This window comes from Prionailurus viverrinus, unplaced genomic scaffold, assembly GCF_022837055.1.
Source record: "Prionailurus viverrinus isolate Anna unplaced genomic scaffold, UM_Priviv_1.0 scaffold_49, whole genome shotgun sequence".
Lineage (NCBI taxonomy): Eukaryota > Metazoa > Chordata > Mammalia > Carnivora > Felidae > Prionailurus > Prionailurus viverrinus.
In genome coordinates, this window is record NW_025927612.1 from 2,780,789 (window position 1) to 2,902,684 (window position 121,896).

General features: G+C 37.5%; 1 protein-coding gene across 1 annotated transcript; it reads left to right on the forward strand.

Annotated features, from left to right (window-relative positions):
- Positions 1 to 58,125: 58,125 nt before the first annotated feature.
- On the forward strand, positions 58,126 to 116,056 carry VAMP7 (vesicle associated membrane protein 7). Its single transcript, XM_047847637.1, has 8 exons — positions 58,126 to 58,269; positions 69,011 to 69,165; positions 74,349 to 74,406; positions 76,685 to 76,822; positions 79,204 to 79,294; positions 109,453 to 109,520; positions 112,117 to 112,209; positions 115,813 to 116,056. The coding sequence occupies exons 2-8, from the start codon at positions 69,020 to 69,022 to the stop codon at positions 115,879 to 115,881; spliced, it is 663 nt and encodes a 220-aa protein (XP_047703593.1). The 5' UTR covers positions 58,126 to 58,269; positions 69,011 to 69,019; the 3' UTR covers positions 115,882 to 116,056.
- Positions 116,057 to 121,896: the final 5,840 nt, after the last annotated feature.

Sequence of the window (121,896 nt, forward strand, 5' to 3'; positions counted from 1 at the left end):
ATAGAATCCAATGATTCATCACTTACATGTAATAAATACCCAGTGCTCATCCCAAGTGCCCTCCTTAATGCCCATTACCCATTTAACCCATTCCTCTACCCACCTCCCCTCCAGCAACCCTCAGTTTGTTCTCTGTATTTAAGAGTCTCTTGTGGTTTCTGGAGCTTTTTGTAAGGAATTGTAGATTGAACTCTCAACAGCCTCTTAAGGCTAAGAAACCAAGCCAAATACTTACCATCAGACTCTCCTGTAATACTTATAGATTTAGGTTACTTTCTTTTTTCCCCAAGGTCCCCAAAACCATCCTGAAGTCCCTGCACCTGCCAGGAAGTGACATTCTTTACTCATGTGGTAAGGCTGCTGGGAAGTCAGTAAGTAAGGTATCAGGCTAATATTTCTAAGGGGTTTCATTGGCTTCATAAATTCAAACTTAGTTCCCTAAAGCTGGTCATATCTGAGTCTATGCATGTCTCTCTCAAATACGGCATTCCAGTCAAAATCTTGGTAATATAGCCAATGTTTCCAATGGTGTCCTGCTCAAGGAGAACATATTCTTACTGAGCTTATACAAATAACTACAAATGCCATGAAAGAAAGAATGCTTACTGAGAGTTTATGAATTCCGGAGGGTTTGGGTAGGAAGAAAAGATAAATGTTCCAATTTGTTCACAAAGGAATATTTACCAAATTTCTGTAAGTCATAGATAGCTTAAGAGAAAAAGGTTATTGTTTGTTTTTTTAATCTAGAAGAGCAAAAATTAGAGAATCAGCAATGTTTTTTTAAATTTTTTTAATGTTTATTTTTGAGAGAGATGGAGACAGAGCACAAGCAGGGGTAGAGCAGAGAGAGGGAGACACAGAATCTGAAGCAGGCTCTAGGCTCTGAGCTGTCAGCACAGAGCTCAGCATGCGGCTTGAACTCACGAACCGTGAGATCATGACTTGAGCTGAAGTTGGATACCCAACCAACTGAGCCACCCAGGTGCCCCCAAGAACCATCAATGCATTATACAAAAGTCATAAAAACTGTAATCATCTTTCTCTGTTTAGTTCATGTTACTAACCCTTAATCTGTTTGAATGAAATTTTCCCATTAGTTCTGGAAATACTTATTCAGTTTAGTTTTATAATTCTAAGGGTATCAGAAACCTGTATTTGTTAAAAATTTCTTTCCACAAATCTCCTTGAAGGTGAAACATATTTGCATCAGAATAACGCAAAACATCACAACAATGACTGTTAATGACAAAAGACTCAAAAATGGACATGGTTAAAGGTCTGATGAGAATTCCCTATAGTGTAGTTGACAAGGAAATTTGGTTGTTTTTGTGACACACATTTTGCCTAGACTTTGTGAGACAACTCTAGTTTTCCTCTAAAAGTTGTGCTAGAATCCAGGATAACCTATCCCAACAGAGATCCTTTCAAATAAAAGCATTCAAAGTGGCCACTGGATTTCAGGTGAGATCAGAATACTGGGGCAGTTATCACAAGCACCAAGGAGAGTCCTCCAAGGAGTTGGCTCCACGCCCTGGTAGCTTAACTCAGGTAACTGGAGGGCAGAACCTCAGAAGGACAAGGGTCCTATCTGGGTCCCAAATCTGTAACTAAAAAAACTTGAGTTTGCTCCTTGGTGAGTTACAGATAGAGACTACACTAGGTGGGGTTGTCACACAAAGGAAACTTTATTGGCACCAAATAAAGAGATCACAGGAATAACTTCCAAAGCCATGACTCCTCAAGTGATCTATTACTTCTTGAATGAGACTTTTTTTCAATTGAGAGAAGCAATCTATAATGGAACCTGAGTATCCCTGCAAGTTCTTGCTGGGTATGCCAAGAATACAAGGCTCTGAGCTCTCTTTACCTCAGTCATTTCTCAGTGTTGTGTTTTCAGTGAGCAGCCTAGAGGGATGAGGTAATGTCTGTCCCTTAGACAAAGAGCAGTGGTTCACTATAAAAATGGCAAATACCCTAATCTCAGTGTTTCTCTCTCGTAATGCAACCCACAGAATCTATAAGCATCTATCTTACAGCATTCATGAACCAGTAATAGTAATAGTAATAGTAATAGTAATAACAGTAAACAGTAATAATCTCAATTAGCTTGTAAGCAGAGTAAAATCCTAGACCCCTCATGGTTCTTGACAGTTTTGGCAATGAGGATGAGTGTGTGCTGTGTTAGAGGATATGAGAAGATTCTCCAGGATGTAAGAGAGAAAGAATCCTTTCTCCCTAAGTGGTGAGAAGGCCAGTGTGGGAATAGGGTTCCTCCACTGTTCTAGCTGTTAATGAGACCAAGGATTACAAAAAGCCACTGCAATGATGCTTTGATTATTGCTCAATCTCCTCTGGGAGTTTGTAGGGATATTATCATGACAATGAGGCAGCAAGCCCTGGGACTTCAACCAAAATACAATGTATGCTGACTGCTGAGTCAAAAGGCCTGCAATAAGGATACTGTGTCAACAATGAGAATATAGAACTTTGGATCAAAACGTCGGAAGTTCACTTGTTGAGCCTGAGCAGGTATCCACTTGAAAACAAAGTAAACATAAAGTTTTGTTGTGAAACTTCTTTTTCATTCTACACCCCTGATCACTCTCTCTTCTTGTATCCCAATCTCAAGTGCTTTAAGAAAAAAAGTATACTGGGGAATTTGAGGGGAGAGAAGGGACTCAAACTTTTATAACTAAGATATAGGCACCCAAGTCACCAAATATCTGGTTTTGTGGATGTGTTTAAAAACATTGAGGATTACAGTGCAAACATTTAGCAGCATATGTGAGGGCGTAAGGGTGGCTGGGCCTGGGCCCTTGATGGTCTCTAGGAGGTACATGGGGAAGAGGCAGCAGCAACTCGGGGTCAAGGAGCCAAAGGGAAAAAGGTTTCCCTGCAGCTCAGCTTTGTAAAAGATATCTACAAAAATATTGCAACATGCATAATGCCCAAAAATAAAAAAATGAGTACTTTCTCCTGGGATCATGAACCAGTCAATATTGCCAACGTCACAGTTTTTATTTGACACAGTACTGGAAATCCTAGTTGGCAGGTATGGGAAGAAAAAGAAATAATAGGCATACTGATTTCAAAGGTAGAAATAAAATCCTTTACTCACAAATGACATGATCATCTATGCATAAGATCTTAAAGAATCTATATAAAAAGCTATTTGAACTAGTAGGGTGAGAGGATAGAGTGTAAATATTAAAAAAATCAATTGTATTTCAATATACTAAGCAACAAACAATTGGAAATTGAAATTTAAAAATGTCATTTACAGAAGCATATAAAAACATTAAACATGATGAGTCAATTAAATAAAATAAGTGCAATAACTGTGCACCTAAAGGTATAAAACATTGTTAAGATAAATAGAGAGATACAGTATGGCCATGCATTGGAATGTTCAATATTTTTAAGATGCTGTGTTAATTTTCTATTGTGTGAGAAATTGCTACAAACTTAGTGACTTAAAGTGACACAAATTTATTATCTCATAACTTCTGTGAATCAGGAGTTGAGGCACAAGTTAGTTGGATCCTCTCTGTACACGGCTGGCTGGCTGGAATCGCTAGGCTGGCTGAAATCAAGGTGTTGGCCAGGGTTGTGATCTCATCTGAGGCTCAGGGTCCTCTTCCAAGCTCACTGGTTATTGGAGAATTTACTTCCTTGCAGTTGTAGGGCTGAGGATTAGAGAAAGAGTTGCTGATCAGTCCTCTGAATCACTAGAGCAAATAAATCATTTGGAAATTTTCAGGGTAATCTGAGAACCCAATTACATCAAGTCATTAAAGTAAGACTATGAAGTGGGAACTTACGTAGGTATCTGTGGAAAGCTTATGCCTTTGTGTAAGCCATCATTTTTTTTGAACTTAGTATCTGATGGTAGATCTGGGGCTGCTGTTGGTCAGCAGGGGCAGCAGTTGATAAGAAGAGACAAAGGCTGAGCAGAGGAGAGTAATGACAAACTAATCTATAAGGCACCTCTGCATTTGTCTATCACTATATCTGCAGCACATTTGTATTTTTCAAAGATGGTTGCAACAATATCTCCCATCTTATATGTTCTTCTGCAATATGACTTTGCTATTCCCCCATCAGGAGGTACAGTCTATTTCCCACCCCATTGAATCTGGCCCCTATCTGTGACTATTTTGACTAAAAGTATATATTGTAAGTGGAACTATGCCAGTTCTAGGCACAGCACTTATCTGGCATAAAACTTCTGATTCCTGCCTGTTGGAACACACTTACTGTTGGTTTTTTTTAAGTTTATTGATTTACTTTGAGAGAGACAGCACAAGTGAGGCAGGGGCAGAGAGAGGGAGAAAGAGAGAATCCCAAGCAGGCTCCATGCTGCCAGCACAGAGCCCTATGTAGGGCTCGAACTCACAAAACCATGAGATCATGACCTGAGCTGAAACCAAGTCGGATGCTCAACTGACTGAACCACCCAGGCACCCAGGAACACCCACTGTTGATACATTCCCTTGTGGAACCCACTTTCCATACTGTAGAGGCCGAAGCCACATGGTGAGACCATATATAAGTGCTATAGTCCACAGCAGCAGCTAAGTTCCCAGTCAACAAGTTCTCAGGCAAGAGCCAACCATGTGCATAAACCATCTTGGATATCCAGTTGAGTTAATTTTTAAGATAAATCCAGCACCAGATATCATCTGAATGAAGCTGTGAAACCCCAAGTAAGAACTGCTGAGCTGAACCCAGTCAACTCACAGAACAATAAGAGAGAATAATAAATTTTTTCAGCCACTAAGTTTTGGGATGATTTCTTATGTAACAATAGATAATCAGAACAGTAGCTGATCATGAAAACTTCCCAAGAAGTATAGCCATTGTTTCATTTCTACTTTCTAAATCTCACACAGGGTCCTTTAACATGGAACCATTCAAATAAAGGGTTTCTAGGAAATGTAGTTACAAGCTCAAATAAGTTGATAATAGAATACTTGATATATTTGGCTTAGTTGTGTAACTTTGGCTATTGGAATATGAATTGACAGGACACAAGCGAGGGTTTAAGTGTATTTGTTGTGTATTGGCTTTTTCTTCTACTTTTGCTATCTGCCATGAGAAGAACATGCTTTGGGTCCTACAATGATAAATGGAGCAGATCTGAATTGAACTCTCAGTCTGGAGTCAAACCTAGCCAAGCCCAGCAGAGCTCAGCAGAACCATAAAGAACTAGAAAACCTGTGAACAAGAAATAAATACTTTTTGTGAGCCACTGAAATTTTGAAGATGTTTGTTACATGGCATTATTTCAGGCAATAACCATAATAGATAATAGATAACTAGTAAATAGGTGGAAAGAACAAGACATTTTTTCTGCCTTTCTTGATGAAAGTGCTTCAGGGTAACCCAATAGTTGATGTGGAAAAGTTCTTCTTCACAGAAGAATCCCAGCTTATAAATGCAAGAAGAATGAGAGGATATCACCATTTTGAAACCTATAATGAAATGATAGTTCTAAGCAGAGATAATTAAAAACTGCAAAAAATATTAGGTGAAAAGTGTTTGGGTAAGTTTAAAAAATAGATAGGGGAACCTGGGTGGCTCAGTCAGTTGAGCGTCCGGCTCTTGATTTTAGCTCAGGTCATGATCTCACAGTTTGTGGGTTTGAGCCCCACATTGGGCCCCATGTCAGTCTCTGCAGTGACAGCACAGAGCTTGCTTAGGGTTCTCTCTCTCCACCCCACCCTCCCCATTTGCTCACTCGCTTGCTCTCTCCCTCTCTCTCTCTCTCTCTCTCTCAAAAAGTGAACAAATTTTCAAAAAATAGTTAGATCTGGATGTCAACATGTGAACAAATTAACCAGTGTCAACATCACAGAGAGACAACCAAATCTCATGTGTCTCCAAATGTGATGCAATAGGAAATACAAACTTATAATTTATTCTTGCAAAAATTTGAATCTAAATCTGATAAACCTCTATACCTCGCTACAGGAAATGCAGGAGTCAGAGGAACTGATGAGTGGTGGTAGCAGTTAATGAGTTGGGAACCCTGGAAGAAGTTAAATGAGGGGCGCCTGGGTGGCTCAGGCAGTTAAGTGTCCGACTTCAGCTCAGATCATGATCTCATGGTTTGTGGTTTTAAGCCCTGTTTCCAGCTCTGTGCTGACAACTCAGAGCCTGAAGCCTGCTTCAGATTCTGCGTCTCCCTCTCTCTCTTCCCTTCCCCTGCTTGTGCTCTCTCTCTCTCTCTTTCAAAAATAAATAAATATTTTTAAAAATTATTTTAAAAAAAGAAGTTAAATGATACCATGGGGAGAAGCATTTAGCAAAATCCAGATTTGGGAAATTTTTCAGGGCATACAACTGATTTCTTCTTCAAATACATTAAAAGGAAGGAGAAGAGAAATATAATTTATAGATTAAAAGAGATTAAAGACATGTCAATCAAGTCTGACTTAGTACATTGCTTGGATCTTAATTTAAACAAACCAATTGAAAAATAATGTGGGACACAACTAGGGAAATTTAGACACAATGGATACTTGGTGATATTAAGGAAGAGCTGTTATCGTTACATGTGATAATATATTTAGATGCAATTAGGGGATAGCTGGTATCTTTGCATATGGTATTGTGATTATGTTTAAAAATGAATCCTTATCTTTTCAAGATATATACTTAAATGTTTATGGATAAAATGATGTATCTTGGTCTTGTTTCAAACTGGAGGGCAGTGGGTACGGGTACAGATAAAACAAGACTGGCTAAGAACCTGGGTTTTTGGCTGGAGCAATTGGGTGCATGGTTGTATAGTTAATGTGATAGGAAATCCAGAGAGAGAGAAACACATTTGGATTGGGATAAGTGGAGTGGCAGATCGGGAGTTCTGGTTTTGATACATTAGATTTGAAATGTCTATTAGATGTAGAAGTAGAGATATCAGTCTGATAATTGTATATGAGAGTCATGTGCTCAGCTGAGAGGTCATGCTGGAGATAGAACTTTGGGGGTCTCCAGATTCTATAGTTTACACTCTCCCTATGTGAACTCATCTATCCACATATCTTTAATACTTTCTAGATTAGGTAGGAGCTATTTTGTTCTTTTACAGTTTCTACCATTCCTACAGGGAATGTCAGTGTATTCAGTCATTTTTGGATAAGTTAGCAGTATGTATTAAAATTAAAATGCACATCCTGAATGATCAAGCAATTCCACTTCTCTGTATCTACCCTAGAGTTACATTTGTGCATGAGCAAAAGCAGACATGATGAGAATACTCCCACAACCTTATTTGTAATAGTAAAAATCTGAAAGAACCCCAATGTCCACTGACAGGGGAATGGCTAAATTAAAAATATTTTCAAATTATGGAATATTATGCAATAGTTAAAAAGAAAGTAGGTAGGATATCTCTATGTACTATAATTAAAAGATCTTCAAGGTATATTGTTGAATAAAAAATGCAAGTTGCAGAAGAATACTTCTATTTTTATGTTGATACCTTTAAAAAACTGTGTGTGTGCATGTGTATATACATATATTTATATATGTGTGATAAAAATTTTAAAATATTTCAAATACTATACAACAAACATAATATTGGCTATATTGGGATAGAATATGAGTTTGGGGAGCTGATAAAGAGAACTTTTAGTTTTAAAGTAATGCTTTCACAGGGCACCTGGGTGGCTCAGTCGGTTAAGCATCCGACTTCGGCTCAGGCCATGATCTCAGGGTCCATGAGTTCGAGCCCCAAGTTGGGCTCTGTGCTGACAGCTCAGAGCCTGGAGCCTGCTTCAGATTCTGTGTCTCCTCTCTCTGCCCCTCCCCGTTCTTACTTTGTCTCACTCTGCCTCTCAAAAATAAATAAATTTAATTTAAAAAAATAATTAAAATAATGCTTTCATTTTATAATAAAAATATATTTACATGTTACTTGCAAATTTATCTTTTATCTAACTTAAAAGAGTGAAGTAATTACATGTGCCTATCTGCAATCAAGTAATAGTAAATGGCATAGTGAAGTGGTTAGGAACAGGGTCTTTGGAGTGGAACTTCCTGGGTTTGAATCCTGGTTCTGCAGTTTAGTAGCTGTGTTTGAGCAAGACACATAAATTCTTTATGCTTCTGTTTCCTTATTTTTATTTTTATTTATTTTTTATAGTAAAGCCCACTGATAACTTTTTTAATTTTTATTTTTTTAATGTTTATTTATTTTTGAGATAGAGAAAGAGCACAAGGAGGAAAGGGTAGAGAAAGAGGGAGACACAGAATCCAAAGCAGGCTCCAGGCTCTGAGCTGTCAGCACATGGCCCAACGCAGGGCTGGAACTCATGAACTGTGAGATCATGACCTGAGCTGAAGTCAGACGCTTAACTGACTGAGCCACCCAGACGCCCCCACTGATACTTTTTTTAAAGTTTATTTATTTATTTTGAGAGAGACAGAGATAGCACGAGCAGGATAGGGGCAGAGAGAGAGGGAGAGACAGAATCCCAAGCAGGCTATGGGCTGTCAGCTGCAGAGCCCCACACAGGGCTCAAACTCATGAATCACCAGATCATGAACTGAGCAGAAACCAAGAGTCAGTCGCTTAACTGACTTAGCCACCCATGTTTCCTTATTTTTAAAATGGAGATACCAGTAGTACTTGTTTCAAAGGGTTGTATTCAAACAATACATGCAAGAGGTTTAACAGACTGCCTAGTACATAGTGATCAATAAATTCTGGTCATTTTTATTATTTTAAAATTTTATTTATTTATTTTTTAAATTCAAGTATGATTAACATACAGTGTTATATTAGTTTCAGGTATACCGTGTAATGATTCAACATTTCTATACACTACTCAATGCTCATCATAAGTGTACTCTTAATCCCCTTCACCTATTTCACCATTAGGGAAATGCAAATTGAAACCACAATGAGATATCACCTCATCCCTGTTAGAATGGCTAAAATAAAAAACACAAGAAACAAAAAAAGTTGGCAAAGATGTGGAGAAAAGTGAACCCTCTGTCACTGTTGGTGGGAATGCAAGCCGGTGCAGCCACTATGGAAAACAGTATGCAGTTTCCTCAAAAAAGTAAAAATAGAACAACCATATGATCCAGGATTTTCTACTACTGATATTTATCCAAAGAAAATGAAAACACTAATTTGAAAATGTCTATGCACCCCTATGTTTACTGTAGCATTATTTACAAGAGGGAAGATATGGAAGCAACCCAAGTGTCCATCCATAGATAAATGGATAAAGATGTGGAATATATATACATATACACAATGGAACATTACTCAACCATAAAAAGAATGAAATATTGCCATTTGCAACAACATGGATGGATCTAGAGGGTATAATGCTAGGTGAAATAAGTCAGAGAAAGACAAATACCATATGACTTCACTTATGTGGAATTTAAGAAACAAAAATGAACAAAGAATTATTATTATTTCCACTTCTTAATAGACTTCTGGTTTGGTACATTAAGGGTATCTGGATATTATTCTTGTAAATGAGATGATAAATATGGTCTGAATGGTATTGTTAGGATATTCATAGCAGATTCATTCATTAAGTATTTTGCATACCTATTATGTGCAATTGTGTCCAATGTGTTTTCATTCATAGACTGCTTTCTCCCTGAAAAGGCATGATGTGGTACTATTCAATAGTTTTGTAAAAAATTTGAGAAGAATAAAAAAAGTGCAGATTACATAAATCTTCAAGGGAATACAAATCCCACAGATAATATGCAGGGTTGAATCCAATAAGATGAAAATAATTTTTTCATAAAGTAAAGTAACCTTAAATTAGATCTTAAAGTTTCTTTCATCCAACAGCCACTTCATGCTATACTACTCTCACCAGTATCCCAAATTAGAATCATTGTACCTCTTCTTAAGTATTATTGTTTTGAACAGAGGAATCATTATTTCATGAAGCAGACTGTTCAATTGTTGAACAGCTAGAACTATACCTTATGTTGATCTTAAATCAGCAACTCGGCAACTTCAAAAACTGGCTCATTTTCCTACAATAGCTACACAAATCAATTCTCTTTCATCTTTTACATGGCAATTTTTTGAATATTTATAGACAGTGATCCTGCCACCCTAGAATCATTTCTTCTTCAGACTAAAAACTCCTGCACTTATTTGATTTCCTATCACCCTCCTTATCCTTTGGACTAATTCCAGTTCAGTGGTGTTCTACTTAAAGTGTAGGACTTAGTATTTTTGTTGCTGGGAGAGTATATCTGCTATTGCAACTCTCCACTTTTGTACATATCAGAGAGATAATCTGGAGCAGTTGTTCTTCTAATGACCTCATATAATTAACCCTTCTGGTGTCTAATTAAAAATAAACATATATCAGGGTCTCTATGTTTCCCTGTGGAACTGTTCTAATTCATCTTTGTCCTCTGGCTACTATTTTACATAAGATAACCATAGGGCAGTTAATTTTGGAAACACATATGACAGAAACTTGTAGTTCAGTTTTTTTCCTTAATGTATTTTCAATCAGCCCTTCCAGTTATACTCAGTGATAATTTTCTTATATCTATTTTTTTCTTCAATCCATAACCCTACATAGGAAATACTGAAAATTAAACCTTAAAATAACATGGCCTAGAGCATTACCCTGATATCAAAACTAGACAGACACTACAAAAAAGTAGTATTTTTTTAAAAAGTAGTATTTATCAGTGATAAACATAGATGCAAAAATCCTCAACAAAATATTAGCAAATTGAATTCATTAATACATTAAAAGGATCATTCACCATGGTCAAGTGAGATTTATTCCAAAGATACAAGGATGGTTCAGTATTTTCAAATCAATCAATGCAATACATCACATTAACAAAAGGAAGGATAAAAACTATATGATCATGTCAATAGATGACAAAAAAGCATTTAACAAAATACAACATCTATTCATGATAAAACAAAACTCTTAAAAAATAGAGTTAGATGGAACACACCTCAACGTAATGAAGGCCATACATGATAAGCTAACATCATACTCAATGATGAATAACTGAACTTTCCTCTAAGATCATGACCTCTAAGATGTCCACTCTAACCACTTTTATTCAACTTATCACCAGAAGTCCTAACTGCAGCAATCATACAAGAAAAATAAATTTTAAAAAATCCAAAATAAGTAAGGAAGCAATAAAACTGTCACTATTTGCAGCTGAAATGATACTATTAGTAAAAAACCCTAAAGATTCCATCAAGAAGCTATTAGAACTTATAAATGAATTCAGTAAAGTTGCAGAATGTAAAATTAACAAAAATTAACTAACAAAAATGCACTATATTAGTGAATTTCTATACACTAATAACAAAGCAGCAGAAAAAGACATTAAGAAAACAATTGTGCTTACTTTTGCACCACAATGGATAAAATATTTAGGAATAAATTTAACCTAGGTTGTGAAAGACCTATTACTCTGATAATCATAAGACACTGATGACAGAAATTGAAGACAATACAAACAAATGGGAAGATATACCATGCTCATGGATGGGCAGAATTAATATCATTTAAATGTCTATACCACCCAAAGCAATCTACAGATTCAGTGCCATTCCTGTCAAAATACCAACAGCATTTTTCACATAACTGGAACAAATAATCCTAAAATTTGTATGGAATCCCAAAGAGCTCAAATGGCTAAAGTGATCTTGAGAAAGAACAAAGCTGGAGGTATCACAATCCCAGATTTCAATATATACTACAAAGTTATAATAATCAAAACAGAATGGTATGGGCACAAAAACAGACACATAGATAAATAAAACAGGATAGACAGCCCGCAAACAAATCCATTCTTATGTGGTCAATTAATCTACGACAGAGGAGGCAAGAATATACAATAGGAAAAGACAATCTTTTCAATAAATGGTGTTGGGAAACTGGACAGCTACAGAAAAGAATGAAACTGGATCACTGTCTTACACCATACACAAAAATAAACTCAAAATGGATTGAAGACCTAAATGTGAGACCTGAAACCCTAAAATCCCCAAAACAAAACAGGCAGTAATCTCTTGGACATCAGCCTTAGCAATATATTTATGGCTATGTCTCCTCAGGCAAGGGAAACAAAAACAAAAAATAAACTATTGGGACTATACCAAAATAAAAAGCTTTTGCATAGCAAAGGAAATCATCAACAAAACAAAAGGGCAATGTACTGAATGGGAGGAGATATTTGCAAATGATATATCCAATAAGGGGTTAATATCTAAAATATATAAAAAACTTATACAACTCAAAACCAAAAAAAACCAAATAACCTGATTTAAAAATTAGCAGAGGACCTGAATACACATTTCTCCAAAGAAGACATACAGATGGACAACAGACATGAAAAGAGGCTCAATATCACTAACCACTGGGGAAATGCAAATCAAACCCACAAAAAGATATTTTTCCTCACACATGTCAGAATGGCTAGTAACAAAAAGACAAGAAATAACAAGTATTGGCAAGGATGTAGAAAAAAGGGAAGCCTTGTGCACTACTGGTGGCAATGTAAATTGGTACAGCCACTGTGAAAAACAACATGGAGGCTCCTCAAAATATTAAAAATAGAAATACCACATGATTCAGTAATTCCCTTACTGGGTATTTACCCAAATAAAATGAAAACACTAATTTGAAAAGATACATGCACCCTTACGTTTACAAGAGGGAAGATATTTATTTTTATTATTTACAAGAGGGAAGATATGAAAGCAAGCCAGTGTCCATCCATAGGTGAATGGATAAAAAATATGAATTGATAAAGAAGGAGATATATATAATGGAATATTACTCAGCCATAAAAATGAGCTCTTGCCATTTGCAGCAACATGGATGGACTTAGGTTATTAGGTTAAGTGAAATAAATCAGAGAAATACAAATACCATATGGTTTTACTTATATGTAAAATCCAAAAAAAATGAACAAACAAGGGCACCTGGGTGGCTCAGTAGGTTGAACATCCAACTTTGGCTCAGGTCATGATCTCTTGGTTCACGAGTTTGAGCCCCACGTCAGGCTCTGTGCTGACAGCTCAGAGCTTGGAGCCTGCTTTGGATTCTGTGTCTCCCTCTCTCTGCCCCTCCCCCACTGGAGCTGTGTGTATGTGTCTCTCTCTCAAAAATAAATAAACATTAAAAAATAAAAATAAAAAAATGAACACACAAAAAATTTGACACTTAAATACATAGAACTGATGGTTGCCAGAGGGGAGGTGGGTAAGGGGGTATTTGAAATATATAAAGGGGATTAAGAGGCACAAACTTCCAGTCATAAAATAAAGTCATGGAGATAAAAGGTACAGGATAGAGAATATAGTCAGTAATATTATAATAATGTTGTAGGGTGACTACATTTATCATCGTGAGCATCGAGTAACCTATAGAATTATTGAATAAGTATATTGTATACCTGAAGCTAATATAAAATCGTATTTCAATTTTAAAATGATATTGCCTATGTTATTCCAATCCTCAGATCTACCCAAATTTCCCCTCTGAAGCCAGGTGACAGATATTTTCCTCAACCAGAGACAATCTTGGCCTCTACTCTCAGAAATAAGAGAAATCTTAGGGAGGCCACATCAGCATACCTGAATCTGTATCTTTAGGCCCTTATACACCCTTTGGTTATCAAGTTTTGATCCCACCCAGAATGTGCTCTTTTATTAGAGTCACTGAATTCAGAGCTGGCTTTTTCCCCCGGCCCTTTAAGGTAAGTCTCAGCTGCTTCCCATAAGACTAAGTAACTTCCAAACATTGGGGCTCCATCCTTGGATCTCTTCCCTGCCTACACTTTCCTCCTTTAACCAGTTTTGTAGTGTTAAATACCATATATATGTTGATAATACAAGATGTATTATCTCCTGTTCAAATCTCTCCATTGAATTCTGACATTCATGTTGTCAGACTTATCCTATGGCTGACTCCTTTTAAAGTCATAGGATGGCTGCCAGCACACATCAGAATTATATTCTTCCTTGTTCCTATCTATTGGAAAATAGATTGCATTGCTTCCAACAGTCAAAATGTTATAAAAGGCTCTTTCTGTAATAGATTTCTATCATCATGAAGTTTTAACTTTTAAAAAAAAATTTTTAACGTTTATTTATTTTTGAGAAACACAGAGAGACAGAGCATGAGCATGGGAGGGGCAGAGAGAAGGGGAGACACAGAATCAGAAGTAGGCTCCAGGCTCTGAGCTGTCAGTGCAGAGCCCAACGTGGGGCTCGAACCCACAAACTGCGAGATCATGACCTGAGCTGAAGTCGGACGCTTAACTGAGCCACCCAGGTGCCCCCATATAGTTTTATCTTTTAATGGTGAATTGCTTTTATAGATTTTCTAATATTAAACCACTCCTGCATCTCTAGCATAAAACCAACCATTGTATTCAGTTATTAATATTTCATGTAGGATTCAACATGTATATTTATAAATGAAAGAGAAATGTCATTTTACTTTTATATAATGTGTTTGTCTTTTTGGTACTATGATTATGCTGTCTTCAAAGATAAGTTATAAAGTGTTCTTTTTTATCTGTTGCTTGGGAGAGTTTGATTAAAATTAGAATGATCATCTTGAAATTTAGTTGAACTTGCCTGTGAAACCATCTGGACCAGGTATTTTCATTGGAGGAATATTTTTTAAATACTGCTTTAATCAATTTCATGACTCTAGGACTTTCAAAATTTTTGTATTTTCTTGGGTCAGTATTGGTTAGTTTATGTCAAACTTCTTAATGGTGATGTTGATATCTTTTATATTCTTCTGAATTGTTTTGTCTCCTTGATCTTACACTAATTGAGAGAAATGTGTGAAAGTCTCCACGTAGTAGATTTGTCAACTTCTTTCTGTATTCTACCAACTAAAAATAAACCCTTTTATTTGGCTAAGTTCTAAGCATTTGACATTATTATTGTTGACTTATAAGAATTACTTTTAACAATTTATATGTAACTTTCAAATTAGTACATTTTGATCATTTACCCTTTAATTGTACATGGAAGTTAATTCAGAGAAATCCCAATTGTGCAGTTGGCCCATGACATATGCAGACTCAACGACACACATTCATTTGGGCAGTTAGTTCATAATGATTTCTAATTGTTCCAGCTTGCTGCAGGTACAGTTCATGTCACCAACCCCTCTCTTACTGCATATTCCTGCATTTAAATGGTGGATTTAAAATAATGATAGCACAGTAGTTGTAAGTACAGATAGTACTTCATTTCCATCATTCCTTTGATCACTTAGAGTTTTTATTTGTTTTGAACTCTGTTACTAGTGTAACATAGTATGAACTGAAAGATACAAAATTTTGTTTCATGTGGATTGTGAAAGTTTTAGTTCACACATGAAATATTTTACTCAGTTTGAACAATGTGCTTAAAATTGAAATTTAGTTTTCTTAAAACATTGTTTTTAAGCTAAAGAAGAAACCAAAAAATAAACTAAAGATGAAACCAAGGAGATAACTTATTATTGCATTATTTGCGATATTATTATGCAATATTGCAAAACATAATTATGCAACATTATTTAATTATTTTAATATTATGTTTATCATTATTTGCATATGTTTACCATAATTATTTACATATTATTATGTTTACCATTGAAAATAATTTTGTCACATGAAGGAAGAGGACACTAAAAAATGATCTCCAGGTGATAAATGCACTAGGTATACCACTGTTAGGCAATTTGCTCATTCAGTTAAAAGCTCTTAGAATTTTCTCTTTAAGATATTATGAAATTTCACTATCACTAGGTGTGGGTTTTTCCTTATTTATCCTTAAGAGCACTGTCAGTGAGAAATGTTGTTTATCTTTAATTCTGGAAAATTTACCTATATTTTTTCCTTACATTTTTCTCTTCCCTATTTTAATTTTCTTCTCCCTTTCTGACACTCCCATTACCCAAATGGTTTACTCTTATCACACACATTTCCAAGGTTTTCTTTTACATTTTCTTTCTGATTGAAAAATTTCATCAGTCGAGTTTCAGAATTTGTTAATCCACTCCTTAGCTGTATCCATTTTCCTATTTATTCCAAAGGTTGTACTAGTTTTTATTTATTTATCTCAGACATTATACTCGTTTTTTATACAAAGTATTTCTGCTTTTTTCTTTTTTGTAATGTAATCACCTTTAATCACTGAGACATAATTTATACACAGTAAATGTACCTATTATAGTTTGGTGAGTTTTGAAAAATGTATATGATCATGTAACTACCATCAATATCAAGATGCTGAACATTTCCATCACCCAAGAAAGTATTCTCACACCCCTCCTCCAACCCTTAAGTTCATCACTTTCTGTCACTGTAGTTTACAGTTGAATTCCATAAAAATGGAATCATACAGAATGTACCCTTTGGTGTCTGGCTTCTTTCACTTAGCAGACAGTTTTTGAGATTCATTTATGTTGTTTTATGTATCAGTAGTTTATTCTTTTTTAATTACTGGGTAGTATTCCATTGTATGGATGTAACCCTTTGTTTATTCATCTGTTGATGGAAACTTCAGTTGTTCCCAGGTTAGGGCTACTATGGATAAAGCTGATATGAATATTCAAGTTCAAGACTTCTTATGGAAATATCTTTGTATTTACTGGATAAATACCTATGGATGGAATTACAGGGTTGTATGGACAGCATATATTTAGCTTTATAAGAAACTGCTGAACTGTTTTCCACCGTGGTTGTATCATTTAATGGTCTCACCAATATGATGTGAGAGTTTCAGTTTCTTACATCCTTACCAATACAGGGTATCATAACATCCTTTAATTTTGGCCATTCTACTGGGTGTACAGTGGTATCACCTTGTGATTTTATTTGTATTTCTCTGGTGACTAGTTTTGCTGAGGATCGTTTCATGTGCCTATTGGCCTGTGTATCTTTTTTAATAAAATGCCTATTCAAATTTTTGGCCCACTTTTCTGCAGGTTGTTTTCCTTTTGTTATTATTAAGTTTTGAAAATTCTTTGTATATTCTAAATATAAATCCTTTGTCAGATATGTTTTGCAAACATTTTCTCACAATCTGTTACTTGTCTTATTTTAACAGTATATTTTGAAAACTAAAGGCTTTAAAATTTTGGAGAAGTCCAGTTAATCAGTGTTTTCTTTTCCTTTATGACCCGTGTTTTACAGTTGTGTCCTAGGAAATCTTTACTCACCCCAAGATTGCAAAGATTTTCTCATGTCTTTTTCTATTGTCCATCTAAAGTGAATTTTTATATGACATGAGGTGTCAAGTTTGTTTTATTTTATTTTTTTTTGTATGTGGACATCTAGTTGTTCCAGCACCACCTGCTATAAAGATTATCTTTTTTCCATTTAATTATTTGCCACCTTTGTCAGAGATCAACTACCCATAACTGTGTGGCTTTATTTTTGGATGCTCTATTCTGTTCCATTGATCTAAAGGAATATCTTTTTGCCAGCACCAAATTATCTTGATTTCTGTAGTTTTATAGTAAGTCTTAAAATCAGGTAAATTTTTATTTTAGAAAATTCTTTATGGAATTTAGATTGTTTGCATTTCCATATAAATCTTAGTATCAGCTTGTAAATATCCTTTAAAAATCTGTTGGGATATTGATCAGCTCGAGTTAAACTTATGAATTAATATGAAGAAAATTGACACTTTGACACAACTGATTCTTCTAATCTATGAATATGATATATCTCTCTATTTATTTTTCTTCTATTTTTGTAAGCAAAATTTGAAGTTTTAATTGTACAGGTTTGCACTTACTTTGTTAAATGTAACTTTAAGTAATACATGTTTGGGGTGCCTGACTGGTTCAGTCGGTTAAGTCTCCAACTCTTGATTTTGGCTCAAGTCATGGTCTCACAGTTTCATGGGCTTGAGTCCCACATCGGGCTTTGAGCTGACTCTGCAGAGGCTGCTTGGGATTCTCTCCCTCTTTCTCTCTGTCCCTCCCCAGCTCACACTTTGTCTCTCTCAAAATAAACTTAAAAAAATAAAAAAGTAATACATGTGTGGAGATGCTATTTTAAAGGTAATTGTTTTTTATGTCAATATCTAATTGTTATTTGTTATAGAAATACAATTGACTTTTGTATGTTGATATTACATCTTGTGATCTTGCTCACTTGTATACTTAATAGTTTTCTTGGAAACTCATTAGGATTTTCCATGTATATAATTATGTCACTTGTGAATACAGATAGTGTTGTTTTCTTCTTTCCAATCTTCATGTCTTTAATTTTTTTATACTGATCTCATTGCAGTGGCTAGTTGAAAAGAAATAGCAAGAGTGGCCATCCTTGCTTTGTTTTCAATTCTAAGAGTAAAACAATAGGGCTGTTTTTTTTTTAATATGCCCTTTATCTAGTTGAGGAAGTAACCTTAAGATTTTTGTGGTTTTTGATGGGTTCTTTTGCTTTTTTTTCATGAATTAATCTTGATTTTTTTCAAATGCTTTTTCCAAATGTATTGAGATGATCATATGGCTTTTATCCTTTATTCTGTTGATATGGTGAATTATAATATTTTCTGTTTTTAAGTTTTTATTTAAATTCCTTTTAGTTAACAGTTAGTTTCAAGTGTACCATTTAGTGATTCAACACTTCCATACAATACCTGGTGCTCATCACAAATGCGCTCCTTAATCCCTATCACCTATTTAACCCAATCTCCCACCCACCTCCCCTTTGGTAACCATCAGTTTGTTCTCTATGCTTAAGAATCTGTTTCTTGGTTTGCCTCTCTCTTATTTTCTCCCTATGGTCATTTACTTTACAACAATTTGTTTTCAATTGTTAATACAACCTTGTATTCCCAGAATAAATCCCATTTGGATGTAATGGATTATCCTTTATATATATTGCTGGATCCAATTGGTTAATATCTTGTTAAGTACATTTGTATCTTTGTTCTTAAGGGATGTTCTGTAGCTTTCTCTTCTTGCGATATCTTAGTCTGTTTTTTTTAATTTTTTAATGTTTATTTATTTTTGATAGAGACAGACAGAGTGTGAGCAGGGTCAGGGGGTGGTGCAGAAAGAGACGGAGACACAGAATCCAAAACAGGCTCAAGGCTCTGAGCTGTCAGCACAGAGCATGACATGGGGCTTGAACCCACGAGCTGTGAGATCATGACCTGAGCTGAAGTTAGATGCTCAACCAACTGAGCCACTCAGGCACCACTTTAGTCTGGTTTTAAAATCAGGGTAATGCTGGCCCAAAAACTTGATTTAGAATACTTGAGCAGTATTTTCTGATTTCTGAGTTTGTGTAAGATTTATATTATTTCTTCCTTAAATGTTTCATTGAATTTATCAGTGAAACCATCTGGTCCTGTAGTATTTTAAGTTTGGAATTCAATGTCTTTATAAAATATAAACTTATATTTTCTTTTTTTTGGTCAGTTTCAAAATTTGATTTTTTGAGGAATTTGTCAATTTCATCTAAGCTATAAAGTTTTTTGGCATAAAGTTCATAATTTTTCCTTACTATCCTTTTCATATATGTAGGATCTGCAGTGACATTCCTTCTTTCATTCCTGATGGTCATAATTTGTTTCTTCAGCCTTTTTTCTTGATCATATTAAGATTTATGAATCTTTTCAAATAACCAGCTCTTGATCTCATTGATTTTCTCTACTGTTTTTCTGGTTTCAATTTCATTGATCCCCCTTCTCTATTTACTCTTCCATTTCTAGTTATTGAGGTAGAAGCTTATATTGTTGATTTAAATACTTTTCTTCTAATATATAATGAGTACTTAATAACATAAATTTCCCTAGAGCACACTGATTTAGCTAAAACCCACAAACGTTGGTATGCCATGTTTTCATTTTAATTTAGTTAAAAATATTTTTTTTTAATTTTTTTTCAACGTTTTTATTTTATTTTTTGGGACAGAGAGAGACAGAGCATGAACAGGGGAAGGGCAGAGAGAGAGGGAGACACAGAATCGGAAACAGGCTCCAGGCTCTGAGCCATCAGCCCAGAGCCCGATGCGGGGCTCGAACTAACGGATCGCGAGATCGTGACCTGGCTGAAGTTGGATGCTTAACCGACTGCGCCACCCAGGTGCCCCAAAATTGTTTGATGTTTATTCATTTTTGAAAGACAGAGAGAGACACATCATGAGCAGTGAGGGGCAGAGAGAGAGGGAGACAGAATCCAAAGCAGACTCCAGGCTCTGAGCTGTCAGCACAGAGCCTGATGCAGGGCTCAAACCCACTAACTGGGAGATCATGACCTGAGCCAAAGTCAAATGCTTAACTGGCTGAGCCATCCAGGTGCCCCCGTTAAAAATATTTTCTAACTTATGGTTTCTTCTTTGACTCGTGTTATGTACAAACATGCTTTTAATTCTAAACATTTAGATATCTTTGAGATATCTTATAGATTCCTAATTTAATTCCACTGTGCATCATACTTTGCATGATTTCACTATTTCTAAAGTTATTGAGACTTGTGGCCCAAAGTATGGCTGTTTTGGTAAATGTTCCATGACTATTTTATCTGATACTAATATAGCTACTCCAGCTTTCTTTGGATTATTTTTTATATTGTATACTGCTTGCCATATATTTCCTTTTAACCTATCTGTGTCTTTATAATAAAGTGAGACTCTTATAGACAACACATAGTTGTAGTTGTATCTTGGTTTTGTATCCAAGAGAGGAGAAGAGAAAATGTTTCTTTCATTCTTTTCTTTCTTTTCTTTTCTTTCTTTTCTTTCTTTTGTAATATAAGGAACTCCTATTTGAAAGTCAAAGTAAGTGAAGTCAAATGAGTATATTTTCTAAGATGAGTCAACACTGCCTGACCCAGCAGGATTTGAAAAGTTGCAGTAGGAAATAAGGAAGAATTAAAAGTATTTCTGGGCATTTTGACATTGAATGAATAATGCATGACTTTCAAGCAGTATATAATACAAATTAAAAATTTTGAGTCGGCAGTTCAGGTACATTTTATAATAGGATTGTAATAGAGAATGAAGAATAGGTCCAAGTCATAGACATAGTTATAATATGTATATCTCTCAGTTTTATGTTTCAGTATAAGGGAGTAAAGACATTAGTGATCTATAATGAAAAATAATTTGAAATAGTTTTATTTATTAGTGGAATAGATTGTAATATATTGATATGTATTATTTTTCCAGCAGTTTAACAATATTCCAGGTAGTGAGGGCACAATATTTAACAATATAATCATTATCTCTGCCCTCATGAAGTTTATATTTTAGAAGAAGAAAGAAAGAAGCACATAATTAAATAATTACATGGAATTAAGCAATTCCATGTAATTACTAGTAGTGAGAGCACTGAGTGCTAAGGAAGTGTATAATGAAGGACATAATCCAGTGTTCAAGGGACCAGAACCAAAATGGATAGTTAAGAGATCTAAAGAATAAGAAGGAGGGGTTGGTTTGATAGACTAATATGGCCAAATGCCTGGGGCAGGAGATAACTTGGTATGTTTAAGGAAATGAAAGAAGATTAGTATACCTGGAATAAATTGAGGGGTAGAAAGTAGGATATGAGATAGGAGAGAAGTTGTCAGTGACCTGGTAATGTTAAGTTTGGTTTAGTAATTATGGAGCTGCAAAAAACAATGGAAATCAAGGCAATTACGTAGTCAAATTTGCATTAAAATTTTTTTAAACTTTGGTATGTAGATAAAATATTAGTGTGGAGCAAAAGATCTTATAAGAAACTAGTTAAGATGCTATTGAAACACCACAACCAGGCATTGTTAATAGCTTTGTGGTTTGTATGTTATGGTTGTAGAGATGTAGAAAAGCTGATCAATTGGAGAGATTTTTAAGAAAGTGGGATTAGCAGGACATTTTGATTCATTGTATATATGGGGTGAAGAAGGAGGAGATAAGATTGATTCATTAGCTTATGGCTTCAATAGCTGAGCAGGCAGTATTACCATTTATCAAGTATGAGAATCCCAGAAGATGACCAGGTTTGAGGCAAAAAAAAAGGTAATTAGTTCAATTTTGTGCATACTGAACTTGAGGTAACAGATGTATGCAGATGTAGAGTATGTAGTTGGATATAGTCTTGAGTTTGAAAAAATGGTGGATGTTGGAGATACAAATGTGGGAGTCATCAGCATATTAATGACAGTTGGTCATAAGAATGGATGACAGACATTTCTTCAGTAAACTGTGTAGAATTGAAAAGCAAAGGGCACAGGAAGAGTCCTGAGTATCCAATACTGAAGGGCCATGTAGAGGAGAAGAATCTAGAAACAGAAATTGGAAAGTAGCTACAAAAATAGGAATGAAACCAGGAAAATGTATCTTAATGGAAGCCAAGATAGAAAAGGACTTAAAAGAGGGAAGAGTCAGTTATGTTGAAAGCTATTGATAGACCTGATAAAATGAAAAATGCATGTTTAATTTTAATATGCACATTTTAAGTGGATATAATCAGCAAATAAGGTAGTGCTACAGAGTTCAAAGAACATGATGCTTGATTGAGACAAACCTGGTTTTATTTAAATTTTTAAGCTTATTTATTTATTTATTTTGAAAGAAAAAGAGATAAAAAGTGCACACAGGAAAAACAGAGAGAAAGAGGGAGGGAGAGAATCCCAAGAAGGCTCTGTGCTGTCAGCAGGGAGCCCAATGCAGGGCTTGAACCCACAAACCATGAGATCATGACATGAGCTGAAATTATGAGTCAGATGCTCAACCAGTTGAGCCACCCAAGCACCCCAAGACAAATCTGGTTTTATTTCCTCAGGAAAGAAATGTCAGCAAGATGGTAGAATAGGAGTTTTAGCCTTCATCTCCCACAAAGAAACAAATTTTGACAACCACCCATGGATAAGAATACCTTCGTGGAAGTACAGAAATCCACAGAGAGGTTTTAGCACCTTGTTGGGGCCAAAATATCTGAGAATAGACTCACTGAAGAGGATAACAAAAAGTTTCACTTTACCTGTATAAACCCTCCGCAAACAGCTCAGTGCCAAGAGGACCCTCTCAGCCTATGATTTCTCCCATGGGGCAAAGTGAGTATTTGACTTCCTTAGCTGCTCCATTCTCATCCTGCCCATAACACTTAGTAGCTGAGTATTCAGGGGGCAGCAAGGAGCTGGGAAAAGGGATGGGGACTCAGAGTAACTGGAGAGTTGAAGTCAACAAAGAGGCATAGATTCTACTACTTACCTTGCATAATCTGCCAGGAACCCCACAAACAAACCTTGTAAGATACATCACCTGCAGTCTCTTCCAATTATTCCACAAGTGCAACCTAGATCTACATGCATCCCTCACCCCCTCAGAGCTGGTCCCCTCCACAACCCCCACAAAATACATACTCAAGCCTCTACAGATTGTGCACAAGCACATAGAGGTGGCACAACTGTACTGTGTTAGGAGAAGACACATAACCTTGAATGCTTCAGGGCCCTGCCTAGGGAAAATAAGTGGGAGGCTCTCAGCACGTGGTCCAGTCTTGCAGGATTGAGAAAGGGCATACAATCCTAAGAATCTCCCCTAAGAGGAACAAGAGGATCCATAGGAAAGGTCTAAGAGACCACTAGAGCCAATCAGTAAAGACCAAAAGAAGTGACTGCTTCAAATGCAAAGATGGCAATGCAAGAACTCAAGGAATATGAAAAATTAAGGAAACATAACACTACTAAAGGAGTGCAATAATTTCCCAGTAACCAACCCCAAAGAAATGGAGATTTACAAGTAGTCTGACAAATAATTAAAAATAATTCTTTTAAGGAAGTCCAGAAAGCTACAAGAAAACATAAGCAATGCAATGATATCAGGAAAACAATATATGAACAAAAGAATTTCAACAAAGAAAAAATAAATTATTTAAAAAAACAAACATTCTGGAGCTGAAGAAAATGATAAAAGAAATGAAAGATGAAATAGCTTCAACATCAAAATTGTCAAATGGAAGAATTTGTGAACTTGAAGAAAGATCATTTGAAATTATCCAATGAAGGGAAGAAAAACAATAAAGAGTGAAAAAAGCCTTTTGATTTTATAGGGCACTATGAAATGAAGTAATATATTCATTATGGGACTCATAGAAGAAGAGAGAAAAGAGCAGGTTTATTTAAAAAAATAATGACAGAAAACTTCCTAAATAATGGGAGGAACATGGACATCCAGATGCATGAAGCTCAAATAGTCAAACAAGGTTAACCACATTATAATCAAATTCTCAAAATTCAAAGACAAAAAGAAAAATTTGAAAGCAGTGAAAGAAAAAGAAACTCATCGCATACAAGAGAAACACCATTAGGCCATCAGTGGATTTCTCAGCAAAAACCTTACAGACCAGGAAATAGTGAGATGATACATTCAAAGTGCTGAAAGAAAAAAAAAACCTGCCAAATAAGAATAGTATACTTAGCAGAGATGTCCTTCATAAATGGAGAGATAAAGATTTAAAAAAACAAACTGAGGGAGTTTATCACCACTAGATCTGCCTTACAAGAAATGCTAAGTGGAGTTCCTTAAGTTGAAATGAAAGGATGCTAATTAATAATATTAAAACATATGAAAGTATAAAAATGATAAGGATAAGTATATAGTCAAATTCAGAATATTCTAATACTGTAATGGTGGTGCTTAAATGACTTTTAACTCTAGTATAACAGTTAAAAGACAAAGGTATTAAAAACAACTAGACCTATGATACTTTCATAATGAACACATATTATAAAAAGACAAATTGAGACATCAGTAACATAAAATGTGGTGTGGGAGTAAAAGTATAGAGTTTTTGTATGCAATTGAAGTAAAAATTTTTTAAAAGTTTATTTATTTTGAGAGAAAGAGGAAATGAGAGAGGGAGAGAGAGAGAGGAAAAGAGAGAATCCCAAGCAGGCTCTGCACTGTCAGCACAGAGCCTGATGCAGGGCTCTGTTTCATGAACCATGAGATCATGACCTGAGCTGAAATCAAGAGTCAAACACTCAACCAACTGAGCCACCCAGGTGCCTCTGAAGGAAGGTCTGTATCAGCTTAAAATAAACTGTAAGGTATTTTTGTAATCCTAATACTAACCACAAAGAAAACACTTCTAGTGGATGCGCGAAAGGTAAAGAGAAAGGAATCAAAGCATACCATTACAAAAAAAAACAATTAAATCACAAAGGAAGACAGCACGAGAGGAAGTAAAAAAGGAACTATAAAATTATCAAAGAACAATTAACAAAATGGCAATAGTGAGTCCTTACCTATCAATAATTACTTTAAATCTTTTTTTTTTATTTTTTTTTCAACGTTTATTTATTTTTGGGACAGAGAGAGACAGAGCATGAACGGGGGAGGGGCAGAGAGAGAGGGAGACACAGAATCGGAAACAGGCTCCAGGCTCTGAGCCATCAGCCCAGAGCCTGACGCGGGGCTCGAACTCACAGACCGCGAGATCGTGACCTGGCTGAAGTCGGACGCTTAACCGACTGCGCCACCCAGGCGCCCCTTTAAATCTTTTTTTTAATATGAAATTTATTGTCAAATTGGCTTCCATACAAACCCAGTGCTCATCCCAACAGGTGCCCTCCTGAATACCCATCACCCACCCTCCCCTCCCTCCCACCCCCATCAACCCTCAGATTGTTCTCAGTTTTTAAGAGTCTTTTATGTTTTGGCTCCCTCCCTCTCTAACTTTTTTTTTTCTTCCCCTCCCCCATGGTCTTCTGTTAAGTTTCTCAGGATCCACATAAGAGTGAAAACATATGGTATCTGTCTTTCTCTGTATGACATTTCACTTAGCATAACACTGTCCAGTTCCATCCACGTTGCTACAAAAGGCCATATTTCATTCTTTCTCATTGCCACATAGTATTCCATTGTGTATATAAACCACTGGCCAAAATGAACAAATCAGGAGACTATAGATGCTGAAGAGGATGTGGAGAAATGGGAACCCTCTTGCACTGTTGGTGGGAATGCAAACTGGTGCAGCAATAATTACTTTAAATCTAAGTTGGTTACTTCTGGGGCAGAGGTCACTGTGGCAGCAGTCTTGGCTGGATTTGGACTTTGATCTGTGAAGCAGGTTTGGAGTCCATGAAGACCTTCCCCAGGCAGTAAGCAGCAAAAGGTCCTTTTTACCACTTCCATTTGCTTGGTGATTGCATGGACATGCTCTTTGGAGAAGGCATCTCCTGATTATACTCAGTGCCCACTTCACCACCCAGGAAATGCTCACTGCCTTGGCTCTCACATCCAGGCCAGGGCTGTGGCAGGGAGTGGGGACAAGCCAGGCACTGGTACCAGTACTGACAGTACAGAAGAGACAAACAAGCATATTTTAGCTTGGGACTTCTACGACACCTAGAGCCCAGAGCATGCACATGGACACACACACACGCGCACACACACACACACACACACACACAAATATGACAGAGAGCAAACAAGCAAGCAAGCATGAGCCAGAGCCATGCGACTACTAATCCAATGAACATTTCTGAGACAAGATACCTTCAGAGAGGGGTTTGGACAAACTTAAATTTATTTCACTTTCTTACCATCACTCCCTGCTTAACTTGTTTGAATTTGGCTCCTCCTACCACTCACTCAAAGTACCTCTTACTCTTATTAATTAAATCCAGTGCTTTTTCTCAGTCATCTTTCCATCTCAGTTGCATCAACCACTTTTAATTTGCTCCCTTGTGGAACTTCTCTAACTCTTGGGTCTTTTGTTTTTTTCTCTTAACCTTAAAAGTGTACTACTTGCCTTTCCCCCTGAAATCCCCATTCCTTTTAAAGGTACTTCATTTGCTCAGCCACCTGGGCTGGAAATCACAGGATTATCTCTGGTTCTGCCCTCTCCCTTTCCCTGCATATCCAGTAAGTAAGTTCAGAGTATTCTGTCTTAAACAAAATCTTCTGAAATGTTCTCTCCATTCCCATTCACTTTCCTGTATTGTTGTATTCTCCCACCTGGTCTCCTTTTCCCTGATCATTTCCACTGCTGCTTAATTTTTCCTTTCAAAGCACATCACTGGTTTTTTTTGTGTGTGTCACTGCTACTTGTTTCATGTTGTGCCTAATGTGTTTTCATACTGGGTTATCACCCATTAGTGTGGATCATGAAATAAATTTAAGGGGTTAAATCAGCCTCTAAAAAACTAAATGAAATTGGGGTGCCTGGATGGCTCAGTTGGTTAAGCATCTGACTTTGGCTCAGGTCGTGATCTTATGGCCTGTGGGTTTGGCCCTGCATGGGGCTCTGTGCTGACAGCTCAGAGCCTGGAGCCTGCTTCGGATTCTGTGTCTCCCTCTCTCTCTGGCCCTCCCCCATTCATGCTCTGTCTCTCTCTGTCTCAAAAATAAATAAACATTAAAAAAAATCTAAGAGGCCTTATGCTATAGCTGAAAGGATACTGACAGCCTAGATTTGAATTCCCCAGCTACATGGTTAACTGGATATTATTTCTAGCCAGACTTTGCTGCTCTCCTCATCTGTAAAAATTGAGACGGTTCAAACATTGCTGTAAAAATAGATTCATTGCTGGCATTGTGAACTTGAGGTTGGGGCTGTTATCTCTGTGTCCCCAACACTTTGCATAGTGCCTGATACATAGTGTACAATAAACTTGTTTTGAAATTACAAGTGAAAAAAAACCTAAATTGATTAAAATTTTCTTTTTTTTTTATTTTTGGGACAGAGAGAGACAGAGCATGAATGGGGGAAGGGCAGAGAGAGAGGGAGACACAGAATCGGAAACAGGCTCCAGGCTCTGAGCCATCAGCCCAGAGCCTGACATGGGGCTCGAACTCCCGGACCGCGAGATCGTGACCTGGCTGAAGTCGGACGCTTAACCGACTGCGCCACCCAGGCGCCCCTAAAATTTTCTAATCAAAAGACAAGATGGTTAAAAAGATTTTTAAAAACCCATAGGATCTAACTACAAGAGATTCACTTAAACTTTAAGGACACATATAGGCTGAGAGTGATAAGATGGAAAAAGATACTCCATGAATATAACTGAAAGAGAGCAGGGGTGGCTATACTCCTATCAGGGAAAATAGACTTTAGGTTAAAAACTCTCAGAAGAGATGAAGAAGGTCATATAATGATAAAGGGGTAAATTCATCAAGAGGATATATCAATTGCACATATATAACCTACCAACATTGGAGCACCTAAGTATGTAAGGAATATATTAACAGAAATGAAGACAGAGATAGTAGTAATAAAATAAGAGTAGGAGACTTCAATAGCCCACTTTGAACAATAGACAGATCATCCATATGGGAAATGGATAAGGAAACAGAACACTTGAATAACACTATAGAACAAATGGACCTAACAGATATATACAAAACATTCCATCCAATGGCAGAATACATATTCTTTTCAAGAGCACATGGAACATTCTCCGGGACAGATCATACTTTGGGCCACAAAAAAAGTTTTAATAAACTTAAGCAGATTAAAATCATATCAGTATCTCTCCCAAGTACAATGATATGAAACTATAAATCAATAATGAGAAGAAAACTGGAAATGTCACAAATATGTAGAAATTAAGCAACACACTCCTAAACAACCAATGGATCAAAGAATTCAAGTGGGAAATCAAAAAATATCTTAAGACAAATGAAAACGGAAACACAAAATACCAAACTTATGGGATGCAGTAAGTTCTAACAAAGAAGCTTACAGTGATAAATGCCTACATTAAGGAAAAAATCTCAAATAAATGACCTAATTTTACACCTCAAGGAACTAGAAAAAAACAAACTAAGCCCAAAGTTAGCAAAAGGAAGGAAATAATAAAAATTAGAGCAGAAATAGATTCGAAAACAATAAAAAATAATCAATAAAACTAGGAGCTGTTTTTTGAAAAGATAAAACTGGCAACACTTTAGCTAGATTATTAAGAACACAAGAGATTAGATTCAAAGAAATAAATTTGTAAATGAAAAAGTAGACAATGTAATTGATACTACAGAAATATAAAGGATCATATTGGACTACTATGAACAATTATAGGCCAACACATTCATTAACCTAGAATAAATGGATAAATTCCTAGGAACATACAACCTACCAAGACTGAGTCATGAAGAAATAGAAAATCTGAATAGATTTTGATAGTGAATAATGAATAAGGAGATTGAATCAGTAATCAAAATCTCCCAACAAATAAAGCCCAAGATTAGATGGCTTTTATGGTATATTCTACCAAACAGAGTAGAATAAATGCCAATTCTCAATCTCTTCCAAAAAATATTGAAGAGGATGGAACACTGCCAAACTCATTTTATGAAGCCAGCATTACCCTGAAACTAAAGCCAGACAAGGACACTGTAAGAAAAGAAAATTACTGGTCAATATCCCTAATTAACATAGATGTAAAAATCCTCAACGAAATACTAGCAAACTGAATTCAATAGCATATTTAAAAGATCCTATACCATGATCAAGTGGGATTGATCCCTATCATGCAACATGGTTCAACATATACAAATCAATAAATGTGATACACTACAGTAACAGAATGAAGAGTACATAGTATGTGATCATCTCAATAGATATAGAAAAAGCATTTGACAAAATTAAACATCCTTTCATGACAAAAACTCTCAATAAATTACGTATCAAAGGAATGTATATTGGGGGAGGTCATTGAGAGGACGTGACCACTGGTTTACCCATGAGCTGGGCCCCAGCAATCAGGGGCTCCTCATCCCCTCCCCAGTCCTTTGTGCATTCTGCTTCACCTCTTCACTCCCAGAAGCTTTCCCAAATATATAGCCTTGAGATAGTGATATGGACAGTATATGTGACTGAACCCAGTTAAGGCATCTATATAAAATTTTAAGATTTGGCAGGTGGTGAGGAGATCTACTCATCTTGTGGCCACTTCAGAGAAGCCTCATATATAAATTCCGTTACTTATTAAATCTGCCACATAACAATCTGGAGTAGTCTGCATCTTTCTTTGGTCTCTCCCTGTCCTCCACATACAGGGGCTGGCTTCAGATTATACCCAAGAAGTTCCTGAGGTTGTTAATCAACAATGTACTTCAACATAATAAAGGGTATATATGACAAGCCCATAGCTAATTATCAGAGTCGACAGTAAAATAGTCAAAAGCTGAAAACTTTTCCTCTAAGATCAGGAAAAAGACAAGGATACCCACTCTCACCACTTCAATTCAACATAGTATTGGAAGACTTAGAGAAATTAGGCAAGAAAAAGAAACGGAAGGTATCCAAATAAGGTAGAAGTAAAAATATACTTTTTTGGCAGATGATATTATTTTATATATAGAAAATCCACAGACTCTACCTAAACACTGTTAGAACTAATAAATTCAGTACAATTTCAGGATACAGTAACAACACAAAAAATCAGTTGCATTTCTATACACAACCAAATATCCAAAAAAGAAATTAAGAAAAAATCTCATTTGCAATAATATCAAAAATACTTAGGAATAAATTTTACAAAGGAGATAAATGACCTGTACACTGAAACCTATAAAACATTGATAATAGAAACTGAAGAAGACAAAGGAATACAAAGATATTCTATATCCATGTATTGAAGAATTAATGTTGTTAAAATGTCCACACTACCCAAAGCCATATATAGATTAAATGCAATCCTTATGAAAATTTCAATTATATTTTTCACATAAATAGGAAAACAATCCGATAATTAATAAAGAACTAAAAAAGACCCTGAATAACCAAAGCAAGCTTTAGCAAGAAGAACAAAGATGGAGGTATCAGACTTCCTTCTTTCAAAAGGTATTACAAACCTATAGTAATTAAAACATTAAGATTATTGGCATAAAACCAGACATCTATACCAACGGAGTAGAATGGAGAGTCAAGAAATAAACCCATACATTTACAGTCAGCTCATCTTTGATAAGGGTGCAAAAATGCAGAAAGAGATAAAATAATCTTTTCAATAAATGGTGCTGAGAAAACTGGATATCCACATGCAGAATAATGAAATTGGACCCTTATATAATACATACAAAAATTAACTTAAACTGAATTAAAGGATTAAATGTAGAACCTGTAACTATGGAACTACTAGAAGAAAAGATAGGGTAAAACTTCTTGACATTAGTCTGTGCGATGATTTTTTTGGACATGACCATGTATTAGTCACAGTTCTCCAGAGAAACAGAATAAAATAATGATATAGATATAGATATAGATATAGACATAGATATAGATGATATATACTTACATTTAGATTTATAGATATAAATATATGAGGAGATTGCTTATAGGAATTGGCTCATATAGTTATAGAGGCCAAGAAGTCCTATAAGCTGATGTCTATGAACTGGAGAACCAGGAATGCCAGTGGTATAATTCAGTCCATGTCTGAAGGCCTGTGAACCAGGGGGGCCAATGGTGTAATTCCCAGTCTGACATTGAAGGCCTGAGAACCAAGGTGCCACTGTTATAAATCCTAGAGTCCAAAGACCCAAGAACCAGGACCCCCAATGTCCAAGGGCAGGAAAAGATGGGCATCTCAGCTTGAGAAGAATTTTCCCTTCTGGTTCCACTTGGGCCCCTAAAAGATCAGATGTTCCCCTCTACATTGTTGATGTCAGATCTCTTTATTCAGTCTATTGAATCAAATGCTAATCTTTTCTAGAAACACCCTTACAGACACACCCAGAAATAATGATTTACCAGCTACCTGGGTCTTCCATAGTGTAGTCAAGTTAACAAATAAAACGAACTATCACAGGCCCCCAAAACAAAGGTAACAAAAGCAAAATAGACAAGTCAAATTGAATCAAACCAAAAAGTTTCTGCAAAGCAAAGGAAATAATCAACAGAGTGAGTATACAACCTATTGAATTTGCAAACCATACTTCTAATAAAGTGTTAATATATAAAATATGTAATAAACCTAAACAACTCAATAGCAAAAACTACAAATAACCAGATTAAAAATGACCTAAAGAACGAAATAGACATTTCTCCAAAAAAGATACATAAATGGCCAATGAGTATATAAAAAGGTACCTATCAGTAATCATCAGGGAAATGCAAATCCAAGCCAGTGTGGTACACTGGCATAAAGAAAGACACATAGACCAATGGAATAGAATAAAGAGCCCGGGAATAAACTCTCATGCATACAGTCAAATTATTTTTGACAAAGGCATCAAAACCATTCAGTGGGGGAAAGGACAGTCTTTTAAATAAATGGTGCTGAGAAAACTAAATATCCACATGCAAAAAAATGAAGTTGGACCCTAACATGATATACAAAATTAACTCAAAATAGATGAAATATCTAAATGCATGACATGACTATAAAACTCTTAGAAAAAAACATAGGGGAGGGATGCCTAGGTAGCTCAGTCAGTTAAGTGTCTGACTCTTAATTTTGGCTCAGGTCATGATCTCATTGTTTGTGAGTTTGAGCCCCATGTTGGGCTCTGCACTGACAGCACAGAGCCTACTTGAGATTCTCTCTCTCTCCCTCTCTATGCCCCTCCCCCCATTCATGTTCGTTCTCTCTCTCTCTCAAAATAAATAAACATTAAAAATTCTTAAAAAATAAAAAAAACAGGGGAAAAAGCCTCATGACATTGGCTTTGACAATGGTTCCCTAGAATATGACACCAAAGACACACAAAAGAAAAATAGACATATTAGGCTTCATAAAAATTTAAAATTCTGTGCATCAAAAGACAATATCAACAGAGTGAAAAGGCAACTCACAGAATGGTAGAAAATATTTGGCAAATCATATATCTGATAAGGGATCAACATCCAGAATATATAGAGAATGCATAAAATTCAACAACAAACAACCAGATACGAAAATGGGTAAAGCCATTGAACACACATTTTATCCAGAGAAGATGTACAAATGGCCAACATGAACATGAAAAGATGTTCAACATCATGAATCATTAGAGAAATGCAAATAAAAACTCACACCTGTTATGATGACTAATTCCAAAAGAACAGAAAATAAGTGTTGGCAAGGATGTGCAGAAATTGGAATCTTGTGCAGGGTTGATGGGAATGTAAAATGGAACTACCACTGTGGAAAACAATATGGCAGTTCCTCAAAAAATTAAAAATAGAAGTACATTTACCAACAATTCCACTTTGGATCTATACCCAAAAGAGTTGAAAGCAAGGTCTCAAAGAGATAGTTTATGCTCATAGCATAGTAATGCTCATAGCAATATTACTCACAATGGCTAAAATGTGGAAGCAACACAAGTGTCAATCGACAGATAAGTGGATAAACAAAATGTGATATATCTGTATCTATATATCTATCTATATCAGGGGAGCCAGCCTCAGGCTCAGTGGTTGATCAGGGGCACAGCCCGCAGGAGAAAGCAACTCCCTCCCTGGGGTGCTGCAGAACAGGACAAAGCCTGCTTGTGTCTGCCGCCCCCAGGTTTGGTGGCTAGGTCAGGGGCATAGTCCACAGTAGGAGAAAGTGGTCCCCTGCTTGAAGAGCTGTGGGACAGGACAAAACCAGCCGGGACCACACATCGGGCTGCACAGAGAGGCACTTCCCCAGGGCCGGGGTGCATGGAGTGGGAGTTTGAATCCCAGCGAAGTGCCGGGCACGGGAGTCAGTGGAGTGAGACAGACTGCCACGTCTGAGACAGCACAGTGAGGACAGCTCGAATGGAGTGATTTGGGACACCACTACCAAGGCGGGGCCTCAGGGATCTGACTGTGGGGCCCACAGTAGAGGTGGGACCCATCCACACCAAACCATGCCCCTCCCTGCTGGGTAACTGCATATCTACTGGAGTGGGATAGATGCTGAGGAACCAGATGGCCGCCTCCTCCAGACCAGTGCTGCTGCATTGCCTGGATTAATTCTTGGACAATTCTGGTTATTTGCATACATTCCTCCTTCATTTTCTCCTTCTTATCTCTTCCCTCCTCTAGTATGGTTACTCTGGTTGTTGCTTTATTTAAGCAGATATATTTAATCCATTCTCTTGAAACCTGTTCTATACCCCCTTCTTTCCTTTCTCTCTCTCTCTGGAATAATCAAGCCATGTAGTTTCTCTGTCTGGGTAACTTTATCTTCATTTCTTTTTCCCAACTACCTTCTTTATTTTCCTTTCTCTCTCTCTGGATTAAGCCCTTTAGTCTCTCTGCCTGGTCAATGTTTATTTTTTCTTTTTCCCCTCTCCTGTCATTTCTCTCTTTGTATGTGCTCTTCCATCAGCACCACCTCCACCCTCTTCTTTACTTGTAGCTGGTGTTTCCAGTTTTTTGCTTTTGGATTGTTTTGTTTGTTTGTTTGTTTGATTTGTTTCTGTGTTTGCATGTTTTTGTTTCCTGTTTGTTTGTTCTCCTTTCTAGGACTACTTCAAGGAACAAATCAAAGCACACCTGGTGGAGGGTCCAAAGCATCACTACGAGTAGGGAAATAAAATAACCAAAGTCACAACATAGAGCAAGTAACACTCTCCAAAAAACACCACCCGAAGGGCCAGACCCTGGACAACATATGACTCCCATTTAATATAGCAGTGCTCACATGTGCAGAGCACATAACAAGCTTTTAAAACTCATAAGGGACAGAAAAATAGCCAAAATGATGAAATGGAAGAATTCTCCTCAAAAGAAATTCCAGGAAGTGACAGCTAAAGAACTGATCAAAACAGGGCACCTGGGTGGCTCAGTCGGTTGAGTGTCTGACTCCGACTCAGGTCATGATCTCGCGGTCTGTGAGTTCGAGCCCCGCATCGGGCTCTGTGCTGACAGTTCAGAGCCTGAAGCCTGTTTCAGATTCTGTGTCTCCCTCTCTCTCTGCCCCTCCCCCGCTCATGCTCCATCTCTCTCTCTCTCTCTGTCAAAAATAAACATTAAAAAAAAGAACTGATCAAAACAGATATAAGCAATATAACTGAACAAGAATTTAGAACAATAGTTATAATTTAATCACTGGGCTTGAAAAAAGCATAAAGACAGAAGAGAATCTACTGCTGCAGAGTTCAAGTAACTAAAAAACTAGTTATGATGAGTTTAAAAATGCTGTAAATGAGGTGCAAAATAAAATGGAGGCAGCCACAGCATGGATTGAAGAGGCAGAGGGAAGAATAGGTGAATTAGAAGATAAAATTATGGAAAAAGAGGAAGATGAGAAAAAGAGAGCTAAAAAATTCTATACCATGAGGCGAGAATTAGAGAACTAAGTGATTCAATCAAATGGAACAATATCCGTATCATGGGAATTCCAGCAGAAGAAAGAGAGAAAGGGGCTGAAGGTGTACTTGAACAAATAATAGCTGAGAACTTTCCCAATCTTGGGAAGGAAACAGACATTGAAATCCAAGAGGCACAGAGAACTCCCTTCAGACATAACTTGCATTGATCTTCTAGACAACATATCATAGTGAAACTGGCAAATACAAGGATAAAATGAGAATTCTGAAAGCAGCTAAGGATAAATGGGCCTTAACATACAAAGGTAGACACATAAGGGTAGTAGCAGACTTATCTACTGAAACTTGGCAGGCCAGAAAGGAATGGCAGAAAGTCTTCAATGGAATGAACAGAAAAAATATGCAGCCAAGAATCCTTTATCCAGCAAGCCTGTCATTCAGAATAGAAGGAGAGATAAAGGTTTTCCCAGACAAGCAAAAACTTAAGGAATTCATCACCACAAACAAGCCCTACAAGAGACCCTAAAGGGGACTCTGTGAGTGAAATGTTGCAAGGGCCACAAAGTACTAGAGACATTGCTACAAGCATGAAACCTAAAGATAACAAAATGACTCTAAACCCATATCTTTCAATAATAACACTGAATATAAATGGACTAAATGCTCCAATCAAAAGACATAGAGTATCAGAGTGGATAAAAAACAAGACCCATCTATCTGCTGTCTACAAGAGACCCATTTTAGACCTGAGGACACCTTAAGATCAAAAGTAAGGGGACAGATAACTATTTATCATGCTACTGGAAGTCAAAAGAAAGCTAGAGTAGCCATACTTATATCGGACAGACTAGACTTTAAATTAAAGGCTGTAACAAGAGATCAAGAAGGGCATTATATAATAATTACAGGGTATATCCATCAGGAAAAGCTAACAATTATAAATGTCTATGCACCGAATTCAGAAGCACACAAATATATAACACAATTAATCACAAGCATAAACAATCTTATTGGCAAGAATGTGGCAATTGCAGGGGACTTTAATACTCCACTTATAGCAATGGACAGATCATCTAGACATAAAATCAGTAAAGAAACAAAAGCCCTGAATGATACACTGGACCAGATGGACTTGACAGATATATTTAGAACTCTACATCCTAAAGCAACAGACTATACTTTCTTCTTGAATGCACATGGAACATTCTCCAAGATAGATCACATACTGGGTCACAAAACAGCCCTCAATAAATATAAAAGAATTGAGATCATACCATGCACACTTTCAGATCACAATACTATGAAACTTGAAATCCACCACAGGAAAAAGTTTGGAAAACCTCCAAAAGCATGGAGGTTAAAGCACATATTGCTAAAGAATGAATGTGTCAACCAGGCAATTAGAGAAGAAATTTAAAAATATATGGAAACAAATGAAAATGAAAACACAACAATCCAAATGCTTTGGGATGCAGCAAAGGCAGTCCTAAGAGGAAAATACACTACAATCCAGGCATATCTCAAGAAATAATAAAAATCCCAAATAAAAAAATCTAACAGCACACCTAAAGGCACTACAAGCAGAACAGCAAAGAAACCCCAAGGCCAGCAGAAGAAGAGAAATAATAAAGATCAGATCAGAAATAAACAATATAGATTCTAAAATAATAGTAGAACAGATCAATGAAACTAAGGGTTGGTTTTTTGAAAAAATAAACAAAATTGATAAACCTCTAGCCAGGCTTCTCAAAAAGAGAAGAGAAGACCCAAATAGATAAAATCACGAATTAAAATGGATTTATTACAACCAATCCATAAGAAATAAAAGCAATTATCAAGGAATACTATGAAAAATTATATGCCAAAAACAGGACAACCTGGAAGAAATGGACAAATTCTTAAGCACCCACACAGTACCAAAACTCAAATGGGAAGAAATAGAAAATTTGAACAGACTCATAACTAGTGAAGAAATTGAATCAGTCATAAAAAATCTCCCAACAAATAAGAGTCCTGGACCAGATGGCTTCCCAGGGGAATTCTACCAGACATTTAAAGCAGAGATAGTACCCATCCTGCTCAAGTTGTTCCAAAAAATAGAAATGGAAGGAAAGATTCAGGACTCATTCTATGAAGTCAGAATTACTTTGATTCCCAAACCAGACAGAGACCCAACAACAAAAAAAGAGAACTACAGGTCAATATCCCTGATGAATATGGATGCAAAAATTCTCAACAAAATACTAGAAAATCGAATTCAACAGCATATAAGAATAATTATTCACCATGATCAAGTGGGATTCATTCCTGGGCTGCAGGGCTGGTTCAATATTCACAAATCAATCAATGTGATACATCACATTTATAAAAAAAGGATAAGGACCATATGACTCTGTCAATAGATGCAGAAAAAGCATTTGACAAAATACAGCATCCTTTCTTTAAAAAACCCTCAAGAAAGTCAGGATAGAAGAAACATACCTAAACATCATAAAAGCCATATATGAAAAGCCTGCAGCTAATATCATCCTCAATGGGGAAAACTGAGAGCTTTCCCCCTGATATCAGGAACACAACAGGGATGTGTACTCTCACCACTGTTGTTTAACATAGTGTTGGAAGTCCTAGAATCAGCAATCAGACAACAAAATGAAATCAAAGGCATCAAAATTGGCAAAGAAGAAGTCAAACTTTCACTTTTCGCAGGCGACATGATACTCTACATGGAAACCAGAAAGACCCCACCAAAAGGCTGCTAGAACTGATACATGCTTTCAGCAATGTCTCAGGGTACAAAATAAATGTACAGAAATTGGTTGCATTTCCAGACACAAATAATGAAGCAACAGAAAGAGAAATGAAGAAACTTATCCCATTTACAATTACACAAAGAATCATAAAATACCTAGGAATAAACCTAACCAAAGATGTAAAAGATCTGTATGCTGAAAACTACAGAAAACTTATGAAGTAAATTGAAGAAGACACAAAGAAATGGAAAATCATTCCATGCTCATGGATTGGAAGAATAAATATTGTTAAAATGTCAATGCTACCCAAAGCAATCTACACATTCAATGCAATCCCAATCAAAATTACACCGACATTCTTCTCAAAGCTAGAACAAACAATCCTAAAATTTGAATGGAACCACAAAAGATACTGAGAAGGCAAAGTAATATTGAAGAAGAAAACCAAAGCTGGAGACATCACAATCCCAGACTTTAGCCTCTACTACAAAGCTGTAATCATCAAGACAGGATGATACTGGCACAAAAACAGACACATAGAGCAATGGAATAGAATATAGAACCCAGAACTGGACCCACAAATGTATGGCCAACAAATCTTTGACAAAGCAGGAAAGAGTATCCAATGAGTAAGAGTATCCAGTCTCTTTAACAAATGTTGCTGGGAGAAGTGGACAGCAAATGCAGAAGAATGAAACTAGACCACTTTCTTACACCATACACAAAAATAAACTCAAATTGGATGAAATACCTGAATGTGAGATAGGAAACCATCAAAACCCTAGAGGAGAAAGCAGGCAACAACCTCTTTGACCTCAGCCATGGCAATTTCTTTTTTTTTTTTTAATTAACGTTTATTTATTATTGAGAAACAGAGAGAAACAGAGAATGAACATGGAAGGGGCAGAGAGAAGGGGAGACACAGAATCTGAAGTAGGCTCCAGGCTCTGAGCTGTCAGAGCAGAACCGGACACAGGGCTCGATCTCACAAATCATGAAATCATGACCTGAGCCAAAGTCGGACGCTTAACCAACTGAGCCACCCAGGTGCTCCAGCCACAGCAATTTCTTACTCGACACATCTCCAAAGGCAAGGGAATTAAAAGCAAAAATGAACTATTGGGACCTCATCAAGATAAAAAGCTTCTGCACTGCAAAGGAAACAATCAACAAAACTAAAAGGCAACCAACAGAATGGGAAAAGATATTTGCAAATGACATATCAGATAAAGGGCTAGTATCCAAAATCTATAAAGAACTCACCAAACCCCACACTCAAAAAACAAAGAATCCAGTGAAGAAATGGCAGAAGACATGAATAGACACTTTTCCAAAGAAGACATCCAGATGGTCAACAGACACATGAAAAGATGCTCAACGTCACTCATTATCAGGGAAATACAAATAAAAGCCACACTGAGATATCACCTCACACCAGTCAGACTGGCTAAAATGAACAAATCAGGAGACTATAGATGTTGGCAAGGATGTGGAGAAACAGGAACCTTCTTGCACTGTTGGTCGGAGTGCAAACTGGTGTAGTCACTCTGGAAAACATTATGGAGGTGCCTCAAAAAATTAAAAATAGACCTACCCTATGACCCAGCAATAGCACTGCTAGGAATTTACCCAAGGGATACAGGAGTGTTGATGCATAGGGGCACTTGTACCCCAATGTTTATAGTAGCACTCTCAACAATAGCCAAATTATGGAAACAGCCTAAATGTCACCAACTGATGAATGGATAAGGAAGATGTGGTTTATATATACAATGGAATACTACTTGGAAAAGAGAAAGAATGAAATCTGGCCATTTGCAGCAATGTGGATGGAACTGGAGAATATTATGCTAAGTGAAATAAGTCATACAGAGAAAGACATATATCATATGTTTTCACTCATATGTGGATCTTGAGAAACTTAACAGAAGAGTATGGGGGAGGGGAAGGAGAAAAAAAAAGTTACAAACAGAGAGCGAGGGAGGCAAACCATAAGAGATTCTTAAATACCGAGAACAGACTAAGGGTTGATGGGGCTTGGGGAAGAGGGGAAAGTGGGTGATGGCCACTGAGGAAGGAACTTGTTGGGATGAGCACTGGGTGTTATATGGAAGCCAATTTGACAATAAATGATATTTAAAATAATAATAATAAAAGAAAGAAAAGAAATTGAAAACTATAAGACACTGATGAAAGAAATTGAAGAAGATACAAATAAATAGAAAGATATTCCATGCTCATGAACTGAAGGGTTTAATATTAAAATATTCATACTACCCCAAACCACCTATAGATACAATGAAATCTCCATCAAGATTTCAATGGCAATTATTACAGAAATAAAAAACAATCCTGAAATTCATTTGGAACCACAAAATACCTTAAATAGACAAGAAAATCCTGAGAAAGAACAAAGCAGGAGGCATCACACCTCCTGATTTCAAACAACATTACAATGCTATTGTAATCAAAACAGTATGGTAGTGGCACAAAACAGACACATAGACCCATGGAATATAATCAAGATCCCAGAAATAAACATGTCTATCTATCTAGTCTAGTAACATTTGACAAAGGAGTCAATAACACTAAATGGAGAAAAGACAGTCTCTTCAATAAATGGTGCTGGGAAAATTGGATATTCTCATGCAAAAGAATGAAACTATAGTCCTATCTTACACCAGCCATAGAAAAATAACTCAAAATGGATTAAAGACTTAAGTATCATACCTGAAACCATAAACCTCATAGCAGAGAACAAAGGGGAAAATCTCCTTGACCTTGATTTTGACATGATTTTTTAGATATAACACCTAAAGCACAACAACAAAATAAAAAATGAGTAAGACTGCATCAAACTAAAAAGCTTCTGCACATAAAAGAAATGATGAACAAAATGAAAATGAAACCTATGGAATGGGAGGAAATATTTGAAAACCACACATCTGATAAGAGATTATTATCCAAAATATATGAGTAACTCATATAAAGCAATGACCAAAAAGAAACAAACAAAACCAACAAATAATCCAATTGAAAATGGGCAGAGGAACTCCTTAGAAGTTTTTTCAAAGAGGATACTCAAATGGTCAACAGGTACATGAAATGACTAATATCACTAACCATCAAGGAAATTCAAATCAAAATTACAATGAGATTCTACCTCATACCTGCTAGAATGGTTATTATAGAAAGACAAGAAATATCCAGTGTTGGCAAGGATATAGAGAAAAGAGAACCCTTGTGCACTGTTGGTGGGAATGTATATTGGTGCAGTCACTATGGAAAACTGTATGGAGTTTCCTCAAAAAATTAAAAATAGACCCATATGATCCAGCAATTCTACTTCTGATTATTTATCCAAAAGAAGAAAATTTCATCACAAATAGAAAAAACTAGGCTTCCTTAGGAGTTCATCCAGGAAAAATCACTAACTCAAAAGATATATACATCTTCATGTTCATCACAGCATTATTTACAATAACTAAGACACAGAATCAACCTAAAATATCATCAATGAATGAATGGAAAAGTAAATGTGGTGAATATGTACACAATGGAATATTATATATTTAAGCCATAAAAAGAAGAAAATCTTGCCATTTGCACAACATGGATGGATCTTGAGGCCATTATGTCGAATGAAATAAGTCAGACAGTGAAAGACAAATACTGTATTATCTCACTTATATGTGGAATCTAAAAACAAAGAAACAAACAAACTCATAGATACAGAGAACAAATTGGTAGTTTCCAGAGGTGAGGGATATGGGTAGGCTGAATAGGTGAATGTTGTCATAAAGTACAAACTTTCAGTTATAAATAAGTCCTGGGGATTTAATGTACAGCATGGTGACCATAGCTAATAATACTGTATCGTATATTTGAATGTAGCTGAAAGAATAGATCTTAAAAGTTCTCATCACAAAGAAAAAAATGTAACTATGTGTGGTGATGGATGTTAACTAGACTTATTGTGGTGATCATTTCATAATATATACAAATATCAAATCATTATGTTGTATCCTGGAACTAATATAATATTATATGTCACTTATATCTCAATAAAACAAAAACAATACAATACACACTTATACACAGGAAGTCCTCATTATCTAAGGACAACTAGTACTTAAAATGATACTGAAGAGAATCGACCTAAAAAGGGGAAGAAAATTTCATCACAAATGGAAAAAACAAGGTTTCTTCAGGAGTTCACCTAGAAAAATAGGCCAAAAATTGTGAAAATATGCTTGCTAATCTCATATTTAAAAGATTTTAGGTTTTAACTGAAGTTATGCACTAATTTTTAAAATGGACAAAGAATACAATAACTGGGGGATTTGGGGCATTGCTCCAATAAAAGAACTACCGTGATACAGTATCCTTTACCACACTTTTTATTCTCCTAGCAGAAAAAGGATCACTTCTGCCAAAACATTTGAAAAACTCATCCTTTCTTCTAAAGACCCCTCATCAATTTGGTATCAAAATCCATATCACTCATCATCCATATAGATTTTCTTCACTTCAATTTTTGAGTGATCTAATTCATGTATCTGTGGCTGTGGCCTTTTAAAGCAGGTATCCAACACCACTTTCAATTTTATGAAATCCTGTATCTTTTGCAAGATGTATAATTTCACCTTGCAATTAATTTGTAATTTTCACATTGTTAACATTCATTAGTCAACAGAGGACCAATGATGTGATGGAGGGTATAGAGGCTATTGCTAAACAGGGAGGGATTTTTGAGGAGAAATAATTTTATAAGTGATTGATTTACTGGTGATCTTTTCCATGGTATAGTGATTTTTGCTTTCCTATACAACCTTATAAATTATAAGCACTCAGAAAACATTTAAAGTAATTCTATACACATACATACATGTATATATATGTATATATATATACACACATCTGTACATGTACATATATACATGTATATATATGCACATCTATACATGTATATAGAAAGTCTTGTGAGATATATATCCTAAATGGTAGGATTAAAGCTGATTTTTATATTTTCTTTATTACCTACTTGCATGTTCTGATTTTTCTATTACTGATCATGCATTACTTGTATAACTAAAAAAACCTTGTATGACTCATCAAATGAAAGTAAAGTTTGAATAATGTTTGAAAACAATGAAACACGGTCTCTGTCTAGTGACAGATTCCATTTGCATTGGTTTTACAAACTGGCAACTGAAATTAGGCCTTGATAGCAGTATATCCTAGAGTCATTAAGCCTAGAATTATAGGGTACCAGTTGCTAGGGACAGTAAATGGACTTGAAACTACAAAATGAAAAATTTAGGTTATATCTACTAAATAACATTCTAACTGCTTGTGTTGTTAACTGCTGTAAGCACTACTACAGAGTGAAAAATCTGATCCTAGATTTTTTCAGATTAAATTACAGATTAAATTTGATTAAATTACAGATTAATTACAGATTAATTAATTAATTGATTACAGATTAAATTACAGATTAAATCAGATCCTAATTTGAGATATGGGGATTAAACACTTTCTCATCGTCTTTTCCAGTATTTTCTAAGCTTATCAGCATCATCTAGGTCCCTTGCTACAAATACCGATCCTCTTCCACCCTTCAAAATGTGACTTCGTTGGGGTGCCTACATGGCTCAGTTGGTTAAGTGTCTGACTCTTGATTTCAGCTCAGGTCATGATCTCATAATTTGTGAGATTGAGCCCTGCATCGAGCCCTGCATTGAGCATGGAGCCTCCTTAAGATTCTCTCTCTGTCTCTCTCTGTTTCTGTCTCTGTCTCTGTCTCTCTGTCTCTGCCCCTCTGCCTCTCTCCCCAGCTCATGAGTGTGCACTCTCTCTCTCTCTAAAATAAAAAAGAAATGTGACTTCATAGGCCAAGAATCTATATTAACAGCTGACACCCTCAAGTGATTCTTATATAGCCCTATATATATTACTGATTTTAAGGAATTAACATTTTAGTCTGGTGATTCTGTGAAGCAATATCCAAACTCTTGGTGAATGGGCATTTACATTCATTTCAAAATGATCATATAATGAAGAGAGTTTCTTAAGGTATGGCCCTCCTTGGGCAATACAAATGTGGTACAATTTCTATCTGTTATCAATGCCAGCACCTGCCAACCAAGAGAAAGCAAATGATAACAGTGTTATTCCTCAGTATCAAGTACCAAACAATAGAATGCAGCAAAATTTGAAAGGCAAAAGCTATCACTTAAAGCAAACTTTTTGGGGCACCTAGGTGGCCCAGTCAGTTCAGCTTCTGACTTTGGCTCAGGTCATGATCTTGCAGTAAACGAGTTTGGGCCCCACATCAGGCTCTGTGCTGACAGCTCAGAGCCTGGAGCCTACTTCAGATTCTGTGTCTCCCTCTCTCTCTCTGCCCCTCCCCTGCTCATGCTCTCTCTCTCTCTCTCTCTCTCTCTCTCTCTCTCTCTTTCTCGCAATCTCAAAAATAAATTTTAAAAAATTAAAGAAAATTTTTTATAAAAGCAAACTTTTTGATAGATTTCAATACCGCAAGATCATAAAAATTTTTCTTAAAGATCAGCTAATATAACCTCATAATTTTCCAGATGAAAGTCACAAAGGTGAAGTCATATGAATTGTATTAAAACCATAACTGTTACAAAATCCAGGACACGATGACTCTTACACTTGCATGTATTTTAATGAATCAATTACGTATAGTATTTGAATTCCTTGAGAACATGTATTTCTAGTATTTAGCATACTTCTTGGTACATGATGCCTCAGTAAAACTTTGTTGAACTGAAGTGCTCTATTTAATTGCAGGAGGTAAAAATAAAAGTCATGGTGTTAACTTCAAAAAAAAAATAGTCCTAAATGTAGGTCTTTCTAATTTGACAGGCTAAAATTGTATGAATAACTCTCTCATTATGTCTGGACAACTGAATCATGCTACCTTAATGACTGAAAAATAGGTTCCTTCTGCGGGATTTATTACATAAGCAATAATCTTTTTCTCTATTGCACTTTTGTCCCACTCATCTCTTAAAATGCGGTTTGATTGTGAAGTCAGTTTGGGCTTGGCCCCACAGGAAGCTGCATTGTATAAAGGTATATAGGGGACATTGGAATCAAAATAGACATTGGATTTGAATTTCAGCTTTGCTATTAACTTTTAACAAAGTACTTAACCTCTTTAAACCTAAAATTTCTCATCATTTGTCACCATGTCCTTTTATATATCTACATAAGGAGATGTCTGTGGATTGTTTTAAAAATTCTAGTTATTGCTGAAATTTGAAGAGATAGACTTCAAAATTATACAACCCAGATTTATTGGAATATTAACTGAAACCATGTATATTTAAAAATAAACAATGTAAGAAACATTGCCTGACACTCAGTAGGAACTCAAAAAAATGTAATCCCCAAGAGGGCAGAAACTGTTTTCTGTGCCATTAGTATTTTGGACATAGCAAGAACTCAAAAAATTATGTTCAACAAATAAAATGTTAATGTGTTTCCTTTCCTTCTTGTGCCTAATTTGTTCATAAAATATCTCCCATACCAATCATTATTGTACCATGCATATGTATTTGTCTATTTTACGCCTCCACCTAGATTGTGAACACATGGTTTTACCCTTGTTTGTAGTCTCCCAGTTCATGGTCTTCAGTAGGATTCAAAATTTGAACATACCCATAACCAGTAAAGAAAGTGAATCAGTAATCAAAAATCTCCCAACAAACAAGAGTCCAGGACCAGATGGCTTTCCAGGGGAATTCTACCAGACATTTAAACAAGAATTAATGCCTGTTCTTTTGAAGGTATTCCAAAAAAAAAAAATGGAAGGAAAATGTCCAAACTAATTCTATGAGGCCAGCATTACCTTGATTCCAAAATCAGACTAAAACCCCACTAAAAAGGAGAACTACAGACCAATTTCCCTGGTAAACATGGATGCAAAAATTCTCAACAGGATACTAGCCAAGCAGATCCAACAACACATTAAAAGAATTATTCACCAAAATCAAGTGGGATTCACTCCTGGGCTACAGGGCTGGTTCAATATTTGCAAATCAACATGATACATCACATTAATAAAAGATAGAACCACACGATCTTCTCAATAGATGCAGAAAAAAGCATTTGACAAACTACAGCATCCTTTCTTAATAAAAACCCTAAAGAAAGTCGGGATAGAAGGAGCAATGTTAACATTATAAAAGCCATATATGACAGGCACATAGCTAATATCATCCTCAATGGGGAAAAACTGAGCACTTTCCCCCTAAGGTCAGGAACATGACAGGGATGTCCACTCTCACCACTGTTGTTCAACATAGTAGTGGAAATCCTAGCCTCAGCAATCAGACAACACAAAGAAATAAAAGGCATCAAATCGGCAAGGAGGAAGTCAGAATTTCACTCTTCACAGACAACATGATATTCTACATGCAAAATCCAAACGTCCACCAAAAAACTGCTAGAACCGATACATGTATTCAGCAAAGGATATAAAATCCATGTACAGAAATCAGTTGCATTTCTATACACCAATAATGAAATAGTAGAAAGAAAAATCAAGGAATTGATCCCATTTACAATTGCACCAAAAACCATAAAACACCTAGGAATAAACCTAACCAAAGAGGCAAAAGATCTATACACTGAAAACTATAGAAAGCTTATGAAAGGAATTTAAGAAGATACAAAGAAATGAGAAAACATTCCATGCTCCTGGATAGGAAGGACAAATATTGTTAAAATGTTGATACTACCCAAAGCAATCTACATATTCAATGCAATCCCTATCAAAGTAACACCAGCATTCTTCACAGAGCTAGAACAAAGAATTGTAAAATTTGTATGGAACCAGAAAAAACCCTGAATAGCCAAAGTAATGTTGAAAAAGAGAACCAGGGGCACCTGAGTGGCTCAGTTGGTTGAGCATTCAGCTTCGGCTCAGGTCATGATCTCATGGTTCATGGGTTCAAGCCCCATGTCGGGCTCTGTGCTGACAACTCACAGCCTGGAGCCTGATTAAAATTCTATGTCTCCCTCTCGCTCTGCCCCTCCCCTGCTTGTGCTCTGTCTCTATCTCTCTCTTGAAAATAAATAAATAAATGTTAAAAAATTTAAAAAAAGAAAAAGAAAAAGAAAACCAAAGCTGGAAGCATCACAATTCCAGACTTCAAGCTGTATTACAAAGCTATAATGACCAAGACAGTATGATACTCGCATGAAAACAGACTCATAGATGAATGGAATAGAACAGAGAACCCAGAAATGGATCCACAGATCTTTGACAAAGCAAGAAAGAGTATCCAATGGAAAAAAGTCTCTATTGCAAAAGGTGTTGGGAAAGCTTGAGAGCGACATGAAGAATGAAACTGGACCACTTTCTTACATCATACACAAAAATAAACTCAAAATGGAAGAAAGACCTAAATGCAAGACAGGAAGCCATCAAAATCCTAGAGGAGAAAACAGAAAATAATCTCTTTGATCTTGGCTGCAGCAACTTCTTATTTGAAATGTCTCTGGAGGCAAGGGAAACAAAAGCAAAAATGAACTACTGGGACCTCATCAAGATAAAAACTTTGTGTACAGTGAAGGAAACAATCAGCAAAACTAAAAGGCAACCAGTCTTTAGTTGGGAGAAGATATTTGCAAATGACATATGAAATAAAGGGTTAGTCTCCAAAATCTATATAGAACTTATCAAACTCAACACCCAAAAAACAAATAATCCAGTGAAGAAATGGGCAAAAGACATGAATAGACACTTTTCCAAAGAAGACTTCCAGATGGCTAACTGACACAAGAAAAAATGCTCCACATCACTCATCATCAGGGAAATACAAATCAAAACCACAATGAGATACCACCTCACACCTGTCTGAATGGCTAACATTAACAACTTAGGCAACAACAGACGTTGGCGAGGATGTGGAGACAGAGGATCTCTTTTGCACTGCTGGTGGGAATGCAAACTGGATGCAGCCACTCTGGAAAACAGTATGGAGGTTACTCAAAAAATTAAAAATAGGGGCGCCTGGGTGGCGCAGTCGGTTAAGCGTCCGACTTCAGCCAGGTCACGATCTCGCGGCCCGTGAGTTCGAGCCCCGCGTCGGGCTCTGGGCTGATGGCTCAGAGCCTGGAGCCTGTTTCCGATTCTGTGTCTCCCTCTCTCTCTGCCCCTCCCCTGTTCATGCTCTGTCTCTCTCTGTCCCAAAAATAAATTAAAAAAAAATTAAAAATAAAACTACCCTATGACCCAGCAATTGCATTACTAGGTATTTATCCAAAGGCACAAAAATGCTCATTTGAAGGGGCATGTGCACCCCAATGTTTATAGCAATATTATCAACAATAGCAAAATTATGGAAAGAGCCCAAACGTTCATCGACTGATGGATGGATAAAGAAGATGAAGATGTGGCATGCATATATGTATACACACACACACACATATACACACTTATATATATAGGTGTATATATATATGTGTGTGTGTATACATGTATACACATACACACACAAACAATATACACCTATATATATGTGTATACATATATACACATACACACACACAAACAATGGAATATTACTCGGCAATAACAAGAATGAAATCTTGTTATTTGCAACAACATGGATGGAACTAGAGGGTGTTATGCTAAGCAAAATAAGTCAGAGAAAGACAAATATCATATGATTTCACTCATGTGGAATTTAAGAAACACAACAGATGAACATAGGGGTAAGGGAAGCAAAAATAAGATAAAAAGAGAGAGGGAGGCAAACCAGAAGAGACTCTTAAATACAGAGAACAAACAGGGTTGCTGGAGAGAATCTGGGTGGGGGGATGGGCTAAATGGGTGATGGGGATTAGGGAGGGTCCTTGGGATGAATACTGTGTGCTGTATGTAAGTGAGAATTACTAAATTCTACCCTTGAAATTATTACACTATATGAACTAACTTGGATTTAAATTAAAAAAATGAAAACAAGAAACAAAATAAAGGCTTACTAAATAGAAGCCATTAGCGTATATGTTGCTTCAATGTTCCTAAATTTAAAAAAAACTTTGAGAGAGAGAGAGAGAGAGAGAGAGCGAGAGAGCATGCAAGTGGGGGAGAGAGGCAGGGGGGAGAGAGAATCTCAAGCAGGTCCAAGCTCAGCACGGAGCCGAACAGAAGGCTTGATCCCATAACCCTGAGATTATGACCTGAGGTGAGATCAGGAGTGGGATGCTCAACCAACTGAGCCCCCCAGGTGCTCCTCAATCTTCTTAAATTTCCATATGACTTACCATTATACTTAGAAACTTAGTCTTATTACAGAAAGAATTTACATCTCTCAACAAAGTTCATGGTCTGCACAGCTGCGTGAAGATGTACCAATTACCTTCAATGTAGAGTTGAGAGCGTTCCTGTGAGCCACAAGATGTGTGAATGAATTCTAGCCACTTTTTTAGAGCTTCTAAAACTCTGGAATTATTTTCCAGAGGTGAATAAGATGGACAAATTATATATACTATAACATATATAATATACAACATATATATCCCTTGATTTTGTGTTACATATGTACTCACTCACATGTTTCAAATACTCTAAAGCATAACATGAAAACCATTACCTTAACATGAGAGCTATTTAAAGCTTTTGTTTTTATCCTTACAGGGAACCAGTGCAGGCACAGATTTGAAAAAAAAAAAGTTGCAGGCTGTAGAGGGAAGGAAAAAAATCCTTAAGATATGTTGGGGAGAGCAAGGGTTCAGGAGGCAGCCACCTATGGTTCTAGTCCCAGCTCCGCAGCCTCTAACTCCAGGGTGATTTCGAACAACCCCTTTGAGCCTTACTGTATTAGACTCTAGGGGTGAATTCCAGCGGTGCTTTCCCCTTATTCCTAACCCCAGTCTACTTGTTCTTTCGGAGAAATGTTCCATGAGAACCCGGTGGGGAGGGAGATGAAACCCTGTGTTTTCCAGGAGCAGTAAAAGAGATGGAATAAAAGCAAAGCTAACCGGGGCTGTTAAGTCGCCTTGCTGCTCTAAGGTCTCCGGTCCAGCCCGTTTCCGGCACTTTCTCAAATCGGGTCACGAGCACCACGTTCTCTATCTAAGAAGAGCGGTCCTTGAATCCTCTCACCTATGGAGGGAAGAGAAGAACTACAGTGAAGGCTCTCTGTCTTGTCCTTCCAGCGCACCCTTTGCAGAGCCGTTGCCGCCAGCAGTGACGCGACGCCAGACCTCCCCCTCCCTGTCCCTCAACCGCATCCTCCTCCCCGCTTTAAGCTCTGAGGCCCTTGGGCATTTCTGCCGAGGTCCCTGGGCGATGTACTTCAAAAAACTTCGCCCCTTGTTAGAATTACTGTCTTCCAATCATTCTGCTGTGAAATGAGCGCTTCCCGCTCCCTTCCCCCACCCCAGCAAAGTCGTCAGAAAAGTCCCCTTTTAAGTGCTGCAGCCCTGGAGGCAGGAACACTAATGAAAGAGAGGCAGGGAAGCAAAGTTGTGTACCCACCAGGGACTGATATTGGCAATCAACACTGACTGCCCACCCACTCCTTGTGTTCCCTCTTAAAGAGGTTCTGGGGGCGCCTGGGTGGCTCAGTCGGTTGAGCGGCCGGCTTCGGCTCAGGTCATGATCTCGTGGTCCATGAGTTCGAGCCCCGCGTCGGGCTCTGTGGTGGCAGCTCAGAACCTGGAGCCTGCTTCTGATTCTGTGTCTCCCTCTCTCTGACCCTCCCCCATTCATGCTTTGTCTCAAAAATAAATAAAAATAAACGTTAAAAAAATTTAAAAAAAAAAGAGGTTCTGAAATTTACACAAGAGCCACAGGGTCAGGAAACCAAGACCTCCATAGGCAAACCTTGGCCCCAGTCAGTTTCTGTGCTGCTTAGAGCCTCCATTTCCTTATCTGGAAAATGAGGTTGACCATAATAATAGCTCACAGCATTACTATAATGATAGAGTGCAGTAATATATATTTACCATAGTAATACTATTTGCTACCAAATAGTATTAGGACTATTAGTCCTTCTTGTTAGTATGCATGCTTTCAACAAACTGTAATTGAGCACTCACTCTGTGTCACCTTAAGGAGATACAATGGTGGGCAAGAGCATTAAACTTTCTTCCTATATGGAACTTATATTTTCTATAAGTAAATAAAATTTAATGGAGCAAACATACAGTAAAGAAGTAAACATTGAAAAATTATTTTGATCATATATTTTATAAAGAAAATAAAACAGAAAAATGTTAATGATCACTGGTCATGGAGAGTCCATCTGAGGAGGAGCCATATAAGCTGGGAACTGAATTACAAGAAAGACATGTGCACGTATCTGGAGATTCAGCATTAAATGCTGAGTAAGCAGCGGATGCAAAAACTCAAAGGTGAGAACATACTTGGTCTGTTCCAAGGTGGAAAACATGCACTTCCAATATGATCATGCCTTGCAGATGTATTTCTACCCCTGCACATGTGAGGATAATTTATATGGGTGTCTTCAACCTCACCAAGGAAGAGTTGGAGAATAGGAAATATGTAGCTACATGTCCTCAATGTTCTCTTATCATAAAATGACAAAGGTCACTTTATGTGTGACGAAACAATCCCAAGCCCCTTCCACCAATGAATAATTGGTTACATGATGAAGGCCTGAGGAGTCAAAATCCTGAACAACTGGGAATGAGCCAAGATGTAAAAAACCAAATGCCAAATTACAGGCCTCTTCCCTAGGGATAGTAGGCTTGTGGTTTGCTATTCCATTAGAATGTAGATTCTTGGGGCGCCTGGGTGGCGTAGTCGGTTAAGCGTCCGACTTCAGCCAGGTCACGATCTCGCGGTCCGTGAGTTCGAGCCCCGCGTCAGGCTCTGGGCTGGTGGCTCAGAGCCTGGAGCCTGTTTCCGTTTCTGTGTCTCCCTCTCTCTCTGCCCCTTGCCCGTTCATGCTCTGTCTCTCTCTGTCCCAAAAATAAATAAACGTTGAAAAAAAAGAATGTAGATTCTTTACATCATATGAGAAATAAGCCAAAAGATGTGACATATCTGGATTTTATGCTTAGAACTCAGAACTGGAGGTGTTCTTGATTTTCCATCAGAATTTTAAAGGAGGATGATTTCAGCTCAGTGTTTTCTTTTCCTCCATTCCATCATTTTTATGCCTTAAACCTAATCACTTGCTATCTGATAGCAGCAGTATCTACCTCAAAGGCATTAGTATCCCTTATTTTTGAATTGGTTATAAAGATAATTCAAATTAACCCTTCTTGTAATTTGACATCACCTTTGCTTTAGAAACTTTAAAACTTAAGAAAATGAGTTGCCTTGCCAGTGTTGCACTTCCATGTTCTGTACCAAGCCTCAGGCTTGCCCTTGGTCTTGTCCCTTTTTGAATGTTAGTGTTCTGTGAAGCAGTGTGTAGTTTCTGTTACACACCATTTGGTGTTAGTCATACCATTAAAGAGAAAATTTAGTGAGCTCCCAATTTCTCCAGAACTAGAATTTTGTGGATAAAAGTAAAAAAGTGAAATGGTCACAAAATTTGGAATTTCTATGTATGGAGGTTCAGTGGTTTTTAGAAAAGGCTAATGAAATTGCTCTCCAGATGGGAGTTGATGTAGACTCTTTATGACTGGCAATAATGCTTCCAGCATTATCACAATGTCATCTCACTTCACCTAAAAAGTGAAGCATCTAAAGTAACTGCTAAGACTCTCTTGAAAATGAGAGGTCAAATCTGAGTAGATGTATTCATGGGTCACATCTAATGAACCTCTATAATCTACAACCAAACTAGAGGCACACTCTGACAGAAAAATGTTGTTCTGGAGAAAAAGAAACACACAAAGGTCATCAGCTTTTCTTTGTTATAGTGCTGGGAGAAGCAAGAAATTAGTCACTTATATGGAAATTGGAAAAACCCCTTTGTATATGTAAATTTCCCATGTGTACATAAAGTTAACAAAAATGCCCGGGAGTGCCTAGGTGGCTCAGTCAGTTAAGCAGTTAAACTTCCAACTTTGGTTCAGGTCATGATCTCACAGTGTTCGTGGGTTTGAGCCCTGCATTGGGCTCTCTGCTGTCAGCACAGAGCTCGCTTCAGATCCTCTGTCCTCCCCTCCCCAACTTACTCTCTTTCTCTCTCAAATAAATAAAAACTTTAAAACAGTGCACTGACATCCGGCAGTTTTTTTGGGAAATGGCTCCTGCAATTAGAGAGAAAATGAACATTCTATTACTGATAGTTGCACACAGACACTGGAGGTTTAAATTAAAACAACTCTATACGTTTTTTTGTTTTGTTTTATTTTGTTTTTGCCTACTAGCACCATGGCTATGTATAGCCATTAGACTGAGAAGTAATAAATCATCAAAAACTGGATGTTGAAAGTGTTTGGTATGTTATGAGAAGCATTGTTCTACTGCAGATGTAAATAAATGGCACGTTCCTGATATCATGAGAAATTTCATTCCTGTGTGGGAAAGACACCTCAGAGCTGCTTTGCCAAAGCTGGTGTTGGAACCACTGATGCCTCGGAGAAATAGACTAGGATATGTGATGACTGACTGGAATGAGCTGCAAAGAAAAAATGAACTGTACCATACTCAAATGCCAATGATTTTGTAGATATTGGTAATGTGTTAGCTCCCTCTGCTGATTGTGAATTTCAAAGGCGAACAGGCACTCTTGAGGTAGGTCTGTTTTGAACATAGAACAAGAAGAAAATTTGCCCAAGACCAAATATCCAGGAGAAAAGAAGCATAAACAGCACTGGTGATCAGTGATATATTGCAACATCGTGCATGATTTTGATGCCAACACAACAGTTACTCGATTTGTGAACCACAAAATAACACATCAGGATGCAATCTTGTTAAGTGGAATGTAAAAACAGGGTCTCCCAGATACCACTAGAGCTCTGTATAATATATGTATTTTATTTTAGCCCAACAGATATTTCTGGAGCATCTAGTACATGAAAGCCGGTTTGTAATCCAGACTCTATCATTTCTTAGCTTTGTAATCTTTGTCAAGACCAGAAGATTTTTCATGTGTACAATTAGGAGACTGGATTAGGTTATCTAAGCCATCAGTTCTATAATTCCAGGCTTGGCAGCTGCAGGAATTGAAATGGAAACTGAAACCTTTACTCCATAAACTCAAACTGTCTAAAATAATGGATTATAAAGAAGAAATTCTATTCTTAAGCAACTTGATGAAATGGTAACAGAATTTCTGAATTGAAAATTATAAAATTATAAAGCCATCTATTTAAATGGTTCTGTATGCACGTTAGTATACACATGCAGGAACATTTTTCTTGGAAACTACCCAACATATTTTTAAAACTGTAGACATTAATTTATTACCAAGATAGTATATTGGCATGCTAAATAAAGCTAGATAAGTTTTTTTAAAACCCATACATCAGATCATGTCACTGCTCTGCTTGAACATCTCTAATGATTTTCTATCATACTTAGAATAAAATCCAAATTCCTTCTCCTGGCTTACACAGCCTTGCAAGACGCTCTGGCCATAAGAAAATAAGATGTAATAGAACTCCAAGCAGAGAGAGCTGGTGCAAAGATCATAAAATGGGAAGGAGCGGGGCGCCTGGGTGGCGCAGTCGGTTAAGCGTCCGACTTCAGCCAGGTCACGATCTCGCGGTCCGTGAGTTCGAGCCCCGCGTCAGGCTCTGGGCTGATGGCTCAGAGCCTGGAGCCTGTTTCCGATTCTGTGTCTCCCTCTCTCTCTTTCCCTCCCCCGTTCGTGCTCTGTCTCTCTCTGTCCCAAAAAATAAATAAATGTTGAAAAAAAAATTTAAAAAAAAATGGGAAGGAGCTCAACATATTTAAAGAGCAGAAAGAAGGCTGGTGTGATCTCCTCTCCTACCACTCTTCTCTCACTTCTACTACCTTCCAGCCACTCTGCCTTTATTTCTGTTCTCTCTTATCTTATTGTGGCCAATTCTTTCTTGACATTCAGGTTTCAGCTTAAATGTTACCTCCTGAGAGAGACCTTCCCTGATTTCCCAATATAAAGGCTTGTGCTAGAAATACAAATTTTGGAATACAAATATTACTTTGTGAGAGAAAATGGAGTAAGAATTGAGGCTTTGATAGAGCCCTAAAATCTCTAAATGAGGCAGCATTTAAAGTTCACAGAGCTCTTAACTCAGGATCGTCTGGTTCCAAAACTCATTCTCTTTCTAAGAAACTATTCTCTCTCACAAAGAATAGGTACTGAATAAAATTAATACTAATACGAAAAGCATAACTTTGCAGGTGGTGGATAAAGCTGAAAGAAGCAACATATACTTTGATGTAAAATGAAGACTAGGGGCGCCTGGGTGGCTCAGTCAGTTAAGCGTCCGACTTGGGCTCAGGTCATGATCTCATAGTCTGTGAGTTTGAGCCCCACATCAGGCTCTGTGCTGACAGCTCAGAGCCTGGAGCCTGCTTCGGATTCTGTGTCACCCTCTCTCTCTGCCCCTTTCCCGCTCATGCCCTCTCTCTAAAAGATAAACATTAAAAAGATAAAATGAAGACATGGTATTTGAGATAGGTCTTGAAGAATAAATAAGATTTAGATAGGAGAGGCAGCATGTGCAAAGGTGCTGAGGTATGAAAGAGCATGGTATCGAAGTATTAATTCCACGTAGGCAAGGAAATTGTCTGTCTTGTTCACTGCTATATCTCCAGAATACATAACAGGCCTGTCTCATAGTGGGCACTTAGTGCATATTAATGGAAGGAATGGATGGTTGGATGAATGAGTGAATGCCACCATAGAGGGCAGGCTTTAACACAGAGTGTGTAGGTGAGAGAAGCAGAATATGAAGAAGGAGGGGTAGAAAGAGGCCAGATCACAGAGGGCCTTGAATTCTCTGTTGACAATCTTAGACTTTATCCTCTACAAAATGAGGAACCAATGAAGGTTTCAAGTAGGATTTCAAAGTGATCAGATTTTGTTTTAGATAGAGCAATCTCAAGTGACAAGAAGGGGCAGGTGGGGAGATGGTGAAGGAGATACTATAGGTACAGAGACATTATTTCTGATTTCTAGTGCTCTGATAATTTTAGTCATGATTCTCTGAATGTACTTCAATTAGTCTATAACCCACTCAGAGCTGATAACAATAACTAAGGAATGGCATATCCTGCACGTATTAGATTGGAACCACATGTATAGTGCCTTGTGACCAGTACTATACTTTTGTCATGCTTGGAAAAATACAGAGGAATGGAATAGAGGTAACCTGCACAAAATATCTCACCATTTCTCATTTTTTCCTTTTATTTATCTCCCTGAATATAAACTAAATAAAAGTAAATGCTACTTACCATTATGTAAGACCAAATGAAGGAGAACCAATGACAAACACCATGCTTGTTTGATAAATACTTATTGTCCTTGAGTGCTTACTCTCTGCCTCACACTCTTGTTCATTAATCATTGCAACAAACCATGAAGACAGGTGCTATTATTATCCTTATTTTAAAGATGAGAAAACTGAAGCTTGAGAAGTGAGGTATTTAGGAGACAGAATTAGTATGGCTTGATGATTGTATGGATGTGAACTTTGAGGGAGTGAAATCACTCAAAATGATAGCCAGCTTTCTGGTGTGGCAACTGATTGCATGGTTGTGCTGTTCACTGACATGGGATTAGAGGAGAAGGAGGAACAGGTTATGGGAGAGGGGAGAGTAGAAATGTCTTAGGTCAACTGAGGACTATGTTAAGTTTTAAGCACCTGGAATAGATGCCCATATGTCATTAGGCATTTCAGTCTGGGTTACAGGAGTCTTTTCTGGGCTCCCTATATGTAGGAATCATCAACATACAGATGACAACCAAACCATTGGGAATGGTAAGATCACCCAAGAAACTTGTGAAGAATGAGAAAAGAGTGTAGGATGGAGCACTATAGAACATGAACATTTCAAAGGAAAATGATGAGCTGCCACAGAACTGGGAGGGGAACCAGGAATGCGCACCATCTCAGAGATAAAAGAATAGAGGGTGCTATTAAGTGGATGTTTGTGATCCCCCTTTTTATATGTTGGAGCCCTGCTCCTCAATGTGATGCTAGTTGGAGGTGGTGCCTTTCTAGGTAATTAGGCCAGCAGGGTGGAGCCCTCATGAATGAGATTGGTGCCCTTGTAAGAAATGTGTCAGAGAGTTGATGTCTCTCCATCATGTGAGGATACAGCAAGAAGGCAGCAGTCTGCAAGTCAGCAAGCAGGTTCTCACCAGAACCCAACTGACTGGCATTCCGATATGAAACTTCTCAGTCTCCAGAACTGAGAAATAAATTTCTGTTGTTTAAGCCATCCAGTTTATTATATTTTGTTAAAGAAGTCCATTCTAAGACAGAGGATTTAAAGAAGGAGGAAATAAGCAATGTAAAATCCTGCAAGTTTGAAGTATGGGAATTGTTGAAAAGTGACAATTGTTTTAGCAACACAGTTGAGAATTTTGACTAGAAAAGAGAGGTGGGAAAAAGACCACAGGTTAAGTCTGTGTGTGGTGACAGGTTTGGGGGGTGTGGGATTGAGAAAGGCGACTTTGTAATGTTTTAGAGGAGAGAAATTCTGCCAGTCTTTAAATGCTGATAATAAAGAGGGAATAAACAGTGAGCCGTTGAAGAGTCACGAGACAGAAGGGCTCATCAGTGGAGTTAGACTCTGAGTTGGCAAGACTGGAATACGAATGAAAAGAGGACAGGGGAGCTTAGATCAAAGGAGAGGAGTTATTATTATTACTACTACAGAAGCATGGGAGAAAAAATTGTTGAGGGTCTAAGGAGGTCACAAAATTTCGTGGAGAAAGTAGAGAGTTCCTGTGAGACTAATTCTATTTTATTTGTGAAGTAACAGGAGACGTTAACTGCTGACACTAAGCAGGGAGATGGCGGGGTAAGCTTCGCTCTTCGTTTATCTCGCAGACTCAATACTGGTGGACTCCTTGTGGCCCTTTCCTTTTGTGCGTTCTTTTCTTTTGCTGGAGAATCAGCGCTTGATGTTGTTTATGACAAGTTACCTACCAACTGTGCAACAGACCGGGCTATAAGCCAATTGGAACTACCATTCCCAGAATGCAGTGCGGCTGCTGGGAAGTGTTGGGGATGGGAATGCAGCAGACCCCGCCCCCCAAGCCCACTCCCATTGGAGGAGCGCTCACATTCCCAGGAGGCCGCGCGCGGGCGGGGCGCTTTACGCGGAAGCCGGCGGCGTCGGGTCCCAGCCTCCTCTGGGAGCTGGCAATCGGCGGTCCGGCTCTGACTTGCGCCCCTCTGTCCTGAGCCCACGCGCTCTCAGGGGGTGCCCGGACAGGTAAATGGAACGGGGCACGCTCGGCAGGAGGCGGGGAGACGACGGCGGAGGGAGGGTAGAGGTGTGGACTGGAAGGTGCTGGGGTGGATTGAGGAAGCAGTGCAAGGGTGACTTGGGCTTCTCTGATGTCGACGGTTCGAATTGTCGGGTAGGTTCAGTTTTGGCGAAGTGCGTTTTCTGCCTCTGAAAAGGCCTTGATTTAAAGAGTGTCAGAATGCGTCACTTAAGTTGTTACAGGAGGAGGAAAATGTTAACTTTCCCTCAGTTCGTATTCTAAAAGACCTCTCTTGAGTCTTTTGACGACTCGTCTCTACGCCCTTGTTTTGATGACGTCACTTTTCTGCTTCATCTCCTACTTCTGAACTCCCTCGTGGGTTTCTATCCTTCCGCGTGCCGTTTCTTCACCACCCATTGTTGACATTCCTCTTCTGCCTCAGTTCGGATAGGTACTCTGTATCTCTACCCAGATCTATTTCCACAGCGTCAGACCTGTATGTTATAATTGGCCAATATTTAACAAAATCTGGCCATGTAATGGACACTTCGGTAAATGCTTTATATCTCCCTCTCCCATAACCCCCGCCCCAAACGACCAGTTGTCAAGTCCTTTTCTTTCTGTCTTATTAATTGCTCTCAACTACCTGTACCTCCATTGCCCCACACTTGATCCCAGAGACATGTTTTCCTTTGAATAGCTGTGGCTGAGACCAGACCCATTCATGTCTAACACATATTGATTGAACAGCTAATATGTTCTAGATACTCTTCCAAGTTCAAAGGATATAGCTAGAAACAAGACATACGAGATTGCTACTCTCATTAGTTCACATGTTTGTGTGTGTGTGTGTGGGGGGGAAACAGGAATAATCCAGATGATGTGATGTGGTGGTGGTGGTAGTTAATATAAAATAGAACAGGTTGTTGACTTAGCAGGGTAGGCTTCTATCCTGAGAAAGTCAGAGGGATTGGGTTGGGTTCAGAACATCACCCTGAAAGAATATTTGTAACGCCAAGAAGAATACACCACGTCTGTGACCAGACTCCAGGCTTTTCATAGACACATTTTCCTCTGCCATATCAATATTTGTTCATCATTCTTCTGTCTCCTCTAAGGTTATTACATCAGAATTGGTAGTTTATCTGCCATTGGCTTATTTCCTCCTAAGACCAGGACAGAAGAGTTGGGGATTAGATTAGATTAAGGCAGCTCAACTGCTTTATCTTACTTAAGGAGATAATTTAGTAATCAAAATATCCTTCTTACCAGGTCCTACTAAATATAAAGTTATCTGTTGTTTAAACCAAAACATGCTCAGTATTCATTAATTTAACAAATATTTGTGGGAAAATTATATGCCAGGCACTGTGCTGGGCACTGGAAAGCCAGTAATGATAAAATAGACTTTGACCTTTCTTCCAAAGAGAAATAATTTTAACAGTATGTTAATGAAATACTTTTGTAAAAATCTGAGTTACATATATTTTTTCCTTTTCAAATTTTTATTTCTAGTTAACATACAGTGCATTATTTTTCTTAAAAAAATTAATGTTTATTTATTTTTGAGAGAGAGAGAGAGCAGGGGAGGGGCAGAGAGAGAGAGACAAGGAATCCGAAGCAGGCTCCAGGCTTCAAGCTGTCAGCACAGAACCAGACACAGGGCTTGGGCTCATAAACCATGAGACCATGACCTGAGCCGAAGTCAGACACTTAACCAACTGAACCACTCAGGTGCCCCCAACATACAGTGCATTTTTGGTTTCAGGAGTAGAATCCAGTGATTCATCACTTAAGTACAACATCCAGTACTCATCATAACAAGCGACCTCCTAATACCCGTCACCCATCGAGCCCTCCCACTTCCCTCCATCAACCCTCAGTTTGTTCTCCTGTCTTTAAGACTCTTATGGTTTGTTTCCCTCTTTTTCCTCCCCCCCCCCCATATGTTCATCTGTTTGTTTCTTAAATTCCACATATGGGTGAAGTCGTATGGTATTGGTCTTTCTCTGACTTATTTTGCTTAGCATAATACCCTCCAGATCCATCCACATTGGTTAATTATTTTTGATGGCTGAGTAATATTCCATTGTGTATATATATATACCACATCTTCTTTATGCTGAGGAAATTCCTAATACATAGGCTGACACCTGTTTTTTTTTTCTTCACCCAGGTGAAATAATCACAAAACTTTAAGAAATCTGAACAATTGTGTGCATTTTTAGATTATTCACTGGTTATACTTTATTTCATTTATTTGTTTATGTCTTTCTTTCCAATTATACTATGGCTCCCTTGAGTATAGAGGTCCTTTCTTAATGGCCTTCATGCCACCAGTGTCTACTACATTGGTTGCCATATAGTAAACCCTTAGGACATATGTGTTGAACTGAAATAGAAAAACTATTTGATCCAATCCATTAATTACTTAACTTATACAAGGCCTTCTTTATATAAGGTCATTAGACTTATCCCTAGTCTAATGTGGACCATTCCATCTCATCAGGCTAGTTTACCTTCCCTAATTTGATCTCACTCCTATAGCTTCTCTTGTTCCATAGCTCCCCCCTAGAATGAGTTCCCATCCTTTCCTGAGCACTTTCCATGCCCCTCTCCCATTTAATATATTGGGCCAATTTAATAGTATAAAAAGGTGGAAAAAATCTAATTGCCATTATGTATTTCCTGTGGAACATTCTGCTAATGAACTGTTGCAGGGATTAACATAACACATCCCCTTGCAATAATATAAATAATGATACAGAATGTGTTCTTTTGATTTTACACTGACTATAACCATGGGCTATGTCAGAAGTTAATTCTTCCACTTCTTTTTTGTTTGAACAGTTGCACATCCTTTATTCATAAAACACATTATAGTATCATTTGGTTTCTGCTTGGTTCAGACATATCTTTAAGTATTATTTTCTCCCTAGCCTGAGATAATTGTTAATGTTATTCTGCTACTCTGTCATCTTCAGCATGTCAAGTCTTAATTCTTCAAATAAAAGGTTTTTATTATGCAGATAGATTTCAATTGTAAATTGTTACTGCAAAAGATAAATTATGTCTTTGTAACTGATTAAAAAACACAACAAGAATACAGGAGTTCTTGAGTCATTATTGTCATTATGATTTTAGGATTTGCTAGCCTAAGAGCAGCCAGACACATGCTTCCAAGACATTAAAAATTAGGCACTGTCATTTTAGAGAATTTCTTGGCACTTAGGCCTTCATAATGCAAATGCAGCATGGAATTGTGTGCCATTGCTCGTTTATAAGGTGTATGTGTAGATCCAGAATATTTACATAAATTTTTTGATGTTACAAAATAAAAATATAGAATTAAAAAATTAGGAGTGCCTGGGTCGTTCAGTTGGTTAAGCATCTGACTTTTTGACTTAGGTTATTATCCCACAGTTGGTGAGTTTGAGCCCCGCATTGGGCTCTGCTGTCAGCACAGAGCCAGCTTCAGATCCTCTGTCTCCCTCTCTGCCCCTCCTTCTGTCTCTCTCTCTTTCTCAAAAATAAATCAACGTTAAAAAATTTGTCAGAACACATAGACTTGAATGTGAGAAAAATTGACTTGGCCTTTTTCTTTGCTCAGTTCTCTAAAACAGTCTTCAACCTCTACTTGAAGATGCCTCCATTGAGGAGCAGTGTTTGTATTGTTGCTGTGCTATTTTGTTAGCAATTTGTTTTTATTTTTTTATTTTTATTTTTTTTTTCTGGATGGGGTATGGGAAGCACTTTGTTTTTAATACAGGTAATCCATTACTTACTAATGGATATATTCCAAAAATTCCTTTTTAAGATTATTTGAAACTTGATGCCTTTTTCTTTATAAATAATGCTATTCAGGACATTTCAGTTGTTATGCCAGCTGGTAACATCTTACTTAATCTTTAATTTAATGGACTTAAAGACCTTCACCACAATTTAATAATTCCTCTATAAAAAACTACATCTAGAATTCTCAGTTGGATTCCTCCATAGCATATCTTTTTTTGGAATCCCAGCAACTGAAACAAAAATGACCTTTCCTTGGAATCTTCTAGGCAGTAGAAACAGGTCTTTCTAACTCCAGGCTGTTGGAGGTTGCCCTTATGGCCCATCACCCTAAAGACAGGCCTATAATGTGAGTAAGGAAAGAGGATAACGGTTTCGGAGAGAAGTGGGAGGCAAGTTGGGATGATGTGAATACATGTAGAAGAGAGAGTAGGAATGATTGGGGGGAACAGTGAGTTTCTAAGATGTTTTGTGTCCTCAAAAATGACATGTTGAATCTTGACCACTGGTACCTATGAATGTGACTTTATTTGGAAATGATGGTCTTTGCAGAGATAATTAAGATGTAAGTTAAAATGAGGACTTACTGGAATAGGTGTCCTAATAAGAAAAGACACAGAGACTGCTGTGTGAAGACATGGGTACACATGGAGAATGCCATATGACTATGGAGGCAGAGATTGAAGTGCTGCATTAAAAGGCAAGGAATGCGAAGGATTGCCAGCAAACTGCCAGAAGCTAGGAAGAGATAAGATTCTCCCCCTACACATTTCAGAGGGAGCCTGGCCCTGCCAACATCTTGATTTTGGGCTTCTGGCCTCCAGAAGTAGGAGACAGTAAATTTCTCTTGTTTTAAGCCTTTGCAGCTTTTGATACTTTGTCAAGGAAGCCACAGGAAACTCATACAGGACTCTTAGCAGGAAGGAAGTAGAATTGGGATAACGGCTCTGGGACCCAGAAAGGAATGAGAAAGAGAACTGTGTTGAGACAGGGCTTTCCTTTATATTTCATCATTGGGTTTTTTTTCCCCTTCTCTTTTCTCTCTGGCTTATCTTTTTCATTCTTTTTTTCTTGAATATTATATTTATATAGCATGTTAGGATTTATTAGACATTCACATACTGCTAATAATTAGCAGAGCCAGGTTTTCTCACTTTAAATGCAGTATTCTTTTACAGCTGTTTCTATTATCCCAATACTCATGAAGACATTACAGGTTCAGGGGTGCCTGGGTGGCTCAGTCGGTTAAGCGTCCAACTTCGGCTCAGGTCATGATCTCACAGTTCTTTAGTTAGAGCCCCGCGTTGGGCTCTGTGCTGACCGCTCACAGCCTGGAGCCTGCTTCAGATTCTGTGTCTCCCTCTCTCTCTACCAGTCCCCTGCTCCCACTCTGTCTCTCTCTCTCTCAAAAATAAATAAATATTTAAAAAAAAAAGACATTACTGGTTCAGGTGATGGGGATTAAGGAATGCACTTGTGAGCACTGGGTGTTCTATGTAAGTGTTGAATCACTGAATTGTACACCTGAAACTAATTTTACACTATGCGTTAACTAAACTGGAATTAAAAACTTAAAAAGATTGGGGCTCCTGGGTGGCTCACTCAGTTAAGTGTTTGACTCTTGATTTTGGCTCAGGTCATGATCTCAGTCATGAGACTGAGCCCCACGTCAGGCTCTGTGCTGGGCCTAGAGCCTGCTTAAGATTCTCTCTCTCCCTCTGCCCCCCCACCCCCACATGCATGCTCACTGTCTCTAAAAAATGAAAAAAAAAGCTGAAAAAGACATTAAAGATTCTATTGCAAGAGAGTTACAGTGGGGGAAGATGAGACTTGATAATAGGTGAGGTTTTTAACAGTCTAGAAGAGAGTAAGAAATTCCTATTATTGACACATGAGAAGAAAGTAAAAATTTCTGTGGCTGTGTACCTGATGTTTAACAGACATTTGTTCCTAATTATATTCCAAATAATGCACTCCCTGTTCTAGGTGACTGTACTTCATGTAAACTTCAAGGCTGCTGTCACGTTCTAAGTCTTCTTTTTTTAATGTTAAATGTTTCTAGTTTCTCTAGCCATTCTTCAAATGATAGCATGTCCAGGTTCCTTAACCATAATGTTGCCCTTCCGTCCAATCTTGAAATACCATACTCAGAGTTGAGTTCAGTATTCCACATGTATTCTAACCAGCACAGAGTATAATGGTAATAGTACTTTAAAAGATCAAGACACTGTTTCTTAATATAATTTAGGATTATGTAAGCATTTTAAGCAATTACCTGATGTCAGTTCATAATGAACTTCTGGTCCACTAAGACAGTAGACTTTTTTTGTATTGTTGCCAAATTGAGTTTACTTCTTGAAGCTGCTAAGGGACTGAAGCTGCTACTTTTTCATCTGTCTCATGGACCATATAATTTCTTGTCTCTGTTTCTCTTTGTGGTTTTGTTCCATTCTACTACATATCTCTTTGACTAATGACTTGCTTCTTTATTGAATTTTAGTGGCTCTTTTACAGTCTCCCTACTATGCATCAGTGAACACAGGTAGTAGCTGACACTTGTTCCTTCTTGAAGCTTGCCTTCCCTTTGGCTTTCAGGCCACCACACTCTTCTGGCTTTCCTCTGACTTTCTCAGTTGGTCCTCCTCAGTCTTCTTTGTGGGTCTCTGTTCATCTACTTTTCTCTCAACTATTTGTTGTGCCGTGAATTTTGTCTTTGGTTTTCCCTTAACTTTGGTTGTGCCTTTGTTTTTTTTTTTTCTATATGCAATGTCTTCAGCAAATAAATCATGTTTAAAATAACAGGTGTAGGGGCGCCTGGGTGGCGCAGTCGGTTAAGCGTCCGACTTCAGCCAGGTCACGATCTTGCGGTCCGTGAGTTCGAGCCCTGCGTCGGGCTCTGGGCTGATGGCTCAGAGCCTGGAGCCTGTTTCCGATTCTGTGTCTCCCTCTCTCTCTGACCCTCCCCCGTTCATGCTCTGTCTCTCTCTGTCCCAAAAATAAATAAACGTTGAAAAAAAATTTTTTTTAATTAAAAAAAAATAAAAATAAAAATAAAATAACAGGTGTAGATGAGCTCTTCTTGGGATGAGAGCGTAGAACTAATACCCATGGAAAGTCAACATTTAGAAGTTAGCTAGAAGAGGAGGGCTCAAAAAGAAAACAAGGAGCATCCAGACATGTAGGAGTGTTTCAAGAAGGAGGGTTAGTCAGCAATGTTGACTGTTCCTAAGAGGTCAAGTAAGTGATAATAGAGAAGTGTCCACTGAATTTTGTAGCATAGAGGCTGTTGATGATCTTAGCAAGCATGGTTTTGTGGACTCTTTAGGGCAAAACCCAGATTATAGTAAGTTGAAGAGGTAAGAACTAGAGAAGCAGAGATAGTGTGTAGATTGTGATTTTAAGAAGTGAAGCAGTACCTGAGGCATGTTATAGGGTCAGTTGAGGCTTTTAGGATCAAGGGATATAATATACAAGAAAGTGATTTGGAAATTGTAACTTGATACATATGTGTAAAGAGAAATCCAGAAAGAGGATGATGGCGAAGGACACAACCCGGGGGAATACCCTTATTTAGAGAGTGGAGTGAAGAAGAGACCCTGGAGGTGTTTAGCTCAAGTGACAGATGAGTGCTTCTTCTCTGTATGCTGTCTTTTAGTGTGAGATTCCAGGAAGGAGTCTCAGGATTCCCTGACCTCAAGCATTTTTATGGTCTGTTGCTGTATTTCACAAAATATGGTTGTGTGAATCACCTGCATCCAGACAGGCTTGTCTTAAATACGTATTTCCATGGTGTCACCTCAAGCCTACTGAATCAGAATTTCAGGTGATGATGCCAAGAATTTGAATTTTTAATAGTGACTGTCATTCTCCTGCCCAGGATAACTCATTAACCTACATTTTAAGAACCACTGGCCTGTTGGATGAAACTGAACATGTTAACAAAAAACATTAAGTTGAAGAGTTAGAATAGAAAAGTACTTTGTCATCTCTTTTTATAAATTTATTCTATAGATAAGAGAAATGAAGAAGTTACATGGAAAAAATAGTACAAATTCATTATATGAGAAAAATAGACCTAAACTCATGCTGTATATTGTTTTAGAAATGTTTTGTTTATGAAAGACCTTACCATAATTTATAGAGCCATTCCTCTTATAGAAGGTTTGGGTTGTTTCCAGTTTGTTTCTATTATGGATGATGCCTTTAAAATTGAGGCACTACATAGTTTGGGATAAGATTGTGGGTTCTAGAACCATACCACCTGGGTTTAAATTCCAGCTGTTACCACTTATTAGCTCTGTAATTTTGGGAAAACTGTGTAAGTCATCTATACTTCAGTTTGCTCAGTTTAGTATAAGTATCATAATAGTGTATAATTTAATTGATGAAAGGATTGAGTGAGTTAATAATTGGAAAGTGTTTAAAATGGTCTCTGGCACACAGTAAACACTTAATAAATATGAGCTATTTTTATTGTTATTATGTATTTTTTGTGAATCTAGAGTCAAACTTCTGTTGAACTATTTTCTTAGGATAAATTTTCAGGATGGGATTACTGCATATGTGGAATTTAAGAAACAGAACAAAGAAAAAAGGAGACACACAAAAAACCAGACTGTTAAATACAGAGAACAAACTAGTGATTGTCAGAGGGTGGTGGGGGGTGGGGGTTGAGTGAAATAGATAAAGAGGATTAAGAGTACACTTATGGTGATGAGCACTGAGTAATGCACAGAATTGTTGAATTATTATATTGTACACCTGAAACTAATATAACACTGTTAATTGTGCCTCAGTTAAAAAAAGGATGAAACACCTCTATTTATGTCCCTTTGCTTATGGTAATTGCTTTTCAAGTGGTGATATCTGATTGTGTTGTATAATTTGTAAATGCACCCTATCAATGTGTGTGTGTGACATACATTACGTTGTGTACACACACATGTACATATTTGGTGTATCTCTATATGTCTATGCATATCAACATGGTTTAGGGTCGTAAGTTTGTACAAGACTGTGACCTTTTTGTTAAGCCTGTTTTTAAGTGTCTTACATTAGTGTTAGTGTTATTGACCTTGGTCAATACTGTTTCCAGGTACACAAACAAATGGAAAGGTACCCTGTGCTCATGGATTGGAAGAATTAATATTGTTAAAATGTCCATACTACCCAAAGCAATTTTCAGATTCAGTGCAATCCATATCAAAATAGCATTTTTCACAGAACTGGAACAAATAGTCCTAAAATTTGTGTGGAACCACGAAAGACCCTGAATAGCCAAAGCAATCTGAGAAATAAGAACAAAGCTGGAAGTATCACAATCCCCGATTTCTAGATATATTACAAAGCTGTAGTGATCAAAACAATATGGTATTGGCACAAAAATAGACACATGGATCATTGGAACAGAATAGAGAGCCCAGAAATAAACCCACAATTATGTGGTTAATTAAACTTCAACAAAAGAGGTAAAAATAAACAATAGGGAAAAGACAGTCTCTTCAACAAACGATGCTGGGAAAACTGGACCACTGTCTTACACCATACATAAACTCAAAATGGATTAAATACCTAAATGTGAAACATGAAACTGTAAAACTCCTAGAAGAAAAATAGGCAGTAATTTCCTTGACATCAGCTTTAGCAACATTTTTTTCTAGATATGTATCCTGAGGCAAGGGAAAAAATAAAAAATAAATTATTGGGACTACGTCAAAATAAAAACCTTCTGCACGGCAAAGGAAACTACTGACAAAACCAAAAGGCACCCTACTGAATAGGAGAAGATATTTGCAAATGATAGGTTCATGAGCGATTAATATCTAAAATATACAAAGGACTTACATAACTCAACACCATAAACCCCAAATAATCCAATTAAAAAGTGGGCAAAGGATTTGAATAGACATTTTTTCAAAGAAGACATACAGATGGCCAACAGACACATGAAAGGAAGCTCAACATCACTAACATCAGGGAAATGCAAATCAAAACCACAATGAGATATTATCTCATTCTTGTCAGAATGGCCGCTATCAAAAAGACAAGAAATAAGTATTGGCTAGGATGTGGAAAGAAGGGAACCCTTGTGCACTGCTGGTGGGAATGTAAATTGATGCAACCACAATGGAAAATAGTATGGAGGTTCCTCAAAAAATCAAAAATAGAAATGCCATATGATTCAGTAATTTTACTAGATATTTACCCAAAGAAATCAAAAACATTAATTTCAATGGGTGTATGTTCCCCTATGTTTATTGCAGCATTATTTACAATAATAAACATACAGAAGTAACCCAAGTATCCATTGGTAAATGAATGGATAAAGATGTGTACACACGTACACACACACACACACACACACACACACACACACAGGAATATTATTACTCAGGCATAAAAAAGAATGAGCCATTGCCATTTGCAACAACATAGATGGACCTAGAGAGTATTATGCTAAGTGAAATAAGTCAGAAAGACAAATGTATGATTTCACCTACATGTGGAATGTAAAAAAACATGCATTAAAAAACCCCAAAAAGCAGAATCGGATGCATAAAAGCAGAGGACAAACATGGTTGCCAGAGGGGAGAGGGGTGGGCAAAAAGAGGTGAAGGGGAGTGGAAGATACAGGCTTCCAGTCATGGAATCGATGTCATAGGAATAGAAGGTATACCATAGGGATTATAGTCAATATGTTGTAATAGTTTTGCATGGTGAAAGATGGTAACTACACTGTGGTGAGCATAGCATAACTTATAGAATTGTCAAATCACTATGCTGTATACCTGAAACTAATGTAACATTGTGTGTCAACTATACTTCAATTAAAAAAATAAACGAGTATTGAAAAAATACTGGTCTTGGGTAGGTGTTGGTATATGATAGTTTTCTTTTGAAAGATAATATCAAAGAAATATTCTAAGTTTTGTGTGTCTTTTTTCCTTTTGATAGATTGAAGCCATGGCCATTCTTTTTGCAGTTGTTGCCAGGGGAACAACTATCCTTGCCAAACATGCTTGGTGTGGAGGAAACTTCCTGGAGGTGACAGAACAGATTCTGGCTAAGATACCTTCTGAAAATAACAAACTAACGTACTCACATGGCAAGTGAGTTCTGCTCTGCATGGGTAGAGGGTGAAAGAAGTAAATTGTATTATAATCAGCATAGTAGAAAACTGGAAAACGAGGTTCTTGGTGGATAGTTTAAATAAGCTGACAGAACAATAACCTTTACCAACTTAGAAAATGGTTTGCTTCTATTCATTATAAATTTAAATTATTTTATTGAAGTTATATTACTATTTTAAAGAAAGATATGGCAATGTTACTTGTAAAAATGACTTTGCTATAGAACTCTAGGATATGTGCAACATGGAACAGATAAGAGAGATGATATTCCTTTGTTCATTCTTTCAGTAAATATTTGCTGAGCACTTGACTGACTATTGCCAGGCACTGGGCTTGGTGCTGGGGATACAACAAGAAATCACACAATATTTGCCCTCATAGAGGTTAGAGTTTAATGGAAGAGAAAGTCAAATCCATAGATAATTGAAGTAGATGGTGGGAGGTAGCAGGTAGGGAGATCACATTCTAGATAGAACGAACAGCTGGTAGAGAAATATGGAGTCATGAGATCATAGGGCATGTGTAGGGAACTGCAGGTGGTATTCTGTGACTGGTACCCAGCCTGGTGAAAACAAAGCTAAGAGATAGGTAGAAGAGAAGTCATATAGGGCCTCATAGGCCATGTTAAGAGATGGGACTTTACTCTGTGGGCCATGGGAAGGTGTTGAAGGTTTTCAGCTGGGTGTGACATGGTCAGGTTTTGCTTTAGAGTCTGGTGGGCAGTTGGAGAATGGGTTGGGGAGGGCACAGATGGGAAGTCTTAGTAATCAGATAAAAAGTGCCTCCACCTTCCTCATCAGTACTTAAAAAAACTTTTGTTATTTAACTCATCCTGATTTCCTTAGTTCTTATCTCAGAAGGAGGTTCTTATTGCTTTCCAGAGCTACCTCCTTGTATAATTTAGGACCTACTCTAAATCACTGTAAGAGAGATACCCCAAATTATGGTGTTACTTAAATGAGGTATCCCAGAAATGAGTGCTTCCAGGCTGGTGGGGTGGCTCTGTCCTTTACAGTTAGTGTCTTTGATTAGCTGTGGCCAAGGCAGCTCCTTTAGTCTTGTTAACTCCCTGCGCTTGCCCAGTGTTTTTAAAGGCCAAGTCCAGAAGTAGGCCGATGTTTTATTGTTCAGAAGTTTCTGCTTACGTTTTATTTTTCTCTACATAGTTATGTAGCTAACCTAGCTAGAAGGGAGGTTAGAATTTGTCCTTTATAGCTGTGCAACTGTATGTTCAGCTAAAATTCTATTGCTCTAGAAGTTAGAGGATATTAGGAGACAACTTGTGCAGTCTTCCATTCTGCTCTTTTGGGCCACTCAAATATCTGTGTGTACTTTCCTTTCAAACCTAGAACACGTATCCTCTCTGCAGGAGATGGCCCGAAAGACTCCTGGTCACTGTCCAGCTCAGAGAGTCTGGGTGACATGCAGTCTTCTCCATCAGGCCCAGGTGTGGCTCCTGTGACCTACTGACCATAAACTAAAAGAGAAGTCATATGTTCCCCCTGCTCCCCCTGCCAACCCAATAGACAATTGTAGAAGAAGAACAACATCACCACAGTGGAAGTTACAAACTCCAATTTAGAAAAGGGAGCAATGAGAAACACGTAGAGGTCACTGCTTCCCAGCAGTGTTCAAATAACTACTTCACAGCCATTTCAAAGACTTCCTGTTCTGATCCTAGAGTGGTTAGTGGTTCTGCTTTATTGGAAGAACTCCCTTGTCTTTTCTCCCTGAATCTTGGCTTTGTTCTCCACGAGGCTCTTCCTGGTCCGTTATCATCTGGCCACATCCAAAATGGGTGTTAGAGAGTGTGTCATCTTTGGGAACTATACAGGTTTTGTAGGCTGCTGTCCGCTGGTATAGTTTACCGGTCCAGACGTGGTCTTAGGGGTCAAGTGATCCCAGTTTCTTGTGAGTCTGGCTTTATAATTTTGTCAGACTTATTAGGCTTGTGGTCTCTGTGTTCCGAGTCAGTTCTCAGGAAAATGCCCAGGAAAAGCACATTCAGACCTTCTAGAGGCAAGACCGGGAAGTAGGGGATATACCTTCCACTCGCAGTTTATCAACCAGAACTTAGTCACATAGCCATATATAACTACAAGGGAAGCTAGAGTATGTAATCCAGTGAAAATATGGTTATAGTACAAGAAGGAAACATTATGCACCTGCCATGCCTCCCCACCTGCTTCCTAATCTACCCCTGCCCAGTATTCTCTAGAGTGAGGCTCCATCACTGAGTTTTTTCCTTTTGATCTTCTGTCTTTGTTTCTTTCTTATAATCATGTTCCATCATCTCTATTAAAAATATCTTTAACTATTGTACACCAGAAGAAAAAAGTCCATTTTTTTACTGTATTACAATTATTTCTGCCTGAATCTGATCTTCCTCTTGCTATTTCTTTCTTCTTTAACAACATCACCAGTCATTCAGTTGGCTAAGCCTAAAATTTAAGAATCGTATTTGACTTTCTCACCAAATCCTTGCCATTCTCCTACAAGACATTTTTCAATCCATTCCATTTCCTCTGTCCCCACTTGTCATAGTGGTAGTTTAGGCCTTTATTGTTTTTCATTTTTAATAGCTTCCTCCTAACCATTCGGCTTCTGGTTGCTCCTTCCTTTAATCTGTTTTGCATATTCCTGTGATTACACTTTCTGGCTTAAAACCCATTGCTTTTAGAGTAAAGGCCGAACTCTGCCTTCACAATTTTGTCCATTCCTGACCTTTCTACCCTTATCTCTTTAGGACTCCTTGCCATACCCTGTCCTAGCTGTGTTATTCCCGGCTTTGTTATATATGTATATATATATATTTTTATGCTTTTGGACTGTCTTCCTCCTCCTAGCCCCCTGGTAAACTTTTGCTAATTTTACAGGTCCCAGATGAACTATTTTCTTCATTATTACTTTAGTCCTAAAAGGGCAGTTCTGATCATGTCCCTTTTCTTCAGCAGTTACTCTGTGCAGTCGGTAAAGTTATTAATGTGACTAGGAAGATTCTTCAAGATCTGCCACTGCTTCCTTCTCTGGTCTCATCTGTCACTACTTTAGCCTTTGGTTTTGTTCTCCAGCCATACTCAGCTATTTTCATTTCAGTGCTGGGTTTTTTCTCTCTTCCTATTCTTTGCAGCAGCTATTACCTTTTACTGGAAAATGTTTATCTTTTTTAAAAATCTGACTTTGTCTTTCTGAGCTTTGATATTTCCTTTTCTAGAAACTCTGAACTCCAAGACCAGACCAAGTGCCTCCCTTTTGCTTGTCTCCATAGCATCCTTTGTTTATTCATATTGTAGCACTTAGCACTCTGTATCATAATTGCAATCTTTATTTTTTGTCTCTGTCCCCTGACAGTAGGCTCCTCGGTGGCAGGGACCATGCCTTGTAACTTTTTGTGGTCTTTGCACCAAGTTACTCCCTAATGTGGTTTAGGAGAAACAAATTTTGTGGGGAAACTGATGACTTCCATTTTGAACATTGTGTTTAAGTTGTCACTGGTATGTCCAGTTGGGTATGTCTAGTAGACAGTAGTGTATGTAAGCCTGGAGCTCAGGAAGTAGGTCAGATCTAGATGTGAGAATCATCATCATAATTGTGGTAGCTGAAAACAAACAACAATGAAACATGACAGTGGATGCCACCATCCAGGGAGTGTGTGAGAAAAGAGCAGGGAGCTGAAGATGCTGGAAAACATCAATAGAGAGGGGAAGAGACTACCACATTAACCAGGCAAGCCTGGTGTTAGGAAATCTAGTGGAGAGAAAACACTTTTCAGAAGAAGGAAGTGGTCAACACTACCATGTTTCAGAGAGAGCCACTGGACATGGCGATGTGGAAGCCATTGATGGAATTGATGTGAACGGTTTTAGAGTAGTGGAGGAAGACATTTTGCCTGAGTTCCCCATACCTCCTTGTTATTCATATTAAGCTTCTATATGGACATTAAAAGTATAATTCAAGAGGTACTCCTATCTATCCACTTGCCCAAGGTAAAATCCAGGAGGCAAAATTGAGTTATCCCTCTGCTTCACTTCCAATAGCCAGTTGTCAAGTTCTGTTCTATTTCTTCTCTTTTCTTTTCCATTGCCCATAGTACTTTAGTTTATTTCCCTCCTCATTTGCTTACCTGCTCTACTACAGTCTCCTGTCAGGTCCTCCTTTCAGTCTGTTTTCCGTGTTCTAGCCAAAACATCCCTTTACGTGGCCGATCTTACCACATTCTCCTCAGGCTAAAACCCTCTGATGCTTGTTCATTCTGGGGATAAAGCATAGTGAGGTTGTAACATATTCTATAACCTAGTATTTGCTTACTTCCATAGCCTCATCTGTGCAGCCAAATTGTCTTTCCATTTCATACTCTAGTCATGTGGACTCTAGTCATGTGGACTCTTTTGACTTAACTAAACCCATTATGTGCTTTTTTTTTATTTATCTCCAAGCCTTTATGTTTATTGGTTTTCTACTCTGGAACACTGTTTGCTCTTTACCTTGCCATCTCTTACTTACTATTCAGGTCTTGGCTTACACATCACTTGCTCCAGGATGTCTTTCCCGTTACCCTCTGCTAAACTCTGTAGGTGTCTCCTTTATGTTGCCAGAGCACCGTGTACTGCCTCTCCTCATCCTATTTTACCATGTTGCTCTGTAATTCCCTGCACTGTGATCTTGGTGTAGGCGGGGACTGATGGTTTTGCCTATTTGTATCCTCAGCACCCAGCCCAGTAACTGGCTCCAAGTAGATGCCAAACAAATGTCAATGTTGAGTGTTTGGTAGAAAAAGTGTTTGCTTTGAGATCGTAAAAGAAGGCAAGGAAGACCGGATAACCCATTGGAGGTTAATCTTAATGATGTGTCCCTCCTAAGATGTCATCCCTTGTTCAGGCCTTAAGAGTCCAGTTGTGCTTTTGCAGCTGTCATTTTAATAGGTAATGTGCATACTGTTGTGCTATGTAGTTAAGGTAGAGACTTTCTTTTAATGTCTTATTTATTCTTATCAGTTTGACTTGAGAGAAACAGGCGTATAGGGGAGGGGGAGAGGGAGAATAGATAGTATCGGTAAATGATATGGTCACATTGGCAGTACTAAATTTGCTTATACATAGAAGATGGAAGTGAAAGCAATATTGCTCATAACCACAGTAAGTTTTATATCTTTTATCCTACAGTTATTTGTTTCATTACATCTGCCAAGACAGGATTGTATATCTTTGTATCACTGATGATGTAAGTAACTTGAAGACATGTTGCTATTTAAGTATGTATACTGTTAATAGAGTCAGTTCTTAATTATCTATATTTATGGTAGGTAAACATGATGTGAATATAAGTGTCCATAGATACATTTTTTTCTATACTTTGCATTTATCATATGGAGCAGCAAATGACAAGAGGTGATGTCTGGGTACATGCATATCAGCTCAGTTTTGGTAGAGTTTTAGCTTAACTAATTTCTTGCAGCTTCTACATTTATCCTATTGTGCAGTGAGAATTGGTCTTCATAATCGTGACTTTTTTGTATCCAGTCCAAAATTTATTTATCTGAAATATTAAATAGGTTATTTTATTCAATCAATAACGAATTTTTTAATGTATATAGACTTTCAGAAAACAAAACCACAGTATATCATAATCAGTTTTGTAGACCTGTAGTTCACATTGGTAGGCTGTTTTTAGAGTTTGTAGGTTCTAGACCAAAATGCTCAGTAACTTAACAATGCCATCAAGGTCATTTCTCTCTCCTCTGCTATCCTTGGTGTCAGCTTCTTCCTAGATACATTTCCCTATGGTTGCATGCAGCCACATGCTTACTTATTTTGTATTCAGAGAAGAGGGCCTATGTCTTCTCAAATCTCTTATTGTAAGAATGAGGGAAGTTCTCCAAAGCACACTGTCCTCTCTCCCTGCTTTCGAAGTGAACTTCTTTTCATGTCTTATTGGCTAGGAGTAGGTTACATACTTATTTCTAAATTGATCAATGACAAGAGGCATGGAATTGGCATGATTGCCATAGGTCAGGGTTTAATCTTTACTGTGCCACAGACTCCTTTGACACTTATAGGCCCCTCCTAGGATGTTTTTAAGTGTATGAAATACGTTATTATAAACAAAACCAATTATATTGAAATACAGTATTCAGAGTATTTTAAAAATTGATAGAGTAATGTATATGCTTCTTTATGAATTCGTTAAGTAACAAGATCTAGTCAGAGGTCTAATGACTAATAATAATTTTGAAATGGCGATGATATAAATGAGATTTTGAGATATCTATAACTAATGGTATGTGAAAAAAAGATTTCTGTTGGTGACAGAGTGACAGATACTGTTTGGTACTGTTTTGGTTTGTTACCTACACTCAGATTTGAAATTTAAGTTAAAACTTACTGAAAATAATGTCATTTTTCTTTCTATTCAAGTACATGGACCCCTTGAATTCGGATCATTGACCCCAGCTTACGAACCCTTGGCATAGACTAATAATCATCTTGGGTGAAATGGAGATGAGTGTCAACCATAGTGACCATCACAATGATTTTTATCCCTAGTTTCACAGTAGTTTTTTTTTTTTTTCATTTCAGAGAGAGAGAGGGCACGAGGGGTGAGAGGGGCAGAGAGAGAATCTTAAGCAAGCTCCATGCTCAGTAAAGAGCCTGATGCAGGGCTCGATCCCATGACCCTGGGATCATGACCTGAGCCAAAATCAAGAGTTGGATGCTCAACCAACTGAGCCACCCAGGCGCCCCATTGTTTTCTAAAATTATTTTTAAAATCCAGCTATATCTGAAATTGCTCATTGGCTAGGAGTAGGTTACATACTTATTTCTAAATTGATCAATGACAAGAGGCATGGAATTGGCACGATTGCCATAGGTCAGGGTTTAATCTTTATTGGAATAGATGAGAAATATCACTAAATTTGGGTTCATCAGAGTTGAGTTTTCTGTTTCTTGAGTTGTAATTTTATACATATGTAAATACTTTTTGGCTGGGACCAGACAAGAGTACATCACTTGATCTTTTCAAGTGTACCATCACTACTGAAAAAACCCAATTCAAAGTATTTATCAGTAGTGTTATCTTTGTGTGTGAAAGACTGCAGTATTACTATGGATTTATTAAGCATCTTCTTGTGCTGGGCCTTCTTATTAGATGCTGTGAAAGATATGAAGGAAGTAAAGCCCAATTCTTGCTCTCAAGAAGCTAACTTAGATCCTGTTATCTTTAGTAAGAAGTAATCAAACATTTGAATTGGACTCTCAGCTCTTTCTTTTACTAGTTGTTTAATATTTAGATTGGACTTTCAGCTCTTTTACTAGTTGTTTGACCTTTGGCAAGTTACCTTTTCAGAGCCTTTGTTTCCTTATTGTAAAATGAGGTCAGTGCTAGTTCCTCTTCATGGAATCATTGCTCAGTAATGTTAGCTGTTCTTATGGTTGTTGTTAATCATCCATATCATCTTTGTTTACTTTCTGATGTGAACTCTGTGTTGGTCTCTTTTCAGGATTTTGAACGTTCCCGAGCATTTAATTTTCTGAATGAGATAAAGAAGAGGTTCCAGACAACATATGGTTCAAGAGCACAGACAGCACTCCCATATGCCATGAATAGTGAGTTCTCAAGTGTTTTGGCTGCACAGCTGGTAAGATATTTTTAGGATGTAGTATTTTGATTCCTATCTTCTTTATTACCTTAAGGCACTTTGAATAAAGGAGACCTTGACCTGCAAATATATTTTTCTGATTTTGCCATTAAATGTGAACATAAGAAAACTTACCAGATAGAAAAATTTTAAATAACGTGATATTCTCTATTCTAGTGTTCAAAGTATCTGGGAATGGGGAAGGACATTAAATATCATCTACTTTAGCTACCTGTCTAGTGCATAAATCCACTAATATGCCAAATGGCCTCTTTAACTCATACATTAACCTTCTACCCTCCCATGAGGCAATTGTAATTTTTGAACAGCTCAACTTAGTCATTTTCAAGTCTGCTGATCTATATGAATACCTAATCATCAGCTCGGTGAAGTTTTGCATATATATACACCTGTGAAATACCACCCTTTCCAAGATATATCTCCATTACTCTAAAAGTTCCTGATGTCCCTTTGCAGTCAGTCCCCTCCCCCACACTCTGCCACAGGCACCCTATGCTCTATTTTCTGTCACTATAAATTAGTTTTGTCTTTTCTAGAATTTCCTGTAAAGGGAATTATACATTATGTACTCTCGTGTGTCTTGCATTCTCCGTGTAAAGCTTTTGATACTCATTCACGTTACATAAATAAGTAGGTCTCTTTTTTTGCTGAATAGTATTGTATGCATATACCACAATTTGTAATAAATCATCAAACTTTTTTCCAAAGTGGTTGTACCATTTACATTCGCACCAGCAGTTCTAGTGTTTCTACATTCTTGCCAATGCTTGCCATAGTCTATCTTTTTAATTTTAGTCATCCTGGTGGGTGTGTGGTGATATTTCATTGTGGTTTTAAGTTACATTTCCCTGATGACTAATGATGTTGAGACCTTTATAAATGCTTCCCTTTTATCCATGAAACTATTTGAGTGCAAAGACATATGTTCTATGATTGTGTTGTGAATGAGAGAAAAAAGAATTATTATAATTGAATGCGTTCCTTTTCACTTCTCCTTTAAGTGTTTTTTTAAATATTCCTTTTGAGTATTACACTTATAAATATGCATTCTTCTGGGGATGAAGTTCCTTTATATAGTTATAAATCTTTATTCAGTCAGTTCATTTGTTTCATACTTCCCACTAGAAAACAATCAAATATATGAAACCATGTAAAACATCACCAACCAGAAATATACCAATGCACAAAGGTAAATAGGGGGAACTGGCAGCAAAACTTTCAACTTAGCCAGTTCATCATTAGCTCCAGACCTGTGGGTGACCTATGAATGAATCTGTACCAGGATTGTTATCTACAGATGGAGATAATAATAAAAGCATCTTCATCATGGAGTTTTTGGGTGGATTAAATAATGTTTCTTCTTTGAAGCATTTAGCATGGTGAAGTGACCAGAATATTGTATATTAAGCACTCCATGGATAGCTATGGATAATAATTTCAAAATATATACTATTGGAGAGAGGAGCGGTAGTGGGTCTAGCAGTGAGGAGGTGCTGGACATAGGGAAGAGTGAGGGAGGAAAAAAAAATATATATATATACACATATATACATATGTATATGTATATATATATATACACACATATATACGTATGTGTGTATATATATATTATCAGTGTCTTAGATTTCTAGATCCTATAAGAAGCCAATGAAAATAGGATGTATACTCAGATCTCAACAGATAAAAGAACAGATGCTCAGAAGCTGGGCCAGTCCCTACTTCATCATACCGAAGAAGTAGGGAACAATTTGGGGTGCTTTTATTTGTCCTGTTCCCCCTGCCCCAACTACAGTCCTCTTTTTTCCTTTCTTGTGTGAGCATAGATTATAGAACCACATACTTCTGTCCCAAGGCAGAATGTATATTGATATATTATAATATACATACCTTTATATTATTTAATTTAATTTAATTATTTAAATAAGGTGATATTTTTATACTATAACACGTGGTATCACTTTTTTATTTAAAAAATCTTTAATGTTTATTCATCTTAGAGAGAGAGAGTGCAAGCTGGGGAGGGGCAGAGAGAGAGGGAGACACAAAATCTGAAGCAGGCTCCAGGCTCTGAGCGGTCAGCACAGAGCCCAATGCGGGGCTCAAACTCACAAACTGTGAGATCATGACCTGAGCTGAAGTCGGACGCTTAACCATCTGAGCCACCCAGGCGCCCCTAGATTGTCACTTTTTTATGCTGCCTATATTTTTCCCTAGGTCTGATAACAATTTTTAAATGAAATGGCATGTATCCTTTGTGTCAATACCAGCATAATTTAATAGCATTCCTCAATGTCATTCCTCTTCTTTTTGTTTTCCTATTATAAATAATGTCTGGTAAATTAAATCTTATTTTCTTATAGAAGCATCATTCTGAGAATAAGGGCATAGACAAAGTGGTGGAGACTCAAGCCCAAGTGGATGAACTGAAAGGAATCATGGTCAGAAACATAGGTATGTTTCATGGCATAGTTCACATGCATGTGGGCAAAAATGATAATAGATTACTTGATTGGGATCAAATTATTCTAGAAAGGCTGAACTAATACTTCCTTATTCTTACTATTGGAAACTAATTATTGGCTAAGATATGGGTATTACCTACTTATGATACTGCCTGCTATATGAATGGTTTTTTCTTAGTACTATAACTGTTCTTCATTCTAATTTGTTAGTTGACTTAGCAATACTAATTTCTGAGACTCTTACAAAAAAGTTCAGCAGTGAAGAATAAATTAATCAGTTTTGGCTAGAGATACCCAGATAGCTGATGTTATCAGTAGATGCCTAAAGTATAACTATTTGACCTCCTTAGAAAGTTTGTAGCTCTTGATTGAGAGAAAGAAAGAATTGGTCCAAAAAAAATGACTGTTGTATTCTTCAGAGGACAAACTATGATAGAAATTCAGTCAGCCTGTGTTTTCTCAAGCTGTTCAGCACATTAAACTAATCCAGAGAAATTCATCAAGTTTATTTTATTTTAATGTTTCTTTATTTTTGAGAGAGACAGAGTGCAAGCAGGGGAGGGGCAGAGAAAGAGAGAGACACAGAACCTGAAGTAGGCTCCAGGCTCTGAGCTGTCAGCACAGAGCCCAACACGGGGCTCAAACTTGTGAATCACAAGATCATGACCTGAGCCAAAATCGGATGCTTAACCGACTGAGCCATCCAGGCTCAGTTTATTTTTTAATTGATTATGCAGTTGTATTTAGATTTGGGATGATGCTAATTTTTCTAAAAACACTGGTTCTCAAACTGTTCCTGGGCCAGTAGCATCAACATGCCTTGGGAACTGGTTAGAAATGCAAGTTTTTGGGACCCACCCCAGACCTGTTGAATCAGAAACTGTGAGTGGGGCCTAGCAATCTGTGTTTTCAGAAGCCCTCCAGAGGATTCTAATGCATATTCAAGTTTGAGATCCACTCTTTCTAAGGGGAATATCTCAGATGATAACTTGTATAAAATTGAATGAAGCTGATTATATTATTGTTTTATAAGATACTTAATTGAGATTGTTCAATTTCATAAATGTCAGTTTACTTGTAATTTTGGATTTACTATTTGAATTACTTTTACGTTTATTATTAGAACAGGTACAAACTGTAAAGACATTTTTAAAAAGATTACTTACTCTTGGTCTCACCATTCTAAAGATTTATTTCCATTTTTTAAAAATTTTTTTATCCATATATACATATTATAATAATAGTTTATATTCAGTTTTGTTTGGGCAGTATAATACAGTGACCAAAATTTGGAGTCCTATGTGCTGGAGTTTGAGTTCTGATGTCACTTCTACCTCCAGTCAGTCCTTGGTCAATCCTCTAACTTCTCTGAACTTTGTTTCCTAATCTGCAAAAAGGAGATGATAGCACCTAAGGTTACCAGGAAAAAGGAGAGAATATTTGTGAAGCATATTGTACAGTTCCTAGCATATAGTAAAAGCTGAATTACTGTTAGCTATCATGAGTCGACTTTTTGCTCATATAGTATGTAATTGGGTTATATTATAGGTTACAAATCATGTCCTTATTTTGGACCTTTGGTTCTTTAGAGAAGTGGTATTCAGAATACTGTTTTACAACCAGATAAAGAGCTTGCTCCAGCATGTAAGTCAGTGCTGTGCTTCCTTCATTGAGAACATCTTGTTATGAATATGTCAGTTGGACTGAACTCTGTGATTAGAGATAGTTGAAGCAGTAGCAAACACTCTTAGGTAGCACTGATTTAGAGGTTTGTGTTACAGTAATAGTACTGTTATATATGGTTTTGTGCCTATTCCCAGGAATGAGATTAATAGTCAAAAGGGAGGAACTTTTTTTTAAAGTTTTATTTTCATTCCAGTTAGTTAACATACAGCGTAATATTAGTTTTAGGTATACAATATAGTGATTCAACACTTCCATGCAACACCTGGTGCTCATCACCACAAGTACAGTCCTTAATCCCTGTATTAATTCCCCTACCCACCTTGCCTTTGGTAACCATCACTGTGTTCTGTATAGTTGACATTCTGTTTCTGGTTTGCCTCTCATTTCCTTTTTTTTTCCATTTGCTCATTGGTTTTGTTTCTTAAATTCCACATGTGAGTGAAATCATATGATATTTGTCCTTCTCTGACTGACTTATTTCGCTTAGCATTTTACTCTCTAGCTGTATCAACATCATTGCAGATGGAAGGTTTCATTCTTTTTGATTGCTGAGTAATATTCCTCTGTATACATAAACCACATCTTCTTTATCCATTCATTAGTCTATGGACACTTGGGCTGCTTCCATAATTTGGCTATAGTAGATAATGCTGCTATAAATATTGGGCTGCGTGTATCTCCTTGAAGTAGTATTTTTGTATCCTTTGGATAAATACCTAGTAGTGCAATTGCTGGATTGTAGAGGAGCTGTTTTAACTTTCTGAGGAACCTCCATACTGTTTTCTAGAGGGACTGCACCAGTTTGCATTCCCACCAACAGTGTAAAAGGGTTCCCCTTTCACCACATCCTCTCCAACATCTGTTGTTTCTTGAGTTGTTAATTTTAGCCATTCTGACAGATGTGAGGAGATATCTCATTGTAGTTTTGATTTGTATTTCCCTGATGATCAGTGATGTTAAGCATAAAAAGGGAGAAACATGCAATTCTTGATATGTTTTGTCTCTTGGTTATTTGAAGTGATTTCCTACCATTGATTTTAGTTTTAGTTGTATGTCTGGATGCAAACTAGAGAACCTATGGAATGAACTACTAATACTTACTTTTCCTCTATTCTTGGTTGTCAGATGTATTTACTTCTCCTGAAAGTGAAGCATCCAACTGCTACAGTGTTATTACAAATGCATAAATTTCTCAGAAAATGAATCTTTTAAGTCAACTTTTAAATGACTTACTTATTTTTAGAATTACAGAGATATCCAATTAAAATTTAGCAAAAGCATTTCTAATAATCTCAGTTTGATTTTTTAAACAGCTTTATTAAGATAAAAATCACACGCCATACAATTCACCTATTTAAATTATACCATCCAATGGTTTATAATATATTCAGAGTTGTGCAGCTATCACTGTAATCAACTTTAGATCATTGTCATCACCTCTAAAAGAAATCCTATACCCATTTACAGTCACTTCTCTTTCGCTCTCAACATCCAGACCTAAGCAACAATTAATCTTCTGTTTGTCTCTATCGATTTTCCTCTTCTGGACATTTCATACAAATGGAATCATATAATACGTAGCCTTTTGTATCTTGGCTTCTTTCACTTACCTTAATGATGTTGAGGTTCATTCATGTTGTGGCATGTATCAGTACTTCATTCCTTGTTATGGCTATGTTATAGTCCATTGTATTGAAACCAGTTGATGGACATTTTTGTGGTTTCCACTTTTTGGTTATTATAAATAATGCTTCTGTGAACAGTTGTGTATGAGTTTTTGTTTGAGCCTATGTTTTCAGTTCTCTTGGGGAAATACTGAGGACTATTATTGCTGGGTCACATCGGAACTCTACGTTTAACATTTTGAGTAAGACCAAACTTTCCTAAAGTGGCTACACCCATTGTACATTCCCAACAGTGTACAAGCATTCTGATTTCTCCACATGTCCAAATTTATTATTGTGTTTTTTATTATAGCCAAGCTAGTATGTGTGAAACGGTATCATATTGTGGTTTGGTTTGCATTTCCCATATGACTAATGATGTTGAGCATCTTTTCATGTGCTTATGGGCCATTTGTATTTATAGATCTTTGGAGAAATTTCTATTCAAATTTCTATTCTATTTTTTTCTATCCATTATCATTTTATATTTTTTATTTTTTATTTTGATTTACTTATTTTTTAGACACAGAGAGAGTGGGGGAGACGGGCAAAGGGAGAGAGGGAGAGAATCCCAAGCAGGCTCCATGCTCAACATGGAGCCCGACACAGGGCTCGATCTCACAACCCTGGGATCATGACCTGAGCCAACATCAAGAGTTGGACACCAAAATGACTGAGCCACCCAGGTGTACCCCATTGTCATTTTTTCTTTTTTTTTTAATTTTTTATGTTTGTTTATTTTTGAGAGAGAGAGAGAGAGAGAGTGAGTGAGTGAGTGAGCATGAGCAGGGGAGGGGCAGAGAGAGAGGGAGACACCAAATCTGAAGCAGGTTCCAGGCTCTGAGCTGTCAGCACAGAGCCCAATGAGGGGCTCAAATTCACAAACCGAGATCATGACCTGAACCAAAGTCTGGCATTTAACTGACTGAGCCACCCAGGTGCCCCCCACATTGTTATTTTTTAATTGGGCTGTATTATTAATCTTGAGCTGTAAGAGTTTTTTGCATATTCTGGGTATTAGGCCCTTATCAGATATGATTTGCAAATATTTTCTCCCATTCTATGGGTTATCTTTTCATTTTTTTTGATAGTGATCTTTGAAACACAAAAGTGTTTTTTAATTTGTTGAAGCCCAATTTATTTTTTTTCTTTTGTTGCTTGTCTTTTGGGTGTCATATCTAAAAAACAATCCATTGCCTAAGCCAAGGTCACAAAGATTTACTCCTGTGTTTTCTTCTAAACATTTTATAGTTTTAGCTCTTACCTTTAGGTCTATGATCTCTTTTGAGTTAATGTTTGTGTATAAGGTAAGGAAGGGGTCCAACTTAATTCTCTCAAATGTATATATCCAGTCGTCCCAGTAACATTGGTTGAAAAGAGTTTTCTTTTCCTTTTGAATGATCTTAGCACCCTTATCAAAAATCAGTTAATCCATAGATGTATGGGTTTATTTCTGTACTCCTAGTTCTGTACCATTTATCTTTATGTCTGTCTTTATGCCAGTATTACACTGTCATGATTATTGCAGATTTGTAGTAAGTTTTTAAATCAGTAATTATGACTCTTCCAACTTTGTTCCTCTTTTTCTGGATTGCTTTGTCTATTCTGGGTACCTTTCCTTTCCATAAGAATTTTTTGCAGTTTCTGAAAAAAAAAGGTAGCTGGAATTTTCATAGGGATTGTGTTGAATCTGTAGATCAATTTGGGAAATACTGCCAAATTCAACAATATTAAGCTGATCCATGAACATGAGATGTCTTTTCATTTATTTAGGCCTTTTTAATTTTTTCTTGACGATGTTTTATAGTTTTGGGCATACAGATCATACATGACAAAGACTCTCTGCTTGACCGAATGTTAGACCATCTCTTCTCAGCCCTCTGTTTGTCCAGGCCTCATTCTTAGGCTATGTCCCATGTCTACCTGAGTCTTAACCAAAGAATCCTGCTAAGTCAATCCCTTACCCTTGATATCTGATCACCCTTGATAGGTGATCAAGTTCCTCATCCTCTACCTTTGATGTAAAGTCCTTGGCTTGCCTTTAGGAAGATACTTTTAAGCCAGTTTAGGCCTACCCTTGATTTCTGCCAGTAATTTTTCATCTACTGACCACCCCTTCACTCTACTTGTTGGTTAATAAAACCCTACTTGTCCTTGTTTTTTTATTTTACTGAGATATAATTTACATAAACATCATGTGAGTTTAAAGTGTACAACATGTTAATACATTTTAAATAATGCAATATGATTGCCACTTTAGCTTTTGGATAACACCTCTATCACATCATATAAATTGTCATTTCTGCAGTGAGAACATTTAAGATCTAGTCTCTTAGCAATATTGAAGTATATAATACAGTGTTGTTGACTATACTCAGTATTCTGTACACTAGATCTCCAGAATTTATTCATGTTCTAGTTGCAGGTTTGTACCCTTTAACATCTCCCTGCTCTGCATCTTCCAGCTCCTGGTAACCTTCATTCTACTTCCTGTTTCTACAAATTCAGCATTTTTAGATTCTTGCATTATGTATAAGTAGTATATAATCTTTGTCTGCTTATGTCACTAAGCATAGTGCCCTCAAGATCCATCCATATTGTCACAAATGGCAGAATTTCATTCTTTTTTATGGCTCAATAATATTCTGTGTGTGTGTGTGTATATATATGTATATATATATGTGGTGAAGTGTGTTGGTCATATATGACTTTTATTATGCTGAAATATGTTCTATACTCAATTTGTTGAGGGTTTTTATTATGAAATGATGTTGTGTTTTGTAAAATGTTTTCTTCTGCATCTATTGAGGTGATTATAAGTTTTTATCTTTCATTATATTAATGTGATATATCACATCTGTTTATTTGTGTACGTTAAACCATTCTTGTATGCCATAGATAAATCCCAGTTGGTCGTGGTATATGATCATTTTAATGTAGTTTGAATTCAATTTGCTAATTTTTTTTTGAGAATTTTTGCCTCTGTGTTCATTAGGGATATTGGCCTATAGTTTTATTTCCCTGTTGTGTCCTTATCTGGATAATGCTGACCTTGTAAAAGGAGTTTGGAAGTATTCCTTCCTCTTCAGTTTTTTGGAAGAGTTTGAGAAGGATTGGCATTATTTTTTCTTTAAATGTTTGGTAGAATTCACCAGTGAAGCCATCTGGTTTTGGGTTTTTCTGTGTTAGAAGCTTTTTGGTTTCAGATTTAATCTCCTTACTCATTATTGGAATGTTCATAATTTCTAATTCTTTCTGATTCTGTCTTGTAGGTTGTATGTTTCTATGAATATATCCATTTCTTCTAGGTTATCCAGTTTGTTGTCATATAATTGTTCATAAGAATCTCTTATGATCCTATGTATTTCTGTAGTATCAGTTGTAATGTCTCTTCTTTCATTTCTGATTTTATTTATTTGAATCTTCTTTTTTTCTTAGTCTAGCTAGAAGTTTGTCAATTTTATCTTTAAAAAAATAGCTATTAGTTTTGTTGATCTCTTCTATTATTTTTCTGGTTTCTATTTCATTAATTTCCACTCTGAACTTTATTTCCTTCCTTCCACTAACTTTGGGCTTAGTTTGTTCTTCTGTTTCTAGTTCTTTGAAGGGTAAAGTTAGGTTGTTTATTTGAGGTCTTTTGTTTTCTTAACATATTCATTTATCACTATAATCTTCCCTCGCAGAACTGCTTTTGTAGCATCCTATGTGTTTTGGTGTCCTGTGTTTCTATTTTCATTTGCTCAGAGGTTTCTTTTTTTTCCCTTTTGATTTATCTCTTTAACCCGTTAGTTGTTCAAGAGTGTGCTGTTTACTTTCCACATATTTATAGATTTTCCAGCTTTCCTCTTATTGATTTCTATTTTCATACTACTGTGGTTGGAAAAGATACTTGGTATGATTTCAGTCTTCCTAAATTTGTTAAGATTTGTTTTATGTCCTATCATATGGTATATCCTGGAGAATGTTCCTTGTGCACTTGAGAAAAATGTGTATTTTGCTGTTGGATGGAATGTTCTGTGTATGTCTGTTATGACCACTTGTATGGTTTAAGTCCAGTGTTTCCTTGTTGATTTTCTGTTTGGATGATCTACCCATTGTTGAAAGTAGTGTATTGAAGTCCCTTACTGTTACTGTATTATCTCTTTCTCCCTTCAGATCTGTTAGTATTAAAAATCTTATTTAGGTGCTCTGATATTGTGTGCATGTATATTTAAGATTGTTATATCTTCCTAATGAATTGACCACTTTATTATTATATAATGACTGTATTTGTCCTTTTTTTTTTTTTACTGTTTTTCTGTACAGTCTTATTTTTTCTAAGTATAGCTATCCCCACTTTCTTTTGGTTTCCACTTGCATGACATATCTTTTTCCATCCCTTCACTTTAAGCCTATGTGTGTACTTAAATCTAAAGTGAGTCTCATGTAAGCAGCATATTATTGGATCTTTTTTTTTTAAATCCATCCAGCTACTCTGTGCCTTTTGATTGGTGAACTTACTACAGTTAATTTTTGAAATATAAGAGCTTACTAATTCCATCTTATTCACTGCTTTCTGGTTGTTTTTATAATTTCATTGTTCCTTTTTCCTTCCATTTCTGCCTACTTTTTAATTTTTTCCTTTTATTTATTATTTTCCCCCAGACTATGTATATATATACATACATATGTATGTATGTACATATATACGTACATACATACGTGTGTGTGTGTGTGTGTGTGTGTGTGTGTGTGTATCCCAGAAAATATATGTAGTTTTTAATTGAAATATAATTGAGGGGCACCTGGATGGCTCATTCGGTTAAGTATCTGAAGCGTCTGACTCTTGATTTTTGGCTCAGGTCATGATCTCATAGTTCATGGATTCGAGCCCCACATCGGGGTCTGTGCTGACAGCATGGAGCCTGCTTCAGATTCTCTGTCTCCCTCTCTCCCCGCCCCTCCCCCACTTGCATGCACGCTCTCTCCCTCTGTCAAAAAAGAAAAGGAAAATAGTTGACACACCGTATTGTATTCGTTTCAAGTATACAACATAGTGATTTAACAATTATATACATTATGAAATGCTTACCACAAGAAGTGCAGTTACAGTCTGTCACCATAGAAAGTTATGATATTATTGACTATATTCCCTATGTTGTACTTTTCATCCATGTTAATTATTTTATAGCTGGAACTTTCCACCTCTTAATCCACTCCACCTATTTCACCTATCCCCCCCTCCCCTTCCCCTCTAGCAACCACCGGTTGTAATTATTTATGATCTGTTTCTGCTTGTTTTGTTTCTTAGGTTCCATGTATTAGTGGAATCATATGGTATTTGTCTTTATTTCATTTAGCATAATACTCTCTAGGTCCATCTATATTGTCCAGAATTTCTGCCTACCTTTTAAAATTGGTGATGTTTTGGGATTGTGTGCTCCATTTTCCCTTTATCTTTTGTGAATCTATTCTAGGCTTTTGCTTTGCAGTTACCATGGGGCTTACATAAACCATCTAATAGATAAAATAGTCCATTTTAAGGTGATAGCAACTTAACTTTGACCGAATACAAAACTACCTATTTATTCCCCTTTTATACTTTTGATGTCATAATTTACCTCTTTTTATATTGTGTATTTGTTAAAAATTTATAGTAGCTGTAGAGATTTATAATACTCATTTCCTTTAATCTTTATACTATAGTTAAGTGTTTAACACACCATCCTGTTACAGAATTAGAGTTTTCTAAATCTGTATACTTAACCTTTACCAATGTATTATATACTTTTGTAAGTTTTCATGCCACTAATTAGTGTCTTTTCCTTTTAGCGTTTCTTGTATGGCAAGTCTAGTGGTGATGAACTCCCCCAGCTTTTATTTGTCTGAGAATATCTTTATTTCTGCTTCATATCTGAAGAATAAATTTGTTGTATAGAGTATTTTGGCTGGCAAGTTTTTTTCTTTCAACACCTTGGATATGTTATTCCACATTCATTTCTGGCCTTTAGGGTTTCTGCTACAAAATCCATTGATAGCCTAATGGGAATTTCTTTGTAGATTACAATCTTGTTTTCTCTTTGAGTGCTTTTGAGAGTTTCTCTTTATCTTTGATTTTTGACAGTTTTATCATAATGTATCTTAAGAAGGTCTTTTTGTGTTGAGATAATAGAGTGATCTTTTAACTTCATGAACTTGGATTTCCAGGTCTCTCTCCAGGTTTGGGAAATTTTCCACTATTATTTCTCTAAATAAGCTTACTGTCTTCTTCTCCCTGTCTTCTCTTTTTGGAACCCCAGTTATTCTAATATTTGTACATTTGATGGAGTCCCATAGATCATGTAGGCATTTTGGTTATTTTACATTATTTTCTCCTTGTTATCCTCTGTGTTGTTTCAAAGTTCCTATCCTCTACCTCACTTATGTCTTCCATTTGGTCTACTTTGAGGTAGATGTTTTCTATTGAATTTTTCATCTCATTCATTGAATTCTTCAGCTCCAGAATTTGATTCTTTGTCATGATTTCTATCTCTCTGTTAAATTTCAGATTTTATTCATGTAGTGTTTTCCTGATTTTGTTAATATTTATTTGAGAGAGAGACAGAGTGCGAGAGGGGGAGGGGCAGAGAGAGAGAGAGAGAGAGAGAGAGAGAGAGAGAGAGAGACACAGAATCTGAAGCAGGCTCCAGGCTTTGAGCTGTCAGCACAGAGCCTGACGCGGGGCTCGAACTCACAGACCAGACTGTGAGATCATGACCTGAGCCAAAGTCGGACACTCAACCGACTGAGCCACCCAGGCTCCCCTCCTGATTTTGTTGATTATCTTTCCAGGGTTTTTTTGGTTTTTGTTTCCTTTTTTTTGAGGGGGGGGGGGAGGTGGCAGATTGTTGAGTTTCTTCAAAGCAGCTATTTTTTTTTTCAACGTTTTTTATTTATTTTTGGGACAGAGAGAGACAGAGCATGAACGGGGGAGGGGCAGAGAGAGAGGGAGACACAGAATCGGAAACAGGCTCCAGGCTCCGAGCCATCAGCCCAGAGCCCGACGCAGGGCTCGAACTCACGGACCGTGAGATCGTGACCTGGCTGAAGTCGGACGCTTAACCGACTGCGCCACCCAGGCGCCCCTAAAGCAGCTATTTTGAATTATTAGCTAGATTGCAAAATTTCATGCTTTTGATTTCAGTTATTGGAGGATGGTTGTTATCTTACAGTGTTGACATATTTCCTTGATTCTTTATGTTCCTTGAACTTTTGTGTGGCTGCCTTCACTTTTAAAGTAGCGGACACCTCCTAAAGTCTTTGCTAGTTACCCTCAGGTAGGAAATAGCATTCGTCGTCCTCTTCTCCGGGGTTTTCTGCAACTTTGTCTGGATATTCCTGCTACATGTTTCTTACTCTTGTGGCAGAATTCTTAAGCTTTTATGTCTTTTCTGGTCTTAAAATTCACCATGCTGGCAGCTAGAAACCTTTTTTATTGTTTTCCAGGAAATGACACTACAGTTTGAGTTTATGGTTTCTCCCTTGCCCTCAGACCCTGATCTGATATTCTGAGAGCACTCCTTTTACTGGAGCTCACTCTTGCCATTGCACTTGGGAGCATGCATTAGGAGCTGGCCACAGAGTGGGAGGAGGTGACTTTGCGACTGGTGTGTGGGGAGGAATCATTGGGTGAGGGTCTCCAAGAGGTTTGTGGGTGGACTTCCTGCTTAAGTTCTGAGCACAGTCATCAGGAAGTATGTTCTTTTCGTGTCCTGTGATATTTTTATTCGCCTCTTTCCCAGTCTCCTCCCTGCCCACAGTCTTGGGAGTTCTTGCCTCGGTACTCTGGGTGCTGCTGAAGAGACGTGAGTTTCGCCAGTAGCTTGTCACATAGCTGATGTAGCCAGGTACTCACTCACTGTTTTTCCTTTCCCCTGGTAGAGAGATTGCCACCAGCTAGTCAGCCCAATGTTGTGTTACCTTGGGGATGGTCAGTGCTGGCAAAGTTCCTCTTACCCTCTCCCATGCATCTAAACTTAATATCTATATTTTATGCTCCAATCCCCTGCTGAAATCTCCTCTTGGCAAAGCTGGCCTTCTATAAATTATGTCTTATCCATGTATACCTGCCTAAGTCAGTACTCTTCAGGTTTTCTCCAACTGTGGCCAAGAGGGCTTAGAGCAGGTTCACTGGTCCTGCTGGTTCCACAGCCTGCACTTAGGTCTGTCTGCCTGTTACCAATGTATGGGTACATGAGACCCCCTCAGGTCTTTGGCATATGGTGTTGGATCTGACAACTTCGACATAGGTGCTTTTGTTTGAGGATGGATGCCTAATTAGTTTTTTAAAAGAGGGAACAAAATAGAGGGATGTCTTACACTGCCGTGATGCTGACATCACCCCACTTCTTGTTATACTTACGGTGGAGCTCAATCTTTCTTAACCTATTTTGATAGTTTTGATCCCTATTGCAGTCATCTTGAATAAAATTTTCCTTACCATTTTTGACAGGTGTCAGAATAATTTCCCTTTAATAGTATCTCTCTTCCAACATACTTCTTGCCTTGTTTCTAAGTATTTTATTTTTTTAGTTTTTTGATGCTATTGTAAATGGATTTTTTCTCTATCATTTTTGGATGGTTTCATTGCTCATGTATAGAAATACAGTTGATTTTGCATATTGATTTTGTATTGTCAACGTTGTTGAACTTTTTATTAGTTCTAATAGTTTTTTAGTGAGTTCCTTATGTTTTTCTATATACATAGAATAATACATAAGGATGTTAGATTCTGCCAGGTGCTGTTATGCACCAGTTGATCATATGGATTTCAGATTTATTCTGTTAATACAGCATATTATAATATTTGGTTTTTGATATTAAATCAACCTTTAATAGTGGAAATAAATGCCACTTCATCATGAGGTATAATCCCTTTAATATTGCTGGATTTCTTCTAATATTTTACTGTGGTTTTATGTCTTATATTCATGAGATAGTGATCTGTTTTTCTCTGGTGATGTCTTTGTCTGATTTTGATATCAGAGTAAAACTGGCCTCATAGGATGAGTTGAGAAGTATTCCCTCCACTTCTATTTTGGAAGAGTTTTTGAAAAAATGGTATTAAGTCGTCTTGAAATTCATCTTTGAAGCCATCTAGTCATGGGCTTTTCCTTGGGCAAAGTTTAAAAATTACTGATTCAGAAGTTCCAGTTCAAGTTGGCAATGTAGGAAGACCCTGAACTCACCTCCTCCATTGAACACACCAAATTACACCTATTTACAGAGCAAATCCTCCCGAGGACGAACTGAGGGCTAACTGAACAGCTTCTGTACAACAGAAGATAGAACAGCAAAAGACAATGGCAAGAGAGATGGAGACACAGCAGTGAAGGGAACCCCCACCCCTGACGCTGTGAACTGCAGTGGGGAGAGATAGTACTGAGGGACCAGGAGCAGTCATCTGTCCTTGGGCACAGAAAAAAAGGCATGGTTTAAAAGAGAAACTAGCTCATAAAAGAGCTACTCTTAGAACTCCACCAAACACCACATAGCTGCTGGAAATCTCTGGGTCAGAGGAGGGACTGGTGAACAACATGGTTTATGCTCCTGCTTCCCCTTGAAAACACTGACCCAGCAAGGTCTGGATGCCATAACTAGTTTGCCACTTCTTGAGACCCAGGTTCCCTAACGCACACCAGCCCTGGATAGCTGGGGTACAGGGAAAACTCAGTGTAAAAGGGAAACTAGCACATAAAAGAGCCAGCCCTAGAACTCCACCAAATGGTGAGGGAGCTGCTGGCATACTCTGCGGGTGGGAGGGACTGACAGACATGGTCTGTGTCCCCCGGTCCACCTTGAAGCACAGACCAGTACACAGTCTTGGCATGAAAACTGACCTGCCGCCTCAGTGAGCCCCAGGCCTCTAGCCCACACCACACCACACCAGCCCAAGCCATCCCACCAAGGTGGCCACAGAGTAGCGCATGCCGCACACTGGGACACCCCTGGTTAGTGCTCAGTACAGCTCCAGCTTTTGTGCCAAGGTGACACAGGTGCAAGGCACCCCAGAACACTCCAGGACCTCACCACTTTGGCCTCAGACAGCTTGCTCGGGAACCTTTGATGCAGAGTGCTCTGGAACCTCCTGGCTGATGTCTGCTTTGGATCCAGCTGCCTCACCAGGGCACCCCTGCATGAAGCACCCTGGCGCACCTCTGCCCATGTCAGCCTCAGCTCCATTCACCAAGCCAAGACACCCCTGCATCGAGCACCCCAGGACATGTCAGCTGTACCCACTTCAGCTTCACCTGTTCTGCCAGGGCATACTTTGTAGGGAGAACCCAGACATCACACTGGCCCACATCCACTTCAGTTTTACCCATCCTGCCAGGATGCCCACTGCATGGAGCACTCCAAGACCCCCTGACATATACCTTGTCTTGGCTCCAGCTGCCCCTCCAGGGCAATGACTGTGCAGAGAGTCCTGGAACATCCTGATTTATATCCACTTCAGCTTCAGCTGTCCTGCCAAGATGGCCTCTGTGCATAGATCCCCAGGACCCTCCCATCTTCCAGCCACTTCAGCTTCAGCTAATCCTGTCAGGGCACCTTCTGTGTGGAGAGCCCATGGACCTCCCAGCCCACACACGGTCTCAGCTCCAGCCACCTTGCAGGGCATACCCCGCCCCCCCCCCCCCCGCCCCGCCATGGGCAACGTGGAATACCCTGAACTTCACCCATTTAAGCAATAGCTGTCCTGCCAGGGCACCTGCTGTGTGGAGAGCCCAGGGACTATATTGGCTTGCAGCTACTTCAGCTTTAGCTTTCCTGCCAGGGTGCCCACTGTGTGGAGAACCCTGCGTCCCCCAACCCATGCCAGCCACAGCTCCAGCCAGCCAGCAAAAATCACCAAGCACACACAGTCTACACAGGGAACAACCAGACACAAGATCATTCCTTCAATTTTAGAAGTAGCTGGTCCACATAATCCATAGAAACAAACATAGAAAGTTAAGCTAAATGGGGAGACAGGGCAACATGCTCTAAGAGGAACAAGACAAAAATGTCAGTAAAATAACTAAATGAAATGGAGATAAGCAACATGTCTGATAAAACATTTAAAGTACTGATTGTAAAGGTGCCCACTGGGCTGAAGATGAGTGGAAGAACTTAGTGAAACCTTCAATAAAGAGTTATAAAATATAAACAAGGACCAATCAGAGTTGAAGAATACAATAGCTGTAATGAAAAAAAATACACTAGCAGGAATCAGCAATAGATTAGTGGATGCAGAAGAACATGCCAGCAATCTGGAAGGCAGGGTAATGATAAACGCCCAAACTGAATAGCAAAAAGCGAAAAGAATAATTTGAAAACATGATAGTAGGTTAAAGGATCTCTTGGACAATATCAAGCAAACAAACGTTCACGTTATAGGGATCCCAGAAGAGGAGGAGAACGGTACAGAAAACTTACTTGAAGAATTAAGACCTGAAAACTTCACTAACCTAGGGAAGGAAATAGACATCCAGTTTCAAGAAGCACAGAGAATTCCAAACAAGATGAATTGAAGGAGGTCCATACCATGACACATAATAATTAAAATGTCAAAGATTAAAGATAAAGAGAGAATTTTAAAAGCAGCAAGAGAGAAGCAAAAACTTACCTACAAGGGAAACTCTATAAGGCTACCAGCTGATTTTTCAGAAGACACTTTGCAGGCCAGAAGGGAGTGGAATGATACATTCATAGTGCTGGAAGGGAAAAGAAAACCCCTGCAACCAAGAATACTCTATCTGGCAAGGTTATCATTCAGAATTGAGGAGAGATAAAGAATTTCCCAGACAAACAAAAGTTAAATGAGTGTATTACCATTAAACCAGCCCTACAAGAAATGTGAAAGGGACTTCCTCAAGTGAAGAAGAAAAGACCATAATTAGACATAAGAAAATTATGAATAGAAAGATGTAAAATATGACAGCATATACACAAAATGTGGAGAGAGGTAAAAAAAATAGTGTTTTTTTAGAATGTGTTTGAACATCAACTTAATGTAGTCTGCTGTATAAGGATATTATATATGAACCTCAATGTAACCACAAACTCAAAAGCTATAAGAGATGCACAAAAATAGGAAGCCAAACATAACAGTACAGAAACTCGTCAAACAGAAAGAGAGCAAGAGAAGAAAGGAAGAGAGAAGAACTACGGAAACAACCAGAAAACAATTAACAAAAGTGGAAATAAGTATATATCTGTGAATAATAACTTTAAGCATAAATAGTCTAAGTACTCCAATCAAAAGATCTAGAGTGGCAGAATGGATTGAAAAGAAAAAAATACTCATCTCTATGCTGCCTATCAGAGACATCTCAGACCTAAAGACGTATAGAGTCTGAAAGTGAAAGGATAGGAAAATATTTACCAAAAAAATAGAAGTGGAAAAAAAAAAGCCAGGGTAGCAGTACTTGTATCAGACAAAATATGCTTTAAAACAAATACCGTAATAAGAGATGAAGGGCATTACATAATGATAAAGAGATCACTCCAAAAAGAAGATATAAAAATTGTAAATATCTATGCACTCAATATTGGACCATCTAAATATGTAAAGCAAATATTAGCAGATATAAAGAGAGAAATTGATGGTAATATATATTATTAGGGTTCTTTAACAACCCATTTACTTTATTGGATAGATCATCTGGGCAGAAAATCAATAAGGAAACAGTGGTTTTGAATGACACCCTGCACTAGATGGATCTAGCAGATATATAAAGAACATTCCATTCAACAAACAGAGTATAAACTCTTTTCAAGTGTACATGGAACAGTCTCCAGAATAGACTACATGTTGGGTCACAAAACAAGTCTCAAATTTAAGAAGATTGAAATCTTAACCATGTATCTTTTCCAGCCATAATGATATGAAAGTAGAAATCAGTCACAAGGAGAAGAACTGGTAAAAACACAGACATGTGAAGCCTAAACAGTATGGTACTAAACAACCAATGGTTCAATGAAGAAATCAAATAAGAAATCCAAAACTACATGGAGACAAATTAAAATGAAAACACAATGGTCCAAAATCTTTGGAACACAATGAAACCAGTTCTAAAAGGGAAGTAAATAATATACAAGCCTATTCCAAGAAAGAAGAAAAAGCTCAAATTATCTAACCTTACACCTTAAAGAACTGGAAAAATAACAAAGCCCAAGGTGAGTATATGGAAGGAAGTAATAAAGATCAGAGCATAAATAAATGACATGGAGACTAGAAAAAAAGAAAAAATGATAGAAAAAAAATAATGAAACTGAGAGCTGATTGTTTGAAGGGATCAAACAAAATTGACAAACCCTTAGCCAGACTCATCAATAAAGAAAGAGAAAAGGAAGGAGGCTAGGGCTATTGTTGAATAGGAGGACCCTACACTCACCTTGGCCCATGGATGCAACTACATAACAGTCACATCAGTGTAGATAACCCAGAAAATGACTGGAAGACTGGCAGAGCAAACTCCACAACTAAAGGTAGAGAAGAGGCTACACTGAAGAGGGTAAGAATGGTGGAGATGTGGTGGAGAGCAAAATGGACCATGGCCATCCATGGTGGTGGCGGTGGGGCAAGCCACGGATGTGAAGAGGGGAGAGAAATAGACTATTATACCAGGAAGCCTGCATGGTGAAGACAAATCCATGTAATGTTTGGCTTTGAAAGCTAGAAGGGCCAAATTTCATGAGTTCTTATAACCAGTGGGACTTAACACCTGGAATTTTAAAAATCAGGGGGCTCAGTTCTGGGAGAGCCTAGAAGGGTGAGAGGAAACTGAGTCCCCACGTTTATAGAGACAGCACGATGAACAGCCTGTGGAGATATAGCATAGAAGCAGTAGTTTGGAAAACGCCTGGGACATATGGGAGGGAGAGTAGCTTGCTCATTTCAGAGCATGTCCCAGAGAAGCAGGGATGGCCGATAGACTTCTATAGGAACAAAGTAGCCGGCAGGCACCATCTTACATCCCCACCCCCCAGCATAAACACAGGGCATCTGTGGGAACAAGTGTGGGGCCAACACTTACTACCTAACCTGCTCACATGAAACTCTGCTCTCCCTGTGCTTTGTTGAATCTACCCTTCCCAGTCATACTTGCCTCATTCTCAGTGCTGTGGATCCCCTCCCTCAGAAGAGCAGTGCAAACCTCATCAACACTGCATCTTCCTATCCACATGTTTTTCAGGGCCTCGGTCCTGGAGGTGGGGGCAGCAGCGGTGGTGGCAGGCCTTGTGGGAGCTTGAGACTTACCTTATTAAAATTACATGTCCTGTATGCCTTGCAGATCTGCCTAGGCTGACCTGGTCCTAGTCCTCGTGGTGGCTGCAGGTCTCATTTTGCAAGCAGACTGGTGTGCACCTTGTTAAAACTTTACAGCCTACCCTGACCAGAGACCAAACACTGCCCACAGCAGGCAAAGAGAGCCTCTGCAGATGCACCAATTGAATGAAAAAGCGGCCAGGACACAACAGCAGGGTGCATGCAGCACACATTGGTATATCCCATGAAGCACCAGGTCCTGGGGAACAAGGGACACTGAACTGCAGAGTACTACAGCACCTCTTCTTCATAAGGTCAACACCTTCAAGAGTAGGATATGTAGCTGACTTTCAGCTGACTAACACACAGAAACAGACACAGAGAAAATGAGGAGAAAGACAAATATATCCCAGATGAAAGAACAGGACCAAACCACAGCAAGAGACATAAGTAAAATGGATATAAGTAATATGCCTGGTAGAAAATTTAAAGTAATGATCATAAAGATACTCATCATATTTGAGAAAAGAGTGGAGGGCATCAGTGATACCCTTAAAAAAGAGATAAAAAAAGAACCAATCTGAAGTGAAGAATACAGTAAATGAAATTAGAAATATCCTTGTTGGAATAAATACCAAGCTAGAAAAAAACAAGGAGTGAATTAGCGACCTGGAAGACAGAACAGTGGGAAATAATCAGGCTGAGCAGCCAAGAGGAAAAAAAAAAAAGTTATGCAAAATGAGAATGGTCTTAGGGAACTTAGCGACTCCATCAAGCATAATAATATTGACATTGTAGGTATCCCAGAAGAAGAGAAAGGAGGGGCAGAAAATTTATGTGAAGATACAATAGCTGAAAACTTACCTAATATGGGGAGAGAAACCTCTCCACATGCAGGAGGCACAGAGATCCCTTCCCAAAATTCAGCCGAGGGGGTCCACACCAAGACACATAGTAATTAAAATGCCAAAAAGTGGTAATGAAGAGATAATTTTAAAAGGAGCAGGAGAAAAGACCATTATACACAAGGAAATTCCATAAGGCTGTCAGCTGATTTTTCAGCAGAAACTTTTCAGGCCACACAAGAGTATCATGATATACTCAAAGAGCTGAAAGAAAAAAATCTGCAGCCAAAAATATTTTATGTAGCAAAGCTATTATTCAGAATAGGAGAGATAATGAGTTTCTCAAACAAAAGCTAAAGGAGTTCATGACCACTAAACCAGCCCTATAAGAAATATTAAAGGTGACTCTGAGTGGAAAGGAAAGATTGTAATTAAGAGTAGGAAACACAAAAGCAATAAAAATAAGTATATCTGTAAAAATCAGTCAAGAGATCCACAAAAGGATGGAAAATATGATGCTATATATGTAAAACGTGGTGGGGGGAAGAGGAGTGAGAAATGAGTTAAATGACCATCAACTTCATACAGACTGCTATATGCATATGTTATATACAAACCTAATGGTAATCACAAATCAAAAGCTAGTAATACATATGCAAAGAATAAAGAGAAAAGAATCCCAAGTATATTACTAAGGAAAGCCAGTAAACCATGAAAGACAAAAGAGAGGATCAGAGAAGAACTACAAAAACAACCACAAAACAAGTACCAAAATGGTAATAAATATATATCAATAATTGCTTTTAATGTAAATGGACTGAACAATCAAAAGGTACAGGGTGACAGAGTAGCTGATAAAATAAGAAAAAGGTTATGAGAAGTGAGGGGATGGAAAAACATTTATCATGCAAATGGATGTTGGAAGAAAGCTGGAGTAGTAGTACTTCTATCTGACAAACTAGACTTTAAAACAAACACTGTAACAAGAAACAAAGAATGACACTATATAATCAGAAAGGAGAAAACCCAACAAGAAGATATAACAATTATAAACATTTATGCACTCAACATGAAAGCACCCAAATAGATAAAACAATAATAAACGTAGAAGACCGAATTGATAGTAATATGATAATAGTGGGGGACTTTAGCACCTCACTTCATCAATGGACACATCCAAATTTAAAATCAAGAAGGAAACAGTGGCTTTGAATGACACACTGGAACAGATAGATTTAACAGATATGTACAGAACATTCCATCCTAAAACACATTCTTTTCAAGTGCACGGGTAACGTTCTCCAGAATAGATCACATATTAGACCACAAAACAAGTCTCAACAAATTCAAAAAGATTGAAGTCATACCATATATTTTCTTTGGCCACAATGCTATAGAACTAGAAATCAACCACAAGAAAAAAATCTGGAAAGACCACGAATACATGGAGGTTAAATGACATGCTACTAAACAATGAATGGGTCAACCAATAAATCAAAGAAATCAGAAATCACATGGAGAGAAATGCAAATGCAAATAAAATAGTCCAAAATCTTTGGGATGCAGTGAAACCAGTTGTAAGAGGGAAGTTTATAGCAATAGAGGCCTACCTCAAGAAGCAAGAAAAATCTCAAGTAAACAACCTACCCTTATACCTAAAGGAGCTAGAGAAAAAAACAAACAAAACCTAAAACCTGCAGAAGGAAGGAAGTAATAAAGATTAGAGCAGAAATAAATGAAATAGAAAGTTAAAAAAAAAAAGGCAATAGAACAGGTCAAAGGACCCAGGAGCTGCTTCTTAGAAAAGATCAACAAAATCCATCAATCTAGCCAGACTCATAAAAAAAGAGAGTATGCAAATAAACAATCAAATAAAGGAGGAGAAGTAACAACTGACACCACAGAGATAGAAATGCTTATAATAGAATATTATGAAAAATTACATACCAACAAATTGGACAACCTAGGAAAAAATGGATATATTTCTAGAAACATATAACCTACCAAAGCTGAAGCAGGAAGACATAGAAATTTGAACAGACTAAGGGTGCCTGGGTGGCTCAGTTGAGCATCTGACTTCGGCTCAGGTCATGATCTTCCCGTTCTCGAGTTTGAGCCCCATGTCGGGCTCTGTGCTGACAGCTCAGAGCCTGGAACCTGTTTCAGATTCTGTGTCTCCCTCTCTGTCTCTGTGCCTCCCCCACTCGTGCTCTGTCTCTCTCAAAAATAAATAAACATTAAAAAACCTGGAATAGGCTAGTTACCAGCAATGAAGTTAAATCAGTAATGAAACAACTCCCAACAAAGAAGCCCATGACCAGACAGCTTCCCAGGGGAATTCTACCAAACATTTAAAGAAGAGTTAATACCTGTTCTTCTCAAACTTTTCTAAAAAATAGAAGAGGAAGGAAATTTTCTAAATTCATTCCACGAGGCCATCATTGCTCTGATACCAAATCCAGATAAAGACGCCATCAAAAAAAGAGAACTACAGGCCAGTATTTCTGATGAACATAGATGCAAAAGTCCAACAAAATAACTAGCAAACCAAATCAGCAATACATCAAAAAAAATCATTCACCACATGCAAGTGGGATTTATTCCTGGGCCACAAGCGTGGTTCAGTATTTGCAACTCAATTAATGTAATACATCACATCAGGAAGAGAAAAGATAAAAACTATATTATCATTTCAAAGGATGCAGAAAAAGCACTTGACATGGTACAACATCCATTCATGATAAAAACCCTCAGCAAAGTAGGTTTAGAGGGAGCATGCCTCAACGTAATAAAAACCATATATGAAAAACCCATGGCTAACATCATACACAATGGTGAAATCCTGAGAGCTTTACCCCTAAGGTCAGGAACAAGACAAAGATGTCTGTTCTCACCACTTTTAATCAACATAGTACTGGAAGTCCTAGACACAGCAGTCAGACAATATAAGAAATAAAAGGCATCCAAATTGGTAAGGAAGATGTAAAACTTTCACTGTGTGCAGATGACATGATATTCTATATAGAAAACCCTAAAGACTCCATCAAAAAACTACAACTGATAAATGAATTCCGTAAAGTCGCAAGATGCAAAATAGATGTATAGAAATCCATTGCATTTGTATACATTAATTAATGAACCAGCAGAAAGAGAACTTAACAAAACAATTCTTTTTACAGTTGCACCAAATATAATAAAATACCTAGGAATAAACTTAACCAAAGAGGTGAAAAGACGTGTACTCTGAAAACTATCAAACTTTGATGAAATAAATTGAAGATAACACAAAGAAATGGAAAAGCATTCCATTCTCATGGATTGTAAGAAAAAATATTGTTAAAACATCTATACTACCCAAAGCTGTCTATATATTTAATGCAAACCCTGTCAAAGTACCACCAGCATTTTTCACAGAGCTAGAAGACCCCAATAGCCAAAGCAATATTGAAAATGAAAAAATTGGAGATGTCACAATTCCAGACTTAAGTTATGTTACAAAGCTATAGTGATCAAAACACTATGGTACCAGCATACAAATTAATGGAATGGGACAGAGAGCCCAGAAATAAACCCACAATTATAAGATCAATTAATCGTTGACAAAGGAGACAAGAATATGCAATGGGAAAAAAATAGTCTCTTCAACAAATGGTGTTGGGAACACTGGACAGCAACATGCAAAAGAATGAAACTGGACCTCTTCCTTATATCGTACACAAAATTAAATTCAAAATGTATTAAAGACCTAAATGTGAGACCTGAAACTATAAAAATCCTAGAGAAGAGCACAGACAGTATTTTCTCTGACAGTTGTAGCAACATCTTCCAAGATAATGTCCCCTGAGGGAAGGGAAACAAAAGCAAAAATAAACTATTGGGACTTCATCAAAATGAAAAGGTTCTGTACAGTGAAGGAAACTACAAAACTAAAAGAATCTATGAATGGAAGAAGATATTTGCAAGTGATATATCTGATAAAAAGTTTTTTCCAAAATATATAAAGAACTTGTACAACTCAACACTAAAAATTTAAACCAAATATTCTAATTAAAAAATGTGCAGAAGACATGAACAGATATTTCTCCAAAGAAGACATTCAGATGGCCAACAGACACCTGAAATGATCTCAACATCACTTGTCATTAGGGAAATGCTAATCAAAACCATGATAAGCTGTTGCCTCACACCTGTCAGAATGGCTAAAATTAAAAACTCAAGAAACAAGTGCTGGAAAGGATGTGGAGAAAAAGGAACCCTCTTGTACTATTGGTGGGAATGCAAAGTGTGCAGCCACTGTAGAAAACCATATGGAAGCTCCTCAGAAAGTTAAAAATAGAGCTGCCTTACTATCCTTAATAGCACTACTGTGTATTTCCCCAAAGAATACAAAGCACTAATTCAGAGGTATATATGCATGCCTATGTTCGTAGTAGCCTTATTTACAATAGCCAAACTATGGAAGCAGCCCAAGTGTTCATTAATAGATGAATGGATGGATGAAAATGTTAGACACACACAGGAATATTATTCAGCCATGAAAAATAATGAAATCTTTTTATTTGCAATAACATGGATCAATCTAGAGTATAGTGCTGAGTGAAATATGCTAGTCAGAGAAAGGTAAATACCATGAGTTCAATCATGTATAATTAATGAACAAAACAAATGAAAAAAGGGAAAAAAGAGACAAATCAAAAATCATACTCTTCATTATAGCGAACAGAAGATTAACAGTGGGGGGAGGTAGGTGGGGAGTGGTGTGAAACGGGTAAAGGGGATTAAGAATACACTTATCTTGATGAACACTGAGTAATATATGGAACTATTGAATCACTATATTGTACAACTGAAGCTGATACAACACTGTATGTTATTTGCTGGAATTAAATGCATTCATTCATTTATGGTGCAAAAGGTGACCCATGGGCAGAAAGAGCTACATTGGGGTTGTGAAGAATGGTTGGTTTTATACTATGGAGTTGGGGGGGTACAGTCAAAGGGGAGGCCTCCAGAGGGACTTTGATATGCTAAAGAGGACGCCTAAGATACCTGAGGCCTTGCTGTTGTCAAGCTAAGGTTGTTTTTCCCTCTAGCAAATCATTAACATTAGGACCATAGGGGGTTCCTGGAGAAATGCTATGCTTGCTTGCCTCAAGTATCTGTCAATGGGCTGCAGGTTATAAGGAAATTTAATTTTACCTGCCATCTCCTTCTTGCCTTTGTTCCTCCTATCACTGTGGAGGGGCGATACTGGGTCATATTATGTCACCCACTGCAGTAAAGCTATAGGGGCATTTTTCATGGGCTCCTATATCCAAAATAAAACCTGTACCCCCTTCACAGGAAACTAATGAGCAAACTAATGTGCCTTCGCATTCCTGTGAACCTGCGAAAGACGTCAAACTTCTCTTATGATGGTTGTACCTTTCTTTTTCATTCTCCTTTCCCCAATTTATACTAATAATTCCTTCTTAAAATGGGCCATTCAAAAAGATCATCACAGACATTTGGATTACAAACCAGAAAAACCCTTCTGATTCCTGCTGTTTGTTCCAACTCCCATTTGAGGATGCTTCAAGCCTGACATCTAAAAAACTTTTCACTGGCAGCACTGGTAGACCCTGGGTTTGTAATTTGCTCTGTTTTATATATATATATATATAGAAAGCCAGTGAACCATGTTGGTATGTAATATATATACTATATATTAATCTATATTTTTCTTGTTTCTATAAATATGCCTTTTACTAATTACCTGATTGTTTACTAAACAAAACAGTCTATATGATGGCTAAATACCACCTGTCACACAGTTAAGGCCTTAAATGGCTCTCAAAGTAAAATTATATTATTAAATACTGAAATAACTCAAATGCATAAAATTATTTTAATTTAAAAAATAAAGGGGTACCTGGGTAGCTCAGTCAGTTAAGCGTCCAACTCTTGATTTTGGCTTGGGTCATGATCTTACAATTGTGGGATCAAGCCACGCATAAGTCTCCTTGCTGAGCACAGAGCCTGCTTAAGATTATTTCTCTCCCCCTGCCCCTTTCCTCCATTTGTGTGTGCTCTCTCTCTCTCTCTCTCTCACTCACTCGAAGGAAGGAAGGAAGGAAGGAAGGAAGGAAGGAAGGAAGGAAGGGGAGAGGAAAGGGAAAGGGAAAGGAAGGAAGGAAGGAAGGAAGGAAGGAAGGAAAAATAGAGAAGGACCCATATAAATAAAATCAGAAATGAAATGGAAGTAATCACCAACACCAAAGTAATAAAAAGGTTATAATAGACTACTTTGAAAAATTACATGCCAAGAAATTGGGCAACTTAGAAGAAATGGATAACTTTCTAGAGACATACAATATTCCAAAACTGAATTAAGAAGAAAGAGAAAATCTGAAAGAACAATTGCTAGTAACAAAATTAAATCAGAATTAAAAACCTACCAAAAATTAAAAGTTCAAGACCAGATGGATTCACAGGGGAATTCCACCAAACATTTAAAGAAGAGTTAGTACCCATTCTCCTCAAACTATTCCAAAAAGTAGAAGAGGAAGGAAATCTTTCAAATATATTCTATGAGGCCAGCATTACCCTGATATCAAAACCAGACAAAGACATCACAGAAAAAGAAAACAGGTCAATATCCCTGATGAACATAGATTCAAAAATCCTCGGGGCGCCTGGGTAGCTCAGTCGGTTAAGCGGCCGACTTCGGGTCAGATCATGATCTCGCGGTCCGTGAGTTCAAGCCCCGCGCCGGGCTCTGTGCTTACAGCTCAGAGCCTGGAGCCTGTTTCAGATTCTGTGTCTCCCTCTCTCTGACCCTCCCCCGTTCATGCTCTGTCTCTCTCTGTCTCAAAAATAAATAAACGTTAAAAAAAAAAAATCCTCGACAAGATATTAGTAAACCACATCCAGCAATACGTTAAAAGGATCATTACCACAATCAAGTAGGATTGATTATGGGGATGCGAGGATGGTTACACATTTATAAATCAATCAATGAAATACACCATATCAACAAAACAAAGGATAAAAATCATACAGTCATCTCAATAGGTGGGGAAAAAGCATTTGACAAAATTCAATATCCATTCACTATAAAACTCTCAGCAAACTGGTTTTAGAAGGAACATAATTCAATATAATAAAGCCATATGACAAATCCACAGCTGACATCATGGTCAATGGTAAAAATTGCAGTGCTTTTCCTTTAAGATCAGCAATAAGACAAGAATGTCCACTCTCACCACTTTTATTCAACATAGTACTAGAAGTCCTAGCCATAGCAGTCAGACAGTAAAAAGAAATAAGTGGCATCCATATTGGTAAAAGAAGAAGTTGAGCTGTCTCTTTGCAGATGACATGATAGTATACATAGAAAACCCTAAAGACTCCACCAAAATGTACTAGAGGTAATAAATTCAGTAAAATTGCAGGATACAAAAATAATACTCAGAAATCAGTAGTTTGTATGCTTATAACTAAAGTAGCAGAAGGAGAAATTTAAAAAATTCCACTTGCAGTTGTACCAAAATAAAATAAATACAGTAAAATACACTACCTAGGAATAAATTTGACCAAGGAGGCAAAAGCCTTGTAATCTGAAAACTAGAAAAAGGTCCATGAAAGAAATTGAAGACAACAAAAGCAAACAGAAAGCTATTATCCCATGCTCATGGATTCGAAGAATAAATATTGTTATAATGTCCATACTAGCCCAAAGCAATCTACAGACTCAATACAATCCCTATCAAAATACCAGTAGTATTTTTCACAGAACTAGAACAACTAAAACTAAAATTTGTATGGAACCACAAAAGACACCGAATAGACACTCTCTTTAAGAAATGGTGTTGAGAGGGGCGCCTGGGTGGCGCAGTCGGTTAAGCGTCCGACTTCAGCCAGGTCACGATCTCGCAGTCTGCCAGTTCAAGCCCCGCGTCAGGCTCTGGGCTGATGGCTCAGAGCCTGGAGCCTGTTTCCGATTCTGTGTCTCCCTCTCTCTCTGCCCCTCCCCCGTTCATGCTCTGTCTCTCTCTGTCCCAAAAATAAATAAACTTTGAAAAAAAAATTTAAAAAAAAAGAAATGGTGTTGAGAAAACTGGACAGCTACATACAAAAGAATGAAACTGGACCACTTTCTTTAACCATACATGAAAGTAAACTGAAAATGGGTTAAGGAAATAAATGTGCAACCTGAAACCATAAAAATCCTAGAAGAGAACACTGGAAGTAATTACTTTGACATTGCCTTAGCAACATTTTTCTAGATAGGTCTGTTGAGGCAAGGGAAACAAGCAAAAATTAACTATTGGGACTGCATCAAAATAAAAAGCTTTTGCATAGTGAAGGAAACCATCAACAAAAGAAAAAGGCAATGTACTTAGTTGAAGATATTTGCAGATGACACATCTGATAAGGGTTTAATATCTAAAATATATTTTAAAAACTTGTACAACTCAACGCCCCAAATAACCTGATTAAAAAATGGGCAGAAGACCTGAATAGACATTTTGCCAAAGACAACTAGATGGCGAACAGACCCATGAAAAGATGCTCAACATCACTCCTCATCAGGAAAATGCAAATCAGAACTACAATGAAATATCACATTACATCTGTGAGAATGGCTAGTATCAAAAACACAAGATACAACAAGTACCTGTGAGGATGTGGGAAAAAACCCTCATGCAGTGTTTGTGGGTACATAAATTGTTACAGCCTCTGTCCAAACAGTATGGCAGTTCCTCAGAAAATTAAAAATCAAAATACCATATGATACAATAATTGCACCTCAGAGTATTTACCCAAAGAAAATGAAAGCATTAATTGGAAAAGATATGTGCATACCTATGTTTATTCCAGAATTATTTACAATAAGGAAGATATAGAAGCAAGCTAAGTGCTCATTGATAGATGAATGGATAAAAATGATGTGGTATGTACATATAATGGAATATTATGCAGCTATAAAAAAGATATCTTGCCATTTGTAACTACATGGATGTGGCTAGAGGGTATTATGCTAAGTTAAATTAAGTCATACTGAGAAAGGCAGATACCATATGATTTCAGTCATGTGTGGAATCTAAACAACAAATGAATATATCAAAAAAGCAGAAATAGCCTTATAAATACAGACAAAAAATTGATGGCTGCAAGAAGGGAGGATGGTGCGAGATGGGCAAAATAGGGAAAGGGGAGTGGGAGATACAGTTATGGGAGTTAACAAGTCATAAGGATGAAAGGTAGAGCATAGGGAATATAGTCAATGATAGTAGTATATGGTGACAGATGGTAGCTACACTTGTAAGCAGAGCATAACAGAAGTTGAATCACTGTGTTGTGCAGCTGAAACGAATGTAACATTGTGGGTCAACTGTACTCAAATTTAAAAATTATAATTATTCAGTCTATTATAACTGTTCAAATTGTCTGTTTCTTCTTGAGTCTGTTTTGATGGTTTATGTCTTTCTAGGAATTTGCCCATTTTATCTAAGTTATCTAATGCATTGACATACTCTTATTCGTAGCATTCTCTTAGGATCCCTTTCACTTCTGTGAAGTTGATAGTGATTATTTCAGTAATTTGAGTTGTCTCTCCTTGCTTTTTTTTGGTCAGTTTATGCAAAGATTTGTCAATTTTGTTGATCTTTTCCAAAAACCTATTTCTGGTTTCACTGATTTTTCTCTAGTGTTTTTCTCTACTGTGTTTTAAATTTTTCTGTTCTAATTTTTATTTCCTTCCTTCTGTTAGCTTTGGATTTAGTATGCTCTTCCTTTTTCCAATTCATTAAGGTAGAAAGGTTATTAGTATGAAATCTTTTTTTCTTACTCTTCTCAGGCTACTATAAAAACATTACTGTAGACTGTGTGGTTTAAATAACAGAAATTCATTGTTTCACAATTCTGGAGGCTTGAAGTCCAAGATCAAGGTGCCTTCTTAGTCATATTCTACCTAGTCAGATTCTGGTGAGAACTCTCTTCCCAGATTGCAGGTGGCCCCTATCACTATGTCTTAACATGGTAGAAAGTAAGACAGAGTAAGTTCTTTGGTGTCTCTTCTTACAAGTGCACTAATCCTACCATAAGCCCTCATGGCCTCATCTAAACCTAATTATCTCCTAAAGGCCCCTATCTCCAAAGCCATCACATTAGGGGTTAGGGGCTTCAATATATGAATTTGGGGGGATATGATTCAGTACATGACATTTTTCTTCTTTTTAATGTAGATGTTTACTGCTTTAAATTTCCTTCTATGAACTGCTTTTGCTTCACCCCATAAGCTTTCCTTCTGTTACTGATTTTTAAATATCATTCCACTGCTAAGTCCAATAGCTGACACCCCCCTCCCCAGGTAAGTTTCCAACCTCTGCTCTTTTCCCTGTAGATCACAGTTTCCTCTTTTTTTCATATCTCATAATTTTTTGTTGAAAACTGGATGTTTTAGGTAATGTATCATAGCAACTCTGGGTACTGATTCCCATCCTCCAGAGTTTGTTGTTTTGTTGTTTATTTGCTTAGTGACTGGGCTGCACTTTTTCTTTGAACTTGAGTTTTCCTACAGTGTGCAGCCTCTAATGTCATTTCTCAGAGGGAATAGCCTTGAGCATATGCAGTCACCCTGGAATGACACAATCCTCTTCGAGTGTCTCTTTTCCTAATCTCCCTGTCAGGCTGATAGCTGGTCTGCCTCCGTTGCTGTCACACCCAGATGTCAGCCTCCACTAACTGCAGGCTAATTGCTGTATTCTTTGGTAAGAGGTCCCCCAGACATAAATTACTCCAGTGTAATCTAATAAAGCTTCCAATAGAGCTTCTGCCCTATGTATGGCAATAGGTGAAGGAAAGGAACCCAGGCCTATCAGGTGTGCCTTGCTGGAACAGAGCTTTTGCATTATGGAGCTAGGGGTAGCGTGGGATAGGAGGAGAAATGTTAATGACTTGTCCCTTGTGGGGAGAAAGCATAGCCTTTGACTGGGACCTGGAGGGAAAGAGAGCCTCCTGGCCTTACTTGCCAGGACTAGAACTTCTGAGTCAGTGTGCTGAAAGATGGGGCAGGTCATGGCTCAAATGCTGTAGACTCACTGTTTTTACTAAGAATTAGTTAATTTTCTTGTGTATGTTTCTCCCATTTTCTGTATGCCCGTAGGACACTTTAAATGGTGGTGGCTGTGGTTTGTTTTCATAATTTTTCAAGTTATAGTTGTTTTGTTGGAGAGAGCATCTGTGGAACTTCTCACACTGAAATTCTGGAAGTGTCCAACTCTCACTCATGTTGAGGGCTCCATTTTTGAAAACTCTCAAATCATACCCTTAATTTAGAGCTTTACAAACTTATAGCCTTTGGATCAAATCCACATAAAGTTTCATTGGAATACCATCATGCCCATTTGTTTACATATTGTCTATGTCTGACAGAGTTGAGTAATTGCAGCAGAGACCATTTGCCCCAGAAAGCCTAAAACATTTAGTATCTGGCCTTTTACAGAAACAAAATCTGCCAATCCCTACTTTAGTTGGTCAGCTTTACTAAAGTCTTTTATTACTTAAAGGTGCTCCTGTAGTAAATGAGTTGTCAAGAGTACCAACTACAATTAAAATCATATTTGTCTTAAAAACAAAAATAGAAGATTTATAATATAAAATGATATTTACTGGGTTTTTTTCCCAACATTTTCAGATTTGGTAGCTCAGCGAGGAGAAAGATTGGAATTATTGATAGATAAAACAGAAAATCTTGTGGATTCGGTAAGTATGGGATATGGTAATGTTTTTTCAGGGTCTAAATAAAGTAGAGAAACTGTGGTTGATGGCTAACATAATAGGGAAATATGTTAAATTTAATAATTTGCGATTTTTTTTCCTTTCTAACCTCCATTATGTGATAATGTTGTGACGATGAGGATAATAATGAGGTATAGGTATAGAATAAAAGCCACAACTCATTAGAAGCCATTAAGAAAATTTTGGTTTGGGGAATATACTCAATATACAGTATGGAAACAGTTTTGTAAAGCTTTAGATTGGTGCCTTTATAATTTAGCTCAGCAGCATATACCAGTTTCTATACATTTTGTGAAACATGAAACAAATATGCAGGCCAGTTGTGATCCAGCATGAATCATGAAAACTGAACAGTTCAGTCTCTTTCTTGCTGACCATGGCAGCTTGAGCCTTCATTGTATCAAGCAAGAGTCATTTGATATTGGGAGGGGCCAATGAGCCCTACTTATGCTACAGTTATATGTGTCTTTGCACTTTCCATCGGGAAAGTGGATGAAGGTTTTGAGGAAAAGATGATAGATACACAGTGAATAGATGTGAGTAGATGGAGGGCAGAGATCAGTTAAATTTTAGGTCTACACAATTACAAATTTAAATATAGAGTAGTTTACACCTTGAAATGGATCAGTAAGTAATCATGTTTATTCTTACTGGCAGCTAGATCGTAGTGGTTAGGAGCACAAGCTCCACAGTCAGGATGCCTGGGATGAATCACATCTTTGCCACTTAGTAGTTTTGTGATCTTAGGCAAATTACTTAACCTGTCTATGCCTCAGTCCTCATCATCTGTAAAATGGAGATGTACCTCATTAAAGCAGGTAATGCATGCAAAATGCCTAACAGTATCTGGTGCAAAATAAGAGCTATTTCAATGTTTACTGTTATTGTTAGTTTTATAGAGACATCTATTAACAATAGTTCTTAGGAGGATAATAGTTTTATTTCAGTCAAAGCACATGGAAATTGGAGGAAGGGTGGTACCATACAGCAAGTCAGAATACCAGGTTTTTATAATGGCTCACTTTGTCACCCATTGCTATGGGGCAAAGAAGTATCTGATTCCAGATCTGCAGACCAAATTCTTAATCTATGAAGATTGCCCTATATTTAGCTAGAACAGTCTGTGTTTGGCCAGTGTTAGTATAGTTTGTACTTTCCAAATAAGTCTTAAATTTTGTTGGCTGTGTGACCCGGAATAACGAAAGATACTAATTAACTAACAGATGTCTCTCTTTATGGAGGAATAACCTATATAGGATAAAGTGCGGCAAGTGTACCATTCAGTAATCTTTTATCTATATATATCTACATATATATCTACATATATCTACATATATCTATACCTATGTAACCACTGGTTAGGTCAAGATAAAAAACATTTCCAATACCTCAGAAAGCTGCCTCATGCTTCTTCCTATTAATAATCCCCAACAGAAGTAGCCATTTTATGACTTATTTCACTCTAGATGATGTTTTGCTTGTTTTTAAATGTATAGAAATGGATTCATATGTTATATACTGTTTTCTCTCTGGCCTCTTTCACTATTAGGCCTATGAGATTCATCCACATTGTTGCACGTGGTAATAGTTTATTTTATTGTTTTATACTATTCCATTGTATAAATTTACCTACCACAATTTGTTTATCCATGCTCACCTGTTGGGATTCCATTCTAATTCTAGATTCTCTATTTTGTCCCATTGATCTGTTCATTTTTTCAGCCTTTTTTCTTTCTGCATTTCGGATACTTTCTATTACGTTTCTTTTGTGGTTTGTAATCTGTTATTATTCCCTCTTCATGTAATTTTTGTCTCTACAAGTTTGATTTGGTTCTTTTTTAGATCTTCCACATGTTTCCTTTGCAGATGCATACTTTCCTCTACCTTCTTGAGTATCTGAAGTATATGTATAATTGAAATGTTTCTTCCACTTTTGGTGAACTTGAGCATACAACTTTGTTTGGTATATACCTAGGAGTGGAATTGCTGGGCTATTAGGGAATTTTGTTGTTCGGTTGTTTTAAACTGTTTGTGTCCTGGTGGGAATTATTGAGAAGTCACTCTTGCAGAAGAAAATGGATAACGGATGAAGCAAAGTTCCTTGGGTTTTGGGCCTCATACAAGTAAATACATAACCTTCTTGTGGAAATTGAACAGATTTTTATGGCTCAAATCCCACAATTATATTAGGCAGAACAGGCAAATGTGTTTGCAAACAACTGACTTAGAGGGAACCTTTCTTACTGGAAAAGCGTAAAGAGGAAAAGACTTTCACACTAGCAGGAAGAACCACTTCTGATGCTTGGCACCATACATATTACTTTGGTGGAGAAGAAAAAGGGGAGAAGCTTTTCCAGTGGGTTCATACTGCTTACTGTATACCTGACAGAGTCCTGCTTCTGAGAACTAGTGATTATGAATGGCTAGTCTCTACCTGTGATGACAGTAATAAATTCTTGATTCAACATGATTAATGAAAGTAAAATGTTTACAGAAATTACTACAAATCAGTCATGCAGTCAGTGCCAGGGATCAAATAATTCATGTTTTTTTCCCCTAGTCTGTGACCTTCAAAACAACCAGCAGAAATCTTGCACGAGCCATGTGTATGAAGAATCTCAAGCTCACTATCATCATCATCATCGTATCAATCGTAAGTTTTTGGCATTATAGTATGTTACTTTATTTTTCAAACTTTAAGAAGTTCGAAGCTGGAATTCTTTCTCAGTTGTTAGCACTCTGAAATGAGCTACATATAACTTTCAGTGGTAAGACACATGAGCAAGAAGAGGCTTTGCTATGAATTCACTCCAAAATATTCTACTTACATCTCATCTTGCTATTGAGAATGTTTATATGTAAGGAGTCATGCAAGGCATTCCAAATATTCCTGGATATTTAATGTTTTTGTCACTACTGAAATGGCGTTCTTTTAAAATTACATTTTGTGGGGCGCCTGTGTGGCTCAGTCGGTTGAGCCTCCGACTTCGGCTCAGGTCATGATCTCACGGTTCGTGAGTTCGAGCCCCGTGTTGGGCTCTGTGCTAACAGCCCGGAGCCTGGAGCCTGCTTCGGATTCTGTGTCTGCCTCTCTCTCCTTTTGTATTTAAAAAAATACATTTTGTAATTGACTCCATATTTTCTAATTACATTTCTATTTTCTAGTTGATTGCATGTTCCATTTCTTTATTTCTCTTTTCTCTTTTCTAATCTGTTTTTGTGTCTGGCAACTTTCCATAACTCTTACTAGTTATAGTAGTTGGTCAGTTTATTCTGTATTCTGATTCTTCTGTCAGGAGTCAGCAAACGTTCTGTAAAGTGCCAGGTAGTAAATATTTTAGGCTTTTTAGGCTGCATGTAGTCTCTGTCACATATCCTTTTTTTTAAAAAACAAACCTTTAAAAATATAAAAACCATTCTTAGCTCACAAGCCATGGGCTGTAATGTGCTAGCCCCTGCTATAGGTAAATTATGATACCATCTGTTAATAATTTCAACCTCATCAAATTTATACATGCACATTATATACAATTCTGTGTAATTACATATAGGTATGTATACATATATATATATATAATTTAAAGTTACTAGCAGTGTGGAATAATTATGGTGTCAGTGGCATCTTTAGTTTCTGGTTTTAATAGGAATGCTTCTAATATTTCATTTTTAAGAGTAATAGGTACTATGAATTCTTGTTAGATTTTTATTTTCAAGTTAAATAATTTTATTTTTGTTTCTAGATTGCCTAAAGTTTTAGTCAGGAATAGGCATTTAATTTTGGGAAATGATATTTCTGTTCCCAATGAATTAATAATATGACTATCTACATTTAATATTAATATAAATAATTACATTAATAAACGTACTTAAAATTATCCTTTCATTTCTGAGATAAAATACTAAGTGGCTATTATGTAGTATTCCTTTAATGCATTATGAGTTCTGTTTCATAATGTTTATTTAGTAGTTCTCTTATCTAGTATTTCTCTTGTCTATAAATATAAATGAGTCTATATGCTGTTCTCCTTTTGTAACCCCTATGTAAAAATAAACTGGACCTCTTTGAACTATCCTAAATGTCTGGTAACCATTTTAATATGCTTAAACTCCTTTTTGCATTGCATTCTGGAAGAATCATTCAGTTCACTCTTCCTGCAAGTTAATTTTCTTTTCAGCTCTCTTCATTCTATGTGTTTATTTTTCATAGCCATGCTTTAAATTTCTAAGAACTCTTATTATTCTTAGTATAACCTTTTTTTTTCCCATGGAATTGTCCTTGTAACAGATGTACCATCTCCTTGAATTTCTCCGGATATATATTAAGATATGCATCACAGGGAAGTAGCTTATGCTATGGTGGGAACGGCTAGGCAAGTTCAAAATCCTCAGGGCAGGCTGTCAGGAAGGGCAGGCTGGACCTCTGGGGCAGGAACAAAGCTGTAATACACAGGCATAATTTCTTCTTCATCAAGGAAACCTCAGCTCTGCCCTTAAGGACTTCTAACTGGTTGATTTAGGCTAATTCAGATTATGTAGGATAATCTGCTTTACTGAAAAGCAACTGATACATGAGCTTTAATCACATCTACAAAATACAGTCACACCTAGATTTGTGTTTGGGTAACTGTGTACTGTAGCCTAGCAAAATTGACACATAAAACTGACCTTGGAGAAAAATAGTCATGTTTATCTCTAATGGGTCTATTATTTTTATTTTAAGAGCTATTTGGAATCCTCAGTAAATTTTAAGAGTATAAAGAGGTTCTGAACCAAAAGTTTGAGACTTGCTGCTCTAAGGAGAGTGGGAGGAAGATGCTTTACATTGAAGGTAGTTTGTGGCTGGGCAAAGCAGCCGTTCTCCCTATCCTGTTGCCATTTGCAGAAGCCCAAAGTTAATTCTGAGCAGATTCCTCTGAATCAGCTCCACTTTTCCTTGACCCCCTGTTGAAAGACCTCTGGTTTAGATAGCTGTATCTACCTAACAGAGAAGGGCAGCCATCGATCTGTTGATGTTATACTGGAAATTGTGCCATGGCCTTGAATGTTTCCTTGCTCAGGATACTCAGGTGGCACATTCTAGGCTCCTTAGCTTAGCCTTCTTCCTTCTGCTTGGGTCTGGGAATTTAGATTGATTTATAAAGCTAGATTATTGTTAAATTCAGACTGTATTTATTGATTACTTACTACATGCATAGCACCGCTCTTAATGCAGTATCAGTCTTTCCCAAAAGCTGTTGTCACCTAATATATTGTACTTTAGCTTTAAAAATCCTTACATTTCGTCTGTGGCAAATAGTCAACTTCATGTCAAATTGGAATATCTGTGTGTGTGTGTGTGTGTGTGTGTGTGTGTGTGTGTGTGTGTAGAGTTTAAACTATTCATTAATAGCCAGAATTTGCTATAAACCATCCCCCTCCCTGACATTTATAGAGTAGGCAAAAACACTCTGCTGACTTTTGGAAGTGAGCATGGAATTCATAAATGTATTTTTTTCCAGGCACTGAGTAATGAAATCAGCCACTTCAAGATCTCAAAAAAGTTGAAATTTAAAGAAAGACAAATGACTAAATTAATGCAGTGAACCTAATTTTTAAAATAAATATATCTTTGGAATTTAGTAATGTGAACAAGCATATACCATTAAAAAATCATACTTTAAAATTACAGTACAGTTAAAAAGCTAACACATCTACAATAGGACTAGTGTTTTTACTGTTACTTGTATCGTCAGCTTTCCTTTGATTCGCTAATTGTAATTATATCATTATTCACTAAAAGTTTCATAACATTCTTGCTCATAGATTATATAGATGTAGAATCTCTCCATATACTTTTAAATATTTCTAATCATCCTAATAATGAAAAGCAATGCATGTGTAAAACCTAAAAATGTGCTTCATAATAAAATCATACTTCAGGAAAAGTACGATAATTTGCGATCTTGATAATTAATGATGTTTCATGAGAGTTAACTCATGTAGCTTGATTCTGCCTGGTTCCTAGTGAAGAGAAACAACTCCAGTGCTTTCTCTCCCAATGAAGAAAGTATAGTGGAATTCAAACGTGTGAGAGCTATAATAAAAAGGATCATTTTAATTCTACTTCTACCTTTGAAAATACTTGGTTGGTGTATTATATTATTACACAACTGCTACTGTAATGGAACTAATATCTGTTAATAGGTTTTTGCTTTGCTTTATATTTATGAGCCTATGATAGATTCAAGAAAAAAAATTGCCTTCCCTCTCCCTCTAGGTGTTCATCTATATCATTGTGTCACCTCTCTGTGGTGGATTTACATGGCCAAGTTGTGTGAAGAAATAAAACAAGGAAAAGTTATCATTAACCAAGGATATGAGAGAACAAGGAGTTAAAAGCAATCCATGTGATTCAAGCCTTTGAATACTGACAGATGGTGTCTGCCAGTCTCTTCAACTCTCTTCTATTTCTTTTTTTTAATCTTGTTGTATGCTTCCAGATTTATCTTTGTCCAGTTTATTCCAGTGCACTTCAGATTGAACCATTTATTGCAGCAGTAGCCTTAAAAAGGCTTTTGTTTCTTTAGTTCATTAACTAGAGTCATCTGCTTAGAGAAACATTTTTGTTTGCAATTGCACAAAGCTATCACCAAGGTAGAAACCACCAGTCTTAAACACTGTCTACTAAGACTTTGGATGAACTTTGTGCACACAACAGTATTCAAGAGAAAGCATTGCTAACATCTCATCCTAATGTCTTTTGCTATTGAAGAGTTTTAGGTGCTTGAAAACAATATAAATGGAGAATTGTTGTTACTTGGGGAATTGTAATTAATTTGTTGGTGCTGCTTGTTTCCAGGAGCCCATGCAGGTAAAGTTTTAAACATTTTCTTTCAGTCATATGGGGAACATTTTGCTAGGCCATTAGAAACACACAGATGTAACCTTGTCCTCCTAGTATTCACTTTCAGGAAGAAAGTTTTAACCATTCACAAACTTTGCAGAGCTTGATATCCTCTCTTTCCCCCATTGCAGTTGATTTGAAAAGATGATGGTTTAAATATTGTTGAAGGTTGTGTTTTTTTATATATTTCTTTCTCTTTGGTGGATAATTAGGGCAATTGTACGGTTAATAGAATGGGTAGTATAGGAGATGGAAAGGCAAATTCTTCTGGCTCACCAGAGAAAAATAAAAGAACCACAGTGGATGTGCTAGTGTTTTAGAGATGTATGAAGAGGAGGTAGTGTGGGTAATTTTTTCCAGTCTGGGAGAAGCCCAAACTGAATATAGTCAACTGCCAACTCTAGGGTTTGGGTTTGACTGCTGTTGAATACTAGTTTTAGTATCCTTTGTGGATTAATAAATTCTCTAATCTGACTAGTTTTGAAGAATTCTTTTGTGAAACTTGAGAGTAGACATTATGGTGTATAGAAACAATACCAGAAAGTTTAACATCTATTTAACTGCAGTGTGGGAAAACTGGAGTGTGATCATACTGCTTTGGCTACACTGGCATCTGTTAGCTATTATGTAGTTTGGTGTGTATCTGAAAGGACATTTGCTGCCCTAAATCTAATTGCATTTATTTATCAATAAATGCCAGTAAATGGAAATTATATTACATTTGACTATTTTCCAAATAGAGAACAATGTAGTCTGTAAAACCTAGCCATCTGTGTAATCCTAGTCACGTGCCTTGAATATATACGTGTCACATAATCTGACTCATGCTACCTGTTCTTCCATCTGCATACACCTTTTCATTCATGCTCTCTGATTCATTTCTTTGACATATACTTTAGGCCCACTGGAACTCTTCGTGATCACACATAGCACAAGTGTTTCTCGGTCTTCTTTATCAACACTAATGCCTTTTAATTACATCAGCATTTCCTACTGGAAAACACATTTCTTCCAGGAGAACATTTGGCATTCCTGAATAATAATTTCCAAATGTCTTTAATCCAAAGAAAAAGACTTAAAAGCTTATTTCCCTTTCTTATACACACCTGAGTAAAAATGATGTGCATGTTTTAGGGATAAATTACTTAACTGTTCATTGGTCTATTTATGTATAAGAATGCTTTTGAAAGCACATATCTTGTTTTAAATGACGCACAAATTGAAGGCATTAATAAAATTTAAGACTACTGCAATGAGCTTTCCTCCTTGAATCTAATTTCGTCTGATGACGTTTTATCATAGTTCACTTATGCTAAAAATACATTAAGAATTGTGGCCCAGGAGGAGTTAAGATGGCAGAGTAATAGGGGGACCCTATGCTTGCCTCATCACTTGAGCACAGATAAATATCAAATCATTCTGAATACCCAAGAAATCAATCTGAGGACTTAGAGAACAAACTGCACAACTAGTGGGAGAAAAGAGGCCACACTGAGGAAGGTAGATGTAGAGATGGGATCTGGAGGAGAATAGAATCATGGGTGCTGCAGAGAAGCAGAACCCCTGATTAGGGAGAGAGGAGAGAAGGAGAGTGAGAGTGCATGTGCAGTGCACAAGGTAAACAATTCCCCAGGGGTGCCTGGGTGGCTCAGTGGGTTAAACATCTGACTCTTGGTTTCGTCTCAGGTCATGATCCCAGGTTATGGGATCAGCCCCATATCAGGCTCCGTGCTGAACATGAAGCCAGCTTGGGATTCTCTCCCTCTCCCTCTGCCCCTCCCTGCCTTGCATGCTCGCTCTCTCTCTCTCTCTCTCTCTCTCAAAATAAATAAACTTTTAAAAAATTCCCCAAAATCATTGATGGGGAAAATGAGAGGACCTGATTATCCCAAGTTGTTATAAGCAACAGAGCTCAAAGTCTGAAGTCTTAGAAGTGCACACCATCACCAGGGTGGAGCTTGGTGGGCATAGAGGTGTTCCTGTGGAGGAGGGCAGAGGCCCAAGAATGGACAGCATGGTCTGAGAATCCTCTGGGTGGCACTGGGAGAGACAGTTCCCCTTCTTGGAGTGCATTTAGGAGAGGTGGCACTGTCTCTCCACAGACAGCAGAGTCATTAGGTACCATTGAGTTCATTAACATAGCAGAGGCACCTGCTGAGGGCAGCTAACTTGGATGTTGGCTTTTTGCTGAACTTTACCATAAACTCCAAGCCCCTGTGCATTTGTGCAACTGCCCTTCTGGGACACACCACCAGCTGCAGCACAGCAAGACTCTCCCCTAGAAGATCAGTGCAGGTCCATGCCATGACAGATCCTTAAAATTTGGAGTTTTGAAACCCAACCAGTGCACCTGAGGTACAACACAGGACTGTGCTGCTGGGTGGGCAGATAAAACACAGGACTGTGCTATTGGGTGGGCAGACAGCTCAGACACAGGGTGAAGTCAGGGATCTGAGGGATACCTGGGACACGTGAGGGGAGATTATTTACTCTTCTGTGAGAGCTTCATGAACAGCAGTGGGCATGAACTCCTCAGGGATGAGAGAGGAGTGGGATGATGCCATTTTTACCCCTGCCCATCAGTATGGACAGACTTCAGTGAGCAGCACAGCGCCCACAGTGGAGTCTTGAGCAGCTTGCACCAAGCCCCACCACCCCACCCCACCCCCGTGTTCTGCAGGTGCTTTTTTTTACTAGGGCATGTGTGCTGTGAGGGCAGCAGTGGGTCCCTCCCCCAGAGGACCACAAATACACACACACACACACACACACATACACACACACACACACCAAGTCTGCTGGCCATAGAGTGTTTCAAAGCTTCAGCTCTTAAGAGAAATAGGATCTAGCCTCTTTTAACAAGCAGACCAAAACACACCTAATTAAAACCCACCAACCAGTGGGCAGGGTCCAAACACTCCCCAACACAGGCAGAGAAACTCTGCAGAGAACTTAACGGAGGGAAACAGCAGCCAAAACACAACAGCAGAGTGAACCCAGCATGCACCAGAAACACTGAAGCTCCAGGCCCTGGACAGTATATGACATCTTCTTAATAGATCCATTACTGTCAGGAGTAGGAAACATAACAGGCATTCCTAACATACAGAAGACAGAGACCTAGACAAAATGCCAAGACAGGAATTTGTCCCAAAAGAAAGAACACAAAGAGATCATGGACAAGGATCTAATCAAGAAAGATAAAAGTAATATGAACCAGAATTTAAAACAACTATCATAAGGATACTAGCTGAGCTTGAGAAAAGCATAGAAGATACCAGGGAGTCCCTTACAGCAGAGATAAAAGACCTAAAAATTAGGCTGAAATAAAAAATGCTATAACTGAGGTGTAAAATCAACTGGATTTAATGACCATAAAGATGGAAGAAGCAGAGGAATGAATAAGTGATATAGAGGATAAAATTATGGAAAATAATGAAGCTGAAAAGAGGGAAAGAAAAATATTGGATTATAAATGTAGACTTAGGGAACTCAGAAACTCCATAAAGCATAACATTCATATCATAGAAGTCCCAGAAGAAGAGAAGGAAAGGGGGACAGAAAATTTGAGCAAATTATAGCTGAAAACTTCCCTAATCTGGGGAAGGAAACAGGCGTCCAAATCCAGGAGGCACAGTGAACTCCCATCAAAATCAACTAAAGCTGGCCAACACCAAGACATATCATAGTAAAATTTACAAAATACAGAGATAAGGAAAGAATACTGAAAGCAGCAAGGGAAAAGAAATCCCTAACCTACAAGGGAAGACAAGATTAGTAGCTGATCATTCCACAAAAACTTAGCAGACCAGAAAGGAGTGGTATGATATACTCAGTGTGCTGAATGGGGAAAATATGCCAAGAATACTTTATCCACTAAGGCTGGCATTCAGAATAGGAGAGATCAAAAGTTAACCAGATAAACAAAAACTAGGAATTCCTGACCACTGAACCAGCACTACAAGAAATATTAAAGGGAAAGAAAGACCAAAAGCCACAAAGACTAGAAAGGAACAGAGAAAATCTCCAGAAACAATGACTTTACAGGTAGTACAATGGCACAAAATTCATATCTATCAATAATCACTCTGAATGTAAATGGGCTAAATGCTCCAATCAAGACACATAGGGTATCAGAATGGATTAAAAAAGACAAGACCCATCTATATGCTGCCTACAAGAGATTCATTTTAGACCTAAGGACACCAGCAGATTGAAAGTGAGGGGATGCAGAAACATGCAAATGAACATCAAAAGAAAGCCAGAGTAGCCATACTTATACTAGATTTTACACCAAAGACTAACAGATGAAGAAGGGCATTACATCATAATTAAGGGGTCTATCCATGAGGAAGATCTAACAGTTGTAAATATTTATGCCCCCAACTTGAACATCCAAATATATAAAACAATAACAAACATAAAGAAACTCAATAATAATACTACAATAATAGTAGGGGGCTGTAATACTCCACTTATAACAATGGATAGACAATATAAGCAGAAAATCAACAAGGAAACAATGGCTTTTAGTGACACACTGGACCAGAAGGACTTAACAGATATATTCAGAACATTTCATCCTAAAGCAGCAGAATGCACATTCTTTTAGAGTGCACATGGAACATTCTCCAGAATAGATCACATACTGGGTCGCAAATCAGCCCTCAACAAGAACAAAAATATTTAGATCATTGTGGGGAATAAGCTTAGGAATTTCCTGAGCTTGCACCTATGGGTAACAAAGCATAAAGAAATAGCCATAGGATGTACACACCCAAGTTTGGGTAAATGAGATTAGGTAAATAAGATTAGGTAAATGGGGCAAAGTCCCCCAGTATAGGACAAGCAGGGCGAAGGCCCCCAGTATAGGACAAAGGTATAGGAATAGGGTATCTCAGGATGAAAACATCCAAGATGAGGTAAAAAAGATTAGGTATTCAGGACGGAATTGCACCCCAACTTAGTATAATAGCAGAAAGCTGCTTTCACAGGAAGGAAGGGCCAAATTAGGTAAACAGGTAAATAGGGCTATGGACCGTAGCAGAGAGAAGTTGCCCAGAGTGGAACTAATTAGCAAAAGAAAGGTGCCTTGTTGACCCTGGGGTAGCATGCTCTTTCATGTCCCCTAGGCCAGTTTAGGTAAACAGAGGTGGGGCCTCACCTCAGCTGTAAACCAAGATTTTGTTTTGTATTGACCCAAACCCTTACTGCCTATCATCAAAACCCCCTTTCCCTCATGCCCATGAATTAATGTTCATGATTTCATTGTCTCTGTGCACATCCATCACCATGTTTGTAAGCCTTCTGATCCTAATAAAAATGGAGAAAGGACCCTTACTTGGTGCTGTTTCCTCCTGGACATTAGCCTCTCTCACATTTTTAATCCTGTGTCCTGCTTTGTTGCTGGACAAGAGAGAACTCCAGACCCAGAGTCTACAACAGATCATACCATGC

Bases quoted from the DNA above. Each gene is read 5' to 3' on its own strand.
- VAMP7 (XM_047847637.1), top strand. From the start codon at position 69,020: ATGGCCATTCTTTTTGCAGTTGTTGCCAGGGGAACAACTATCCTTGCC. The intron at 74,407-76,684 runs GTAAGTAACTTG...GTCTCTTTTCAG, and splicing joins ATCTTTGTATCACTGATGAT to GATTTTGAACGTTCCCGAGC. The intron at 79,295-109,452 runs GTATGTTTCATG...CAACATTTTCAG, and splicing joins AATCATGGTCAGAAACATAG to ATTTGGTAGCTCAGCGAGGA.